The 144,179-nt window shown below is 39.1% G+C and overlaps 4 protein-coding genes across 16 annotated transcripts in view; 2 read left to right on the top strand and 2 right to left on the bottom strand.

Moving 5' to 3' along the window:
• LOC136853036 (uncharacterized) overlaps positions 1-7,188 on the bottom strand; it is a 27,473-nt gene extending 20,285 nt beyond the window's left edge. The window contains exon 1 of one of the 3 annotated variants that reach the window (XM_067128232.1): positions 7,087-7,188. The gene's annotated coding sequence lies outside the window, so the exon portion shown is untranslated. Of the gene's footprint in view, positions 1-2,047; positions 2,072-2,535; positions 2,895-7,086 lie in introns of those variants that run through there. The other 2 variants (XM_067128231.1, XM_067128233.1) reach the window with 2 other exon arrangements.
• A 4,334-nt stretch (positions 7,189-11,522) lies between these two features.
• Positions 11,523-78,221, bottom strand: TSG101 (tumor susceptibility gene 101). Of its 8 annotated transcripts, none has more exons than XM_067128235.1 (10): positions 78,094-78,221; positions 45,800-45,884; positions 41,064-41,129; positions 40,348-40,413; positions 31,006-31,169; positions 29,216-29,354; positions 25,497-25,747; positions 17,854-18,078; positions 16,991-17,127; positions 11,523-16,659 (listed from the first exon to the last, which is right to left on the bottom strand). In XM_067128235.1, exons 1-10 carry the CDS (start codon positions 78,112-78,114, stop codon positions 16,473-16,475), a joined length of 1,341 nt encoding a protein of 446 aa, XP_066984336.1. In that variant the 5' UTR covers positions 78,115-78,221; the 3' UTR covers positions 11,523-16,472. The 8 variants fall into 8 exon arrangements, with proteins under 8 accessions (XP_066984336.1, XP_066984335.1, XP_066984337.1 ...); XM_067128234.1 differs by lacking the exon at positions 78,094-78,221 and adding an exon at positions 49,323-49,486; XM_067128236.1 differs by lacking the exon at positions 78,094-78,221 and adding an exon at positions 49,323-49,483 and having other exon boundaries at positions 25,497-25,693.
• Positions 78,222-97,875: 19,654 nt separating this feature from the next.
• Positions 97,876-103,497, top strand: LOC136853039 (carbohydrate sulfotransferase 3-like). Its single transcript, XM_067128243.1, has 4 exons — positions 97,876-98,530; positions 99,661-100,324; positions 101,235-101,339; positions 102,005-103,497. Exons 1-4 carry the CDS (start codon positions 98,422-98,424, stop codon positions 102,270-102,272), a joined length of 1,146 nt encoding a protein of 381 aa, XP_066984344.1. The 5' UTR covers positions 97,876-98,421; the 3' UTR covers positions 102,273-103,497.
• Positions 103,498-114,949: 11,452 nt separating this feature from the next.
• The window catches only part of LOC136853040 (glycosaminoglycan xylosylkinase), a 32,986-nt gene continuing 3,756 nt past the window's right edge, over positions 114,950-144,179 (top strand). The window contains exons 1-8 of one of the 4 annotated variants that reach the window (XM_067128245.1): positions 114,950-115,076; positions 116,798-117,037; positions 118,341-118,530; positions 118,708-118,877; positions 125,822-126,018; positions 135,633-135,804; positions 142,151-142,345; positions 142,716-142,775. In XM_067128245.1, coding sequence (XP_066984346.1) covers positions 116,826-117,037; positions 118,341-118,530; positions 118,708-118,877; positions 125,822-126,018; positions 135,633-135,804; positions 142,151-142,345; positions 142,716-142,775 — 1,196 coding nt within the window. In that variant the 5' untranslated portion in view covers positions 114,950-115,076; positions 116,798-116,825. Of the gene's footprint in view, positions 115,310-115,451; positions 115,558-116,797; positions 117,038-118,340; positions 118,531-118,707; positions 118,878-125,821; positions 126,019-135,632; positions 135,805-142,150; positions 142,346-142,715; positions 142,776-144,179 lie in introns of those variants that run through there. The other 3 variants (XM_067128246.1, XM_067128244.1, XM_067128247.1) reach the window with 3 other exon arrangements.

Here is a 144,179-nt window from a genome sequence, read left to right on the forward strand (position 1 = left end):
ATACTATACTAGGCCAAACTAACTTTTAAATCATTAAATTGTAATTATAAGGCGAAGCTCTACATGGAGATATTAATTAATTAACTTTTTTTGGGTAGTTTACAGTTTCGTATGCTGGGCCACCTAACTCAGCCTGCCCGTGCCGAGAATCCCTCCGCCAAGGTAAGTAGTTCCACCCAAAACAGCTGACGACCAACGACCTGATATGCCCCTAATCCTACCGACCCAACCCGACATGCCCCGAGACCTACCGACCCGATTTGCCCCGAGTCCTACCTCAGTCTGGTACAAGTTGCCAACATGGCTACGTCCAAGTCCTATCCCTCCCACGCTCAATTTGCTGCCAAAAATCCTGTGAACCTCATGGATTTAGGTGTTCTTTGCAATGACGAGCGGTCATTGCTCATCTATCTGATGAAAAGTGGCCTACTTGGCAACTTCAGCGGTACTTGTGCAAAGTGTAATGAAGGCACCACCATCCAGATCCTGCCAAACCCAGGTGTTTCAGCCCAAAACGAAGAAGAATCGAGTTACCAAAAGCAGTCATTCCGGATTTCTCCGATGGCCCTTCTGGGGGGGTAAGCCTTTACCTGGCCGGGGGGGGCTTGGCCCCCCCGGCCAGGTAAAGGCACGCCACCCTAGGTCTGGTTAGGTAGGTCAGACCCCCGGCCAGGTAAGGGCACGCCGCCCTGTGTTCAGTTAGGTCGGTTTCGTCAGGTTAGGTCGCTCAGTTTTTTCAATTAAGGTCAATATTAGGCTCTGTCCAGACGCCATCTTGTTTGTATTCATCCGCCGATTTTCTAGTCGGTACCCACTGCCACCTGGTGGTGGGTCCCGGCTAGAAAATTTGCAGACGAAAACCCTTAGCATACTAAACTGTAACCGCCCAAATTTTTTTTTTAACAAGGTGTATGTGATGCAGTTCAGGTGAGACAAACTAAAACATTTTAGCAAAACAATGCTAAAATCAATGAGATATTTAAATTTTTATGTTTTACGACAGAAAAGCTCCACGGGACACCATGTTGCAGTGCCAGCCCTTCAGGGATTAATGTAAAAACAAACAAAAGATGTCAATTTCTCACATTACTTCAGTAATTTCTTGAGTTATCTCACCTGTACAGCATCACATACACCGTTTTCTATACGGTTCGGTCAAAAATATTTCATTGCTAAATATCTCAGGCTGATTACCAGGAAACCTAATAAGATGACTTATCTTTACGGGCAGAAAATATACAATAGGACTCGGTGGCCGAGTGTAGAACGATGGGAAAAAGTTCCGCAGACAAAAAAACTGACCTTCCCTAGAATGCACTGTCCTTCGCTAATCAGACCTTACCTTCCTAACCTTACCTAGGCTGACATGCCCTTACCTAGCCGAGAAGCGGCTTCGCCTACCCTGGACAACCCCCCCCAACAATTAACACTAAACATCAGAATAACGGACTACGCTTCCGTTTGGAAGTAGTGCAAAAGCCTGATCCCATCATTCTGCAAACCACCCGGACTCAGCATACTAATATCGATTACTTCAAACAGTATCCACATTTTAAACTCACTTTTGTCAGCTCCTTCCCACACCCCTCAACCATGCCACGAAGTACCCATTAAAATACCCCACTGTCACTAAAAATAGGGGTTTATTTATTGGATTAGCCTAACCAAGCAATCTTGGTAAAACTCAAAGACTACTGCCACATCCCTCTGTTTTTGGCAACTACCAAATTTGCTCGTAAAGAGCAAATTTGGTTCCTTATTAAGTACCAGACCCTTGGGGACGAACATAAAAACATAAGCATGGGACCCTCAATACCATAATGACAAACAAACGGCAAACTTAAAAATATACACAGGCAGTATACATTCTGGTTGGTGACTGGCAAACTTGAGATATAAAATTCGTCAGAATTACAAAGCCAGATCTAACTACGTTGGATTTTTCCACATAGGTTACACTGTAATTACATAAGAAACAGGACCAGTCACAACTCCAGCATATAGTAAACCTAAGGCCTAGGCTAGCCTATGCCACAACGTCTCCTACCTTCACTGGGTCACGTCTAACCCAAGACTAGCATATGCATTTACCACGAGGCCCGACTAAGCTACGAAAACCCATAGTCTCCCAACATAACAAAGGGATTGCATCACCCAAATAAACAAAAAATAAACTAAAACCGGATTTCGTCTCGTACACACGGGTGTCCTTCAGAAAACACCTGCGCTGGGACAAAGTACCGTAAGCCTCGTCGACCTACGCAAATTCCCCTTGGTTAAGGTACATAGACAAACCTCAGGTTAAGATTACGTCATATTCTATGTGCACGTGCAAGGTCGTGTGCTATAGAGTGCCCTTGCAGGGTATAAAATTCGATAAATTGTCCCGTCGTGGCCCTACGGTACGCCATAGTCTCGTCTACAAGGGAGAGTTTGCCCGCAGTTGAGCCTCCTTATTTCCCTAAATCGACATTAAGAGCCCCAAACACCATTACACAATCGTCAACTGATAACAGACCTTCACGAAATACTCACTTTAATTTTAGGAATCGATCCCGAAGAAGAGAAAAAGGTGTTCTGAACTCAGGACACCTTTTGTTGCTATGACCAAAACATCGAATGGGTCTCAAAGGAACATTTTCTATGACGGCCGTTTTCTATTAACGCGTCCGATTGTCATTTCATTGACCTTGGCATCAACTTCGAACACCTGCAGCCTCTCCCATACTTTCCCCTGTCTCACATTCCGAATTCGTTAAATGCTTAAACTAATTTAGAATAAATATATCTTAGTATTCTACTTTATATGCATCACAAAGAATGAAGAGGAATCATGTAAATTGTCAAGGCCAATATAACAAGGTCCATTCGCAACAGTTTCCTTTTCTTATACTGCATCTTCAATGTCGCAGTCAGCATGTATTACTCGACATAAACCAAAAAAAAACTTTTGCAAGGCAACCATTCTCGAGCAATGTGGCGTTGCTCTTTCGTCATGCAATAAGACAAAGGAAAAACCAGCAACTGCCCATCAGCTCCACTGTGCTGCTGGGCACGAGGAAAATAAATAGTAAAAGGATCGCTGAGAACACGCTGCTAGTTAACATGGGGATCCCCGTATAAACATCATTCAAACCCATAGGTTCCCCCCAATGTATATTACAATAATACTAAAATACTGATGACTTTTCTACAATAATGATGATGGAGCAGCTTGGGTTGTGGAAATTTTGCTGTACTAAAGGTTCACCAGCGACTCGGCAATTAAAGTATGAACGCGGCAATAATCGTTGCGTTGTTTTCTCTGCGGCCACCCCATCCCCTATAAGGAAAAGTTAACCTTGTGGTATTAATGGTGGTTAATATCTATAATAAATAATACCACTAGTTCTATGTCGACGAGAATACAATCATAATTAATGGAATTAGTTCTTCGTATGTAATATAGGATAAAAACCTACCTGTCAAAAGATGTTTGCAATATCTAACCATCCATAATAACATCATTCCGTAGTAAACCGTTTGTAAAGCTTAAGCCTTAAAGGGATGACAGAGGGCATGTGGTACGCAACAAACAAGCAAAAATAGAAGAGAGAGAGAGAAAAAAGCATGGTGTAGACACATGGATACTGAGACCTTTTAAACCACCACCTAGGTGATGCCAACTAGCAGGGCACGGTTACAAAGAAATAGACTCGTAGTCAAGCTCACAGTTTGTCTGTTAGCTTCCCTTTCATACCATTCATTTGTCTGCGTAATATAACCAAATGATGAGTAAAAAGCTTTCATTCATAACCGCTCAATTTTAGTAAAATACACCGCATTAACGAGGTAACTGTGAAATAAATCTGAGAGGTTACCAAATTTCTACAGCTAATGGACAGTTATCGAAGAATTTTTTCCACAGTTACACATTTTCTTTCGAGTGTGATGAAACACATTTTAATCTTAAATAATGCGGTTTTTTTCCCAAGCGCTCTACACATTTTTAACAATGGTAACTGTCGAGCATACATGATACACCCTTTATAAATGGCGGCGCCAGATGTTCGCCTTCTGGTTCTCGGCAAGTCTTCTGGGATGGGGTTGTTACACTCGTTCCCCTTCTCGACTACAATAGCGCCTGCGAAAGTCGTCTTACTATCAGGTCCGCAATTCACTGATTAGGTCAATATAATAACAGCAAGAAACGCCACCCAGCAAATTTACTCGAGAAAAAAAATAACCCTATATACCCCTTTCTTAGAAGTTTTGATTGATAGAGTACAACAAATTTAAGTTTTCTGTCCCAGAAAACCTACCAACAACTTATCTGATATTCATCATTTCTTTTCTGGCTATTCTTACAATTTAAAATGACATATACTTTCCTCTATGTATCTGTATATGTAGCCGAGTACAGAGAAGATGAGTTTACCAAAGCAAAAGATTGCTACTAATCTGTATTATCCTAAATATATTTTTCTCTTGGAAAACTGCATAAATAAAGCCAAGAAAATCTTTAATAACGGCCAGTCAGAGAAAAAGCAGTCAATCAACAACACAGTTTGCCTATCTTTTCATGAACTTATTTGGATGCTATCCCACTGGTGAGAAAACTGGATTTGAGGATAATCTTTTAATACAACTGCAACATTACTTACAAACCAATAATATAATATGCATTATCTCGTGTTCTGAATGTAATTTATCTTGTTTGGGCATCTGACAAGGAACAAAACAACATAAAAATGCTGTCTCAAAAGGGTACACAAATAATGCTCTAGCCATCCACTGGCTTAAATATGGTCACCGTATTAACTGGGCAAAGGTCGACACAATAACCCTAGTTAATGACTACCCAAAGAAATCTGGAAACAACGTTAATCCTCTGTACAACGGGGCAGGATTCAATTATCAGCCTTAGTCTGTTTGTCATCGAGCCTCTATCGTCCTCTTAAATCAGACTTGTCTGAGGTCATCAAGAAACTGACCTTATAGGAAGCCATGCCTTGTATAAATACGGTGTATCTGTCCTTGTTATTTCCTGTTAAGGCTCGTCTAAGAGCAAGAGCCCGTGCTGGCATAATCATAAGACAACTTTTTATTTCACTGAGAGTCTGACGTCACCAAAAAGCACTTTTAGCTCGTTTCTTTTTTCTTTTCGTTGTTATACACATAACCCACGGTCACCACGTGTTACCTCTCGCGATTCAGAGAGAGAGAGAGAGATTCTGTTTATGAAAAATGCTTTTCTAAAGAACCCTAACAATTGTCTGAGGTCTTAACACTGACAAAAAATGTCCTTTTTAAAACTGTAATGTCCTATATGAAAGGAAGAGCATATTCAAACTCGTAGGTTATAAGCTGTCTGCATGGTCACAGACCCTCGCCTCAGATTTACGCATTATAAGACAGTATCAGACCCATTGATGCGTAAAGAAGAAAAATTATATATATTTTTTTCACTTTTTATTAATATTATTAACCCTGTCACACGAGCCCGACTCTGTTACTTTCTAGCATTTTTTTTATTGGCCATCATATAAACAATATCAGTGGCAAGTTGAAGTCGGGCATGTTCGAACCGTGTGACCCCATCTTTAACATCACGCTTGACCACAATCTTACAACCAATGGTGGTTCCTCGTTCAAAATTATACTGAAAGATGGTTAAAGTATGGCAGAAATCAGATTCTTGTGATTCAGCTTCCTAAAAGATTTTGTTTTCCTCTTCTTTACCACAAGTTGTGGAACCATCTCCCCCGGACAATGTACAGTTCTGTTGATGGTTGTTTCAGATTGTGCCATGAACCACTGCCTTGCGGGCTTGTCCTAAAACTCCTCGGCGCAAATGTTTACGTAGTTGATTAGTTCATCCTTTCATCTAACTGAAATTACTCTCTCTTTTATCAGACGTGGACATTATTTTATTTATTTTTCATTATTTTATGCAAGTCTACTCGACGAGTTGAGATTTTTTCCGACGTGCGATCATTGTTGGATAACGGACACTCGCACCTGATTTACTAATTTATTTTCCTGTTTTCCACGCGCCACGTTACTTGTAACATATTGACTTATAATAAATATTAACAATCTTTCCAGCAGACTTCAATTTACCTGTACTTTCTCCCTCCTATGGCTACAGACTTTTCCTAGTCCGAACGCCAATTAAAATTGACGCTGAGACTAAAGGACTAAGAAAAGGCTATACAGACTCAAAAAACAGTCTTTTCTTCTTTATAATCATGAGATACAATTGTATATTTGAAAACGAATTATTATTTCACATTAGGAACAGACCAAAGGACACGAATTATAACCACACTTTCTTTAATACAAAAACGTTAAAAAATATAAAGCTGTTTGGTTTGGCTTCACGCCAAGTCGAGTGACGTTTCTTCAACACCATGGGCCTAGGGATGGTCCCTTACGAGTGGGTCCAGGTAATGGGATTAAGGATTAACCTACAAAACTGGAATTTGGCGGTGGAAACCAGTAGAGGAAGAGAAAAATTAATGGCAAGCAAGCAATTTCACAAACTTAAATGCATATAGGGCACATTTTTTTTTATCTCACGTAACATGCATATATTACATCTGTGAGACCCGTAGACATTTACATCAAGGACAGGAGAATGACCCTGAAAACAGCAAATTTTTTATCCCAACCATCAATTGTTATACGTTACCGTGAACACTGATTATGCAATAAAGATACAATTTCCTAAAACAAAATTACAGCGATTTCAAATTCCGATTAACCAACTAGCGTCGCAAGACATTAAAAAAAGTCTTCACATTACGGAGAATAACTTTCTTCAAAGTTGTTCTCACTTGGCTTATCATCCGTTTTAATTCGTTTGGCTCCGACTTCGACAGATATGGGGATTATGGTCTATTTGAATGTAGCCTATTTCAATACGGTAGTAGAAAAACTGTTGCTAAAGCCTTTACCATAACGCCTTACATTCCAAGGTCCCATATACATAAAATATATATATTTTTAATGTATGTTGTTTTATCTGTACAAAATACAATCTAAGCCTACAAATCAGCTAGTTTCACTTCTGTAAACGCTACTCAGAAATTCGTATCGTCTTACCTTCTGCTCGTAAGAGAAACAGCTGGGTTGTATGTGACAAATAGCAGAGCCTTCTGAGAACTTGCGACGACACACCCCTGGTAACAGACTTCTGATTGGCTGTTTCTGAGTGCACACCTTCTGCTACCATCCTCAATGCTACATGATGCATAACAGATGTTATAACCATATTCAGAGGAAGAACCTTGCCGATTTTAGTGCATTTCCGCATCTTTAATTATATGAGTAATTGCTATTTTCGTAAACTACTTCCGAGGACATACAAATGTAGAGCATTCTGGTGTTAAAAATACATTTTAATTCACTGTATGATCACTTCTCCAATATGCTTAAATATATAAATTTCACACAACTCGTGGAAATTATAAGAAGAAGAAAGTTGTTTGCGATACTTATTTTACACCCTTGATTTTGTGAAACAAACCGTTGATAAAAATTACTTTGGAAAAAATGGAATAACAAGAAAATTGTAAAAATCAAGACAAAATACCAACAGCAGAATTCAAGGAAATACCGAACAGGATTTTGTGTGACGTCATCGAGTGACGTCTACTTAAAGGATAAAGTACATCAGCAGCTTATCTGTATTAATTATAAGAAGAATCCTCTTGTTCTCACGCATAAAAGTGACGAAAATGGGAAAGTTTTACGCCTATCCAAGTTCAAATAGTATTAAAACTATTAATTCATAGACTTAACTCATAAACATCTAGTTAGCAGGATCTCATGTCACCTCAAATTGAATGGTACCCAAACCGGCCCCTAATGGTTTTCTCAGCACACAACCGCCATGATGTCATGGTGACGCAAGTGGCTTACGTCATTACGGTGGAAACATGCCCTTGTTTTGAGTAATTAGGGCAGTTCCAACAGCTTTAAAGACTTCTAGGGTACATGACACAGTAAAACTGGGAAATAATAAACTGACAAAGAAATATTAGGTTAGTAAACAGCTTGAAACCCTTAATGAGCTGTGTCAAAACCAAAGAATGTAGAAGAGTAAAAATTGAAGTGATATGAATGACAAAAATTGATTCCTTGGGCCCTCGTTTTCTGCGTGTAAATGAACCAACCTTCATTTTTAAGGTCGAAAATTAAACAGCATTGGCTTCCCCCGTCCTTAGAACAGGAACCATGGCAATGCCAAAGAAAAAAATAAATAAAAATTACAGTAATTGATTTCATCCATGAAACAGAAAAAAGACAAGAATTCCGGGCAAAATTAAACGGCTGGACAATACTTATGAAACACCCACGACGCAGGACATTCGGCGAATCTTAGCTTCATGGTAATCAAGGATGGTCCAGGAACAACAACCGGGTTTGGCATAAGGCCACTTAACACCCACCACCTTGTGATGATATCAATGTACGATACATAATCATGAAAGATGGATCTATTGAAACTTGGGATATGCAATTGCTGTTTTGTCAGTTTAATGGAATTCCATTCAAAATAATTAGTGTTATAGCTAAAATCTGTAAATGAGTTTCCCTTTTGTCTTATTTACAATGTTTGAGGGTATGCCAGTTTTACAAGTTTTCCAATGTGTCACTTAAATCCAATGGTGTATTTTCTCATCAAGTCAGAATAGACTTTCTCTTGAAAAATGTCTGTCTGAGGCTCTTGCCACACGTACACCTTCCAATTATAGCACTTGTTACAACGTCCGGCAACCTTTATAAAAACTTGGAATTGAAACTAGGATATAAAATTTAGGTCGAAAGCCAAGCCCTTGGATCAATGGGGTCATTCAGCGCTGAAAAGGAAATTGAGAGTAAAGGAGGTTTTCAAGGTTTAACAGGAGGAAAACCTCGCAGCTGCACTATGAAACAATTATTAGGAGGTGGTGGAAAGTAAGTTGGAAGAAAGAGAATATGGATTATAGAATTTAGGCCAACGGCCAAGCGCTGGGACTTAAAGAGGTCAGAAGGTTGGAAAGGTGTAACAGGAGGAAAACCTCAAAGCAGTTGCCACTTCATCTTGGAATGATATACCAGCGCCATCCTATCTTCTGTCATTTCCACTTAGTAATAAATATAAAAGGGAAAACAATATATAATCTACCTCATGACAAATGCACTTAAATCCCAATACAGTCCATACCTTTATACAATTGATATCTATACATGTCTTTTTGAAACCCCAATATTCTTCAAAGTACTTTACTGAAAAAACTTTATATTTAAAAACATAATTTCCCCCAGATGTTCACATATCTTATCTCCTTGAGAAATGTCATTGTACATCAGTCTTGAACACCTTATCTACTAGAAGACAATACTGTGAAAAGGTCGGCTTATTCTTTGTACTGTAGTCCGTTGTCTCTACACCACGATAAATTTTGTTTACTCCAAAACTGATATCAAAGTTCAGCAAGTCAGTGTTTCATGACTGGCACATTATTTTTTCAGAGTTGTTACTGATAAGACAATAAAACACTGCAATCATTTTGCTGCGGTTAAAAATTAAAGATACTTTTTCATGAAGTTTTATGGCATCCTCATTCTATTTCTTATAATTTAAGCGGATGACCAATAAAATTTATTTTTATTGGAATTTATAACTACTGTAAAAAAAAAAACACGGAATGCTAAATCCTTATGAGCACAGATTCTTCTAAAAAAAATTAGTTAACTACAATCTTTAAAATGTCAAATTTACCAATTTCTATATGTCATATAATGGCATATTGATCCTTAAACATTTTTGCTAGTCTTAGTGGGAATACACTAAAAGAAACAATCTGCCGAGACCTGTAAAAAGGCATTTGTAAAGCACTGTTTTTACTTACTACGGATACAGAAACTTGTGGAAAATTCTAACAGATTCCTCCATATTTATACTGTACGTCCACGATGTGCTACACTGTAGGCTGCAGTCCCAGCAATGACTATCACTCATCCACGCTGTAAAGCACTTATGAAGTGGATTAAGTAATACAGACTTGAAACTGGAATATAAAATTTAGGCCAGTGGCCAAGCACTGGGACCTATGATGTCATTCAACGCTGTAAATAATGTTGAAGCAGCCAAGCACTGGGACCTATGATGTTATTCAAAGCTGTAAATAATGTTGAAGCAACTGTTAGGAGAGGGCACAAAGTAAGATGAAAGAGAATATGAATGGAGGCATAGTAAAAGGATTGAAAGGGGTTAGAGGTAGGGACCAAAAGGACTCTGCAAAGAACCGTAAGTAATGTAAAAAATGCACAGAGTGAGGCACACTGATGGCACTAACTCCCTATGGGGGTTAGTGTGGATGGCATTGTTTATAATAACGCTGTTGCAATGGAAGTGTTCTCGGATACTTCTACTGACAAAATAAAGATTTTAAGGGTAAGGATACTGACTGGCACATATCATCATCTGAGTTTACAAAAAAATAAAAACAAAAGACTCCTGTCAGTAAGGCCCTCATTAAAACAGACTGAAAAATATAGAAGCTTTCAGTTTTGTGTGTTGAAAGTTACCACTTTAAATAAGCAAGTAGGAGACATCATCTTTTGTCATGGATCATGAAATGGGGAACTAATCAGAGGCCTCAAGGTGGTTTATGAAAAAAGATAATAAACAAGCCAACAAGGCTTTCACTATTCATACATGTGCTGTAATAGAGTACACAGTTCTGCAGTAAACTCAGATGATGATATGGGCCAGTCAGTATCCTTACCCTTAAAATCTTTATTTTCCTAAAAGTCAATGAAATAGACAATGATAATTGCAACTGTGACATTTCTAAATCTACCCTCTTTAAGTCTTTTAATCAAATCTGTGAGCATTAAAACTTAGCACTTCTGTTGCAGTGTTCAAGGTAACAACGATAAAGGGTGGCAAGACATCTGAAGTCTTGTTAGCCCAGTTTATGAGTAATAAAAGTAAGAATACCTATCAGCTGCCTAATATTGATCATAAACAATTTATGCTACAACATGATACTAAATTCCTCTCTCGCTTAACTCCTCCTCATCAAGATTTTTTAATGCACTTCATTACTACTCTTTGTAAAAGTGAAGGAAACCTTTCTGCTCAACAAAACTCAAAACTCTATACACATCACTTGATACTCAAGTAATGAGTATTGTTTACAAGAAGAATTTTTCCCTACTGTCATCTTGACCTGCTCACTCACATTATGACTGCAAAAATCTCATATCAGGTGGGATTCACCACATGTTACACTCTGCAGACTAATGGGCCAGGATTCAAACCAACTAAGGACAATAGACTTGAGAGAGAATCATATGGTTATTATGAGGAGGTTTGTGGTGTGGAGAAACATAACACTTAAACAAAATTCCAACATTAATGATAAAATATTTCTTTTACAAAACACAGAACATGTTACACTTTGACTATGCAGTGTAACTTCTTATTGGTTTTGTGGCAATTCACTCAAAAAAGAAAACAGCAGACAAAGGATAATAAAAAGACATTCTACAAGCTTTTCCTTATAATAAGAGTGATAGATGTGTCTACATGAATAACAGGTTTCTCAAGTTGTCGTAACTGCGGCACCTAGAACGAAAGGTAGGCTTGTCCACTTGGGCAAACAGGTCTAATTCTGATTCGAAATAAACACAAACCATTTCAGACTGAGAACCTCTTTCCAACAAGATCTCACAAGCATGCCAGATGATCTAACTATAATGTGCACAGTGAAAGGGTTCTTATGACACATAATCGACTGTCAATCAAGGTATTTAGGTTGCTATGTAGAGATCTCTATTCTGGAAACACTCAGCAGAATGTAAAAGAATTCCTTCAAGAGGACACACTGATAACCACTGGGTCACACAAACGTGTTTCAGAGACAACACTATATTCCTCTGCATTTTCAACGATAACAAGTTTTATTAAACAAACTGAAATCAATGTGATTTGGCTAAAAATATAGATATATTCACAGGATAATAGTTTTGGTTAATATAGTTACCAACCCACAGTCTCGTGGAGTTGCACTACACAGTTATATACAAAAAAATTCCTTAAAAGTATGTTTTTGAGGCATTCTCCTCTGCTATATTGAACTCTGCTTTTTTCCACCAGGGAGGCCCAAGGAACCTTATTGATGACTGGTTTGCGCAAGGTGTTAAAGAACATTCATCTTCCCATAACATAAATAGACATCAACATGTAAGTATGGACTGGATATTTCATGAAAACCAAACAACAAAAGAAGAGACCTTCTTTGGGGCTCCAGCAAATGAAAGCAAACAGTGTTCAACCAACGCATCATATGAAAGTTTTTGAAGATAGTCCTGAGATATGTCTTCACTCAGGCTACAATTAATGTAAGTTCATGGCTTAAAAACATAATATTTTTACATTAATATTCCTTAATTCTGCTCAAAAGCCATAAGATTAAATTAGTTTAACTTTACAGAACGAATCCTATGTCAGTATCTAGCAAAACCCTTTACACAGGAAATCATTCCTCACATCCTATTATATGTTCTTTCACCTCCTTACAATAGAGCGAAAAGAACAGGAAACATAATTCCTTGTCAGGAATGATATCCCCCAAAAGCTACATAAACCAACTGCTCTTTGTAAATCATCAAAAGTGAAATCCTAAAAAACTAATCTACAAGGCAATTCTGTAAATACTAAAGTGATGATCCTTAATTCAACAAGAGACAAACTGCTCTACTGAACAGTTCAATAGGTTACTGCCTTTACACAGTCATTGTGACATTATTTACAAAGATAAATATGAGCATTACAGTATTCAAAATCCACCAGAGATGACAAGAATACGCCATTGAGAAGAGTTACTTGATAACATCACAGAGCTGCATATAATCTGACACATAAATGTTTTGTTGCGTAGTTGAAAAAAATCATTCCAACCTCATAGACCGCCACATCAACACATCAGCCCTTTGGAAAAAACATAGTCTATAACTACGAAAGCTTTCTGCTCAGAGCTGCTCTTGGGATCGAAATAAGTTTTCAACTAGTACAGTACTTTGCTACCTTGTCACCTTCTAAAGGGCCATCAACTAATGGCTGTAACTACATCACTCAAATAACTTCTCAAATTAAAAACTGAATAACATGGAAGAGGACGCATATCCAAATGTGTGAAATGACAGTGAAACATTTTTGAAGAAAAGTTTGGATCAGACATTTAATGGAAGGATATAAATCACAATGTAGTGTTAAACAATGAATTAATTACAATCATATAAACAAGACAAAGACAACACAGGTTCCACACAGTCAACACAAATCCCAAACACAACACAGAAATACAGTATAGACAATCAAAATTAATCCTTCCCAGTAATCCTTGCTTAAGGTGAAAAGGCTGCAGCAACTGCCAGCTAAGGTTAAGAAATAACATGGGAATAAATTAAACATAATGCTGAATAGAAGTGAACTCGCACCCAAAAATGCAATCTGTTGTTTATGCAATTTTTCTTTTAAACCCGTACCTTTATACTTATGACAACCACTAGCATAAAATAACATTTCTAAGAATCAATTTATAATGAAATCTGAGAGAGCTGTGCTCCCTTTCTTGTGAGTAATATACAGTAGTGTTTAACCGGTTGATTTCTTTGTCATGTAGTGATAGAAAAAAAAATTATTGCACATGGTGGTTTACAGCTTATTACACTGTTCACAACTTGTGTCACCTATGAAATCATTCGAAAGACAACAAAACTGAACCACCAAATAAAAAGCTACACAAATATATGACAATTCCAAAGTTTAGTCATAGCAAAATGGAGAGTAGACAGTCACACACAGAAATAGGGTTTAAATGTTATGATAATTACATTACGTGGGAATAAAGTGCAATAAAAGTTGTCCCAATTGCAACTATACTGAGGAAAAAATTCTTGATAATCAAATAAAAAATGGTACTTCAAAGGTAATAATATTGAGACAGGTGAAGCTTGGAGACAACACTAGAGTGCAAGATGGATGAAATGACTGACAAACTACTTTTTAACCTTTAGCCCCCAAGGAGTTACAAGCTGATAAAAAATTTGAGACTTTTTTTTTTTTTGTGGTCATGACTATCCAAAATTACTTATAATCCCATAAACATTACCCAAGCCACTCCCTTTGCCTCATTTAAGGAGTAGTGATTTATATGCTATATATAACTTCTTTGGTGATGTTCTTATTGTACAAGCTAACTGGCAACTCTTACAAATATTTCAGCACAATAAACAGTGGCAATGAAAACATTTTGGAAGGAAAAAATACCAACAGAATTCAACATTTATTCCTTCTAGTACCAGTGTTCATATTCATAATCAAAGATTGGCACACAACTACTATAATCTTAATAATGCTTCCTTGCATCTCAAAGGCATGCAATGAGGGGATTTAAAGCGGCTATTTTTCCAGAAGCATCACAAGACGTACCTTTCTCTAGTGCAACAAAACCAATTATTCTAATGATGAAACTAGTAATAGATTCCTAACATAAAATGGTATTTGTGTAAATTTCTTAGCTGATGGTCAAAAGACAATTGTATTATATCTTCTCTATATAAATTTATTTTGAATTTTCAAGCTTGAGCCCTGTGCTTCCAAGCACAGCAAAAACCTAAAAACCAGGGCCTCTTTCGGATACCCCACAGTTACAGGCTAGTTTCTGTGCAAACTTTGTAAGGGAAAACATATGACTAGGCCCTTAAATTTCTGAAGCTGAAAACTTATGCTCAAGCATGGATGACTATCCAAGAGGCTCCATTCAAGACAATATAACTTATTGATACGAGGGCAAAAAATACAGTGGCGTACTAGCCACTGCACTGCATACCTATACGTTCCTCCATGTTTATATTTTACAATAAATTTCATTCCTACTAAATCTTCTTGTCTGGTTTATTGTACACATATAAAAAGATCTGAATTATTACTCAGTTTCTGTGCAAACACCTTCCATTAGAATGTATTTCATAAATGAACACCGAAAGATTCTAAATGAATAGGTAAAAAACTTTCTTACTCACAATGTCTTGTGCTCATGAGGCACATTTAACAATAAAAGTTTTACTTCTGGGTACAACTGCCAATTAGGACCTTTAAATAACTATCAATAACAAATCCAAAACTTATAAGGTAGCTGCTTCAAATCTGTCAATTACATTTTACTTGCCAGCAATAAGAACTAAAAATACCTAAGAGGTTTGGGCAATATGTACCTATGCTATGATATCTTACTTTCGTGCTGAAGACTCGGTGTCCGAAATGAAGGTCTAAATCACATCTTGATTAAATATAACTTAGAATTTAGAAATGAGAATGTGTGATTACGGATTCAACAAAATAGCAGAAGTGGGTGGAAAATGGTAGTTTCTTGCTTTCCAGTGCAATCTATTATTGTGTCTACCCACTATTATTGTAAATGATATCTTATCAAAGCACTGGCATCAAAAAGATCTAATTTCTGAATAGAAAAAAAATTCTAGTGCACCAAAGATCCCCTAAAGCAGTGCCGGCGCTATAACTGAAAAAATGTAAGCCCCACTACATTCAAGATTAATTGTGTACAATTGAAAAGATGACCACTTAATTATAATTATTTAATGCTAACTGATTCCCCTCTCCATATCAGCATTCAATAGAGTACAGTATCAAGAAAAATAAACAACAAAGAATTACTGCCAAAAATTTCACCTAACATGTGATTAAAATTAAATATGTCTCATTTTCAGTTGCTACAATCTTCAACATCAGTTAGCTCTTGTATTCTTTCACACTATTACATGACAAAAAATCAGAAAGAACTGCGAAGATGATTCATCAAATCATCTATTCACTTAAAACTCGGCTGAAATGAAGATGTTAGAAAAAAAGTTTCAATGAAAATCTGGTTAACTACTCCTTTCTCTTTACAACTTCTACACTAGAGAAATACAAGAATCTATACCTACCTACAGGAAAATATAAATATTTAAAATCAATCATCACCTTTAAACACACAAACTGACAAAACTAAATGCATTACAGTACTCAGAATTTCCAAAAAACAAAATTAGATGAAGAAAATACGAGAACTGAAAACAATATTGAATGAGAAATATCAGGGATATGATAACTCCTTTCCCGGATGATATATCAAGGGAAAGTTAATAAAATGTATAAGGCTTTACCATGAAAAACTTCTTCTGTGTTCTACAACAGGGCAAAAGTTTTCCCAGTGCCTCTGTTTTCCTAAATACAACAGAAAAAACATAATGCTCACCAACTCTAAATATATTTTACAATACAATGTTCATCGTCCATATACATCTATGTCTATACAATACAACATACGCACAATAGAGTATACAAATGATAAACAATTTGTCGTACCTTACAGATCAAAACTGAATCATCCACACAGACTTGCCCATAGGAATCATTTCTCTTCTACCTAACCAGCCATGTTCCCCTTAGCTCGACACTTAATCATTGTGGCCCTAAGCTGGAACTGTTTCCTTGATAGGGATCTGACGTGCTTCAAAAACGTGTCCAAGTCGATGACATCACGGCGTAAAGCTTCACCCAAGTAGTATATGGCATCCTGAGTTGCTTGGTCTTCAGCGTATGCATTCAAGAGCCTGCATCGAAGGATAATATCAATGAATAAAATGTGTGGCTGTTTTCACTGATACCAAATGACCATGACAGTCTTCACTTCCCTGAGATAAAATAACCAAATGCCTCTGAGATTAGTACAAAACCAGAACAAGGTTTCGAAGGACAAGACAGATTCACAGGTTGATATAGGCAGATGAAAGCGAACGTGAATCATCATCTGGAAATACTTAAATTACATGAAGGCTTTTCCACAACATAATACATATATGAAAGGAACAAAGAAGGAACAAATACCGTGTAAAAGAATTGCTACAGTTGAAGAATATTGATGGTAAAAATGAAATAACATACTGTTTATATAATGGTGCAGTAGTGGTTACAGCTTCATCAACATCAAGAGGTTCTGTTGCAGAGGAAAGTCTCGATAAAACAGCCTTGATCTCTGCTTCTCTTTCACGCAAAATCCTCACACTCTTGTCTAGCTCTGCCTGCAAAGGACAACAGAACAACTGATCAATCGATGGTATGCAACAGGTAAAAGCTCCACAGATCCCTGTATCATCAACTTAGAACTCAAGAGAATACTGTATATTTCCCAAGTAAATAGCATAAAAGGTGTACAATTTCTCAGTTAGACCTGGTTGATGGGACCCTTAGTGTTAAAAGCAACATTAGTAAGCTTAATACTAAATCTCCTAAGAAAAGTTATTGTTGAGCAACCTTTGCCAATCCAAATTTTCAGTTACTTAACATCCTTATATCTCCCAGCATTCAGTACCATAAAGTTTACATTAGAGCTTTCACATCATTTCTGGCAATATGCCACACTAAACATAAGCTAAGACACTCAGTAACTTGGATGGCAAGCTAAGCAGATAATAAAGCCACTACACAGACCACTAGTAGCATGTTTTCTGACTGAAGAATTAAATTAATGTATTTCCTATAACTAATTAACAAATGAAAAATGTATCTTATGTCAAACTTCATGGTTCCTCTGGTGTGGAAAATTAATGGCAACCTTAATGTAAGCTTTATACCAACACTTTGCAGTAGAAAAATTGTATTTTGCACAATTCCTTGAGAACCTACCACACCTATATACAAGTTCGCATACGTAACAGTAAATACTTATGTATGAAATTACAGTACTACTAAACAGGATACTACTGCATGACTTATCAATAAAAAACTATCCATATACGAAAACAAACCTGTTCTTGTTCCAGCTTGCTGATCAATCCTTCCACTTTAATCTTCCCTTGATTGAGATCAGCTTGTTGCTGTCGAAGAACGGATACTTCTGCCTGGGCACCTCCATAGCTATCACGAAGTTTTGCCCGTACGCGATCACTAACAGCAGAGACAAGTGACGCTCGTATGTGCTCTTCGGTAATCGTGCCAGTTGCTGCTGTTGTGATGCCGCTGGTTTCCGTTGTCTAAGAGGACAGAAGAGGAAACATTTACTACACTTGTTATACTAAATGGTAACAAGTAAATGATAAGAATAACTGAAACAGCTCAACACTGTTAAGTAATGAGAGAGAGAGAGAGAGAGAGAGAGAGAGAGAGAGAGAGAGAGAGAGAGAGAGAGAGAGAGAGAGAGAGAGAGAGAGAGAGAGAGAGCAAATGTACAGTTAAGTGTTCCGTGCATAGTGTTAGTGTTTAGTGTACAGTTTGCCTCAATGTAATACTTATGTGTATATATGCATAAGCACACAAGCTGAAAAATATATGTAATACTACGTACATAACTGTATTAAAAACAAAACTGCACTGCATTAAATGTCAATAAAAATACTGTACCAGAGAGAGAGAGAGAGAGAGAGAGAGAGAGAGAGAGAGAATGGGGGTAATGGTGCACAGTAAGTGAGTAGTATACCTTAATTAAACTTACTAACACTTACTCAATATGATATTTTCATAATAAAATAAATTTTTGAACATACTTACCTGGTAGTTATATATATAGCTTAAGTCCCTGACGGCCACGGCAGAATTTCAAACTCGCGCAATCGCCGACTGGTAGTCAGGGTGAACCACCTGTGCGCCCTCTACCCAGGTACCTGGAACCATTCCAACTATTCCTCGGATCTTCCATGCCCCTAGTCTCTAGAGGGGAGGAGGGTGGGAATTTACTTATATATAACTACCAGGTAAGTATGTTCAAAAATTTATTTTATTATGAAAATATCATTTTTAAACATCTAACTTACCTGGTAGTTATATATATAGCTGATTGACACCTTGGTGGAGGGTCAGAGACAGCCAACATCATGGAATTTGCTTAAGGGTTAATAAACCAACTTGCTGTCTCATCTGATTCATGAAGCTGACTTCAATGAACTCCTCATTTTGTTCTGCTTTCCTTTAAGAGGTCCAGCGATCCACTCAGGGGCTGAAGACCTCTAGAGCTGCCAACCGGTGTACCAACCTCATGTGACAGACAACCTATAATACCCTTGTTCCGGCGCCACCAAGGGAACAAATGATCATTTGACTAAAATTGATGATTGTGGAAGACTGCATTCAATTCACAAACAACCATAAATTTCAACCATTCCAAGGTAAGAACGCAGTATTGTTTTATGGAATTGATTATGAAGCTGAGTTCAATGAACTCCGCCATTATGTCTGTATTCCTTAAGAGGTCCATAGCGATCCACTCAGGCTGAAGACTTAGAGCTGCCAACCGTGTACTACAACCTCTATGCGTGGACAGACAACCTATAATACCCTTTGTTCCGGCGCCACCAAGGAACAAAATGATCATCTGACTAAAATCAATGATTGTGGAAGACGGGCGTCAATCTTCACAAACAACCATCAAATTTCAACCATTCCAAGGCAAGAACAAAGGGTATTATTTATAGGATTGGATTAAGGAAGTTGACTTCAATGAACTCCACCATTATGTCTGCATTCCTTAAGAGATCCAGCGATCTGACCCAGGGGCTGAAAATCTCTAGGGCTGTCAACCAGTGTATAACCTCTATGTGACTAGGGATCTTCCTCTCAATACTCCTTTGTCTGGCTCTACCAAGGAACTTATCCTAATGATTGCAGAAGACTGCTACCCAGTCTTCACAAACAACCAAAAATTCTCAATTCCAAGGTAAGAAAAAGGGTATTGGTTTATGGGATTGTAGGGGTATTCCCCTCTCCCATTACTGGAATAGATGTTATAAACGGGCACAGCGTATAGCAATTCCGTGATAATGTCTTGACTTGTTTTAGATAGTGAGAGGCAAATACTAACTTGCTTCTCCAGAAGGTCGTGTCCAAGATACTCTGCAGGGACCTGTTCTGTTTAAGAGCTACAGAGGCTGCTACTGCCCTGACCTCGCAAGGCCTACTCAGAATCTTGTAGTCTATCTCTACATTCCATATTTGCTTCTTTATCAACTGTCTGATAAAATAAAACAGAGCATTCTTCGATCTACAGAGAGCTTTTTGACTGAGCACCAAAAGCCCTTCTGAATTCCCTTCTAAGTCCTTTGTCCTATCCAGGTAGAGCCTTAGAGCCCCCACTGAATAGACTCTCTCTCCTCCCCTGTTATGTCCGTTAGGTTCGAATCTCGAACGCTCTGCCAGGGGTTGTGGACGAGTATTCATTTTTTGCATGAAGCCTAGTTGCAGTGAGCAGATTGCTGTCTTGTATAAAATCTATTCTGCTGAGAGCATGTATCTCACTAACCTTTTCGCAGAAAGCCAAACTGACCAAGAAAAGAGTTTTCATGGTGAGTGTCCTTAAAGATGTCCTCTGCAAGGGGATTTTAACTCATTTCCCATGAGGAACCTCAGGACCACGCCTAGGTTCCATGCTGGAGAGTTCTCTATATACAATCTTCAGTTACAGAGAATGATTAAGAGGACACATGGTTGTCCAGCCATCCTCTAAATACCTCCACTGGATTGGTATACCTAATGGTGGATAACTTCCTGATCGCGATAGCGCTAGCTGCCTCCTTCAAAAAACTTCTGGCTCTGTGAGTTTTCCATAGTCCGGAAGCAGTTACTAGTAGCGTTTGTAGGCTTTGGCAATATCTTTCCAGTGGGGTTGTTTGAGAGATCTACTCTCTGAGGTAGGCTACTCGGGATGTCCACCATCAAATCCACTTCTGGGAACCAATCTCTTGTCGTTAGTAAGGCCACAAGGGTCATTCCAGTCCTCTCATGTGACAAATTTTTTTTTTTTTTTTTTTTTTTTTTTTTTCAGTACCCTGTGTATTATCTTGAAATAGGGAATGCATACACGCCCAAGTTGGACCAGTCCACTCAGAACGCGTTTGCGTGATATAGCCCCGGATCTGGTACTGAGAGCAGTAAGTGTCTAACCTCTTCTGCTTGCGCTTGTGGCTAAGAGATCTATGGGACGCCCCCAAAGTCCTGATGTAAAGCTCATTCTTTTGAGAGGACTCATTTCTGCCTGTGGAATGTCCGCCTACATTTTTCTCCTTGGATAAAGTGGGTTACTAGTTTTACATTCTCCTCCTTTGCCCAAAGAAGAGATTCTATTGTCTCGTGGAGAGACCTGGGAGTGAGTGCCCCCTTGTTTGCTGGGATGAGGCCAACGCTGCTTCTGTTGTCGGTGTTGACCTGCACCTCTTTGTTCCCCACTGTGTTCGAACTCCCTGAGAGCTAGAGAAGGATTGCAGTTAGTTCCTTCTAATTGATGTTTAACTTCTCCTGCTCTCTGGTCCAGGAGCCCGAGACTTTTTATTTCCCCGTGTTGCTCCCTCATACTGAACTGACGCCACGATAACAACACTAGGTCTGGGTTCCTCTAATATAGAGAAGGACCTCCTGAGCTTGACGGACGCCCACCACTACAAATACGGTCTATTGGTTCCGGAATGGGATGCACTTGGTCTCCAGTTCTATTTCCTTGTCCCAGTTCCGATAGATGAAACTGTAACGGGCATAGAATTAACCTCTCAAAGGAGACAAACCGTCTAGCGAGGAAAGGGTTCCCAGCAGACCTTATCCATTCCTTGCCAAGCATGACTGTCTCTTTATAAAGCTCTGAAATTTTCTTGAGGTTTGTCCTGTCTTTATGAGCAAACGGAAAGCCCGAAAATCCTGACTCTGAATCTTCATCCTAAGGCATAAACCTCTGGGATGGGATCGCTGAGATTTCTATCTGTTTATCAGTAGACCTAATCTTGTTAGGCGCTTGATGCCAGTGCATCTTGCGCCCTGAGCTAACTCCACGCCTTGGCTTCCAATATCTTGAAGCTCGACGTCCTGACGCCCAATGCCTTACTTGACGCCTTGGGTTCATTGACGCCCGTCATCATGGTGTTTCACTCCTAGGATGCTTGACGCCACTGCATCCAGCTGCCTAGAGTTTCATTCATCACGCTCAGCTGCCTAAACTTCTGGACGTCTGCTTTAGTTGATCGCCCATTATCCTTCTTCTCTTTGCCTGGTTGTCACGCTTGCAGCCGGGAAGACAAAGTCTGCTGCATATTTTATAGTAAAGTTATACGCGGGCTTCCTATTGGGTTGGGGACAGGCTGGGGAAGCCTCAATCACAGCAATTATTTCCTTCTCATCAGCCAATGGACCGTGGAGGGGTTCCGTAGACGAAAATTAATCCAAGGAGAAGAGGAGGATACGGAAGGTAGCACAGTGCGTCCGGGCTTGCTCTTGCAGCCCGGCATCCTGACTGAATAGAACTGTCTACGCTTTGCTCTTAGTAGGAGCTACCCTTGGGCTGAAGGGAAGAGCTCCGGCTGCTGCTGTGGCTACAATCTGTAGTCTAGTCTTATCATGACGTCCCTCAATATTGGGTAACTTGTTTGAGAGGTCTCAGTTCAGAGCCAGACGTCAACCTTGTCTGTTTAAATGTAAAGAGAGAGACCGAAACTATAAACCCTTTCCCCGTGGACGACTTCAGAAAATTCTTGGAGATCGGGTGCATGGGGACGTGGAAAATACGCATCCTGAGGTCCAGTGAGGCCATCCAGTCATGCTGTCTGACCGCCGCAGAACTGATTTGTCGTTTATACACTTTGTTTATTGCACAAAAAGTTGAGTGCAATCCTGCCTAGCACCGGCCCTAACTCCTGGGCATTTGGGATCAGGAATAACCGAATGTGAACCCTGGGGAATTCGATCCTGAACTTCTGTCTGGTCTCCTTTGCAACATCATAGACACACTTGTTGGCTGTAGAACCTTAAGTCCCTGGTTCTGTCGTTGCATTTGGCAGAAAGGTCGGGAATTGTCTTGTTACCAGAGGGGCCTACTCAGGCTGACAGTCCGGCTCCTACCGCAGTCTGCAGGAGAAAGGCAGGTCCTTCTTCCTGTGTAGAGCCTCTTCTCGTTGTCATTCATCTACCCGCCCCTAGAGGAACCTCTATCGAGGTCGACTGACGAAGAGCCGAGATACCTGAAACACAGGAACCTCAGCCTTACTTTTAGTGATGAAAGTCGAGGTGCAGGACTTTTTCTTGCTGTTTTAGATCTTGACCCACGTGGTTTTCTGGGCCAAGATGAAAAGGTCTCTCTATACCAAATCTTGAGAGAAGGGGTGAGAGGAAAAGAGGTATAAATCAATTCTGATTTTGATTGGACGTGGACCCCATTAAATTACAGAAAGAGCAAAGATGGCCCTTTTCTTCAGGAGTCCCGCTTGAGAAAGGTGCAGTTGATTCGTTGGAATCCATTCTCCTAGTCCTTTATCCATACACGACATCAGATATAAGGAGTTCTTCGTGTCAGTCGTGTTGAATAATCTCCATCTTCTTCCTAAATCTCCAAATTTTTTTGAGGGGTGTAGTCCAATTCTGATATCGACTAACAACTTTGTTTTCCCCATGGCCACCGACGCAGAAAGGGGCAAGAGCCAATAAGATTCGAGAAGGTTCCTGGGAAGGGGCAGGTATTTCGAGGCCGAACGATTCTCCAGTTTGATACTAAACGCTAGACCTTGAGCTAGTTTGGTTGGAGGAAAAACAAAGGCTGTCTTTCATTGTTTCTCCTTCGAAAGTATCCATTCTTCGTAAATGCTGCCTTTCTTAGATCGCTTTCACAAGAGTAAATTTGAAGGCGGAACGAGAGCAGTCAGGATAAATTTCCTAAAATAGCTTCATAAGCCTTTTCAAGTCTGATAAAAGCTGATGGCCTTTTATATTGTCTTCGGCCAGAAATCTCTACAATAGGATTCGAAGCAGGAGAATGCGAGATATTATCATTCTCTCTTTCTGATTTTCCGAAGACGGAAGTAGCGATGCCTTTCAAAATATCATCTTGACGCCTGGCATCCTGGCGCCCAGTCTTCGACGCCTGGCGGTTGGCGCCCATTTTCTTGAAGCTATCGTCTGGCGTCCAGCTTCATGACGCCGACGCCCTGGCTCAGCCGACGCCGACGCCCTGGTTCAGCTTCGACGCCGACGCCCTGGCGCCCATACTTCTAACTTCGCTGTTCCACAAACCTAGAGGTTACTTGAGAACTGGCGCCTGTGCGACATCGGTCAAAGTTTCCTCCGGCTGACGACAGCAACCAATGGACGAAAAACACTTAACTCTCGCTTTCTATGGCAAGGGTGAGCGTCCTGGGAACTCAACAGGTACGCTGAGGACGCACTGCTCGGTAGCTAAAGCCTCTTTGCCTCCTTCGCCTGTCGACTTTCCTTCTCACAGGGTTGGTGAGCTTGGAAGAGGTCTAGGACTAGAGCACAACAGGACCGAGCTGTCGTGACCTCCACTGCACTTGCACTAACAACATATTAACACTTGTATTTTTTAGATTCTTATTATCAATCACATATTAACCCTGTCTTCTGAGAGGGATTTGACCCGTTAGCCAGGGTCTGAATGGCAGCCAACAAATCATTAAGTATTGGGTCCTTACCTGTTCTTAGTAGGGGTTCAGAGACTGCCACTACGGAGAAGGATCAATAGGATAGTTATCAGGGAAAGAATTAACTATTCCTAGTTATATCAAGAGTGAGAAACAGTACCTTTGGCTCTTCTGAGCCGGCCCTTCATTCCCGCTCTTCAGACATACCAAGTGGGATCCAAGGAGACCTTAGCAAGCCGCTTGCATCCCCACACACACATTTTCACACTCGATGAAGTCAGATATGTTATAAGAAAATCCAAAAAGCTAACAAGCTTAAAGCTGTCAAAGGTACTTCACCAAAATAAGTTGCGAAACACAGGCTACGAGCGAAATTTTATCGATGTTACCGACACAGCCGGCAGGGAAGATCTGAGGAATAGTTGAATGGTTCCAGGTACCTGGGTAGAGGGCGACAGTGGTTCACCTGATCAACATCGCGATTGTCACAGTTTTTTGAAATTTCATTGACGTCAGGGACTTAAGCTATATATATAACTACCAGGTAAGTTAGATGTTTAAAACATAATTTTAAATCATTTCTTATATTTAACATTCAAATTTGTTTTTAGTAATTCATTTTGTCTATAAATTTGAGCACTAAGAAATTCAATGTTACCGCTGGAGTGAGAGGGAAGGGAAGCCAATTAATTAGTGAAGTAATTTAATCTGTACACACACACACACACACACTCTTAAAGGAGGTTATCATAATTCGCTGATTGGCAATTAGTGCCTACAGTAGGTTTCTTTGCAACCTTATAAAAAATAAAAATAATATAAAGCTGTGCATGGAAAGGCAAAAAGCAAATGTATTTGGCATTTCTTTAAAACGTAAACTCTCCCCTCTCTCTCAGCGATTCTTGATTTAGTGGCGGCTGGAGGAAAATAACCTTTTCTTGAGTTATTATTGCTTGAATACCAGACCAAATGGAATTTACTGTACTCTTCTAAATACACATAGGAAGGGACAGTGTCCCATACATTAAACACATTAAATCTAAGCTAACCTGAGTTGTCAGATTTGAAGTTGTGGACGGGTACGGTGGGTAAGATACCCCAGCAGTGTAAGGCGGAGGATACGAAGGCGGACCAGGCTGACCAGGAGGATAACCTGCTGAGCTGGTAGGAGGATACACTGGATACGGAGTGTTTGAAGGGGGATACCCCGGTTGAGTGGGATACGGCGGATATCCTGTGGCACTGCCTGGATTGGGAGGGTATGGCATATTAGGACCTCCCCCGGGCATAGGCATGTATCCTGAAATGCACAATCTTCAAGATTACCAAATCCCCATTTCAACTACCAAACTTCTTACCTAACTATCCTTTAACATCATCTTAACAGGTTTTATAACTGTGCAGTGATCATTCCTCTCTTTACAGAGACAACTTGTATGTGCAAGCAACACAAAGATGCATAAATAAATCAAAAGTAATTGGTAACTAAGAATAAAAGAATCTTAAAATCATCAAGGCAAGAAGTAAATTCTCAACTATATTGCTGGTGCTATCTTGAACATTACAAAATACAGTAAAAGGGACTTTCTTGTGAATTTGTGGCAAGCTTAAATACATGAAACATGCTATTTTTTATATAGCAAAGTTGCACAATGTAAATGCTGGTACATTCACTTGAATTCTATATCAAAACAATTCATAAAAATCAAAATGAACAAGAAAAAATTATATACCATATCTTTAGGTCTACCATAGGATTTACTCCGTTCCAAAGATTACCATTCATCAAAAGTAAACATAAAACCTTCAAAAATATAATTTTCAGCGATTCATGCAAAAATCATAGATACAAATGTGATAATATCCAATAACCCAGTGTGTTGTCTGAATCATAAATAAAAGTGCTACTATAGCATGCATAAATAACTGTTGTAGAATAATAGTCACGAGCTACTGCAACTTAAAAATCCTAAAATTAAAACCCATAACCATGGACTAACAGCATCCATCTCAAAGAGACTGAAACAAGAGAGGACACCTTTTCATCTAATACCTATAAGCAGTAGTTTATATCTGGTCTTGCAGGATGTGCAGATTAGGTACTGATGCAATCAGAAAAATAAAAAATTAAATTCTCAATTGTTCACATGTCACATATACAACCTTATTAACTCAACTATAGCCATTAATCTCGTCAGAATGTGGTGGTAGCCTGATAGTCACATTAGACAGAGCATGGAATACTTCACAGATTGATGAGACCCCATCAGTAGGAAAGCTACTTGTCTTACCAACTGAAACACTTTTCTTTTATGCAGCCCAGAGGTATGTTAATTAGGGGGGTAAAAAGAACACTTCTCACTAAAAGTATTACATCTTATCTTTGAAAAATAACTTCTACTTTACTCCCTCATTTATAACATATCCTTTGGCTTTCTAATGAAAGGAGGTTTTGGGAATTTGTCTTGCAACTGACTTTTTGTGTTTCCATGAAATCTTAACTTCACCAATCACAGGGGAGTCTGTTTGATCACTGATGACTTTACTCCATAAGGGCTCCAACATGCACCAACCATTTAAGGTTTAAACTGATCTATTGCAGATTTAAGGATAGTCATGGCATATACAACAGTGAACGACTTCCAGAATTCCATTAACTCCAAATGAACTGCTCTCAGGGTACGGTCAAACAACAGGCAGCATATGTGGCCTTGTTGAACCAAATTACATCCTGCTTTGAAGAAGCCATGTTGTGAGGTAAACATATCTCAAGAACTTCATCTTCATATTTATTAGACTCTAGATAGCCAAGTGCAATGTCTATTGTAACCAAGATTGTATTCCACTCCCTTCTCCTTTCTTTAAAGCACTTGGGTTGTTAGTCTGGCAGATAATGCCTAGCTTAATCATATACTGTAACTGGCAACAGAGTAATGCTAAATTTTACTTACTTAAATCTACACCTCCATGCTTTAAACCTTTTCGCCAAGTCTGTGCTTTCCAAGAAATTTCCTGATTCACCCACAATAAGAATAAATCTTCCAGAACAACCCAGTTTCGTGTTTTTTATGTTGTAAATGGTTCTGCATTATTTGGTTAAACATATGATTTTGCAGTCTTTATATAGGAAGAGTTCTTTCTCACAGAACACACTGCTGTCTACCAGACAATGTTTTCTGTTTGTGTTTTCTAACCATAAATCTAAAGACTTTTCTAATTTCAATAACCATTTATCCCTTACTACAGATGTAACTCTAGCAATGGAGAAGTAGAGGTACGTATTGCAACATTCCAGCTATTCCTCAATATTCTTTTTCTTTTTGTGCATTACATCAAGTATTAGAAATTTCTGAATCAGAAAAGGCACTTGATGTGCTCTCCACGGTTTGACAGATTTAACCACAGAATTACTCTTGAGGTCTGGAGCCATGTTAATGAGGCTTTTTACATATAAGCACCAGACAAATGCAGTAACGCAAGTGAGCATGGACACAATGATTTACACTGCTGATGCCAGAAAACAAAGGATGCATCACATGAAGGTTGTGGATGAGCATGGAGGGTCAGCAGGATAAAGAAGAAGAATCGCACTGGTTGCTAACCAAGATGGCAACTTCATAAGCAAAATTTAATAACAAAGTTGCAATTTTTTGCTTTCTCATTCTATTATTAATTATTTCCTGACCTTAGGTAAATGAAACCTTGAATGCTAAATCCACAGATAACAGGGGAATACTGTAAAATACATACTCCTCCACTGTAGCTATTGCAAATGTGGTATAAAATAAATAACAAAAGAACCACTGTAATAAGATTTTAGAATATGGGCAATGCTAACCAACATCACTTTCATTAGCCAAAATATACGCAAAACAAAAATATGCTGATTTAAGACAAAATTCTTCAAGGAAAACCAGGTGAAAAGGAAGAGTATTTCTGCACATCCCTGAACCAAATAAAACGAAAGGAAAATGTTTCAGTATAAGAGATGTGATTTCTCCTAATGGAATATCTTACCCATTACTTCATATGGTAACCTTACTCTCTGCCTACAGGCTCTGGCCAGGCAAAATGGCAGTAGTATAAGTAATATGAACACACACACACCAAAGCCTTCAATCCCTTCATGGAAATGAATAATTCAACTCCAGACTCTTTATTACATGGAGAATCCATGATGGGATTAAATTGGAAAAGACAGTCAATGCTAGAAATCTAATAGATCTAAACTTTCCATTCATGCATCATATAAAATGCACTACCATACCATAAATACAGCATCTCCTGTGTTGAATTTCATGCAGACACCAGTAATATTCTAGTACTCTTAATAGTTAATAATGCACAGAATGTGACTCCCCTCCTTAGTCTTAACCTAACATCTATAATCCTAGGGTTCTCTCAGAAGTATCTTACCATAACCTCTAATCGATTACAAAGCAGTGAGACATATTTTACCATAGGATGGACTAACTACTTCTGCGCAAATAACTGAACAGAAACTATGAATAACATCACATCCACGAGGTTCGGGAACCGAAGTTCCTTGTGGGTACGAAAATTTGCAGGATTCTGATCAATCTCTTATTAAATAAGAAAAACTGGCAAAATAGCACAACATGTGAGGATGTGCAGTATTAATCCAATTCTAAAGCTACAAAACATAATATTTTACTTTGAATATCGAGTCAAGATTGCTGATACAAACTCTTCGGGTCCTTGAGGTTACCAAAAGCTTACACTAAGAAAAATATAACCTACAACTTACCTGGCGTGCCTGAGGGATAAGGTGAAGGGTAGGGGGCTCCAGTTGTTGGCTGTGCAGTCTTGGGTTTGGAGTATACTGGGGGCATCTCACTAAAGGTCATAATCATTATCTGGATAAGTCCTGGTAAATCTGATGAGCTCTGAAATTGAATAACAACAGAACATCCAAATACATTAAACCCTGCAGAAGAATGCCTTGCTGGGAAAACTTATTCAGGAGCATGTTCATTTCTCCACAAATCCTCAAACACTTGCCATTACCTGTAGATAATACCTTTAAAGATCCTTATTATAAGTCAGGACATAATCATTGTTCTATTACCACTTCATAAATGTTGCTTAATGGAACAACCCATAAATGTTCATTTAATAAGCTACTAAATTTAAAAGGTGATTCATCCAGGTACACAAATCCATTTATCAACTGTCAAACAATCTAGCATTCAAACTAGTTCATGGAAGTTAATACATTGTTTTAAAAATATTATACTTTTTCATCTAGAAATCATATTTTACTACTAGAATAATGGGGTAACAAACTATTAATTCATTCATATATCAAAACAATACAAAAGAATATAAGAGCATAATGTTTTCTTGAGCACAGCATGGTGTCTTTCAAACTTATATATAACTACTCTTATATGATGAATATCCAAATGATTAATGTTGTATGTACTGCAAATAAATGAATTTCAAACTTTCAAGCCAATCACAACTTCCAAGCTATTCCACAGATAACAGTACATGCCTAACTCATCATTATACCATTTCAAAATGAAACACAAATGGCCAGTACATAAACTTACACAAAAGGAGCGCAAATACATTCCTGACAATGCACTTTTTAAATAATCTTCTAAGGAATGCTTTCTCTGCATACAATGAAAGTCAATTTTACTGAAATTCATAAGGAAAAATGTGTCACTTGATTGATACTTTTGCTGGATATATTGGAAGTAAAGTGAAACAAAATAAATCGTTAAAAAGTCCTCATCTGCACAAGTCATTACGAACATGCAGTCAAGGTAAAAGTTACACTGTAGTAATGTAAAGATTATACCAATGCTGGAAGGACAGCATTTTAATATAGCATTTTGCCAGGGAAACAAAAAGTATATCAGCCTTTTCATAAAAGATCAAAAAATACACATATGCCTCATTCAAGAAGGGCCACAAATTAGTAACTGTGGGTTGACTGGCACCATGATCAAGACCACAAAAATCATAACCAAATCCTAGTCCAGGATACTGCTACATTTTCACAGACAGCAAATATACTCATCCAAGTTATGACAGAAGCTGCAATAAGAGAAGAAAGATGAAGAGTTACCACCAAAACTGCCAATGAAACACAGCTGAAATTCTGTCTATCAGCCCAGCATACAATATAAGCAGCTCATAAAATCATACATTGTAACCTCATACCATGAATATCACCAAGCAGAATCAGTGCAACAGGAATATCAACAGTACACATTTTCCTGTTCAAGTAATGACAACTGAGGTTGGCGGATCATAAAGGAAAAAAATATCCTGCAATAAAGAGGACACTTAGACATACGGTTAAAATATGTGCAGATTCACCTTCATAATCTCTATTTTAAGTCATACTGATCCAACAATATATATAAATATATTCAAAGGGAAGGACTAGTTCTATCTCAGTCTTTATGTATCCTTACTGCTCATACTACAATTTACAAAACAACAAAGGAAAAAATTGACTGAAGACCTTTATATGTTTACTTACCCAAGCTCCAATGAAAAACTACCAAAAGTGTCACTTACTGGATTCCACTCGTGTAGGTATGGGAGATAAACTTTTCCATTTTGATCAACATGACGAGAAGCCTTAATCAGCATGTCTGGGGTGGGCTTTACATACACCATGGGAGACGACAAGGGATGGTTATCGAGTAACCATATGCAGACAGGTATGTTGTACACAGCACCTGCCCATTCATAAGTATATCAATAAATACTCTTCAAAAGGATAACAATAATTATTGTCACTTTTATTTCAAAATTATCTTTATTTAGGATATACTTCATCACACATTTCTTCATTTTTGTTTCATTCGAATGAGAAAGAAAAAATGTCTAGTCCTCCAAAAGAATAGTAAAATCCTCCATTTCAGAGTGAACAATATTAGTTTTAGTACATTAGCTTTGCAAATTTACTTCTTAGTACATAAAAAGGAATGTAAAAATAAAAAAAAATATCAGCTTTAAGTCCAAACTTATATATAGTAAAAACAAAATCAAGGTGAATTGTTTCACAAATATTGATTATACATCAGGAGTGAAAAATGGCTACAGATTAGGACAAAATATTCAAAGACTTCATGTGAAAACATTAAGTGTAATAGTAAACTATTAAAATGTGAAATCTTATAAAAGCTCAAAGCTGCTAAAACAAAGTTACGTAGTACAAAATAAATTTTTCTATATATTACTAAACAACTATTGAAATGTGAGATCCTATGTAAGCTCAAAGCTGATAAAAAGAAGTTATGAACTACAAAATAACTTTTTCTATACGGACAAAACTTATTCAGCATACCTATCTTCCTCATTAATATAAACCTCATACAGTATATACTCCATGAATAGGTTTTACTGCAGTGTCTGACCTCTCAAAAAGTGAAATTTTTCGTTAAGCAAAACTCTTTCATACAAACCCACCATACACATATACCCACATCATCAGTCTTCGAATGTCCCATTATGCTGCACTCTTGTCTAACACAAATGATCAGTACAACACGGTGAATGCATCACCAGCAGTTTCAGGTGACCTTCAATCAACTGCCTCACTTTTTTGACAGTCTTGAAAGGGGGTCTACAAATCATTGGGGCTGAGAGGAACTCATTATGAGTGATTGGTTTAATTGACAAAACTAATTTTGTTTTATATAAAAAATTTATGATTGGGTCTTGGCAACTTGGAAATTTTCAATTCTAGGCTTTGTTGGGCTGGACTGCAACGGATGTGGCAGAGCAGTGATCCCAATCAACTAATTACTTCAAATAATTATCATTATTAGTCAGATGAATCTTATTCATATGGAACAAACCCACAGGGGCCACTGACTTGAAATTCAAGCTTCCAAAGAATATGGTGTTCATTAGGAAGAGAAAGTAAAGGAAAATACAGAAAGAGATCTCACTTATTAAAAACAAACAATAAATTAATAAATTAACAAATGGATGAAAATGTATTAAAATGCAAGGATAATAGCATTAGAGTAGCAATGCACTGCATCTTCGCTTGAACTTTTGAAATTCCAATTGCACAACATCCTCAGGGAGACTGTAAGGAATAAAGGACCTCTAGAACTGAGAAGCTCTACAGTGAGGCATATTTACTGCACTCTGCTGCTGCTATTCAGCAAATCTGGTTACTCTCATCAGGAAGAGGGGATTACGGATCAATTGTAAATGTGAAAGATCTCTGTTAAAACAAAACTTTCAAAAATTGACAAACGAGACCATCTGTTAATGGTCAAAGTCAAAACTGCTAATATTAGGAAACAGAAACCTACCACCACAAACAACTCTGTCTAAAAGAGATAAATGCTGTATAAAATCCTACACTGACGAAAAGCAGTGACTTTAGGCAGTAAAAGGAACATCCATGGGACAGACAATCGGGCAAATGCCAAGCTAACAGCACAGATGGGGACTAGGTGTTAAAATCACGCTGCTGTCTCTTATGAGAAATGAAAGAGAAATAATAAGGTTGTAACAATGAAATTACTGAAGCACAGTAATGAATTATGAATAACAATGAATACTCGTAAACCCACTTTGAGGAAGAAGACTGAGTAATTCTGCTTGTCCGTAAACAGCTCTGCAGACACATGAAAAATGGGGCAATATTAGATGTGTACCTGAAGCTCCAAGCAGTGCATGTTCCATGCTACTGCTGATCATCATCTGTCTGTCAGACCAAAGAATGCAGCGTCATGGGACATTCATCAAAAACCGTAAATGTAGGCATAAATGAGTAATGGGGTTGTGATGAAACAAGTTAAATTTGCTTAACTTACAACTTCAAAACAAGGAGGAGTAGAATTAGTATATGTCAAAGCCAGAATAATTTAAAGCAAAGCAATAAACAATATGCAAAACTTTTACCAATAAATCAACCTATTAATCCTCAACTATAAAGCAATAAATTCACTAGTTATAACGCAATTCTCCTCTCATAACTATAAATTTGTTCAAATCATCACCTATGAGCACTCCTAAGTAGTAATGCAAAACCAAATCTTTATTATCTTGAAAGAAAAACTATAATTGTTTATTATTTCACAATAAAAATAATAAAATATTCATCAATTATGTTGCAAGAAAATCTTGTTTCACTAACTTGAACGGTATTTCTCTCAACAAAAATAATGCAGTAATAACCAAAAATTAAGATCATTTATTTAACATATAACAACATTTAAATCTGATCTGGCTTCATCAACTCGAACAATCTTACCACAAAATTCTACCCCTTCTTTGTTCTGGCCCAAATTAAGTCCTTAAAAATCATACAAGGATACTTCTGTACAAATCTTATGCGTAAATCGTCATGCTAATAACATTAGTTAGTTGAGCAAAGCAAATACTACAATACAGTAACGACATCTACACTCCATATTAATGTGAATTCTGGGCCTCAAGCAGTCAAATTTCAAGCTCAAATCAAACCTAAAACCATCACCAAACTACAAAAACTACCAAGCAACAAGCACTACATACTCACCATGCAGCAACTTCAAATCCCTACTACGTCTACTGCAGGAACTACAGTCTACGACACGAACTAATATGCTAATCAAAAGAAGCTCTTCTCCCAAAGCCACAAAAAAAAAAAAAATTCCAAAAACATTGTTTGTCCCCCATCACCACTTGTGTGTTCTGAAGTACAAGATCTGGGGGTTGGTAGGGTATCATATAGGATATAGGACTAACAAGGAACAAGTTATACAAGTAAGCCACACTGATACCAGGCTGATATTAAGTACTCTTCAATATCAACTCATGAGTTCTATTAGGCAGTGTTACCAAGTGAATTGTTACATAATAATTTCTTACTGCACAAATAATCAAGTACTGTACTACTGCAATTCAATGACTGGCAACACTGTACATGGAAGGGCAGGACTCAATAACTACAAACTCCTTGATTATGGAAGTATCAAGACAATCAAATAAGTTAACTTCTACATTATTATATTTTACATTTGTCTAGCTACCACGAAAATTTAAAGTTATATGGAAAATTTTTTAAGCCAAATAACATCCGGTAAACTACAACAACGAACCTTCATCTCCTATATATACTTTATTATAATGATTTAAATACCACATACCATCAAAATCACACTTCAATTAGGATTACATCTTTCACGACAAAACAGCACATGGTAAATTACATACAATAAAATCTTTTGTTCTGCTAAATCTTATAAAGCAAATAAAAAAAATAAAAATTTCAGTACAAAATAATATTCTACAGACCCCACACACATGGTTATTCACTCTCAAATTTCTACGAAATACAGTGTAAAAAATCTCCTATGGAGACCACATTTACAAATGATTAGTTACAATCATGATTTTGCTTCTTAACAAGGTATATTCTTTGTCACCAATCTATCTACCAAATCTTCAACAAATAGCCTCCTAAGTGCATTTCAGAGAAACTATCCTATGACTGGTTGCCAATCTTTCCCTTGCACTAAACCTGCCAATCCTCCCCTTGCACTAAACCTATCTCAATATCCAATATTTCATTTGTATGTGTACTAAAGTTTCCTTAAAGCATTACTTTCTGCCTTTTACTTTTTGTACAATTCTTCCGGTCTCACCTAATTGTCCAACTCCTGTAAGTTTTGTTTCCCTTGTCATCTCTCATTCAATTACAAATTACTCAGGAGAGCCCAAGAGTGTTATGTGATTCAGTGGTCTTGTAAAACTACATTAATAATAATAATAATAATAATAATAATAATAATAATAATAATAATAATAATAATAATAATAATAATAATAATAATAATAATAATAATAATAATAATAATAATAATAATAACTTTCAAAAATAAATTTACATCAAGTTTCAATGAAAACCTTGTCATGTTACAGAACTTTAAAGCTCAATTTTATTGTGCACTTCAAGTTCTTAGGAGAATCCCAAAACCTTAAAACTCTCCAGAAGACGCTTGTAAAGGGAATGACAACAAAGCACAAACAGTACTTAATTTGAAATTATTCAGGCACAAACATTATGATCAGCTCTTCAAATTATTAGCTTTGGAGTAAAGCCATAACTTTGACAGGATGGGGCATATCATTCTAACTCTTTGAAGTTTTGTTTGAAATATATCCCGAGATATTACTTAAAATTCCAGCAACTTTCCCTTGACTGCTCTGGTCATTATATATGTAACCAGAACTATCAAGACTGGTAATCACGTAGAGTCTCAAAGTGATTTGAATAGAATGACTGCTCTTGTTACCCCACAAAACTCTCAAGCTGTCTTTAATGACTGTGGACAGGATGACACTTCTTGTAAGGTTATTTTATTCATTTCCCCTGCCCACTTGCATGGGGGAGCTAGAGACTCTACAAATAAAACGGTTGATTCAATGATACGTATCCTAAATCTTGAGGGTAGACCATACCTAGATTTTGTTCCCAATAATAGGATTCTGAATAATTACTTATTCAAATGCATTGGGCACAACAATTTTTGTTTATCAGGCAAAAGCAAACCAGTTGTAGGCCTGTGCATGTGCCTTATGAATCCCTGGGTCTCGTTGTTAACCAACTCACTTTTTGTTTCTGTAGCACTGCTCACTTCCTCCGAGCCAGCTGTGGTTTAGGAGTTCTACAAGATTGCCCAACAATATTTAAATAACTTCCTTTTATCTAAATTATCATTTAAATCATCCATTTTCTTAATTTTACATGTGATCAGCATAGAATTTTAATAATTCTCTGGAGGTGGTGTCCATCCTTTGATGGGTATGTCATTTTATCTGCCACTCCAGATGGTTGCTTAGCAAGGATCCCTTCCTAATACTGTACCACTTCTTGACTATTTTTCTTTTTCTGAGAAAAACACTACTTTTGGGTAAAAAATCATTCGTTTTCAGTGTTCTTCGGATGTTTTGGCATTTTTATGGTGTTACATATTAAACAGTAATGACCAGTGACCTAGTTCATTCATTTTGTTTTGGTATTCTTTTATGACATATATTACAATGGTAATGTTAAATTTTTCAAGTTAATGCAATTGAATGATCATGGTGTTTTGTGTATATTCACTTGGGTTTGGGTTTAGGTACTACAGTAATGTGGATTAAGTAATTGTTTTCCTTACTCTTTGTCTTATTAATTAGTTTGCTTTACCATGGTGTCGAAAAGCAGGTATTGTTAGCCACAGATAGACTTCTTAAGTATTAAGTGTATTTTTCAACTGGATTTTCTTAGCTGGTTTCATAACATACCTATACCATATTATTTCTGTATTTCTTGTTACATCTAAACAGTAAGTACTCACAAAGAGTTTAGACTATTTGTGCTTTCTATATTTTAGGTCCTCCAGTTTTAGTTTTAACAATGCATTTGTTTTAATTTTTGCATTTTTTGCTAATCTAATAGGCCAAATCATATACAGTATATATAAATGTTTAGCATTGACATGGAACCCTGTACAAGGCGATTTTCAAGGCTGTTTGTTCCCAGTCATACTTGTTTCACTTCCCAAGACTGGTTGCTTTCCAAGTGAATTATCTATCTCAGCAGGAAGTTTACAAGAGACATGCATAAGTGCTACAACAGACACTTCTTTTTCTTCCACTTAGGAGTTGTCAACTTTTAACCCAACAGCAGTTTCTTCTCAGCCATGAGCAGTTAGGGACCCTCAGTCTTCAGAGGTTGTTTCAGCTGAGCTCTGGGGACCAGGACAGAACTGCCTCAGGTAAGGCTTAGGACTCAATTGTTCCTTCTTCTCTTCTTCTACTCATTTCTAATTCATCATTCATAGCCTTATTTGACACTAAGTCTCTCATGCATGGAAAGTGGCTGATAATCTAAAAAAAAAAAAAAAAAAAAAAAAATCTGCTTATTGGATATGAGGTACGGTTCAACTGTTAATCTTACTCCAAAGAGCTCTGTATGGATTCTAGGTTCCCATTAGCCAGTTCTGGAACCTCCGGATGCTTGAGGGTAGACCATACCTAGATTTTGTTCCCTCAAAATCTGGACTTGGGGCTAATAAAAGTATGCATAATGGGTTTGTGGGGAACACATTCAATAGTTTAAACCTAAATTTTAAATAATTATCACATCCACTTTATTGTATATCTGCTTTCTCACAATTTACAGTCCTGGCTACACAAAAAGCAAGGCAGTTATCAATTGTGACCCAGAGATCCACAAAAAAAAAAAATGAGACCTATATTGAATGCCTCCACTGATACTTTTCATTCTGTTAAATATAATAATATTGTAGTTTCTAGCCTTAGGAAGACCACAGAATTGATCTATTGTATGGTCATATGAAAACCCAAATGTAGTTTTTAGACATTAAATATTTAGGAAAAAATAATTTTCTGCAGCCCCATCATTATCACTTTCATTAGTTGTTCAATGAGACCAGAATCACATTTCTAGACTCTCATATAGATCTCAAATGAAGGATGTGTTCTCAACTGTGACTTAAAAATAGAAACTAGCTTTTTGAAAAGTCACCAAGGCAGAGGTCTTCACACAATCTTCTACAGAAATGGAGATGTAGACAAAGGACTGAAGTCTGCAACAAGTACTGTATAACTGGATAAAAACTAAAAACTCCAATAACTGATTATTTGGCATTAATGAAATCCATTATTGTGAATAAAGGCAGGGTCTGTGGAATTACTGAAGTCATCACTACAAAAAGAAAGCAATATCACTGAGGTAGTGTAAACCAATCTGATGACTTAACACACAATCATTTAAAAGGCCATCTCCCATGACACAGTTCCTGTCTGTAGACAAAGAAATACAATATTAATATGAAAAAATTTCGTGTGAATACCCAAATTTCCGTCAATAGCGAACGACAAGAACTAGATACGACTTCATTAAAAATTTTAACAAGATCTTCAACACTCTTAGCTTAACCAACTGTAAAGTTTTAAGATTTAATTCGTTAGTTATTATCTAATCAACCTTATTCCTTCTTGAAGAACAAATCCCTTAGGCCAGCCCTGTACGAACGAAGATTTTTAACCTGGTGGTCTGGATAAACTCTTGTTTCTTATATCTAGCGTATAATCTGCTTTGGAAAAAAGTGTGAAAGCCTGGCCTAGTTTTTATTTTTATTTGATCGTTCCGGTCCCTTTTTCCATATAGGTCGGTCAGCACTTCTGAATTAATATTCAATCTTCTCTAAAAAAAAATAAAACTAATTATATTTTCAAGAGAAAACCCTAGCTATAGCATAGTTCTGTAATAGGCATATGGTCACTATTTTCATTGTACATATTTTTCAAAAATTATGTTAAATATATACTGTATAGGAAAATGGCGGGAAGAAATGTATGTGTATATAAAAATAAAAAAATATAGGGGAAAAGTAAATGAAAGAAAATTTACAAAAATAATTTCAGTGCTTTACAAACACAGTTTCACAAGAGCCTTCAAATGCTTCAAATTATTGTCACAGCCCATGGAGAACAAATATATACATGTTACTCAGCAGTGGCAGACATTTGTTCCTTTCGGGAGGGCATCTGCGTCAATTAAAATTACGTAATTTGCAAATCAACCAGAAAACACAAAAGAAAAAGTTTCAACAGCTCAATGAACAAGTTATCAATCTGACGACACATCTAAGCAACATAAGCTTTTAATAAATATTTTGCATTCATTAACAGACTGGTTCACTAAAAGAAAATACTACACACAATAAATCAATAACTTTTTTAAAATGTAGGTATTAAGGGCACCACATCATCAATCCCAACTCACCAAAAGTAGAGAGAACAGCATTAAAGTTCAGATGTGGAATAAAGAGATGAAGGTGCTCTGCACAGCTCTTAGTAAAAACACAGCGAGGTACCCCTTACGAATGAAGAATTATTCTCCCCAGTTTGTCACAACCACTAACACTTGAAGGCTCTTGTAAAACAAGTAATCGTATTCGTGTACTAACACAGCAGCAGAGGATAAAAGGAGGGGTCAGTCTGATTGCTTTCCAGTAAGACTGCTTACTTTCCTACTGTAAATGGTGCCATGGGGAATGGAAAGGGGGGATCGTTATCCAGACTACCTTGCGTTAACAACTCACGGGGTTATGCACTGGGGACAGGGGGAGGAGGGAAAGGGAAAAATTCTTTACCTATACCAAACTGCAAGTGACTCAACTTTCAAACTGCCAAGTCAGATGTATTGAAACAAAAGGAAAACTAGTGAAAACCTCCCTTCAGGAGATGACTTAATCTCTTAGTGTAACTTGATATTCTGAAGGGTAAACATGAAATCAAAGAAAACACTATGAAAAAATCCCATACCGCATTGCTTAAATGATAAAAGCAGTTTTGACAATTCGCAATTATATATCTAAAATCTGTGGTCTCTTGGGATGTGATGACAAAGCACTAATTCTATGTAAACGGAACCCTCATTACTACTAGCATGCACATGCAAAGACAAAACCAAAATCAGATGTCAAACAGTGCAAAAATGAAGCAATACGAGTGAGCAAAGTTTCTCTGAGGGGACTGGGCATTGCAGGAGTGCAGTGGCAAAACTGTAAGAGCATGGTATGGGAGGGGGAGGGGAAGGGTGTCATGCAGTTCTTGATTACTATAGCTTAATTTGTCTCTTATTTTTTTAAGTGTGAAATTCTGAAAAAACCAGTTTAATTACAGGTGGCGTAACTTGTGCGAGTAACAAAAATAAAAAACTAGCATGATTTTTGACTGCTCTCAGCTGAAAGTTAAAACTGCTTGTATGCTGAACACAACTAGCTGAGATATGATGTGAGAAAGGGACTGCCTAAGTGAACTCTATGTTTTCCATTACTGTAAAGGTATATTGCTTGCCTCAGGTTAGGTAAGTAGCCACACCCACCATACCTTTATATGTAACGGGAATTGTGCCTTCAAGGCACAGTAAGTAGCGTGAGGTGCCACTGCGGAATACTTGCAAAGAAAAAAGAAAAAATACAGTGAGGGTTGAATTGGCTCTGCCAGGACACACAATGCTTTGTTCGTCGGAAGAGGAAGTTACACTTGGACGCCATTTCAACTTAGGTCATTTCTTACCTAAACAAAGAACCAAAGAACATATTAACAGCATAAATTTCTGAAAAACACAAATGACCACTGTCAAATAGCCTCCAAGCACTTCCACTCCATCACTGAACACTGCCAAATAAAACAAGCACTGGATGTTTGGAATGTAAGAATGCAATTGAAACAATGAAGACTGGTTAATGTTGAGAACCATAAGTATTCAGCTTGAAGGGGGAAAATGAAACATCCATTACTTTCACTAACAAACTAAAATGTTCATTTGAAGGAAACACTTAAGTGCTCCATACAGAGCCTGACCACTTGCTACCATTCCCAAACGGACGCAGAACGTGTTTCCCTTAAATGACAAACAGGGCTTAACCACCTGAGTTGAAACCCAACTCATCTGTGCAGTGAGGTCTGGTTGGATCTGTATTCGGAAGTCATTAAAACAAGTTGAATCTACCTCATTGACAAACAAAAACAGATTCCTTCTACATCACAACCAGGGCTCAGGACAAGTGGGCAACACACTTGTGGTTAAAATACATTCTCACCTTTGTAACGGACAGGGATCGTCCCATCTAGGTTCAACAACTCACGATCGCTGCCATCATTAAAAACTAAAAATAGAGGTAAAAGCGGATGACACTTACAGCTACACATTAAAGTATACAGTGATGTATTGAAAAAAAAATTTGTTCACTGAAAACTTCAATTAAAGAAAGAAAATGCAAGACTTCATGTTAGGCTAATCAAACCAAGGCTATAGACATCTAAAGCATAATCTAAACAGGTATATAAAATCAATAAAGCATATCCTCAGACCATTTCTGAAACAATTCAACTATAACAATTAAGATACCAATTCACTGTGCTATGTTCTATGGAAGAAGCATGAAGTAAAAAGGAACAGGTGAGGTGAGGCTATATGGTTTAAGGAGCATATCAGTTTCCAAGTTACAACCTCCAGCATACTGAAATGAAGCATTACTTACATAAAGATTAAACCCATTGAAAAGTGTGGGACTGTAGAAAATAATATGATCTGAGAAAATCTTACAATGTTACTTTTATTAAAATGAAAGGAAAAAGAAAAGCCCTAAACCTTGAGAGAACCATTTCTAGCTCTTCCCAAAATTGGTCCCGCAAGACAAGAATGAAATGCAGATACAAACTACAGTACTGATTTATGCAAAAGACATTAACAATGGGTAAATCATACAAATACCAAGCAAGAAATGTGGTTCTTTTGTTGACAATAATCTTCCACCATACACTGGGATACTGCTTGTTTCCCTGTACTACACATTACCTTCATACCTAAGGATTGTAAAATGAGAAGCTTTGGAAAATAAATTCAACAATTAGAATAAGTGGTGCTTGCTTAACATGATGAGTTTTAGACAACATGTACTCATATGCCGAAGCAGTCAAAAAAGAACATGAGAGCATACAATGTGCAGCTGGCTTAAGAAACAACATAGAATCCTTTCCAAGACCTCAATCAATCTTCATGTTGTCAGAAATGGTGAAAAGGTGTAATTGTATGTCAAAAAGATTCCTCAGGTGTTACAAGACATCTGCATCCATACCTCTGGTCACAAAATCTTCCACACTTCAACTGAATTTGTATTGCTTAAAGCATCTGTAGTAGCAGTTTGTGTAACTGAGAGGTACTTGCATTTAGAAACAAAATAATCCCACCAAGGGCACTCGAATGCACAGGAAGAGAACACAACATAAATGTATAATGATGGCGACATACAAGTGGACAAAGGGAAAGAAAACAAAAAAAAAAGGGTGGCGTATCATTCATCTGTCTGGGGCCTGCATACACCATTCTCCTCTGAGCCAGAGGCATAGTTTGCCACATTTAATCCAACAGATCACTAAAAATTGCACATGACAGTGCAGCAGAAGTAAGAAACCACTGTCCCAAGCACTTTCAATAAGCTCTGCAAATGGTTTGAAAAACAAGAGTGACATCTATATCATGGTCTGACTAAAGTCATCAAATTCCCCAGAAGTAAGGGAAAGAATGCTGCTCATTGAGTTGCAAAGCATCCTCACAGCTGGTGTCATGCAAGTTCCTTCGACTGAGTACAGTATGATGTAGTACATAGTAGTATGGATTAGTGAAGGTTATGCTTTATAGTGCTTAAGGTCTTTTATTTATGAAACCCTGAGGATAAGTTACTTATAAAAATAAATAATGTGTGGGCTTGATTTTAGTTGAGGGATGAATTTGGTACTAACACTGCCCTTTGTCCGCCCATGTAAGATTGTGACACCTACAAATGTAGCACTATAAGGCAATCAGAAAAGTTATGACAAAACATTATTCCAAGAAATTATGTAATGTGGAAAAACCCTGGAAAGAATTATGCCTCAGGAAACATGCAGCTATGCGATGTGTTTACAAAACACAAAGCTAATAAGTAAACATGATTTTCAAATAATTAATCGCACAGTAATCTAAAAGAATGGCACTTAATTTTGACAAGAATAAAAGCAAAGGTCAAACTGTGTACGACAAGAGGAGATATTAACACCTAGAAGAAAAAGCCAGGATGTGACTGACTGAGTGCATGGTGCTAGCTGTGCCCTTTAGAAGCCAATTAAAACTATCTGCTCCAGCTGACTAAATTCAGATCAAGGATTATGTCTGATTTACCCATGCCAGGTGTTCTGAATGTGTAATGCAACAATTTGTAAATTTGAAAACAGTCTTCATACACTACGTAAGGCTTCTTTACAAAAAATTATTCAGGTATTACTCTCTCTACAGTCACATCAAATGCAAGTAATGCTTCAATTAGCAGCCTTTTAGTATACAAGGAACTTCAAAACTAAATGAAACAAATACCCATACCTGGAATATGTCAATAACAATGAGAATGTTAATGGTTGCTGGAAAGAATGTTAATCTTCAAGTGGCGATGATACTAATTTCATCATATGTTTGACAATGACCTCCTTAGCAAACACAAGGTCACTATTTAAATGGTGTTAAAAGCTTAAAGTTCTACACACAATACTGTATTCGGATGTTTACAAAATAACTCTTTTGGTACATATATGGCATTTAATAAAAATCGTGTGGGTAACAATTGTATCTGCTGAGGCATCATACAAGATTATTGAAAACTATGGGTAAACTGAAGGTCAGGCATCAATTGGTGTAAATCTGGGAGTATAAACAGCCAGCTACTTATTTATAATAAACAATTTTTCTTGTTAAAACTAGATGTAGAACAAATACTCAGAAAAACATACCGACAAAGTAACCTATTTATCAGTATTTCAATGATCTTCCTCAAGGGTCCCTACTATAATTGCAAAGAGGTAATCACAATAAGAATTTATAGAATTGCAAAGTCAATTTAGTGTAAATCACCTAATGAAAAATGAAAAAAAATTACATTACAGAAGTGTGGAAATAATACTGGATGATGTATATCCACTTGTTAGTGTCAACATAACTTTTTTTTTCAGTTAAATGATTCTGGAAATGCAAGTGAAGACAAGAGTTCTACAGTTCACGTGTGAACAGTAAAAAGGACTAACCAAAAGCAACACGAAAGATCTCAGGACCAATGGCCTAAGTGTTATCTACAAAAGGAAATAACAGGCGAGTCACTGATTACATAACAAGACTTTGGTTGATGTGAGAATAATACCCCCATCTCTTTAGGAGGACAATACTGTATATAAAATAGTAAGCCCATATCAGTCACTTACTCATTGTTTTCTCTGGAATCAACATGACCCACTGGATCTCAAATATGAAAGATATGCCTAAAATACAAATATGTGCAGCAACTAAAGATCACCCAGCTTACTACAAGCAGGCCTAGCTTAGCACACAGTGATCCTTCTAATGGGCCAATATTCATTTACAAAACTTTTCATAAAACAAATCAGGGTACTAATATACCTATGAGACCCAAATTATGAATTGCTAAACATTACTGGGGAGCTACGATTATCTGATAAAAAACAGGAAGAAATTTGTTTTGGTAGCCTTGAAACAAAATTCCATGTGACTTTCAAATTAAAGAGTCCCAAGTCAACATACTAGAAAATGTAAATGAATAACAAATCAATAAGAACGTAAATTTCTTCACAACTATTTAGCAAGTGATCAATAGGTACAGAATAATTCTTCTAAGTGTAAGTACAGCTCATTTCCCCTCTGAATTACTCTTAGGGCATAACTTAATGCTTATGTAGGTGGCTGCTATACCAGAATAGTCAACTCTTCACTACCCCATTTTTTCTTTGCAATTCATGTACCACAAATGTAAGTGTACATCCTGCAAAACTCAAGTCTAATAAAGCACTATTACTTAATTATAACGATTCCAACATCAATACAGTAACCATACAAAAGGCTCTAAAATTAACAGTATCCTTTTGAAATACTATAATGAATTCATAAAGACACTGAAATAATATAATGAATTCATAAAGACAAACAAACTCCAAATTAATTATTACAGTACTTCATACGCCTCTATCTAAATGCACTACAGCACTTTAATCAACTAAATATCTCCTGCATTCACAATTCCTTCTACAGTATGAAGCCCTCCAACTTATTAAGTCATAATATTTACCTTTCAAAACCAATCCAGGTTGGCCAAACAAACTACTCAAGTAACCAACTGACCAATAAAAGAAATTCATAAGCTTTTACTTTATCTTTTTACTACATAAGGTATTTGTCATCCGCTTCACAAACCTACCAAATTTCCAATTTCACTGTATGCAAATTTCACATGAAAAGAAACCTGTAAGATACAAATTTACAAAGAAATCCACAAATTTTGGTGAAGAATCCATTCATTCACAGAAAAAAATACATACAATTATGTGATACCAAATGGCAAAGAGCCAATGTAAATTAAGTATCAATAATAAGGAGAGTTTTTCATTACTTCATTATAATTTTTTTTTATTACTTCATTATGATCTATCTTTTCATCATAACCACACTGTATACAAGTAATAAAATAAATTTTTCAATATTCTTTACTTACAATTCATCAAATGTAAAAAAAACTATTGCTTTATACTATGCAGCTCTGTATTACTGTACTTTTCTAAAATTCTGAGCCTTTTTTTTTTTGGAAACAAGTACACAGTAATGGCTAAATTTTCAGTGGAACCTCTCCTCTTTCATCAATCACCAATAACATACTCTCTGATAAATTGCTATTGAAATTTTCATACAACAGTATATTATTTCTATTAATCATATTCTACCACAAAATACTGGTTTCCTTACCAAATTTGTCTAGCTTTGGTGAAAGGCCTCGGTAGTTGTGCAGCGCTGTCATGACATCCCTCTTTGTTTTGTCCACATTCTGGTACTGTGGAGAAAAATTACAGATACCAATAAACTCATCAGAAATCATGTACTAACCAATTTTACTTACAGAGTACAATTAAAAAGCCATAAAACAAATCACAAACTCTACTGGTCACCATGAAATAAGACAACTTCACAAACTGGACATACACTTGCTTCTATGACAGTGACTCCTCCACTGATTTGAGGGCAATAAAAACCTTCAAAAATATACAATGGACAACAAGTACTAATCTGAAACAAGTCAGCATACTTCTGGTCAATGAACAGCATCATCGTCATTATAATTTCCAATAACATGCAATGCAAAGGGCTTCTGTAAAATTCTGCCCCTGTCTTTCCTGTGCTTTGCCTTCCACAAATCTTCTGTCTCACAGGTACTGAAGTGGGTCTGAGTCTTCACACCTTTCCAGTACCCACATGAACCCAGCTGATACTATCAAATAGCCATTTAAATCTCCACTCTATCATTATCTCACCTGCATACAAAACAATAACTTGCCACAAGTTATTTCTCACTTTATCCTCTCATTTCACAACTAATATTCTTCTCCAAGCTTTGTTCTCAAATCGACAACATCGCCTAAGTACAGATATAGTTTCAATGTTAAACCATGATTCCTTTACAATACAGATCATTAATCTTTTTTCCATTTAGTGCTATTTCATCCCTTTGCACATACGGTCCTCAATTATTGTTTTCCTTCAATTTACTTCATCTCATCTCTCTAGATATACAGTGAAGTCTATTAATCTGTAATCTTGCGTCCTGATCAAAACTTCATTGTCTGAGTAATCTAGTCTGTCAAATTTTTATTCTGAGTGCAATCAAAACCTCTCTTCCATCACCATACACTATTTTTATTATAACATACACGAGAAGAGCAAACAGCAAATTGAAAAGCAGATGCTATCTACAAGGAGGAACAATTTATTTACTTTTTTAACTCTGAGGAACTGGAAAAGGCAAGTTGTGAATACTGTACAGCTCACATTTCTTAAAAATAATCAAAGCCACTATTTCCAGGTCAAACATATTTGGAAATAAATTCAACAGATTCTGAAAAAAAAGTTACTTTAATGGTATGGTATGAATAAAACTGCAAAAGGTATAAAATGCACTGACATCATAAACTCACACTACCATTGTTACTCCACAAACCTCTACCCTAACAGGGAAAATGCCTGTACCTTCACAACAGTAAAATTTATAACTTGATTTAGAGTTAATAAAAGACTCCCATACTTAATTTTATTTTGTTTGATGATTATGGTCTTAAGTATGTCTACTGCTTCTTCCATCCATTTCTCAACTTCAAAATGCAAGACAGCAGAGATATTTAAGATGGGTGGTATATGAAGCAGAACTTCACAGTGACAGCAGTACTGTTAGATACAGCAGTCATAACAGCTGAGCCATGAGGATACCAGTCACTGCTTTAACAAGAGACCCAAAGGAGACTGCAATGATGTAGGCAGAGAAAGCTAAAAAATTTCAAACTGTAATGGTCCTAATCTAAGGCGCCTGAAAAAAATAGTAGCTTTACATCAATAAAAAAAGATCTCCCAAAGTGCCACTGCTTATTTAACTTGCGTCACTGATTCTGACGGGAAAGAAGGGGTCAGTGCTCCTTGGATACCCCCATTTAATTTGATTTTACCCGTATTTCACTTCATTCGTCCCTTACAGTTCATAGACTACTTCCTGTCCATTACTTGTACATTAGCATTAGAACTGGTAAGAAGCAAAAAAGCAAACCATTCACAGCAGCATATGTATGCTGACAATGATAGTATGATTTTTACATGTAAACAGGTAAACTATTTGTATTCAGTAATCAAACATATCCCGAGAATGCACCTCTACATCTGGCATATGCAGTATCTTTCTTACAATTATGTTTAATTCTTCACTGATGGTAAAACTTTGTTAGATGTTAAAAACTAGTGAGAAAACAAAATGCTTTCCAAGAGAACAGGATACTCATAATTCTAATTGATAAAATTCATGAAATTCTCTTCTTTACGGCTCCAAATATGATTCTGATAGTCAGTGGTTCTCAACCTGGGGGGCGTGCCCCCCTGAGGGGGACGTCAGCAATTTCTAGGGGAGGCACAAAGCCTAGGGAAAATTTTAAAATTCTAGAATTATATTCGTTATTTTCTTAATAAGAGTGAGGAACTAATATCCTGAGGTTTATAAAAATAATGAAAAAGTACCACCTTTAAACATTAGTTTCCTAGAGTCTACCACTCTAGTTTGAGTCGCTAGGCTTACCATTATTTTGTAATTATTTACCTCCCTCCCTGTCCCTCGAAACTCCTTCTCTTTCTCTTTTTTTTTTATTTTCCTCCTAATCTGGGGGGAATTTTACTCATAGATGGAAGGGGGCGTGGAGGGAAGGACCAGCTCTTAGAGGGGGTGTGGTAATAAAAAGGTTGAGAACCACTGCAGTAAGTTAAATTTTCTTATATACATGCAAAGTAACCATACTTCTTATTAAGCAAAAACCATACAGATAACGTTTGGGTCTTTATTAAATGTAAAACTTTTGTCATTAACATACAGTGAAAATTCAATTCCTTTATTAAATGTAAAACTTTTGTCATTAACATACAGTGAAAATTCAATTCCTCATGTGTATAAACTTCGTTAAATACCTCAAGTATATTTTAATTACTACGTGATTTTCCATAGGCTAATAATAAAAAATAAAAAAGTGAAATAAATATACAAGTTAAATCTGTGTATGAGCTGAAGTTGAATTTTCCTACACGTTGTTAAAGGCAGTATACACACACTCTTTGGGTTCAATATCATTTTAACGTCCTACAGCCTTTTAGGCCTACAAAAACATAGGACAAACTTAAACCTAATCTTAAAAGTATTTAAGAGGTAGGCGAGTGTAGTCTAAACTGTACCCTCGTAAGTTATTTGTGGGGTAAACTGACAATTTAATGGAAATAAATGGAAATAATGGATTGCAATGTAGAATAAGAGGCCTAGACAATGACAACTCCTTCAAAGATTTCAAACAACAACAGTATAGCTTTCCATAGGAAGCAGCCTCAGCCCTCGATAACCCTGCAGGATAAAATGGGTGGACAAAATAGGATAACAAGCGAGTCCTAGATCTAAGGGACATGAAGTTGCAAACCGAAAGCAACGTAGGTCCCACAAGCTAAAGTAGCCTAACTCAACCGAAGACAATGAAACGATCATAACCAAAGAAAATAAACGGACGAAGTCTAGTCTAAATCTGAATAACCAAACCAGCCTCGAAAACCGTCGACAAAACGGGAGATATTACGAAGGCTGGCCCACCACGAGCCTATCTTACAATCTACGCTAGCTTAGGCTATTACGGGAAACAAGAGATAATGAATAGTTCCCGTCCCTTCGGCCGCACTCACAAATTCGCCTTGCGTTTCATCTTACCCTGTTAGCAACTGCCTGGGATACAACTTGTTCATGCTGGGGTGACATTTCTGACGGAACGGCGACGAGCTTAAACTTCCCTTGCAGTAATATCCTTCATTACACTACTGTCAAGTAGTAGGACAGGAGTCAGGGACTGAGCCACTGAACAGATGATTCATTCAGCGTTATATACGATTCGCGTAATGGTGTTTCTCCGCAGAGAATCTATATATCTCTCTCACGCAAAGTATTTATTCAATTATATATTGCGTTTATTTAATTTACATTATATTATATTATAATTCAATGATATTTTTCTTTTATATCACTTTATACGAAAAACATATTTCCAATGCACAACCTAACATTAAGGTAAAACGAAACGCTGCTTTTGACGAATTGTTTACATTTTCTACACTACTTTTGTAAAAAATGTTCACATTTGCGTTAAAAATCGCTTTAATATATATGTCCATTGCTATATAATAACCAAATCTATACGTAATTTCATGAAAGCTTTTCCATCGCAAAAAAATCATTCCCATGAGTAAACCTCTTGTGACACAATGGTGAGACACGTTCTTTAAGCTTGAAAATTTCTCCTGATCGTCTGGTACGCGTTCCTTTGTTCCCTAATTCGTCTTCTTTTAAGATCAATAGATGTTAAACTGACTTATAATAGAACGGAGACGATTGTCCGAGTGAAGGTGTATACTATTAACATGGACATGAGCTAGTAAAAATACAACAACACTGTAGAATCCAATCCCAAATGGCAATCATTTGTTCGGGATTGTCTTTTAACTCCGGAAATGCTGAAAATCATGTTTGAGTGAGTCATGAAGACAACACCAAGACACTTAAAATGCAAAAGAAGATATCAGTTAAAAGATTGTATGCAAAGGGAAAAAAAAAAACCTACATGACCGATGTCATAGTGGGTGACACCTGGTTACGGATATGAGGATTCTGTCTGTAAAACCCAAATACCGAGAAGGCTTGCATAACGTTAACTCCAAATTACAACTCCATAGACCAGTGCATGGTTGGTTTATGAGTCTGCAGGATGTAACTGTTACGCTGTTGCCCAATACTGCATTTTCAGATTCTTAAGAAAATTTAACCAACGGGGCATATCGTGGGAAACGAGCAATTACATTTTAGAAGAGATCTCTGCATAACAGACCTTTTTGCACTGTGAGGGATTGTGCAGACTTAGCCATGGGCGTCCACACCATATTTTCCAAGGATGGAGGGAATCTTAATACATACATACATAGATAGTTTCCGGTATCAAGCAGACAAACGCTTTTGACCCTTAGCAGGTTATTCAGTATCAGCGCCTACATTACTTTTATGAATAAAGCAATTTTATATATATATATATATATATATATATATATATATATATATATATATATATATATATATATATATATATATATATGCAGTGGAATTACGATGCCAATAATTTAAGTAAAGCAAGATGCGATAAAGAAAAAGAAAATACCGAAAGTTACACTGACTTTTTTTCAGTAGCTCCATATAGCCTACTGTTCAACTGAAATCAAACATTTCTTGAAAGAATAACGCAGTTATATACTGCACACAAATATTATACAATATAATAAGGATACCTTTAATTTACTTAAACTGAAAGGATTTCAGGGGGGCAAGTACCCTCCTTGCTCCAACGTGCGGGCGCCTATGGACTTAGAAGAGGTTTGTCGTTTCCGAAGGCTCCTATCGCGCATCCATGTATTTTTGTGCTTGATCCTGTTTAACAACTCAACCAGAGTATGCCCATCTCTTATGGTGCCGCAGTGGTGCGCGGCAGTATTTCTCTCTGATCGATCTGTATAAAGTGACTGCATGACAGGAGTCTCATCTTGATGTCATCTTCAAGCTAAATAGTTTAACATATCACATTATTAAAAAAATATAATAGAAATAAAATGCGAAAGTGAAGAGTAAGTACTAGCTGGAAACCAAGATTTCAACATTTTGCCCTAAAAATGCTTGTCCAAAATATAGAAATAGAGATATACTATAGGATTTTGATCCATGCGTTACTGAAATAAATTGTCTTTCCACTTACATACGTATGTTTAGTGCTATGTATGCAAGTTATTCCATAGTAAATCATATTACCATTTTTACTCCAGGGTTTACTACTGTATGTGCGTACATTATAAATTTTATTGTATCTGTTATTGCGGAATTTGTCTTCAAATATAGCTTTGGCCAAGACAAAGTATATTTTAATAGAAAATTATTTCAATTTAATTTTCAAATTACTTTCTATATTTAAGAAATGTTAATGATGATTATATTGCAGATGGCTGTAAACGAACCCAAATAATTCATCAAAGGACAAAATAATTATATACTCGATAACAAGAAGATCGAAAGTGCATGATTAAGCCCAGTTAAATTCTCTCTCTCTTTCTGCTACGGTATTTTGACTCTCTCTCTCTCTGCTTCCGTATGTTTGGCTCTCTCTCTCTCTGCTTTTGTATGTTTGAGTATCACAGCTGAAATTCTAGTCCTAAAATCTGCTCTGAATAACACGAACGCCTTCTCAAAGCACAGTAACCAATAGCCACAGATATATTCACCAGCATCAGCCTTCCTCCGAAACTATTCGGCGACGAAACACCGGATTCGGTCACATCGCAAGATCTCAAAAGGCGTTTCCCCTCTATCTCAAAAAATGTCCGCCACACGAACTTCGTTCTCCTCGAGGACTGGCGACTGGGATCCCCAGGACCCACAACTGTGACCCGTTAACTTTGCTGTTTATCGTCGTGGGCCCATTATGAGAGTTATGGCCGATAAAACAAGGTGTGACTGCTCGGCCATATTGCTGACGAGCGTTTCTTGAGGGCGGGTAAAATGCCAGGTTGACGTTACCTGTCCACATTTATTGCAAACGGAAGTTGACAAAACAACTGTGCAGATTTCTTTTTCATTTCAACAAAGGATAGTTGACTGAACAGTCCTGAATGGAAATTATTATTATTACTATTATTATTATTAATAGTGGGCCCATACCGCCAAAAATAACTTTTATGTGAGAATGATTCAGGATAGCAAATCCTTAACTTAGTACCTTCATTCTGTTTACTTATATAGTGACCATTTCTTATTGCAATATTTATTATTATTATTATTATTATTATTAACTTACTGAGAAATTTTCACATGGATTTGATTAATTGATAAATTCTTGTAAACTGGCGTATATATCATCAACTATACAGATTTTGACATTGATCCCCCCCCACCCCGCCCCCACAAAAATAAAAACGCACAGAAGAGAAATATAGCAGAACCCGCATGAAAATTAAATGAAAAATATAAACAAACATAAAGAATAAAAAAAAAACACGAGTTTAGGAAATGGTCCGAAAATTATAATTAAACAAGTAAAAAATGCGCCGAACTTTCGTCGGCGCAATCGAGTTTTCTGTACAGCCGTTACAGCTTATAAGCAAGACAGCCGAAAATAGAGCTATCTTTCGGTGGTCTCGTTTGAATGCTGTATGAACCGCGGCCAATGAAACTTTAACCACGGGCCGGTGGTGGCCTATCCTTATGTTTGCCAGAAGCATGATTATGGCTAACTTTAAATGAAATAAAAACTACTGAGGCTAGAGGGCTGCAATTTGGATGTTTGGTGACTTGAGGGTGGATGATCAACACATCAATTTGCAGCCCTCTAGCCTCAGTAGTTTTTAAGATCGGAGTGTGGACAGAAAAAGTGTGGACAGAAAAAGTGTGGACAGAAAAAAGTGTGGACAGAAAAAAGTGCGGACAGAAAAAAGTGTGGACAGAAAAAAGTGTGGACAGAAAAAAGTGCGGACAGAAAATGTGTGGACAGAATAAAGTTCAAACGGACAGACAAAGCCGGCACAATAGTTTTCTTTTAAGAAAAACTAAAAATACAATATCTCAACGCATACCGTTTTTCAAGTCTAACCTCGGATATACATACTTGTCAATATTGTGCGGGACGAGGTCACGGCTACTGAATTATACATGTCAGAATGGCTCCCTCTCTCTCTCCCTGCGGTTAAAGGCGTTACCTCTCTCTAATTATTTCGCTTGGCCTTCGTTTTAGAGAGAATGACCACATGTGACTGTTTTCTTTTTGTTTGCATATGGGGATATTCTTCTATAAAATCCTCCTTTGCTATGGCTTTAAATGTGAATTTTTGTTCTAATAGTAGCGTTGAAAATACTTGCTGCTTCTACTGCAATTAATTTCTATTGAGTCTTCTATGTAACGATCTACATGTCGTTAGGAAACTTGATATACCAGCTACACGCTATTAATAATAATAATAATAATAATAATAATAATAATAATAATAATAATAATAATAGGAGGAGGAGGAGGAAGTGTTGGATCATCGCTGTAAACGCCTGATAAGGTTTCATTAAAAGATAGTTTATGGTGAAAAAAAGTGGGAGTCAAAAGTTGACAAGGTCGCTGCGCGGTTGTCTAAAGACATGGACGGCTTTCTCTTTTATGTGCTCACTTCTGTTGGTCTTTGAAAATGTTGTAAACGAAGAGGAACATTGGTGTTATGAACTGTTACCTGGTGAGGATTAATAATAATATATATATATATATATATATATATATATATATATATATATATATATATATATATATATATATATATATATATATATATATATATATATATATATATATATACAGTATATATATTAAGATCATTGACGTTACTTACTGTTATCTGGGAAGAATATACAGATAAGAATTACACACACACACACACACACATATATATATATATATATATAGAGAGAGAGAGAGAGAGAGAGAGAGAGAGAGAGAGAGAGAGAGAGAGAGAGAGAGAGAGAGAGAGAGAGCATAGGCTTTAAGTATCTGGTTGTACTGAGTTCACTGTTCTATCACTTATGGATTATTAAAGCGCGAGTAATGGTTTTCAGATAATGAAGGAAATTGTGCTCTCGACAGCAGTATAATCAATTGTAGACTCAAACCAATTGCTTTAACTAAAAATTCTCTTACAACTTTCGACCATAAGGCTGCTCAGTCGTCGAACATCATAGGGAATTTCAACCATAAGAGCTTTGTCTCTTCCCCCTGCTTTGAACCCACGCTGTTCTCCACGTAATCGCGGCAATAACCTATCATGCGCAACTGTGACGTCGTGTGATATGCTAGGAGCTACACAGTGAACTGTGATAGCGAAAACTTTTGTTGCACAAGGTCGACATTGATCTCGCTCAAGTGAGCGTATGTTTGCCTTGCATATTTTCGTGTCTTTCTCAATTACTGTTTGTGTTTTAATTGATTCTTTATATAGATTAGGGTTTTATCCAGAAATTTACTTACAATTTGATTATGCCCATAGCAATTTTCGATCTATTCTCCAAACAAATTTCAGGAAAGAAGAATATTTGCACAGCCGACTGTGGCGTACGATAACCTGCTTTCGCGAAGGCATGAAAAGATTCTGACGGGATGTGGTGCCACTTGCAAGGCGGAAAATGACTCGGTAATGCGAGTGGGCGAAGATGATTACAAATTTGGGGCTTACTGAGAGAGAGAGAGAGAGAGAGAGAGAGAGAGAGAGAGAGAGAGAGAGAGAGAGAGAGAGATTCTTATATTCTTATATTCTTCTTGCTGAAAGCTCATAGAAACCAATAATGTAATTCTGGTACTGTATGACGAAAAAGATTATCTGAAGTTTTGCCCCTTGTCATTGTTTGCAACTACAATGATATAGAGAGCCATAGATGTGTGGCAGATAAAGAACAGGGAAGAAGGGAGTGGCGCAATTTCACAGAGGCTCTTTGCATCACGTATCCTTAGAGGCAATGATGATGATGATGATGATAATGGTAATAGATGATAATGATCCGTAGAATAACACTGAACAAAATGTTTAAAACTGACTTTTCGGAAGACTGTTATGATGATAATAATAAGCTATCTTCTGTACATTCATAATCCAGACATTAGACCAACACATCATGATAGACCTATGATTCGAAAATCATTAATATTCTTAGGCTGTGCTTTGGGGCTTCAGTCTGCTTTGATTAATCCGGCCACATACCAGCTCCTGAGAGCGCTACAGGATGCTCTAGGAGCAAGAGCCTGTGCTGGCATAAGGGTAGCTCTATCGACAATAACAGCAACAGCTCCTGAGTCCTGAACCACGTGGGCTGCTGCCTCTTTAGTAATCATGTCACTTTTTTGGGTGGGTGGGGGTGGCTAAATAACAGCATTCCTCTTAATAAAAAAAAAATAATTTGACCAGGCTATTAGAACACAGCAGTTCATCGGCAAACACACCAGGTAGAGGGTTAGAGACGTCACTGAGCCTTATGCGGTGCACAGTAGGCATTATCTCAGGGTGCTAGCAACGTCTGTCCGGCCTCTAGCTACAACCACTGCTTAACCTTTTAATTTACCGCCCTTCCAGCTTCCTTTTTTCAACCTTGCTGTCGAACTTCTCTGACTATTACTACCTAGTGCAACTGTGGAGTTTTGTCCCATTTTCACTTTAGATCCTCGTACTTCATCTCCTCTGTTTTCTGGATCTCTTGATCAAGCTGCCCAACCACTCCATCTTCCTTTTTCCACTTTCTTAACCTCTGGATGGCCGACAGTTTCCCAGTGCTTGGCTTGACAATGTCATCAGATCAACCAGCCGTCGCACCGGTAGCCATTGACCACCTTCTTAAAAAAAGTGAGTAAATGAAAAAGACTCGATTACGGATTCCGAGGGCAACTTGAAGTTCTGAATAGAACAAACTTATCGACGCACGCTCAGCCATTACCCCCACTGGCTTATTCATGCGTGTGTATTTGCATCGGTCTAGTGGTTAAAGTTGTCTAATGTTAACAATCGATGTTTAATTTTTTTTTACAGATGGACAGTCTGTTCTTTGGATTAATGGGCTTTTAGTTTTATGATCATTATGATAATATTTACATGCTTATGAAAATAAGCTAAGTAGAAAAAGAATAAATTAAAGATCATTTAGTTTCATGTCTTTAGCAAACTTAGTCGAAGAAAGAAATGCAATACGATTATTGCAATAACCTCGTAGAGAAAGAGAAATACAACATATATATATATATATATATATATATATATATATATATATATATATATGTGTGTGTGTGTAATATATGTATATATATATAAATTTAATGTATATATACAAATATATGTCCATGCATATAGTATATATATATATATAAATATAATATATATATATAAATATATATATATATATATATATATATATATATATATATATATATATATATATATATATATATATATATATATATATATATATATATATATATATTGTTGTAATTTTAAAGCTGTGGTTTGCTAGGTCAATGGGGTATACTATGATAATGCTCAACTTACATTAATTACCAAAAAATTCTGGAATCTGGCCTTGGGGCAGCTTAAATTACAAACAACAAAAATGCCTGAAGGGCTACTTCAAGGGAAAAAGTGTTTAGATAAACTCTGGGGTTTTACTTAATTCATTATATTTACAAATAAACACAACGGGAGTATGGTAGCGTAATTCTGGAGAAAAATGAGGTGAAGCAAACAAAGGAAATTTCAGGAGGGAATACAAAAGGGTTGTCTGATTCAGAGCTGTTGAAACGATGTAAGGGGGGCCGCACACATGATACGCAAGTCCACAGTGAAAACTCCTAATCTGTAATTGAAACACGGTTAGTTAACTGACTCTAGCACTGTAATGAAGGAATCGAGGAATCGCATAGACGATGCCTAAACTGAACTCGATTCCCGTGACTCGGACATCAAATGATTACGTTACTCTTCTTGTAGTGCTTTGCGAATTAAACAGAACAAAATATAAGCAATACATATCTCACTGTGATTATATCGCACTATGAAAATAGAGGAAATTCAGTTGGAGAATAACAGGGAAACGTGACTGACGAAAACCTTAAATCCTGGTACATTACCTTTCTTATGGAGTTGGAATTCTCTTCTCATGAGGGGCCAGCGATAGGAGGGAATTAATTCACAATAAAAGTTACTTTCCAACCCTGCCACGTGGTTGGCAATGGCAGGGGATGGAGCAAGGGCCGGAGGGCTTGCATTTTTGATGCCGGTAACAAAATTCTAAGGCCGAGCATCGCATCCTGGGCCCTTTTATAGCGGCGGAAGTTACAGCTTTCCCTTCCAGATGGCGTTGTGACCACTCTGCCCCACGCGGGAATGGCGGGGCATGCATGGTTTGAATTCAAAATAGTGGAACCCACGAGGTCCGCCCATTAGCTGACCTGCTTCAGGCGACAATTAGATCTCTGCAGTAATCCGCACCTGGAATTAAGAGATTTCGACAGCACGGAGGACAAGAAGAGATTTAAAAGGGTTTCCCCCCAAAAAGGGCAGTGGGGAGTGGTTTAGGGGCGAATTTCTCAGTGAATCATACTAAATTTGCCTGGTTTAATGACTTACTTCTTTTACTTTAAATTTAGTGCATAAAGGGGGAGGCGTAGGAGGTAATATTCATAATAATAATATATGTGTATATATATATATGTATATATTACAGACTTCACTGATTCAGCAAGAAAATATGCACAAACATCTTGGTTCCATCGAACTGCAAACAGGAAGTATTGCGCTAATGCGACTCAAGCGATGTACCCGTACCAAAGCCATTTTTCCCTCATAAGGAGAATTTGACGTTTTGCTCAGAATGGCAGCAGAGATCATTTGTCTTTGCCCAAGTTGCATCATTATTGCCGTGTTTTTTGCTTTTGTTCTGAGTGAATTTAGGACTGATGTTAATTATAAATTTCCTCATACCATGTCATTGGAATTATAATTCACTCCAGAGGATTATATCCAAGTTGGAAAATATTTTAAAGGTGAAGAAAACGGCATGCGAGTGATGTAATTTTTCTCTCTCTCTCTCTCTCTCCCTCCCCATTTTCTGTGCATCCACTGTTACGGAGAAGGTTGCAATTCTGACAATATATATTAGTCGATATGCTGCAAAACAGAAAGATATAAGTCCGCATGATTTTACTTAAATCTTGACAAAATCTGTCTCCTAGCTAAATATTATACTGTACAGCAAATATAATGACAATTAAAAATATCAGATAATCATTTCGAAAAAAAATGTTAATATATCTAAGTCGTATTTTAGTCATTAAAAGCAGTGCTCTGAAATTTTTTTCTTGAAAATAAACCATATTTAAATGTAACAAAAAAAAAAAAAGAGATCAGCTACATAATTTCTTTCTTGTCATTAAGAGATAAACAAACAGAGCAGGAATTATGCATTACTTTGCAGAAATTGAACAGCAATCGAGGAATAATTTGTCAACAAAGTGATACTCAAAATAAACTCCACAATGTCCATTACTTGAGCTCCATATGCTGTAAAAAAGATAACCCCAAATATAGGCCTATACCTGGAATCCCCTTCCCTCTTGACCAGCAGGTTCTTGTTTATACAATAACATCATTCGGGCGATGTCCTTCTGGTCCCTCCTAATTAGCTTCATTACTTCAGCATCTCCCTACCCAAAGGCATGGGATGTACCATAGCTTCTGCACCATGACCCTTCAGAGTCCTCGGTTCAAGATTTCTTGCTTTGGTATGCACTTGTAAGAGCCAACGCTGCCTCTTCCAAACACGTGTGTGCTCGTGTGTTCGTCAATCATCATCATCATCGGAGTCGACAGGACAAAACAGGAGCGTCTCGTTTTCTTTCTCTACAGGAACGCGATTTCAACCATACAATATTTCCGTCTGTTCTCCCTAAGCATTGTTGTCTTAATGTATGTACAATCACCACTACTTGCATTGCCATGCAAGCATTCTAATCATGTACTCATAATGTTCCAACGAATCTTCTGTATCAAACTGTACGTGTGTTTCTGTTTGTGAAGACGCCAAATGTCTCTCCATTTCACAATTATTATGCTATTGCATTGTATCCATTAATCTGTCTTGAATCTCATGCAATTGGCCATATGTAGAATTTCCTGGCCTTTCCACTGATGTATGTTTCATCACCGTATGTTAATCATGTCTCTTGATATCGCCATCTGTTTGTCTGCCGACAAACACAGATGTCTGAACCTTTCATCTCTGTTTTACCTGTCTGTGTGTAGACGCTACATTACCGCTCGCACGCGTCAATAACATCTTCGAAGATTCTGTACATTTATCTCAGTAAGGAACTACCAATAAACCAGTAAACACCCAGCCAGTATGTTGCTCATACCCCAGTCTTTACACTGGTGACCCCGGAGTGACCCGAAGGACCCAGCTGACCCAAGATGACGACCCACGCGCCGACAGACCATTCGCCGCCTTGCTGTTTCCCGCCGTTCCTGAGTTCTCAGTAGAAGTCCGACCCTCCGAGATGACCCACTCCACCACCAGAGCCCTGGATGCCTCCTCCAGGAAACCTGAAGCCGACCCCGCACTCGTACTGGAAGAGATGACCAACGAAGGACCAGCCACGTCATCCTTCAGCCTGCTGCCGCCCCTCTCGAGCTGGCTACCAAGGATCAGCCGCCGTCATCCTTCAGCCCTCGAGCCAGCCACCGAAGGATCATCCGACGTCACCCTTCAACCCGCTCCCGTCCTCCTCGAGCTCCTGCTGGCCGGTGCCGCCCTTCAGCCTCCTACCCGCCCCTAGCCCAAGCCCTTCGAGCCAACTACAATTGTCGGCAAGACAATTTCCGCATCGATGCCTCGCTTGTGGGGGGAACATTGTAAGAGCCCGTCACCCCGACACCATCTCTTCCAAACAATCAGACGTTACACACGTCTTGGGGGAGAGTACTTGTAAGAGCCAACGCTGCCTCTTCCAAACACGTGTGTGTTGGTGTGTTTGTCAATCATCATCATCATCGGACTCAACAGGACAAAACAGGAGCGTCTCGTTTTCTTTCTCTACAGGAACGCGATTTCAACCATACAATATTTCCGTCTGTTCTCCCTAAGCATTGTTGTCTTAATGTATGTACAATCACCACTACTTGCATTGCCATGCAAGCATTCTAATCATGTACTCATAATGTTCCAACGAATCTTCTATATCAAACTGTACGTGTGTTTCTGTTTGTGAAGATGCCAAATGTCTCTCCATTTCACATTTATTATGCTATTGCATTGTATCCATTAATCTGTCTTGAATCTCGTGCAATTGGCCATATGTAGAATTTCCTGGCCTTTCCACTGATGTATGTTTCATCACCGTATGTTAATCATGTCTCTTGATATCGCATCTGTTTGTCTGCCGACAGACACAGATGTCTGAACCTTTCATCTCTGTTTTACCTGTCTGAGTGTAGAAGCTACATTACCGCTCGCACGCATCAATAACATCTTCGAAGATTCTGTACATTTATCTCAGTAAGGAACTACCAATAAACCAGTAAACACCCAGCCAGTATGTCGCTCATACCCCAGTCCTTACACACTTAACTCGAAGCACTGGCAAGAGAACGATAGGCCTATTACCAGATATTTGATTTTACATTTCAAAAAAAGCCAACATTACTTGCTTACTATAACCATATTTCATTTGATCTAAGATTTGTTCCAATGCCATACATTAAAAAAAAAAAGTCTAAGCTAGCAGCCTTTTATGCCGTATATCGTACATATGTCATCAATACACAGGATGATGGGCCTGTAAGAGACCGCGATGCAGTCTCTTTCGAGCGCACGTGTGTGTCATCCATCGGAGGGAACAAGACAAAAACAAAAGCATCCTGTTTTCTCTCTCTCAAGGAATGCAACTTCTACCATACAATATTTCCGTCTGTTTCTCCCTAACCATTGTTGTCTCGATTTATGTACAATCACCACTACTTGCATTGCCATGCAAGCATTCTAATCATGTACTCATAATGTTCCACCGAATCTTCAGACGCCAAATGTCTCGCCATTTCACATATATCATGCTACTGCATTGTATTCATTAATCTGTCTCTAATCTCATGCAATTGGCCATATGTGGAATTTCCTGGCCTTTCCAATGATATATGTTTTATCATTGTGCATTTATTATGTCTCTCACAATCGCCATCTGTTTGTCTGCCGAGAAACACAGATGCCCGAAACATTACCTCTGTTTTGCCCTGTCTGTGTGTAGAAACTACTTTGCAGCTCGCACCAGCCAATTACAACTTCGAAGATTCTGTAATTCCTTCAGTAAGGAACCACCAAGAAACCAGACAACACCCAGCCAGTATGTTACTCTATACCATCTTTGCACTGGTGACCCCGGAATGACCAACGAAGGAGCCGATGGCAGACGTCCGACCCAAGATGACGACCCACGTGCCAACAAACCCTTCGTCGCCTCCCTGCTTCCAACCGTTCCCTAGTGCTCAGTAGATTTCCGACCTTCCGAGATGACCCACCCCACCACAGGAACCCTGGACGCCTCCTCCAGGCAGACTGCCGCCGCCCCCAAACTCCTACCGGACGACCTGACCAATGAAGGAGTGATGTACCCTTCAACCCACTACCGTCCTCCTCAAGTTCCTGCTTGCTGGCGCCGCCCCTCAGCCTCCTACCCGCCCAAAGACCAAGCCCTTCGCGCCCCATTCCAATTGTCAGCAAGACGATTTCCGCATCAACCCCTTGCTTGGGGCGGGGGTGGGGGGAGTATTGTAAGAGACCACGATGCGGTCTCTTTCAAGTGCACGTGTGTGTGCGTCATCCATCGGAGGGAACAAGACAAAAACAAGAGCATCCCGTTTTCTCTCTCTCAAGGAACGCAACTTCTACCATACAATATTTCCGTCTGTTTCTCCCTAACCATTGTTGTCTCGATTTATGTACAATCACCACTACTTGCATTGCCATGCAAGCATTCTAATCATGTACTCATAATGTTCCACCGAATCTTCTGTATCAAACTGTATGTATGTTTCTGTTTGTGAAGACGCCAAATGTCTTGCCATTTCACATATATCATGCTACTGCATTGTATTCATTAATCTGTCTCTAATCTCATGCAATTGGCCATATGTGGAATTTCCTGGCCTTTCCAATGATATATGTTTTATCATTGTGCATTTATTATGTCTCTCACAATCGCCATCTGTTTGTCTGCCGAGAAACACAGATGCCCAAACATTACTTCTGTTTTGCCCTGTCTGTGTGTAGAAACTACTTTGCAGCTCGCACCAGCCAATTACAACTTCGAAGATTCTGTAATTCCTTCAGTAAGGAACCACCAAGAAACCAGACAACACCCAGCCAGTATATTACCTATACCATCTTTGCACAGGGGTGACCCGAATGACCAACTAAGGACCATGGCAGACGTCCGACCCAAGACCCACGGCCAACAAAGCCTCCCCGCTTCCAATGGCAGTAGATATCCGTCCGACACAAGATCCAGGCAGACGCCGCCCCCCAAACCCGACCGTGCCAACAAACCCTTCCGTTGCCTCCCAGCCTCCTACCCGCCCAAAGACCAAGCCCTTCGCGCCCATTCCTCAGCAAGACGTGCTCAAGGGGGAGATTTCCAGCCTTCCAAGATGACCCATCCCAAGACCAAGAACCCTGGAACGCAACTTCTACCATACAATATTTCCTGTTTCTCCCAGGCATTGCCACCGCCCCCAAACTCCTACCAGACGAAGACCTGACCAATGTATTCATTAATCTGTCTCTAATCTCATGAAGGAGTGATTTCTGGCCTTTCCAATGATATATGTTTTATCCCTTCAACCCACTAGAAACACAGTCCTGTTTTGCCCTGTCTGTGTGTAGAAAACTTTTCCTACAACTTCTGAAGATTCTGCTGGAACTACCAAGAAACCAGACAACACCCAGCCAGCCTCTTTACCGGTGCCCGGAATGACCAAGCCCGATGGCAGACGTCCGACACAAGATGCGCCCCAAATTCCAATTAGTCAGCAAGACGATTTGCCACCGCCCCAAACTCCTACCAGACGACCTGACCAATGAAGGAGTGATTCAACGCCTTTGCTTGGGGCGGGGAAGTGCCCCATTCCAAGAGACCACGATCAACGGTCTCTTTCAGACAAAGAGACCACGATGCGGTCTCTTTCAAGTGCAATGTGTGCGTCATCCATCGGAGGGAACAAGACAAAAACAAGAGCATCCTTTTTTCTCTCTCAAGGAACGCAACTTCTACCATACAATATTTCCGTCTGTTTCTCCCTAACCATTGTTGTCTCGAATTATGTACAATCACCACTACTTGCATTGCCATGCAAGCATTCTAATCATGTACTCATAATGTTCCACCGAATCTTCTGTATCAAACTGTATGTATGTTTCTGTTTGTGAAGACGCCAAACGTCTCGCCATTTCACATATATTATGCTACTGCATTGCATTCATTAATCTGTCTTGAATCTCATGCAATTGGCCATATGTGGAATTTCCTGGCCTTTCCATTGATATATGTTTTATCATTGTACGTTTATTGTCTCACAATCGCCACCCGTCTGCCAACAAACACAGCTGTCCGAAACATTACCTCTGTTTTGCCCTGTCTGTGTGTAGAAACTACTTCGTAGCTCGCACCAGCCAAATAAAACTTCGAAGATTCGGTACATTCCTTCAGTAAGGAACCACCAATAAACCAGGCAACACCCAGCCAGTATGTTACTCTATACCATCTTTACACTGGTGACCCCGGAATGACCAACGATCTAGCCATGGCAGACGTCTGACCCAAGATGACGACCCACGTGCCAACAAACCCTTCGTCGCCTCCCTGCTTCCAGCCGTCCCCTAGTGCTCGGTAGATTTCCGACCCCCCGAGATGACCCACCCCACCACAGGAACCCTGGAGCCTCCTCCAGGCAGCCTGCCGCCGCCCACAAACTCGTACCGGACGACCTAACCAATGGAGTGATGTACCCTTCAACCCACTACCGTCCTCCTCAAGTTCCTGCTTGCCGGCGCCGCCCCTCAGCCTCCTACCCGCCCAAAGACCAAGCCCTTCACGCCCATTCCAATTGTCAGCAAGACGATTTCCGCATCAACGCCTTGGCTTTGGGGGAGAGTATTGTAAGAGACCACGATGCGGTCTCTTTCAAGCGCACGTGTGTGTGCGTCATCCATCGAAGGGAACAAGACAAAAACAAGAGCATCCCATTTTCTCTCTCTCAAGGAACGCAACTTCTACCATACAATATTTCCATCTGTTTCTCCCTAACCGTTGTTGTCTCGATTTATGTACAATCACCACTACTTGCATTGCCATGCAAGCATTCTAATCATGTACTCATAATGTTTCACCGAATCTTCTGTATCAAACTGTATGTATGTTTGTTTGTGAAGACGCCAAACGTCTCGCCATTTTACATATATTATGCTACTGCATTGCATTCATTAATCTGTCTCGAATCTCATGCAATTGGCCATATGTGGAATTTCCTGGCCTTTCCATTGATATATGTGTCATCACTGTATGTTTATTATGTCTCTCACAATCGCCATCTGTTTGTCTGCCGAGAAACACAGATGTCCGAAACATTACCTCTGTTTTGCCCTGTCTGTGTGTAGAAACTACTTTGCAGCTCGCACCAGCCAATTACAACTTCGAAGATTCTGTAAATTCCTTCAGTAAGGAACCACCAATAAACCAGACAACACCCAGCCAGTGTGTTGCTCTATACCATCCTTACAGGCCCTCAATGAAATTTGAAACTTCTGCTCAATAGGTTATTTGGAAAATTACTCCCGAAATTTCCCAGACTCTAAGTTAGCATAAAGAGTTGTATGCTCAAGAAGAAAAAATATGTAAATATACAAAGTATTCTGCAGAGAAAACTGCAGTACTGTTTTGTTCTACTTGTTATTTCAGCTCCATACGTTTTTAATAACATACATAAACTAGTTAAAATAAAAACAATGAATAATCACCATAAGATAATTAAGAAAAGTTAGTTTTAACTTGAGAAAAATATTGTTGGTCAATGCAAACCCTACATGCACCAGACAGAGTTAATGAAGAAGATAAAATCCAAACTTCCTCTAGTATCAGTGTTGCCAACTCAATTGACTACTTATACGCCAGATCCGAGGGTGGTATCCGCTAGATTCATGCTAGATATCTACCAAGACCTTCAGAAATTATGCTAGTTTATCTGCCTGCTCTCACTCCTCTTGATTAGAAATTCACTTTATTTTTGGCTGACTAAGAGGGAGGAATGTAAATACTTGACAGGTCGCCCCTTTGAAAAGGCATTTTGTGAAGGTCTTGGCTAAGTAAGATACTTGTCCCGACTAGTCAGCTAGCGTCCCTACATGAGTTGTGCTTTGGCACTGCAATAGCTAAATGGACCTGCCTAACTGCCAAGAGGGGTCTGGGTTGGCTAACTTACATACTACAACAGGCCTAACCTATCTAAGGGTATAGACACCTCTACTAACTGTCTCTAACGACAGGAGAACTCTACTCCTAGGTAAATGCACATAGTAAATATTTAACCTAACCTACTATCCTAAAACTGGCACTGAACGAGTTGGCACTGACTAATGGCACACAATGAATTATGAGTTACGCAACACTTTAAGATTAATACACACAACAAATTAAACATGGGTAACCTGAAGGGTAAATCACAGTACGCAATTAAGGAAGGTATCAGTTTGAGGATGGGATAGTTTTGAAGGAGGTTAGTTGAAATAAGGTTAGTATGTTACAAATGCCTAAGGTGTTAGGAGTTAATATTACTGGGGCAGAGATCACGCAGTCTACCTTCTCTGGGCAGGTGCCAGGATCACTCTGAGATGGAAGCGGCACTGTGCCAACTGGGCATGAGTGCCAAGGAGAGCTCATGGCTCTGGTTTGTTAATTGGATCTCTTCCGCCCCTTCTTCTTCTTCTAAGGGGGCCTCCAAGGTTTGGCTAGGCCATTCCTAGGAGGTGATGAGGGTACCGACTCTGAAGAAAGGCCAGGAGCACCGTCAGGAGCAGGATCAGGGGCAGCCTCAGTAGCTACGGGCTGGTCTCCTACTTCAGCTGCTGCAACAACCGTTGTGGGAGTAGAGCCAGCGTCTGCATCCTGGCCGGACAGTTCCTGGTCGACCAGAAAAGAGGTAATGTCCAGGCCTGCCAGAGGGTCGTCCTCGTCAGGTGGAAGAGAGTGGGAAGAAGAAACGTCCTGAGGCTCACAATGGGTGATGACTACCTTGGTGAGGTTAGGTGGATCTCCCGTAAGAGGATCCGTGTCAGGTTCTGGATCCGGCACTGGCACTAACTAGGGGCCAGGCACGGGAATTAAGGTTGATATAGAGATTCCAGCCGAGATAGGCCAAGCTTGGCACTGACCAGTTCTCGCAAGTGGCACTGGCAGCGTATTGGGTTCAGACGAACCCAAAGTGGGACCCAGGGGTGCAAAACCCCTCGGTGTACCTGGAGTGATAGGCGACAGAGATTCCTGTCTTTGGGTGAGGGCTAAGCCTCTTAGCTTGGCTTTGGAAAGGGTGGCTGCTGCGGCTAGCTTCCTGGGGTACTTTGACCACCTTTAGGAGTGCCCTCTTATGTTGCAGGTCCTGCAGCGGTATTTGGTAATATCCCTTCGTGGTAAGGGAGGAGGTTTTTGGTGGCCGTCCGGTTGTGAGGTTTGCAGACTAGGCCTGGAATGGTTTAGATGCTGGTGGTCCAGTTCGCTCTTGGGTGAATGGAAGGTTGGGCTGATGATGGCACAGCTGTCACAGAGGCTGTGTTCCGCTCAGGAAGTTTTGGTATGGCCTTACTGGTGGAGGCAGTCAGGCAACAGAGCGGCGTGGGTGTGGGGCATCCCCAGAGGATGTCTCGTCCTAGCAGGAATTCCACTCCGTGCCTGATACGTTTCACTGCGCCAAGGCGGTGAATTTCGGTGCTCCAAGGGGTGATCACCCTGAGTTTGATTATGGGAACAGTCAAGGATTGCTCATCTACCCAGGTTACCGTCCACCTGGTTTGCTCATCTACGGTGGCACTGGCTGGCACTTTGGCCCGATCAATCAGGCTAATATCCGAGCCAGTGCCGGCAGTTGTTGGAAGGTGCACTGGTGGGCTAAAGCCATCCAGAGGGGCCACAGATGGTCTGCTGGGAAGGTGGTGCGAAGTGAGGAGAGGAGTGGCAGTTATTAGTAGTTATTGGTTGTTGTCTGCCTTGTAGCGGCACTCGGCTTCAGCATGACCGTACTTCTTGCAGTTGGGGCAAGGGGGTTTGCTAGGTGGTCCGTTCCTTGGGCGAGTCGAGCCTGAGAGGTACCCGGGTGGCACTATGCGGCATTAAGACATGCTGTGGGACTGGTTAAAAGTTTTCGGTCAGGCGTAGAGAGAAATGCTTTTTTGGTGCAAAACAAGTGGAAACCCTCCTTGTCCGCCATGTTGGCTGGCCTAACATTCAAATGAGAAGCTCTTTTAGTTAGACATTCACTTTATTTTTGGCTGACTATGAGGGAGGAATGTAAATCTTGACAATATATATGTGTCTGAGAGAGAGAGAGAGATTCTTATATATAGGCCACACGTCTAGGCTATGCATGATGAAACCATAGACCAAACTCAGCCTAGATCTATTACCTATATTATTAGTGAACTTTAAATAATATTCTTATGGTCACTCAGTTTTAGCAGTGGATTCCTACTGATGTTAGGATTTAAGCGGGAATTCCTTTAGCATTGCATTTCTTTATAATAACAGAGATCACTAATAACCCTTAGGAATCAAGGTCACTGGCACTAACGAACACTACTGAAAGACTGCCGGTTGATCATATATAAATCTGTATGAATACCTGTAACTTACAATTATTCCTGCATGATTCTTCGTTGCTGATGCAATATTCATGTATGGTCTCTGGTCAAGCTGAAATCCATGGAGACTGTGGAGAATGAGACATGTGGTAATACATGTATCAACGCAGACATGAATCTTGTTCAAACGAAGCAAAAAAAAGAAAAAAAAGAAATGTCTCGTTCAATTCCTGTCTTAGCTTGTCATTCGGACTTCATTTCATTTTCAGAATTGGAAGGAGGGAGGTATGGGGGTTCATTCCAGGGACTTCTTCATAGTAGGAAGGGACAGACTGAGCCTGTGTGAAGTAAAACAGGATTGGGGAGGCGGAGGGATTGAGCCTCAGTGTGAAACAATATTATGCATCACTGATATGGTAATAAGTAAGCGAGAGAGAGGTGCCAATACTTCTATATGCTATAAATTCACTAATGGCAACTTTTATACTGACGTGAGAGTTGGGCCAGTTGTGCAGCCACAGATGTCTTTTCATAGCCATCCAGCGTTTCCAAATTCCCAGAAAAGTCTGGATTTCTCCAGAATTTTTAGCAGATTCCAGAATGACAGAATTTTTTACAGTATAGCTTAAAATCTCCAGAATTTTGCTTGTGACCAGAATTTATTGGAGAAATATCCAGAATTATCCGTAATGTCACTGAAAAGTAGTGCGGTCTCTGCATAAATGCACATAGGATGAGTGTTTAAATTTTTGTACACCCATTTTCATACATGCGGCTCGATCTGAGTTCTCAGATTTGGCGTTTTCCACAGTTTGGCAAATTGGCGGTCTTCTTATAGAAGTTTTCGGGTTAGCTGTGGTATCACCTGGGAACCCTTGCCGCGACTGCATAGGATCATTCATGGTTGTCAATTTTATGCCAGATTTGTATTTCTAATTCACATTTTTTTTTTTACCTGAAGTTGTTTGATAATGATAAACCTCGTGGCACTGTATGTATTTTCTGTTAATGTCATACACATTTATTTTATTTTATATATAATATATATATATATATATATATATATATATATATATATATATATATATATATATATATATATATAAAATGTATGATATGCAGCTTAGCATTTGGGGATAAACTGCTTGACTTATCTATCATAATATGCAATATTTCTCTCTTTATATATATATATATATATATATATATATATATATATATATATATATATATACTGTATATATATGATATATAGAATATATATATATAGATATATATACTGTATGTATGTATATATATATATATATATATATATATATATATATATATATATATATATATATAGATAGATAGATAGATAGATAGATATATATACTGTATATATATGATATATAGAATATATATATATATATATATATATATATATATATATATGTGTGTGTGTTTATACATCACCTGATATGCTTAATACAATCGCTTAAAATGTTGAAATATACGCTAATTCTGTACTCTGAAAAAAAAAAATAGTATATCATCAAACTTGCATTATTATTAAAATATTTGATTGTGCAAAGATCCTCAAATATTCATTCGGGTATGACAAAGATTTACGGGATTGGGCATCGTTTGAAATATGGTATGAGGAGAGTATTCAAGTATGTATTGAACATGTCACTGCCATGATCATTGCTTGTGTAAGATCTTTACTGTTACTAGCATTCATATTATTCCTCTGAGAATTACCGGGTCTGTGTAGGTAGGTATTGAACATGTTACAGCCGTGATCGTTGGTTGTGTAAGTTCGTTACTGTTACTAGCATTCATATTAATATCCTATGAGATTTACCGAGTCTGCGCAACGTATTGAACATATGTCACAGCCATGATCGTTGACTGTGTACGTTCGCAACTTTTACCCGCGTTCAACTTCATAATACTTGACCATTGAGTCCAGTGACCAGTCTTAGCAGTCTGTGTTGCGTATTCACCATAGTGAGACGGTACTGTTACAATAATTCTTTGTACTGGAAACAAATTGAAATGGATAGATCATCTGATGATGGCAGTGGTTATGAAACACCGACTAGTGTTCCGGCAAAAAAAGCCAAGCGGAAATATAATCAAAAGTATTCAAAATTGTGGAAAGTGAAGAAGAATTTAAAAAGTGGCTTCAGGAAAGTAGCAGAGGTTCATCTTTTGCATTTTGTACAAGTTGCAATGTTCATCTAACATTAAAAGCTGGCAGATCTGACTTAAGAAAGCATGCAGTTTCTAAGAAACACACCGAGAATTCTATTTCCTTACGAAAGCAGCCATCACTGCTTGACATGGCATCAACAAGCAAAAAGCAGAAACAGAATGAGTCAGTGAAAGCAAGAGAAATTCGCTTAGCAACTTTTATTGCTGAACATGATTTGCCCCTATCTGTTGTGGACCATATGCCTAAATTAATGCAGGCTGTATGTCCAGATTCGGAGATTGCAAAGCATATTAAATGTGGCAGAACAAAAGTAACAGCAATTATGAACAAAGTCACTGGCGAGGAAAGCTTTTCACAATTAATTGAAACTTTAAAATTGAACAAATTTTCTTTAATAGTTGATGAATCAACTGACAAAGGATGTGTCAAACACGTGTGTTGTGGCAAGAACGTTACTCGATAGCGAGATTAAAAGATTGCTTTTTGGCCCTTATTCCAGTGAAGGATGGCTCTGCTACTGCACTGCACACAAGTTTGATAAATTTTCTGAATAAATATGAAATTCCCTATAAAGATAACTTAATTGGATTTGGCGCAGATGGTGCCAATACAGTGCTTGGCGCTCATCATTCTCTGTCATCACTACTAAAAGAGGAAGTTCCTCATTTGTTTATAGTGAAAATGTATATGCCACTCATTCGCGCTCTGTGCATCATACGCATGTTTGAAATTACCAAGAGGCATTGAGGATTTAGCTCGTGACGTGCGTTCTTATTTTTCATGTAGTCCAAAGAGACTAGGTGTTCTTGAAGAATTTCAAGAATTTGTAAATGTAAAACCCCACAAGTTACTCCATCCTTGTCAAACTAGATGGCTTTCGCTTCATTCAGTCGTATCCAGACTTCTTGAACAATATAATGCATTAACACTGTACTTTACAGATGCAGTATTAAGTGAGAGACTATTAGCCTGTGAGAACATACTTATGAAATTAAAGGATCCCACAACAAAACTTTGTCTAGAGTTTCTCGATTTTGTTCTGCCCATATTTAATACTCTTAACAAACAAATGCAATCTGAGACTTCTCAAATACACACCCTCCATAAGTCTGTCTCAAGGTCATACAGAGCAATTTTAGAATGTTATTTGAAAGATGATTATATTGAAAAACTCCACTGCAAGACATTCTGACCTCATGATCCAGGTAATTTCAAAGAATTGGATGATATGTATTTTGGAATTTCAGTTGAAATGACCCTTTCTCAAACTGAATCAACTCAAAGGAAGCTATTAATCATTTTAAACTGAGATGTTTGGACTTTTTTATTGAAGCAGCATTGCAAATCTCAAAACGGTTCCCATTTAATAAGGCTGTATTTAAACATTTAGAAGCATTGGACCTCCTTGTTGTCAGAGACAAACGCATTTCTTCATTAGGTCCTCTAATAACCAATTTCCCTCATCTTGTTAACAAGGAAAATATCCAAAGTATTGATACTGAATGGCGTATGCTTCGGAACACTCACTCAGATATTGTGTTGATGACCCAAGTATAACACCAGTCAAATTTTGGGTGAAAGTGAAACATTCTACGACTGGTGATGGAGCACCATTCTTTCCAAACCTTGCTTATTTCATGATCTCTACTCAGTCTTCCGCATTCGAGTGCTACAGCTGAGAGGGTGTTCTCCTCCGTTAACAGAATGAAAACAAAGACTAGGAATCGACTATCGACTGAAACTATTTCTGGATTACTTCATACAAGGCGTCTTATGATGAACAGTTCTTGTTATGATACTGAGGTGACAAACAAGATGATTAAAAAATGAATGCCGACATATGCAAATCAACTGATGGGCTTGCAGGAAATAATTAAGGTTAGTATTTCTAAGGAATCCACTGATGTTACTTTTGCTGTTCAATTTTCCTTTTATTTCATCACATTTTTTTTCTTTTAACATTATATGTATATATGTACTTTGAATATGCACACGTACATACATACATGTATAGATATATACACATAGACACACACCTACATACATATACACAAAAAAATATATATATATATATATATATATATATATATATATATATATATATATATATATATATATTTGAAGTTTCCCAGAAATCTCCAGAATTTTTACCCCAATTTTCCCAGAAATATGGATGATGCCATCTGGCAACACTGCAGCCATCAGTAATGCTTCTGACTTGAATGTGGAAAGTACTGCATCTCTCTCTCACATGGGTCTTTTTGTAAATTTGCTTGCAAATATACGAAGGTGTCGCTATTGTTTTTGTCTTTTACGATAGTATATTGGTTGTAAATGTAATTTTACAAAGAAATATTAGGAAGGGCATGTAAAAGTAAAAAAAGTTACTGAATCTTCCTTCTCGTAAATTTATGTGAATATTTCTCAACAAGTTTGCAAAAAATTTGTTACTGCTTTCATTTCTTATCTGTTTTGATATTGTGTGAGCAGTAATAATAATTTTACAAAATACAATAAATTTATTTATTAGAAGAAACATATATAAGTTGTTAAAATTTACTATTGTCTTGTAAATGAGGCCCCACAAGGGGTTGTAAATAGTCATTTTCAACTTCTCGTGGAAGGTAGGGAAAAATTTTGTTATTTATACAGTGTAAATGTACGTGTCATTCTCTTTCCATTGATGTGGGTTTTTTTTTTTATTTTGCCGACCTCAAAGTTTCCCCGGTCTGGGTGTTGATAAATCATGCCTCCCTTAAGGGTTAAGTACTGTATAGGACCTGAGCTATGATGGTGCAATCGACAGATTAAAAAGAAAAAATATATATCTAGGATATTAGAATTAGAAAGTAATTTCATATTGAATACGCTAGAAATTATGCTACTCTAGACCTAGCGTAAAATGCGCCAAATTGACAACACTTAAATATAATAGTGTGTACTACTAACAGAACTTTCGTAGTGTTCCATGTTTGCAGACTTCTATTCCTAACAAATAATTTATCTTTGTCTTATATACCCGGTCATATCTTTAACACCGAGTATTTCAAAAATAGAGAGTCAGCTTCTCACTACAGCGTCAATACGGATGCTCCCTTCGAAACCTCGACTATCCCTACACGTTTATTTCATCGAGTTTCCCGTATAGCGAATTTCTATGTCAAATTTAGCTAAAATTTTTAAATAATCATTAATGTTAAATATTTTTTAAAGAATTTTAATTATATCTTTAAGTTTGATAATGGCAAGAAATTGCATAAGATATGAAATTTATAGAGCGAGAAAAAGTCAGTGACAAAGGTAAAGCTTCATCAGGGGTGAATATCTACATGCCTTGTTCCGCATATATTTCAGATAGAAAACGACTTGTACACAAGCCGAGGAGAGAACGGCTGGCAAAGTCGTTCCTTTCTATTCTGTGAGACTTTGGACAATATTTAGAGAGAATTAATGTTAAAGGAAGGAGGAATACCAGGACAAAATAAAATTGTCTGCCAAATCAATAGGCATAAGCCTAGCGCTTGTATGACCAAGAGTATTTTCCCTGTCGTTACCATCCTTACAAACTTTTACCATAAATTATTTTCATTATTCGAAAATAAGTTGTCATTCAAATAAGGTTAAAGTGATATAACCCGTAACAGATGAGTAGTTCGAGGTCATAAGCCTAGCCTAAGCTACCAAACTACCGTTTCTTGATATGACCAACTTATATGATCTGATGAATCAAGATTTGTTACACAAAAAAATAACATTTTTCATCTCGAATAAAATAATATAAAAGCACTTAAACCAGTTTGGTCAATTCGTCCTGACTGCGCAAACAGGTAACTGAAGGCATTTCGATAGCCATAGAATAGTTTATTAAACTCGGAGATCAGACAGAATACAGAATGAAGTAAAGATTTCTCAAGAATAAAAAAAAAAATAGTAAAAATTACATCTATATGGTGGTAAAAGTACCACTCAGACAAAGAAGAACAGATGGAATATTGAAGAAAGAGAAGACTTACAGAGTTTGAGGATGGAAAAAAAAAATATGGAAAAGACAAACCCTGAAGTTCCCAATCTTCAAATAGCACTCAATTGAGTGTCATGTAACTGACGGCATTCCTTGGGAGTAACGTCGAAAGTGGTACTTGTAAAAATGGATTACAACGCAGCTAAGTGGTACCTTGGAATTAAGTTGGAATAAATTAATTAAATAGTAAGAACAGGATATAAAGTGGTACCTTGGAATTAAGTTGGAATAAATTAATTAAATAGTAAGAACAGGATATAGTCTATAAAGACTATAATCAAGACCACCGAGAGACACGACCTGTTGGATATGACGTGATGACGTCGACCCTGGTAGTCCGAAGCTAGCGATTCCTTCCCTCTCGAGCTTCCTTCCCATACATCATTTGAGTATGAGGTTGTGAGAGAGGTGTGAAATGATGAGCAGGAAGACAAGTACTGCTGGTTTATTGATGAAGCGATCCGCTTCTAAAGCGGCGTGCGGACGTCTGTGTATACACAGAGACCAAGGGTACAAAAATTTACAAGTGACCTGAGGTCAAACTATTTCTCTACACAACACAGAACAGGTACATACAGAAAACATGATGATTAACAATAGCTGGTTGGACATAAAAATACTCTGACACATATACGTGGTACAAGGGCAAATGTACAGGTAATAAATATACAATTCACAATAATGATAATAAGATTGTGTTCATCCGACCTTAGGTTGCATGTGAAGGCACCATAGAAAACGGGATGTTCATCACAGAGAACCCGTTGAGCGGGAACTTTACAATAGTCCCCCCCCCAAAGACATACATAAGTAACGTCTGATCAAAGCAGGTATCTGCTGGGGTGGCAGAGGGGGCACTGCTTTCTTGATGCCAGCTGGTGGGCGGGGTGTTCATCTTCTTCAGTGCCCTGTGGATGGGTGTGTTGGGTTGCCCTCCTGCCCGGTCCCGGGGCCTCCCTGGGGCACCCAAGAGGTTTTCTTGCAGACGGGGCGGGCTGTAGGGGCGCCACCTATTGCGGGGCCTTTGGGGAGTGCCCCTGACATCTTCCTCCAGAAATGCGGGCTTGAGGCAGTCTATCGATATCCAGTCTTCCTTCCCGTGGACGGCCACCCGGAATGCCTTCTTGTTCCTCTCAAGTATGAAGAAAGGCTCCCTGTAGGGCCCAGGAGGTATGAAGGGGGATGTCCTGTTGATATATGTCCGCGGGCAGGGGGCGAACTCTCCAACTCTGTTGCAGAGCCCCTGCATTGTTAAGTCATCCCGGTCCTTTGTAATGAGTTCCCCCAGGACTACGAGGGTCTCCCCGAAGACCTTTTCCGCTGCGGACTGGTTGCCGTTGGCTCTGGGGGCAGTCCTCAGCCCGAGGAGGACCCAGGCCAGCTGGTACTTCCAATTCTCGGAGGTGCAACGAGCCTTGAGGGACGCCTTCAGGGACCTGTGGAATCTTTCCACTATTCCATCGGCTGCGGGGTTGTAGGTGGTGGTGCTGTGGTGAGTGGCCCCCAGCAGGCGTGCCAAGGCCGGCCACAGCTCGGAAAGGAAGGCGGGGCCCCTGTCCGTAGTTTACACCTGTTTTCTTTGTGTATGTGTTAGAATATTGTTGTGTCAATTCCTGTTAACTTGCCTTTCATGTTGTGGGTGTGTTTCCCCAGCCGGGGAGGCAGTTTGGACACATCCATGTAGACATAGTAGGCCCCCTTCCCCCATCAGGCAGGGCCAGATATCTCCTGATGATCGTCGACCACTCCACCAGGTGGCCTGAAGCGACACCCATGCAGGAAGCCACTGCCAGTGCGAGCGCCGAGGCCCTCCTCTCCGGCTGGATCAGCCGGTTCGGTGTCCCGGACCACATAACCACCGACATGGGCCCTGCCTTCCTGTCCGAGCTGTGGTCCGCCCTGGCACGCCTGCTGGGGACATCTAACCACACCACTACCACCTACAACCCTGCAGCCAACAGATTGGTGGAGAGGTTCCACAGGTCCCTGAAGGCGTCCCTCATGGCCAACTGCACCTCCGAAGATTGGAAGTTCCAGCTGCCTTGGGTCCTCCTCGGGCTGAGGACCGCTCCCAGAGCCAGCGGCGGCCCATCCGCAGCAGAGAAAGTCTACGGGGAGCCCCTCATAGTCCCGGGTGAACTCATCACGGGAGATCGCCACAACCTGACAGTCCAGAGACTCCAGCCTACCGCACCGCCATCATGTCACTCAAGTGGAAGGACGTGCCCCTCACCCCTGGGGAGCCAACACTGCTGAGCGACGTAAGCACCAGCAATCCCCGCCCCCTGGTACCCGCCTCCCACCGCCGTCTGGTGTTCGATGTCATCCACGGCCGGGCTCTCCCAACCCTCCGGCAGGACGACAGCCAAGCTGTTGGCAGAGAAGTTCGTCTGGCACAGTATGCGGAAGGACAAGATGGCCTGGGCGAGATGTTTGGCATCTTTGCAAACAGAAACATACATACACTTTGATACAGATGATTCGATGGAACATTATGAGTACACGATTAGAATGCTTGCATGGAAATGCAAGTAGTGGTGATTGTACATATATCAAGACAACAATGGTTGGGGAGAAACAGATGGAAATATTGTATGGTAGAAGTTGCGTTCCGCAAGTGAGAGAAAATGGGATGCTCTTCTTTCTGTCTTGTCCCCTCGGATGGATGACAAACACACGAACACACACGTGTGCTTGAAAGAGACGGCGGCCGGTGCGACGGGTCTCTTACACATATATGTGGTACAAGGGCAAATGAACAGGTAATAAATATACAATTCACAATAATGACAAGATTGTGTTTGTCCGACCTTAGGTCGCATGTGAAGGCAACGTAGAAAACGGGATGTTCATCACAGAGAACCCGCTGAGTGGGGACTTTACAAGGTTTACTCGTGGTTCTGTTGTTTTGTTTTTTAATTGGACCGTAAAACTTACATGCCATAATGAAGTAGCGTGCCACGGATATATCTTTTGTGTTTTATTGGATGAACTTACCATGGTAAGTAGGTAAGAAAACTCACACTAAGTTCACTTCAACAAGTATTTGACTTTTGCCCCTGGATAACATTACAATAACTAGCGCTGAATAATCCCTCGGATTCCAGTGCTTGGCTTCAAGTCTAAATTTCATATTGCATTCCATTCCACAGGATAACTTTTAACTGCAATATAAAGTGTATTCATCACACTGAAACCAGCTCTACGCCACGTTGGGAGTGCAAACAAACATACAGTTAGGTTTGTCCGATAAGGTAACATACATTAGGCCTCTGTAAGTATAGCCTACACCCAGGTATAGCATAAGATGGCGGGGAGCGCCTACAGTTTAGTTGGCTAAGGCTATCATCTGCCAATTTTCTAGATGATACCCATCACCAGACACCAGATGGCAGTAGGTTCCAACTAGAAAATTGGCGGACGAATACAAACAAGATGGCGCCGGGATGGAAGCTAATATTTACCATTATTTCTATAACTTAAACAGGCCTAACCTTCCCTATAGTGCCAAGTCCTGACCTAACCAGATCTTACCTACCTAACATAACATAGGGCGGCTTGCCCTAACCTGGCTGGGGGCGAACCCCCAGTAAGCCAGTTAACATAAATAAACCTAACCTTTCCTATAATGCCAGGTCCTGACCTAACCAGATCTGACCTACCTAACCTCACATAGGACTGCATGCTCTGACGTGGCCAGGGGGGCTTTGCTTCCCCTGGACCCCCCCAGAAAGCCAGAAAAAGTTTTACTGTAAATTGAACAAAACCACACTTACCTTGTTCGAAATCAGAAGCATCGCAGAATTCGGACGACTTGATTCTTCTTCTCTTTTGGCCTGGGGCGCCTGGATTTGGCAGGATCTTGACAACTGGAAATGGCGGAACAGGGACGGATGGAGATGACGATTCTGTTTGTACGGCAGTGTCACCGGATTGTCGGATTTCTGCGAAATTAGACCGCATTTTAGTGGGTGTTGACTCTACTCCACTTGATGGATATGTCCGTTTAATTAGTTCAAGAAAGGACAGATGGGAATGAGAGAAGAATGAACCACTCCAAATAGATATGTGTTTCTTACAATGTCTTGTGTTCCACCGCCATTGGAAACTGTCGCCATGTTTCAATAGACCAACGGTGCCTTCTTTGCACTGGCCACAAACATCACTAAAATCACCCAGAAGGCCACTTGTCATTAAAAACACAACCAATGACCTCTCGTCATTGCATAAAACCGCTAAATCCAGTGTCGCCACAGGATTGGCAGCGGCAAATTGTAAATGTGCGAGATGCAATAGAGATGGCGTCTTGGCAGTCTGGAATCTGGGAAAGACTGAGTCAGGTATTGGGGCACGTGAGGTTGCGAGGTCGTGAGCAGGGGCGGGTTACAGAACTACTTACCTTGGCGGAGTAATTATGGCTCGGGCAGAATGTGTTGCACGGCCTGGCCAACTAATCAATAAACAACCCGATGGCTATAGCCAGAAAAAGGGATTTAGGTAGGTGTTGTGAGCAGCAAGTTAAGTGCAATGTAAAGAAAGACTGGTTTAGCCTAGATTGAATTTTAGTAGGAATTCATATAAATTACACTTAACAGAAAATAATGTAGGCTAGCCTATGTCAAACAACTCCCAGTGTAGCCTATGTCACAGAACTCCCAGTGTAACCTGTGTCACAGAACTCCCAGTGTAGTCTATGTCAAACAACTCCCTGTGTAGTCTATGTCAAACAACTCCCAGTGTAGCCTATGTAAAAAAAATCCCAATGTAGCCTACATCAAACAACTCCCAGTGTAGCCTATGTCACAGAACTCCCAGTGTAACCTATGTCAAACAACTTCCATTGTAGCCTATGTCAAACAACCTCAATTGTAGCCTATGTCACAGGACTCCCAGTGTAGCCTATGTCACATAACTCCCAGTGTAGCCTATATAAAAAAAACTCCCAATGTAGCTTACGTCAAACAACTCCCAATGTAGCCTATGTCACAGAACTCCCAGTGTAGCTTATGTCAAACAACTCGCAGTGAATTCTACGTTAAACAACTCCCAGTGTAGCCTATGTCCAAACAACTCCCAGTGTAGCTAGCCTGCATCAAACAACTCCCAGTGTAGCCTATGTCAAACAACTCATATTGCAGGACTTAGCAAGAGTTGTGGAAATGGCACGGACATAGAAGTTATAGGTTCATCACAAGAGGATGTACAGTATAGTGATCAGGAAATAGGCAAGTTACCATTGCCAGTAGTCAAAGGTAAGGGACAAACCTTATTGGACCTAGATTAGTTAAGGTGAATAAAATTAAACTGGCCTAGTATTCTAGGGTTACAGGTACAAAACCTCATGGCATTACTACGTTTTAATGCTCATATATACATATACAAATATTCCACAGAAAAGATTAATAAACCTCTTCCACAGATAACAGTTGAGTACAGATTAATGAAAACTTAGAGATTTAAAGCATAGGTTGTACGAAACACTGAGCAGAATAACTTTCAAAGAGCTGCCTAAAACCCAATAGCATTGCTGTTAAATAATTAGTGATTTTGAAGCAGTCTAATCCATGCAAACAGTATCATGAGCAGATAATGAATAACTTTCAAAGAGTTTCTTCATGTTTCTGTTAAATAATTAGTGATTTTGTAAGAGACCATATTGGCACTTATGAGTGTGTCATCCATTAAAGATTCCTACAGAGGTTCATGATAGATAATGAATATCACTGAGCAGATAATGAATAACTTTCAAAGAGCTGACATTGCTGAGTGTATTTCAAAAGCAAGACGACAATAAACCTGCAATAGCATTGCTGTTAAATAATTAGTGATTTTGTAGGCTGTTGAGGTATTTCTAAACCTGCAATAGCATTGTTGTTAAATAATTAGTGATTTTGGCAGTCTTACGGGCGCATGTGTGTGTGTCATCCATCAGACAAAGCAAGACGACAATGTTCATGATACGAATATCACTGAGCAGATAATGAATAACTTTCAAAGAGCTGACATTGCTGAGTGTATTTCTAAAACCTGCAATAGCATTGCTGTTAAATAATTAGTGATTTTGTAAACCATATTGGCAGTCTTACGGGCGCAGTCATCCATCAGACAAAGCAAGACGACAATGTTCATGATACGAATATCACTGAGCAGATAATGAATAACTTTCAAAGAGCTGACATTGCTGAGTGTATTTCTAAAACCTGCAATAGCATTGCTGTTAAATAATTAGTGATTTTGTAAGGGACCATATTGGCAGTCTTACGGGCGCATGTGTGTGTGTCATCCATCAGACAAAGCAAGACGACAATGTTCATGATACGAATATCACTGAGCAGATAATGAATAACTTTCAAAGAGCTGACATTGCTGAGTGTATTTCTAAAACCTGCAACAACATTGCTGTTAAAAATTAGTGAATTGGCAGTGATTTTCATCCATCAGACCAATATTGAATATCACTGAGCAGATAATGAATCATTGCGGGCATAATTAGTGATTTTGTAAGGGACCATATTGGCAGTCTGTGTCATCCATCAGACAAAGCAAGACGACAAATCACTGAGCCTGGAGTGTGCATAGCATTGCTGTTAAATAATTAGTGATTTTCATATTGGCTCATGTGTGTGTGTCATCCATCAGACAAAGCTCCAATGAGCGAATATCAGCAGCCATCGACATTTCGAAGGAAAGGGCAACAGTCTTACCATACAATATTCGACAATGTTCATGATTTGAATATCTCTAACCATTGAGTGTATTTGTCTAGTGATTTTCATGTACAATCACCACTACTTGCATTGCCATGCAGGCAGATTTCTTTCAAAGATCATGTACTGTTAAATAATTAGTCATAATCTTCCATGTGTGTGTGTTATCCATCAGACAAAGTGAATCTTCTGTCAAACTGTATGTATTGTTTCTATACAATTGTGAAGATCATGCCAAACTGAATCTTCTGTGTCAAACTGTATGTATGTTTATTTGTCTTGCCATTTCACATATATTATGCTACTACATTGTATTCATTAATCTGTCTCGAATCTCATGCAAATATCCATATGTGGAATTTCCTAGCCTTTCCATTGATATATGTTTTATCATTGTACGTTTATTACGTCTCTCATAATCGCCATCTGTTTGTCTGTTGACAAGCACAGATGTTCAAAACATAATCTCTGTTTTGCCCTGTCTGTGTAAAAACTACTTTGCAGCTCGCACCAGCCAATAACAACTTCGAAGATTCTGTACATTCATTCAGTAAGGAACCACCAATAAACTAGACAACATCCAGCCATTATGTCACTCAATACCTTCCTTACACTGGTGACCCCGGAGTGACCCGAAGGAGCCGAGGGTAGACGTCCGACTCACGATGATGACCCACGCACCAACAAACCCTTCGATGTCTCCCTGACTCAGCTTCCCGAGCCTTCAGTAGATGTCCGACCCTCCGAGATGACCCAACCCACCACAAGAACCCTGGACGCCTCCTCCAGGTAGCCTGCTGCCGCCCCCAAACTCATACCGGACAGCCTGACCAATGAAGGACCAGCCGACGTCATCCTTCAGCCTGCCACCATCCTCCTCGAGTTCCTGCTGGCCGGCGCCACCCTTCACCCTCCTGCCCACCCAAAGCCCAAGCCCTTCGCGCCCATTCCAATTGTCAGCAATACGATTTCCACATCAGGGCCTTGCTTGGGGGGGAGTATTGTAAGGGACCGCATTGGCAGTCTTACAGGCGCACGTGTGTGTCATCGGACAAAACAAGACGACAAAACATCCCACTCTCTCTCTCTCTCTCCTGCGCATCAGCAGCCATTGCTCGAAGGAACGCAACTTCTACCATACAATATTCCTGTCTATTTCTCCCTAACCATTGTTGTCTCGATTCATGTACAATCACCACTACTTGCATTGCCATGCAAGCATTTTAATCATGTACTCAATGTTCCACCGAATCTTCTGTGTCAAACTGTATGTATGTTTCTGTTTATGAAGATGCCAAACGTCTCGCCATTTCACATATATTATGCTATTGCATTGTATTCATTAATGTCTCGAATCCCATGCAAATGTCCATATGTGGAATTTCCTGGCCTTTCCATTGATATATGTTTTATCATTGTACGTTTATTACGTCTCTCACAATCGCCATCTGTTTGTCTGTCGACAAGCACAGATGACCGAAACATAATCTCTGTTTTGCCCTGTCTGTGTGTAGAAACTACTTTGCAGCTCGCACCAGCCAATAACAACTTTGAAGATTCTGTACATTCATTCAGTAAGGAACCACCAATAAACTAGACAACATCCAGCCAGTATGTCACTTGATACCTTCCTTACACTGGTGACCCCGGAGTGACCCCAAGGAGCCGATGGTAGACGTCCGACCCACGATGATGACCCACGCGCCAACAAACCCTTCGCCACCTCCCCGACTCAGCTTCCCGAGCCTTCAGTAGATGTCCGACCCTCCGAGATGACCCAACCCACCACAGGAACCCTGGACGCCTCCTGCAGGTAGCCTGCTGCTGCCCCCGAACTCGTACCGGACGACCTGACCAATGAAGGACCAGCTGACGTCATCCTCCAACCTGACGCCATCCTCAAGTTCCTGCTGGTCAGCGCCGCCCTTCACCCTCCTGCCCGCCCGAAAGCCCAAGCCCTTCGTGCCCATTCCAATTGTCAGCAAGACGATTTCCACATCAGGGCCTTGCTTGGAGGGGAGTATTGTAAGGGACAGCATTGGCGGTCTTATGGGCAAACGTGTGTGTCATCCATCGTACAAAACAAGATGACAAAGCATCCTGCTCTCTCCTCCCCCCCCCTCTTCAGCGGCCATTGCTCGAAGGAACACAACTACCATACAATATTCCTGTCTATTTCTCTCTAACCATTGTTGTCTTGATTCATGTACAACCACCACTACTTGCATTGCCATGCAAGCATTTCGATCATGTACTCAATGTTCCAATGAATCTTCTGTGTCAAACTGTATGTATGTTTCTGTTTGTGAAGACGCCAAACGTCTCGCCATTTCACATATATTATGCTACTGCATTGTATTCATTAATCTCTCTCGAATCTCATGCAAATGTCCATATGTGGAATTTCCTGGCCTTTCCATTGATATATGTTTTATCATTGTACGTTTATTATGTCTCTCATAATCGCCATCTGTTTGTCTGTCAACAAGCACATGTGTCCAAAACATAATCTCTGTTTTGCCCTGTCTGTGTGTAGAAACTACTATGCAGCTCGCACCAGCCAATAACAACTTCGAAGATTCTGTACATTCATTCAGTAAGGAACCACCTATAAACTAGACAACACCCAGCCAGTATGTCACTCGATACCTTCCTTACAATTTCATTTTTGGCAATAATTTTAGATGATCAGTCAACACTTGCCTGTTCTGAAATTCATATTTGAATAACTACAGTTAATGACTGTGTGAGGTTCAAGAAAGGTCAGAAGTGAGACTGATTCTTTGTTGTTCACAGCGCATACTTATAATGCAGAAAGCGGACAGGAAGGTACCGGGCAACCTGTGGCCCCTCGCTGCATCCGTACAGAATTGTTTTTGTTGAAAGACATAAAATGACATATACAGAGCATTACAGAACATGTACAAGGCATAGATATCGACGAATAGGCCGTAGAATGATACATATAATGAGATACATAAAGAATCTGAAACAATAACAAGTGACAAATACAACATGATTAATGTACAAATGTAGAGCGAAACACAAGGAACGGACAGGGGGTTTGACGCCCTTACAATACTAGCCCCCTAAGACAATAATTATGCGAGAAATTATTAGATGACACCTCAATCGAGGAGGTGCTGCGGCAACTGGAGTGGGCCCCTACTTCTTGAGAACTGCGGGCAGGGTGTGGGGGTGACCTCTGGTTCTGGCACGGGCTGTTTCCTGGGCCGTCCTGGACCTCTTTTCGGCGGCGTGGGGGCAGCTGTTCCTGTGGAGTGTTGCTGAGGGGGAAGTCTATGTCGCCTGCCTGTCTCCTCACTGATTTTGTTGTCCAACAAGAATGCTGGTTTTAGCCTGTCGAATGTTACCCAGTCCTCATGCCCGTGGATGTCCAGCAGGAATGCTTTAGGCGCCCGCCTGATAACTATGTGGGGCCCCCTGTAGGGCCTCGTTAAGGGCAGCCGACAAGCGTCCACCCTGACAATGACGTAAGCACAGGAGTCTAAGGTGGGTGGGTTGTATCTGCTGGTCCTGTCAGTGAAGGTCCCATGGCAGGGAGCGAACTTCGTGAGAGTTCCCTCAACCTCGGGAGGGGTGTATCTGCGCAGCCAGCTGACGGCGGAAGAATTCTCCGGGCACGACCAATATTTCCCCGTAAACTTTTTCAGCTGGGGAGGTGTCGCCATCTGTTTTACGTGCGGTGCAAAGACCCAAGAGGACCCAGGGGAGCTGTGCATTCCAGTTCTTGTCGGTGCAGCGTGCCATGAGAGCTGCCTTAAGAGAGCGGTGGGCTCTCTCGATCATGCCGCTCGCTGCGGGGTTATATGCCGTTGTGCCGTGCAGCTTCGTGCCCATCAGACGTGCCAGGGAGACCCAGAGTTCTGAGAGGAAGGCAGGGCCCCTGTCCGTATTGATGCTGTCGGGCACTCCGAAGCAGCTGATCCAGCTGGAGAGAAAGACCTCTGCGCACGAGGTTGTGGATGCCTCCACCATGGGGATTGCTTTCGGGCCAACAGGTGGAGGGGTCTATAACCGTCAGGAGGTATCTTGCTCCTCCGGACTGCGGAAGGGGGCCGACGTGGTTGGGGAAATTTGCAGATCCCTGATTCCGTGTGGCAAGATGTTTTGCTTGTCTGGCACACCATGCAGTTCCTCGCCCAACGACATACATCCTTGTTGATACTGTGCCAGACGAACTTGTTGGTCATAAGGCATGCCGTTGTGAGCCCTGAAGGATGGGAGAGACCGTGTATCACGTCGAACGCCTGCTTTCTCCCCGAAGCTGGCACAAGGGGGTGAGGGCAGCCTGTGCTGGTGTCGCAGAGAAGCTTTGTTCTGGAGTTTCCCATTTCAGTGCCGTCAGTGACGTTCTCTAGGCTGCGGTCTCAGGGTCCGCTGCTTGCTCCTTCGCCAGGTCTTCGTAGTCGATGCCGTGCTGGAGGGAGTTTATTTCTACTCTCGACAGGGCGTTGGCTACTGGGTTTTTTCTCCCAGGGACGTATTTGATGGTGCAGCCAAATTCTGAGATGGTGGTTAGGTGCCGCTGCTGTCTTGCCAACCATGCATCTCCCTGCTTTGCGAAGGCGTGTACCAGGGGTTTGTGGTCCGTCAGGATGGTGAATTCAGTGCCCTCCAGCAGGTACTTAAATTGCCTTACAGCCTGGTAGATAGCCAGCAGTTCCCTGTCGAAGGCGCTGTAGCGGGTTTTGGCTGGTGAGAACTTGCAGCTGAAGAAGGCCAAGGGCTGAGGGGTGCTGTTCACCACCTGCTCCAGTACTGCACCGCAGGCGATGTTGCTGGCATCCGTTGTCAACCTGAGGGCAGCTGCGGGGTTGTGGTGTGTCAAAGTTGTGGCACTGGCGAGGGCTGCCTTCGTTTCCCTGGATGCCTTCTGCTGCGGAGCTTCCCATGTCAGCGCCTTTGACTTTTCCTTCAGGATTGATGTTAGTGGGTAGATGATTCGGGCGATGTTGGGGATGAACCGTCTGTAGTAATTTATCATCCCCAGAAACTCCTGCAGGGCCTTGATGTTTTGGGGTTCTGGGAACTTTTCTATGGCCTTCACCTTAGATGCCATCGGACGTACTCCTGCAGGTGAAATCTCATGCCAGAGGAAATCTATTTTTTCCCTCCCAAAGATGCACTTGTCAAACCTCACCACCAGGGCGCTCCTGTAGACATTTTAGGACTGCCCGGACGTGTCGAAGGTGTTCCTCGGGCGACCTGGAGAAGATCAGGATGTCATTGACGTAGCAGACGCAGAAGGGCAGGTCTCCCAAAATGGTGTCCATCAGTCGCTGGAATGTGGCACCTGCGTATCTAAGACCGAAGGTTAAACAGAAGAATGTATAGGTCCCGAAGGGCGTTATTATGGCAGTCTTTGGGATGTCGTCGGGGTGTACAGGGACTTGGAAATATGATTTGAGCAGGTCCATTTTGGAGAAGATCTTTGCCCCGTGGAATGAGCTCGTCAGGTCCTGCATGATTGGGAGGGGGTAGTGGTCTGGTGTCGTCACTACATTTAGGCAGCGGTAATCTCCGCACGGCCTCCACGAGCCATCCGCCTTCTTTACCATGTGGAGGGGTGATGCCCACGGGCTTGGTGCTTTTTTGCAGATGCCCATCCGTTCCATCTCTGCGAAGGCCCATTTGGCGTCTTGCAGCTTTTGTGGGGACAGGTGCCGGAACTTCGCATGAGTTGGTGCGTCTATCGTGGTGATGAGATGGAATATGCTGTGCTTTGTTGAAGCCCCCCGGTGACTGTCTTAGCTCCAGTTTAAACATGTCCGAAACCCTGTAGGAGGGAAGCGTAGCTGCTGGAGGCTGTGGAGCAGATGGTGGGCATCCCTGGTCCTTTGGTGAGCTAGCAGGAGTGGCAGGTTCCTGTGTTCATTAGTCATTCCCTATCGACGTTGACGAGAAGTCCGTGGTGTCCTAGGAAATCTGAGCCCAGCAGCGGGAACTTAACATCCGTGATGACAAAGGGCCAGTGGTATCTGCGGCCCAAGATGGAGATGATCTGTGTCGTTGTGCCGTATGTGAGGATGGGTGTCCCGTTTGCTGTGATGAAGGTATTTGTTGAGTCAGGTTTCTTCTTAAGATCTTTCTTCGTCGGCAGGAAGACAGATTGCATTGCCCGTATCCACCAGCAGGTGGTGCTTGGAGATTTCATCTTTGATGAAAAAACCTGCTGGTCAGGGGGTCGGTTTCGTGGCCACTGCTGTTACTTGTGGACCGCTGATGCCATTTTTTTGGAAAGGAACAGGGGTGTTTGCAGTACTTTGCTTTGGCACTGAATTTCTTGTGGTAGAAGCACCACATCGCAAATGATTTCCCTCTGTTCTCTTTCGGTTTCTTTTTGAAGATGACGTTGATCTCTCTGTCATCGTCATTGTTGCTCTCCGTCAGGCTGCAGGCTTCCAGGGCGGCAGCCGCAAGGGTGGTGGCGTGTTCCAAGGCCTTGGTGGCCTCATGTACCTTCTGGGCCACATTCATTAATGTCCCGATGTCGAGGGCACTGGCATCCTTACTTCCTGCGGGAGGCATTGAAGGAAGATCGCCCTTGCCAGGCTGATTTTCTTTATCCTACTGTTCTCATCTCGGCCTGGTAATACTATGAGCCCCTGCAGTTTGTCCCAGGCCTCTCTGGGTGATGCTTCTCCAAGGGGCTGGGATGCCAGGTCAAGTGCACACTGTGCCCTTTTCGTCACAGGCATTGAATAGGTCTTGATTAGTTTATCTTTTAATGCCGCATACGTGACTTCATCTGTGTGCGTGTCGAGCCAGGGGGAGATCCTGTTGAACAGCTCTACTGGGAGCGCCGCCATGGTGAAGTCAGATTTGCTTGCACCGTCTGTTATGCGCACCATGCGGAAGTGTACTTTTGCACAAAGGAACCATGATGCCGTGTTCTCGTGCAAAAACTGAGGGAGTTTGACTGCGTCTGCTTTTGTCGGCAAGAGAGGTGTACACACGATGCTTGGGCGTTCACACTGAATTTCATCTTCTGCCATCTTTACCGCTCACGCACCAAAATGCGGGAAAATGCGCCATGTCGAGTCTATTAATGGTGCTGATTTTAGTGCCAAAACATTCCCTTTGTTGGGTATGCTGTATTTAGTCCGTTAATGGCACGGTTTCCGCCAGGGAAGGAGCTATCAGAGGCCTAAACTTGATGCCATGTTTAGTCCAATAAAGGCTCTCTGACGGTAGGCTGCGGCCACAGTTAGCCTGTTAATGGCTGGGCCAAAACTGCCCTACCTGTCACTCCACTCCAGAGTCACCAGTGTGAGGTTTAAGAAAGGTCAGAAGTGAGACTGATTCTTTATTGTTCACGACAGGTACTTATAATGCGGAAAGCGGACGGAAAGGTAGCGGGCGACCTGTGGGCCCCCGCTGCGTCAATACAGAATTGTGTTTGTTGAAAGACATAAAATGACATATACAGAGCATTACAGAACATGTACAAGGCAGATATATATATCGGCGAATAGGCCGTAGAATGATGCAAATAATGAGATACATAAAGAATCTGAAACAATAACAAGTGACAAATATGACATGATTAATGTACAAATGTAGAGCGAAACACAAGGAACATAGAGGCGGTTTGACACCTTTACAACTGAATAAATTTGATTATTCATCAGAGATGGTAATATTGTTTTCTTTTTGTAATTGTTCCCCTAAAGTTATAGACGCTTGAGAGATAAGAAATTCCTAATACTGCCGAGGTACTCTACCATCAGGAGTGTCTCCAAACAGTTTACCCCAGCGTCAGAACAAAATGACCCAAATTTTCTGATGTACATTAAGAATAAATGTAAATCATTACTACCCAATGACAAAACAATGGTAATGCCGATGGATGAAACTCACTTGAAACCACATTTTGATTATAAAGGCAGAAATTCAGCACACTTGTTTAGATGTACCAGGAATAATTGGCTTGGCCAGAAAGATACAAATAAAACAATGAAGTTCCCACGGTTCTCCTTTTATGGAAATCATACTTTAGAAAATTAAATTCGGTATGCACCATTCAGCTCTGAAAAAACTTCACGAGATAGAAGATGGCTTACTTTTGAAACATTATAAACTGTCATGAAAAGTGTTCTCCTCATCCACCTTTAAGAAACAAAGTGTTCATTTAGCTTTACAAATATTCAGTGAGTATCTCATTCAAGCTTTACTAACTCTTGGAAAAAATCACTGTTTCCCTTTTTATTCAGAAGTTGCAGATTATGCAAATTTTTTTTTTACATCACATTAAAATGATGGACAATAATGAATGTAAAATCCCCATATAAAGGTCAAGGGTTAAATAATAAATATGTTGCTCCAATAAGCAATGAAGGTCATTGTACAGAAAAAATAGCAAAGTTAATAATATTGGCTTCTAACATTTTATTGAATAATTATTGTTCCCAAGAAAATAACTATATTGTAGCTAACAAAAAGATGAAGAAAAAGAGAAAGTTAAAAACTTCAACTAGTGTTGCGTTTACGTCCACCATTTTGGCAAACATAAGTAGAAATGCGAGGATCAACCTAAACTCATGTCTTCCCCGTGAGCGCCTTTATTCTCAACTCTATTTACAAGACTCGCCACAAGATGGCAGCGCATGAAACAATAACAATAGGGACCTTCAATATAAAAGGTATCAACAATATAAAACACCATTCCCAGCAAAGTAAATGAGTATAATATCTTTAAACATACTCAAGTAAAATAATTGAGTTTACATCTCAACATCACCCCTTAAACTTAAATTAATTCGTCTCTAATGCCACCTCAACTAACTATTTCCATAATATGAATTTTGATGACCTTAAAAAATATACGGCCTGGAAATCACCAACAGTATTTAAACGTCACTATCTTAAGTCCCTAGAGGCTCTTAAATATCCCACAGTAGCTGCAAGAAGTATTGTTCCTCCTGGTCCAGCTCAAGATTAGTTTATGACTGTTCCTGGTCCTTTTGGTTTGTTACCCTCGTTTACCTATTGGTGTAGTCTCTAGCCTACCTGCCTCGCCTGCTTGCCCTGCATCTAGCCTTAGGTCAGATCTGCTTCACAGCCTGACCAATACACATACCGCAGTTTCCTTGTTTTTGTTCATATTTTGTTAGCCTTAAGTGTCTTGGTTTGGTTAATTTTATGCTTTTAGACTGTGCCTCATAGTTTTGAATTTGTGATTGATCTTATAACTTGAGAATATTAAAACACAGTAAAGTTTTCTCTTAGTTTTATTTAGCTCCATTAAAGTAATCTTTGATGCGTACACCAGCTCTTGTATGGCTGATTCTCTGTTACTATTTCACTTGGTAACACAGGTCGAGCCCAGAAAAGGGATTTTGACAAAGGAAAAATCTATTTCTGGGGGAAGACCTGTGTCACCCAGTGACCCATCCCTGCACTTTCCTTCCCACCCGGGTGATATACCAAGCTTGGTGGGTGCTAATATTGGGATGACGACGCGGTCACGTGATGACGCCTAGTGGGTAAGCGGATGGGCAACCTTTGTTGCGGCTCACCCAATTTGGGAATTTGAGAATAGAGAAATCTATCAGAAGAAGGCCTGTGATGGTGGAATCCGCTCACCCCTAGTGCATACCGACACCATTTAATGGTGTTTGATCCGGGGGTAGTAACCCCGGCATTGTGGATAGCTTTTTTCTCTGGTATATTTAGCAATATTTATGCCTAGAAATGAGTGCTAATGGAACCATTTCACTGGGTGACACAGGTCTTCCCCCAGAAATAGATTTTTCCTTTGTCAAAATCCCTTTTCTTTAACTTTTGCTTAGACATAGGCTTTGTAAACATATCAGCAATATTTTCATCTGAAGGCACATAAACAAGATCTACAATTTTACTTTCAATTTGAGATCTTATAAAATGACACTTAATATCAATATGCTTAGATCTTTGGTGGTGGACGGGATTTTAGCTAATGCAATAGCTCCCTTATTGTCAACATTCAGAATAATAGTTTCACGATTACAACCATCATATCAGCATACAATTGTCTAAAAATTTCCTTCCTGCATAGCATGGGCTATAGCTACATATTCAGCTTCACAAGTGGACAAAGATACTACCTTTTGTTTCTTTGTCTTCCATGAAATTAGTGGTCTGCCTTCACATAGTTTAAATCAATATCCTGTAACACTACTACTATCCTCAGACACACCTCAATCTGAATCACAGTAACCAACTAAACATAATGGGTCATCTGACTTCTTAAAAGTTAAAGAATAATGCAAAGTAAAAGTTAAAGAATAATGCAAAGTAACCTTCAAATACTTCAAAGCATGCCTTGCTAAACTTAAATGTGCAATAGTAGGGTTAGACATATATTGGGACAACTTCGTAACAACATAACTCAAATCAGGTCTAGTACCAGTCATAACATAGATTAAGCTACCAACAATCTCCCTTTACAATTTAGGGTTAACTAATTCTTTGGAATCACTAGAAATTAACTTGTTTACGCTTAAATCACAAGGGATTGCTTTGGGGTTACATTCATTCATTCTGAATTTCTCAAGAATTTTCTCACAAAATTTCCTTTGGTTCATAACAATAGTCGCCCCTGAATCAATAATAAATTCATTTCCTAAAAAATATGAGATTCTCCCAATATCTTTCATCTTAAATTTATTTTTGAGGGATTCCTTTAAGACATGGAGTACATTACCATTATTAGCAGCAATTATCAAATCATCAACCCATATCAATATCATAGTTATATCATTGCCTTCATACTTTGTATAAAAACATGCATCAGCAGCAGATTGCTTAAACTCATGACTAACAAGAAATTTGTGTAACAGATTATTCCAATTTCTTCCACTTTGTTTTAGCCAAACAAAGATTTGTTCAATTTGTAAACTAAATGTTCACCTTTTTCATTGGTTTTCTTGAACCCTTCTGGTTGTTCAAGATATATTTCACAGTCTACATCAGCATTTAAACAGGCAGTTTTCACATCCATTTGGTGAACTTTCGTATCTTCTTGCACTGCTACTTGCATCATCATCCTTATTGTAGTATGGCGTGCGGTCGGTGAGAAAGTCTCTTCATAATCGACGCCTTTCACTTGGGAATATCCTTTTGCCACGTATCTTCTTTTAAACCTCTCTGTGTTGTTTGGTTCATGCTTCACTACATACACCCATCTTCCTCCAACAACTGTCCGTCCTTCAGGAAGTTTTGTCAACTTAAAAGTGTCATTTTCTTCCAAGGCTCTCATTTCTTCTTCCATATCCTCCTTCCAATAATGCGATTCTGGAGATTCGAGAGCTTCCGTGTATGTAGTTGGAACGTCAGCAACACGGTGGTAATAATCAATGGAACGTTGTAGTAATCTTTCTTGTAATCCATCCAACTCATAATCTTCTAAATCCTTGGGCCTATTTCATTGCCTCTGTGGATATCTCTCTTCTTGTTCCTTTTTATCTTCTTTCTTCTTTTTATCTTGTTCATTCTCATCTTCATCTTGAAAGTTTCCTCTTTCTTCATCTTTATTCTTATCCTTGGACGTCTCATTGTCTTCATACGCTGGATAAGGATTTACATATTCCTCTACATATTCTTGCTGTACATCTTCTTTTGGAAATTCTTCACTAAACTTCACATATCTCGCCCTCTTCACATCATCTTGCTCGGGGAAGTACGCTAAATAGGCTGGACTCTCTGTATCATGGCCAACAAAAATTCCTCTTCTAGAATGTGCATCTAATTTCTTCTTGTCCTGCTCATAAGCATAACAGACACTTCCAAAGATATGCAAGTCCTTTACATTTGGCTTTTGTCCAGTCATCACTTCAAATGGCGTCTTCTTTGTCCTTGGATTGTAGCACCTGTTCCGGATGTATGGCGTTATCTTCACAGCATAGGTCCATAATTTCTTAGGTTGTAAGGACGGGAGATTGAGTGACATACTGGCTGGGTGTTGACTGGTTTATCGGTAGTTCCTTACTGAATAATGTACAGAATCTTGGAAGATGTTATTGGCGTGTGCGAGCGGTAAAGTAGCATCTACACACAGACAGGGGAAAACAGAGGTAACGATTCGGGCATCTGTGTTTGTCGGCAGACAAAAAGATGGCGATACTGAGAGAGACAATAAACGTACAGTGACGAAACATATATCAATGGAAAGGCCAGGAAATTCTACATATGGCCAATTGCATGAGATTCGAGACAGATTAATGAATACAATGCAGTAGCATAATAAATGTGATATGGCGAGACGTTTGGTGTCTTCACAAACAGAAACATACATACAGTTTGGTACAGAAGATTTGGTGGAACATTATAAGTACATAATTAGAATGCTTGCATGGCAACGCAAGTAGTGGTGATTGTACATAAATCGAGACAACAATGGTAAGGGAGAAACAGACGGAAATATTGTATGGTTGAAGTCGTGTTCCGTCAGAGAAAGAAAACGAGATGCTCATGTTTTGTCTTGTCCCCTCCGATGGATGACGAACACAAACACACAAACACACTCGTGTGGTTGGAAGAGACGCATCGGGGGCGATGGGCTCTTCCAATACTCCCCCCCCCCCCAGCAAGGCATCGATGCAGAAATCGCCTTGCTGACAATTGTAATTGGCTCGAAGGGCTTGGGCTAGGGGCGGGTAGGCGGCTGAAGGGCGGCGCTGGCTGGCAGGAACTCGAGGAGGACAGTAGCGGGTTGAAGGGTGACGTCGGATGATCCTTCGGTAGCCAGCAGGAGGGGGCGGCTGAAGGAGGCTGATTCTTCGGTAGCCGGCTCGAGGGCTGAAGGATGACGGCGGCTGATCCTTGGTAGCCAGCTCGAGGGGGCGGAAGCAGGCTGAAGGATGACGTTGGCCGGTCCTTCGTTGGTCAGCTCATCCGGTACGAGTGCGGGGACGGCTTCAGGTTTCCTGGAGGAGGCGTCCACGGCTCCGGTGGTGGGGTGGGTCATCTAGGAGGGTCTGACATCTACTGAGAACTCGCTAACGGCAGGAAGCAGCGAGGCGGCAAAGGGTCTGTTGGCGCGTGGGTCGTCATCTTGGGTCAGCCGCTCTTTCGTGTCACTCCGGGGTCACCAATGTGAGGACGGGAGATTGAGTGACATACTGGCTGGGTGTTGACTGGTTTATTGGTAGTTCCTTACTGAATAATGTACAGAATCTTGGAGGATGTTATTGGCGTGTGTGAGTGGTAAAGTAGCATCTACACACAGAGGGGACAACATAGGTAACGATTCGGGCATCTGTGTTTGTCGGCAGACAAACAGATGGCGATATTGAGAGAGATGATAAACGTACAGTGATGAAACATATATCAATGGAAAGGCCAGGAAATTCTACATATGGCCAATTGCATGAGATTCGAGACAGATTAATGAATACAAAGCAGTAGCATAATAAATGTGAAATGGCGAGGCATTTGGTGTCTTCACAAACAGAAACATACATACAGTTTGGTACAGAAGATTCGGTGGAACATTATAAGTACATAATTAGAATGCTTGCATGGCAATGCAAGTAGTGGTGATTGTACATAAATCAAGACAACAATGGTAACGGAGAAACAGACGGAAATATTGTATGGTTGAAGTCGTGTTCCATCAGAGAAAGAAAACGAGATGCTCTTGTTTTGTCTTGTCCCCTCCAATGGATGACGAACATGACCACACGAACACACGTGTGTTTGGAAGAGACGGCGTTGGGGCGACGGGCTCTTACAAGGTAACTTGCTTTCCAACAATAAACATCTCAACATATCGATGACTGTTCTCCAGGAGCATTCCACAGTACCTTTCTAATGTGGAGAATAAGGCGCTGAAAATTCTTGCCTGATACGGTTCTCCCTCATGAGGGCTCGAAACTCTTCAGAAGTAAATTCTGTTCCAATATCTGTCCTCATCCGGTTCATTAAACCATATGGGGCACAATCAGCCAAAAATCTCTCTGTGGCTCTTGCAGAATCACTCTTATTTTTAAGCAGATATACCTTAATAATACCAGAAAAATCATCAACAAATGAATTTGCATATTTAAGACCGTCTTTAGCTAATGGGTCAATTTTACCCGTTACATCACAAAGAACTAATTCAGGCTTTTTAGTGGCTCTCCTGTCAGGTTTCCTATTTCTGTACTGAGTCATCTTACCCATTGTACAAACTTCACAACTTAAATTATCTTTACTGGAAATATTCATACCTTCAACAACATTTTCCAGTTTCAATACATCTTGCACATTACAATGGCCCTAAAAAAATCTTATACAAAACCATTTTTTCTATTGAATTTACAACTATCTGGGGGCATGTAGCTTGCATAGTCTAGGGCAGTGGTTCCCAATGTCCATGGAAGAATTTCAAGGGGTCTTAAATGACAGGAAGATTTTTGTGTACATTATACATTAAAACATTTTTCCTATGTAATTTAAAAAGTTATTTGTCTCAATATTGCTTAATCAGCATAATAATGCAATGCATTTTGCATGAATATATTACAGAAAAACTATCTGGCTTAACCTATTTGTAGGTGCACTGTGATGGAAAAGGGGGAAGTCAAAAGAGGTTAAGCAAAATTTCCCCATCTCTTCTAGTAGCTGCCTTAACAGAAAATATATTCTGTCTGTATGATGGAATGTACAAGGCAATGCTTAAAGTAACTTTTTGTACATTACCCTTGGAATCACATAAATTTACAACAGCATTACCTTTACCTAAAACAATACCTGTGGTCCTACTACCATCTGCAAGCTCAATAGTATGACCGTTAGGATTAAAATCTACATCAAATTTTACAAACTTAGATTTCTCAATAATAATATGTGCAGTTGCACCACAATCAACCAACAAACCTTCATTCATTAAACTAGATTCACTAGCTCTAAAAAGATAATTATGACCATTTCCATTATTTTCATCGCTTGAATCATTATCTTTTCTCAGTTTTCACATGATTTTTCTTCTTACAATAATTTGTATCATGTGTATTAGATTTACAATTTTCACACCAATGGTTAGGCTTCTTGTTTCTTTCACTTCGACACTGAAATGATTTGTGGCCTTCTTTGCCACAATTATAACCCTTAAAGTTATTTCTTTGCATCCTTGTCTTCATCACTGCATGATCATTATCTTCATTTGTCTTATTGGCTTCTTTTGTCTTCCTCTTATAACCCTTCAGCGTTTCTTCATAGTCTGTCCAATGCCTCTTGAACCCAGGAAAATTCCATCCTTCTTCTCTCTGATCTACCACATTAGAGAATGTATGGTAACTGTAGGGTAATCCATTCAATACTATAGATACAAGTAATTCATCATCAATATCCTTCTTGGCTTCTTTCAAGAAAGTCGACAATCTCTGCCCTGATCAAATAATCAGTGGCACTTTCATCTTCTTTCATCCACATATTAATTCTTTATACAATTTTATTATTCTAGGCTTACTTGTACCAATATAATGACTATGAAGTATTTCTAAGGCTTTCTTACCATTATGCTTCGCATCACGAAGGAGAAACTTATTTCATCCAAATATTGTATATACCAGCTCCGCATAAACTTGCTTATTCTTCGCTGTACCTGGGCTGTCTGCCTCGATCACATCGTCGAGTTTTAATCTCACTAGATGGCTTTTAAACCTCTCTTCCCACATCTCATACTTATCTGCATCGCCATTGTACATCAGGTGGCTCCTGGGCCCATAACCTGTTGCGTTTACGTACACCATTTTGGCAAATGTTGGTAGAAATGGGAGGATCAACCTAAGCTTTGACTTTTCGATGAGCGTCTTTATTCTCAACTCTAATTACTAGACTTGCCACAAGATGGCAGCGCATGAAACAATAACAATAGGGACCTTCAATATAAAAGGCATCAACACTATAAAGCACCATTCCCAACAAAGTAAATGAGCATAATATCTTTAAACATACTCTTCAAGTAAAATAATTAATTTAAGTTTACATCTCAACAACTAGCAAATAATAGCTGTATGTAAAAGATAATAGAATATGAAGAGAAAGTTAGAAACTTCAGCTACCAAATAGTAGCTGTATGTAAAAGACAATAATTAAGTTATTTCATTCACCTATAGTAGAGTAAACCAATGTACTGCCGTCTTGTAATCTGACGTAAACACTGTATAAGCATTTTTTAATACAATATTAAACATGTTTGTACTTCGGTATATGCTATATTGTAACGGTAAATAAGTTGTTTTGGTTCAGTATTTTATATTAATCTCTTAATCTGTTTCGAGTTAATAAATTTACTTATTACCATGACTGGTAAACACAAATGGTCTTATTTTAGTGACGTTTTGTTTACAAAACATCGAACAGGCTTGTCTCTCGGTGGTCTTGCTATAATCCCCCTTTCGGCAAAGGAGTGATGCATATTTATAGGTACTGTGTGTCATTTTAGTTAGGGGATTGACATATGTTGAACATCTGGCGCGTCACTCATTAATGAATGTATATAATATTAATATACGACAAAAGTGCAAGCACAAAATCTCTCTCTCTCTCTCGTTCCTCTTCAAAGAGAAGGCGAGCATCCAATGCTTCGTACAGATTCCGAAATCAAATTTTAAAAAAGAAAGAAAATCTTATTTTTAGTAATCCTATCTCTCTCTCTCTCTCTCTCTCTCTCTCTCTCTCTCGTCCCACTGAAGACAAGCATCCAACATCTCGTAATGATTCAGAAACCAGATTTTTAAAAAATATTTACATTTTCTTTAATAAACTTCACCTGTGTCTAATTTCGTCACAGGTGTAACCCTTGAGCACTAACTTAATTGGATCCATGCCACGATAAATGAGGTTGGTTTTGGCGTTAAATTCGCAAGTGGATGGTGCTCACCACTCACAGCCACATCATGGCACCACAGCAGTTCGTTCTATCCAGGCGCCAACGTTAAGATGACCTGTGAGCAGAATAGAATTTCAGAGTAGAATTTCCCATTGAAGTGAATCATTGCTGTTCTCGTGAAGGAATTTTTTCTAGGCCAAGGAAGGACTTGAAATTCCAAGCAACGAACCACTGCTGAATATACATAAAATTACGGAATACACGTAGAATTCTGAAATAGACTAGTTAAATGAATCGGGTATACGTGCACAGCGTGTTACAGGGAGGGTAAAAGTAATTCAAATTCATTCATCAATCTCGCCCAGAGGCAAGCAGTGCACAATTCTGACTAGAAATTTTCAAGAGAAAACAGCAACTAGTGATCTGAACCACCATTTATGTCAATGAGAAGTAATGGAGAGTGACGACACAAATGCCAATGAATCTGCGTAATGCAAAAATTTCCATTAGCAGTGTAGTGTTTGTTGTGTCGATGGTAACCAACCTGAGGTGCGATCGCTTTCAGCAAATTGCTCTCAATGTTCTTGTACGCTAAGACCAGGAGAATTTTGGTGCGCCAGAGGATTTTGGCAATAGGATTCTTGTTGGCCCTGGGACTTCTTACGTTGGAACTTCGAAATAATTTAAGTAAGTTATTGTTTGACTGGCTAGAGGAAGTAGGGTTATGTTTGTCGGAAAGAATTGTGCATTAATTGGGTTGTTGGGCGGACTCTCTCTCTCTCTCTCTCTCTTTATACTTATTGCTTGAAGTAATTTACCGTTTATCTTGGGAGCAAAGTTAATCAGAGTGCTATTTCATTTCCCTCTGATTTTTTGTGAATTTCCACACACGATTGTGATGATGATTACATCCCTCTCTCTCTCTCTCTCTCTCTCTCAGTGTGTGTGCGTAGCAAATCTGCCTGACTGGCAGAGGGACAGCGCTGACGTGGGTTCATGGAAATTTCTAACGGTTCTTACTTGTCTTTATTCATGTGCCGATGAAATAAAGTTAACCGGTTTTCGTAAATTCATTTAAACTTTAAAGAAGCACAGCAATGGAGATCTTAGGTCTCTTGTGTTATGGTGAAGATATGTGCCACGGATGTAGTCAGTTATTCATTCTCAGCGTTATGATAAAATGCCACAGTATCATTACATCGGAATAATTAAAACGAATTATGGTTGTTAAACAACCCAATCACTCGTTACCAGCCATGAGGTCCACTTCCAGTAAAATTTTCATAAGAACCACCATAACTTTTTGTGTAAACATTCCAATAAACAAACAAACGAACGAAAGGAACCAATAATTACGTTATATAATAGCCTATCGGGAAACGTCGATGGAAGATAGAGGTAATTCTTACTCTGACTGTCAAGGTTATATAACTGAATGATCGTGACTGAAAAGCTCTGAGGAAGAGATGATTCGAATCTTAAAGTTGAATATGATTTAAAGTGTTAATTTTGACGAAAGGTTACTTGCATTTTCATATTCTTTTTTTCGGGCGTGTAAGATATCACATAGGTAGGCATTCTTGATAGCATATAGGCCTAGCCTATGAGTAGTGGAAAAAGCAGTAGATCGTAACATAGTAATGAGCTTTATTGCCTTGGCAGTTAACTTCGTCAGACAACCTGTGAATGTTTTTGAAAGATGTGGCGAAGAGCCTTTAAAATCCAATGGGTGACCCATTACTAATTTTACTAACCAAGTTCCCGACTATAGAGACATATATAGTCGGGAAACTATATACATGTTTTTGGTCTCGCAGGTATTTACAGGCCAAGCAGTCGAGCTGCAAACCCCGGAAAGATGCGAAGGGAGGTGAGGACCCATTCCCAAGAGTCACTTAATGAGACCCAGACATCGCATTTGGTGAACCCAAAACATTCCAGAAGGAACCAAAATATACTCCTACTCAGTTCGATGGGCAGAAGCGGGTCAAGTTTCCTAGGAGGGCTGCTCAGTTCCCTCCCAGGGGTGTTTTACTACTTCGAACCCTTCTATAACTTCCAGCAATGGGGGATACACACTCAGACCCTCGCCGTGGAGAGCTTGAAGGAGCTGTACCTGTGTAACTACACGGGGCCGGTGTTTAAGGCCGTCAAAGCCCGTGGCAGGAAGTCCTTCAGGCACCCGTATTTCAATCGCTGTCAGGCAAGAGGTCCCTGTTTTGATCCTGCCCGTCTCGAAAGGGTTTGTTCGAGGGAGCCCACCCGCTTGGTGAAAACCATCCGGACCAGGGTGTCGTGGCTTCCGCCTTTACTCCAGGACCCGGATTTGAACCTGCGTGTAGTCCACGTCGTCAGGGACCCGAGGGCCTCCGTCATCTCGAACTGGAAGGCTGGCTGGAACGTTAGTCCCAAGAATCTTTGCAATGGCCTGCTGAATGACTTGGAGTACGGGCCGCTTCTTAGGAAAACGCTACCAAACAGGTTACGAGTATTTGTTTTTATTTATTTAGTTAATTCTGAATTAACAACAATGTCATGAGAGTTATATTACGAACCGCAACCTTATGCATGTCTAATGAGAAAGAATGAGGTCATCATTTATGTACAGGATATATATATATATATATATATATATATATATATATATATATATATATATATATATATATATATATATATAGAAACGATGCTCTCATGATAATTGTCAAGTGCTCGCTGATGATAAGATTAATATTATTTACTCAACAGAAAAGAAACTGTAAATCTATGGAGTAACGCTTTCATCATATGCCCAAATCACCCATTATAAAGATCTTTAACCTTGACCACAACTTATACATTATAATGTCGAGTCTTATGCTAATCTTATCAAAGCATTTACAGAGTAATAATATAAGTAAAATGAATACTATCCACACACTAAAGACCAAAGGAAAGATACTTACTGCCTGATTAGAGGACGAAAGGTTACAGGCTTCCTTACGAACAGAAATAAAAATCTTACACAAAATGAGATCCCAAGAACTATAAAGTTAGAGGAACAGTGACAACAAAAGCAGGACAAGAAGGTTAGGCAATGAGAAGGGTTTAAGTCTACAGCTGTGGTTTCGAGATGTTCTAAAAGGGTTTCTGCTATAAACATTCTTTACTGATTTGTTTTTAGTCAAACTGCGGTAAAATATGACTCTAAAATACCTAGTAATTCTTGTGTTTTCATTGGGAAAGTTTCAGATTTCCTCTAATTCATATCTTCAGCTGCTTAAATTTGTTTTTTTTTTTTTTTTGACAGACGCTATTTTTCTCTTTCTTATCTGGCGAGTAATTTGCAGTAATTGTGGTACCCAGTTGCTAGTTTTCTAGTCATTATTATCATTATTATTATCACTTGCAGATATATAGCCGTGAGGTACGAAGATCTTTGCGCTGACCCGGAAAAGATAGCAAAGATTATACTTCAATTTTTGGGATATAGGAAACTCCCACCTTCGACTGTTGGGTACGTTCCATAACAATTGTTCTTATTTTTGTGAATTTCTTTTTTCCATGGGTTGAATGATTTATCTAGAAATAAGAAAAGGTCCAATAATTTTTTTTTTACTTTCAAATATAAGAATTTGCTGATGTAAAGTTTGAAAAATATGAAAAAAAAAATTTGTGATAGTCAGTAGTTCTAACTGTGGATTATCAACATATTGACTGTACATGATTCAGCTTCCTTGGTTAAAGCTGAGTTTTATGGGTTGCTTCAGTAGCAAGAGCCTCTAATAGCATAAGGCCAGATTAATCAATAACAACAATAAATCTGTGTCACGCAGACGGGCATAATTTCTGACATTTTTCAAGACCTAACTGTAAACCTTGCACCAAATAGCTGGAAAAACTGGGGTCGTGTCCCACGAGCTTGGTATATGTAGCACTTCAACTGACATCTTTGTGCAAAGTTTGCCAGCAAAGTGGCAAATGGGGATAAAATGTTTTGGTGTTAAAATGATTTTTTTTAGTTTTAAAAGTCTTGTAAGAATTTATGAGGTGTAATCTATGTATGAAAATCAATTTTGCGGTCAACACTGGCTGCTTGGTGCGAAGCTTGACGGCAAGTATCTTAGTGTGACCGATAAAATCCCTAATAATTTTAACACATCGCATCTTTACCTCGTATAGGTTCCTGAACAGGACTACGTCCAAAAATGATTCTCTAAATGATACATACAGCCTCCGGAGGAATTCCACCGAGCAGCAGCAGAAGTGGAGACATTACATCCACAACAAAGAACTGACTGAGATCGAAAGCTCCTGTTCAGATGCCATCCGCCATCTTGGATTCAACCTATTTGGAGACATTCACGTGACGAGAAACTTAAGCTTCCCTCTTTTTAACGATTCCAGCGTTAATGCTTTGTTTTCTTATGAAGACTATGCTAATGTTTAAGAATCAAGTTAAACTAGTGCACTCCTGAAAAAATGAACACTTGTCTTTAATTGTTCAAATCAAGTGACACTTAATTTTTGTCAGTCATCTCCACGGAGTGTTTAAGTGTATAGTAACAAGTAACCGGTTTAATGAAGGTTAAGGGGGTGAGTCCAGGAGTAGCAGAACACCATCAGCTTGCGTAGAACACGACGTCCTAAGGTGATATTAGGTAAGCTGGCAGATTCCATGGTAGTGAAGCCCCGTTAGTGCAGAGCTGCAGCCTCTTGAGTTCTGAAGGATGTAAAGTTTGGTTTTATCATTCTTAACTATATTATAAATCAAAGTCAGCTCCATACTATCAAGATGCCTTTAGGCTGCAGGATAATGTTGTGGGGTGGCTAGTTGCTCCCTGACCTATTCCTGACTCCCAGGAAATGCTGGTACCCACTCACAGTCTGACTCCATCAGCCGACCCAGCTGTATAAATGAGTCTTAGGTACCTGAGTCAGATGGGGACCAAATACAGAAAAAAAAGAGAGAGAGCCAGCCACCTTACTGCATTACCCCTTGTCCAAGTTATACTAGCCACTCTACCTAGGTGGAGGACCTCTTGGCTCAATAAAACCCGGGAAAAGGTTTTCACTACCCATGGAAACTGCTTTGAAGGACCTCTTGGGTGACCTGTGACCCTTGAACTCCCCAGGAAGACAGGGGAAGAGGGCCTCTCGACGAAATATTTGGCGTGTGGGCGCTCCTACGAAACCCCAAAGGAGGGCCTCTACACCCAAAAATCTAGGAGGACCCGTGAGGCTGTCTTTTTTTCTTTTTTGGCTCTTTATCGAAGTTGTTTGGAATAAGGTCGCTTCACAGGAATTTTAGAAGTTGCTTTGGTTTTATTCATTCATTGATTATTCAAAAGTTTCGTCTGTACTTACATAACTTCATAAGAAAACTAATGTAGCTTTTTATGGCAAAAAGTCTTTAAGAATCAGTCCTAATGAAAATACAGTAGATATATAGCCTAGGAGCCAAATGCCTCTATTTGTTAAAATAAGGGATTTACCCTACACGGTAAGCCCCTTACGTTTTGATGCATTTATAAGATAGATTAATATATAACACAACATAATCGGGACGGCTCTTAAAAATCTGGCCTTTCGTACATTTAAATATTGCCATAAATAGCTCTCTAGATTAATCTATCTTATTCGCGTTGGCCACTTTCATTAAATGTTATGCCATATGATTGTTTGTTTACCCAAATTTGCTAAATTTACTGGAAATTATATTAAAAAACACATATTTATTCTAAAATATCTTAAAGTTTGATATTTGCATAAAACTTGGCCCAACCTCAAAAATATTCAGGTCGCACCAACTTGTAAGGACGGGATTAAGTGACACTGGCGCTGGGTTATTAGTGATTCCTTACTGAATGAATGCACATGGATGGATGGATTTAGATTGAGCCAGCAGCACTGGCACGGGCTCTTGCTCCCAGAGCAGCGCATAACTGTGGATTGTTTCTGTAACGAGATGAGGAGCGTGGTTATAAAGAGAAAGGAAGAAGAGGACAGGCAGGGTTACAAACCCTATTAAACCTTACGGTGCCCATCAGTAGGAGGAAAAGTTCTACAGCAGGAAGTCCTGGGTGAGTTGTAGAGGACCAGGGAGGAAATTCGAAAAATTGCAGATCGAGAAAAAGTTGAAAATCTAAGGAGTATGAATGTACAGAATCTTTGAAGTTGTTATTGGCTTGTGCGAGCGGTAAAGTAGCATCTACACACAGACGGGAAAACAGAGGTAATGATTCGGGTGTCTGTGTTTATAGGCAGACAAACAGATGGCGATTGTGAAAGAGGCAATAAACGTACAGTGATAAAACATATATCAGTGGGAGGGCCAGGAAATTCTACATATGGCCAATTGCATGTGATTCGAGACAGATTAATGAATACAGTGCAGTAGCATAATATATGTGAAATGGCGAGACGTTTGGCGTCTTCACAAACAGAAACATACATACAGTTTGATACAGAAGATTCGGTGGAACATTATGAGTACATGATTAGGATGCTTGCATGGCAATGCAAGTAGTAGTGATTGTACATAAATCAAGACAACAATGGTTAGGGAGAAACAGGCGGAAATATTGTATGGTAGAAGTTGCGTTCTGCGAGTGAGAGAAAATGGGATGCTCTTGTTCTGTCTTGTCCCCTCCGATGGATGACAAACTCATGAACACACATGTGTGTTTGGAAGAGACGGCGTCGGTGCGACAGTCTCTTACAAACTTACACAAAGCATTATAAATAGTATAGCATGCCTTTAAATAATACTGTTTTCTCTCACAATCAGATACCCCAAGTATTAATCTCTGCTGGAAGTTACTCCAACTTTGTCCTAGTAAACTGCTTGCGGTAGAAGTTGATTACCCCGGGGTGAAAAGTGTTTCATGCTATGCTGAATCATAAACACATTCCAGTTACAGCAATTGGGTACTGCCCCTTCATACCCAATTCACCAGCTCACCCAGCAGTTGTAGCAGAAGCAGTGAAAATATGTGTGAAAACCAGCAAAAAGTTGGGGATGACACATACTGTTCTTACCCAAGATGAATCTATTTATGAGATTATTTACACACTCCGCAAAAATCCACCAGATGAATATGAAAACCTGATTCTTAGGCTAGGGGCTTCCATTTTTTAACAAACTATCTAGGAGCAATTGGAAAGCTTATCAATGGTTCAGGTTTGAAAGAGCTGTTTGTCTTCAGTAATGTACTGAAAGATGGCACAGCAGAAAAAGTCCTCTCAGGTAAAGGTTACTATCAAGCAATTAACGCCCACATGCTTGTGTATGAGGCGCTGGAAGCCCTTAGGTTTGATGCATTTGAACATTGGGTGATTGAAGAAGGAATCAGTATGGATGTAATGGCAGAAATGTCTGAATTAATGTCCTCACTTGGCAGGGAACTAAAAGAGGGTACTCCCCTAATGCAAACAGTGCACAAACCTCAAAAACTTCTCCCACATTTTCAAATTTTTATAGACCAGTTTGAATCTTGTAAAAAGTACAGCAAGACCTACCAGTTTTGGTGTAATAACTTACATATGATAGAAATCCGACTGTCATACATTCATGCAGAGAGGAGTGGTGAATGGCAGGAGCACTTATCAGCAACTGGAGAAATGGCTGAGTATATAGCAGCTGCTGATCATACCAAATACATTAAAGCAGTAATGTGTTATCTACATGAAATGGGCAATCTTCAAACTAAGGCTCCTGAAATGTATGAGGCATTTGAACGTGGATACTTTACTGTGAAGCGATCTTCTGGAGAATTTAATGCAATCTGGACAGATGTGGCACTGGAATGTTCACAGAACTGTGATGCAAAAGGTAAGTCTGGTCAAGCAGGATTAAAGGGAATAACAATGAACAAGTGTTGTGGTGTAGAATAGATAGAGAAATTAAATAGAAAAGAGAGAGAGAGAGATAGAAAGAGAAAAAGTTAGGAGAGAGAAATAAGAATAAAGAGAGAGGCAAAGAACACAGTGATAACGCCCAAATGCTGTTGTGTCATATTATCAATACGCGGGATGTTTACATGAACCATTGCAGTATATCGTGTTGGAGCCATAAAAACAGTCGTAAAAGTGAGAAATAATGGCCTCGCGATTGAAGCTAACCAAAACATGAGTCAGCACAGTCTAAATGCTTACAACAGCTGATTCTCAGGAAGGTGTTTTCGTGGAAGTTCCAGGAATTTGGGGGTTGGCCCAAGTGATGTACTTCTTCAACCTCCAATCAATTATGTGTGGGAGGGGTCTTTCACACACCCTCCTAAGATCACCTCCTATCAAGTCCTCTAAGGAGAGATTTGAATCACACCAACTACAGTCCTTCCAATCAGCTACTTGAAGGGGAGGCCTTTATTTCTCACTTTTACGACTGTTTTTATGGCTCCAACACGATATACTGCAATGGTTCATGTAAACATCCTGCGTATTGATAACATGACACAACAGCATTTGGGCGTTATCGCTGTGTTCTTTGCCTCTCTCTTTATTCTTATTTCTCTCTCTCTCTCTCTCTCTCTCTCTCTCTCTCTCTCTTTTCTATTTAATTTCCCTATCTATTCTACGCCACAACACAAGAATGCACAAACCAGGTGGTTTAAGACTCTACCATTTTCAGCTGCAATATCAACTTCAGTTAGGGTGATGGCACACATGCGTTATGAAGGCAGCAGTGCAACAAAGAAAAGACAATGTAACTCACGTGATCACAGTATATCAGCCATTGAGAGTGGCCAGATTATTAACCCATTTGTATATGGCAAAAAGCATCTTGTCTCCATAGCTGATGCCAGTGTGGCAACAGAACAAATCAGTGATGATTTACTTGAGTTAAAAAAGCATGGAAAAAGCATTAGCTGAGTTTATGAGTACTGGTAAAGTTAAGAAACTTAATCTTCACACATTCAAAGCTATAACACCGTGCAAAAAGCCAATAACACAAATGGGGAAGGCAGATGAACTTGTAAATGAGACAGCTTACTTTAGACGAATGGTGATGGAACTAGAAAGAGATGGTCACTCTGTGGAACTGAAGGAAGCTTTGAACCATGAATTGTACAACTACCCTCCATCTATTGCCTCTATGAACTCATCATGTGATAGGATTCTACTAAGAACAGGGAATAAATCATCACTTTTAGGAATGTTTAAAAAAGTGCAGCCTGACTGAGTGGCCTCCAGATATAGCAGAATGGAAGAGCAAGTCAGGCACTGTGGTGGATGCTATGGCACTGGTACGCTCATGTAAGCCATTCAGCAACGAGCAAGGAGATATATATGCCTGCCATATCCTTAGTGCTGTTGTGAGGGGAACAAGTTATAGTGAAATACACATGGTAGCAGATAGGTATGATGGGAACATGGAAAGTGGAATCAGTTTGAAAGATGCCAGTGGATGTTGGGATAGACGAGGACATTCACAAATGGAGTATAGTATCAGTAGTAGCCATGTCATAAGAAATAGGGATAGCATTCTCGCAAGTAACATAAGTAAAACTCATTTGTTACAATTTTTGTGTGACCAGTGGTCAAATCTGGCCCATATCATTCCAAATGGTGTAACTGTAGTCTTGAATGGTGGGTTTGAAAATAGGCAAGAGGTTAGAATAGCGAGAAACAGAAATACAAGTCTTAAAGAAAAGGACAAGGATGATGATATCGTGAAGTTGGTATCATCCACACAAGAAAAAGCTGACAACCGTTTATTCATGTCTGTAGCAGCCTGTATCCATATGGGATGTTCAAAAGTTGTAATTAAGACATCTGACACAGACATTGTGGTGATAAATGTATATGTATATGATTACTTAGCAGCAAGAGGCTTGAAGGAGCTATACATGCAAACAAAAGACTACTTCATCCCTATTCATCAGATCATTGAGGTCATAGATGCTGGTGAGGCAAAGATGCTTCCCTTAGTACATGCCCTAAGTGAGTGTGATACTGTAATGATGGAAATCCTTCTTTTGAATTAATGACAATACCTGTGATGAAAAATTATGTATTTCACCACCTTTTTGGGCCCCTGGGAGCGAAAAACCACGTTGTCTTTCCTGATTGCACATGGGGCCGGACGAACGTACCTCGATCTCGTCTGGACGGCGCGAATGTACGAGCGGGCGTGTCCTGTTGGTGGGAAAGTAGTGTAAGGGTCCGCATGGCGGTCCTATGAGCACACGTGTGTGTGAGTCAGCCATCGGACAAATTAAGACAACAAAGCATCCTGCTCTCTCTCTCTCCCTCCCGTGCGTCAGCAGCGATTGCTCGAAGGAACACAACTTCTACCATACAATATTCCTGTCTATTTCTCCCTAACCATTGTTGTCTCAATTCATGTACAGTCACCACTACTTGCATTGCCATGCAAGCATTCCAATAATGTACTCATAATGTTCCACCGAATCTTCTGTATCAAACTGTATGCATGTTTCTGTTTGTGAAGACGCCAAATGTCTTGCCATTTCACATGTATTATGCTACTGAATTGTATTCATTAATCTGTCTCGAATCTCATGTCCGTATGTGGAATTTCCTGGCCTTTCCATTGACATATGTTTTATCATTGTACGTTTATATTGTCTCTCACAATTGCTATCTGTTTGTCTGTCAAAACGCACAGGTGTCTGAAACATAATCTCTGTTTTGTCTTGTCTGTGTGTAGAAACTACATTGTGGCTCGCACCAGCCACTAACAACCATGAAGATTCTGTACATGTATCCAGTAGGGAACCAGTAATAAACTAGACAACACCCAGCCAGTATGTCATTCAATACCTTCCTTACAGTAGCAATTATGCATCATTGAATGCTAATTAAATACCTTCCTTACAGTAGCAGTTATGCATCATTGAATGCTAATTAACAAAGCACCTGTAAGGATGAATCTTATTTTTTCTAACGTCATCAGTAATAAGTAAGTATGTGAAATTTGAGCCTTGTTGGATAAGGCATTCTAATACACAAATAGGCACTGCTGGAGAACCTTCCTGCCCTCCTCGAATGACTATAAAGAGTGAGAGCAGGCTCAAATGACCAGCTCTCTGATCCAGGATGTGATAGAGATCACTTGCAAAAACAGTCACTACGAGGTTCTTTGTTATATCACCCATCTTATGGCACAGCAAGTAAGGTAGGATAATTAATTGAATTCTGTAAATGTGTCCACTGAGGTTTAATTGTAAGTTATTTCAAAACCGGTAGTAAATATTTAAAGTGAAGTTCTTTGCTATTTGTGATATTTACATTCAGAGAGCCTTGAGCAGACTCAAAATTGCGACACAGTCTAGGCCTCTGAAAGCTCCTTCCTCAGAGGAAACCCATGCCATTAATGGACTAATAACGGCATCCCCACAAGGGCACATTTTAGCATTTCGAATGGTTTTGGCCCTCACCATTCACGACTCACGTCGACCACTCAAATTCTAACACCATTAGCAATACTCGCGTTTTGGTGTGTGACAGTAAAGATGGCAGAGTCTGAATTACAATGCGAATCCGGAAACATGGAAATCGTCTGCGTGAACCTTTTGCCCACAAAGCCAGATGCAGTGAAGCTCCCCCGTTTTTGTGCCAGAACACAGTATCTTGGTTTCTGCTCGCTGATGTTCACTTCCGTGTGGCGTGGATCACAGATGAGAAGACTAAGGCAGACGTTACCATAACAACGCTACCTGAAGAGGTCTTCAACAAAATCTCTCCATGGCTTGACTCACAGCCAGACAAGGTCACGTACTCAGCCTTGCGAGGCAAGCTGATACAAACATATTCCATGCCCGTCCCCGGAAGAGCACAGCGCGCACTAGACCTGTTGACCCAGCCCGTAGGGGAAGCATCACCTAGGGATGCCTGGGATGAACTGCAAGGTCTGGTAGCACTGCCGGGTGTCGACGCAGATGGGCACGGGAAGGAAATCAGCCCCAAAAACTACAAGACGCCAAATGGGCTTTTGCCGAGATGGAACAAACGGGCGTCTGTACCAAAGCATCGAGCCCATGGGCGTCTCCCCTACATATGGTAAAGAAGTCAGATGGTTCCTGGAGGCACTGAATTTAGTTACCACACCAGACCACTATCCCCTGCCAAACATGCAAGACCTGACGAGCGCCCTTCACGGGGCCAAGGTCTTCACTAAGATGGACTTGCTTAAATCATACTTTCAGGTTCCTATGCATCCTGATGACATTCCAAAGACAACCATCATCACGCTGTTCGGGATGTACACCTTCTCCTACTCCACCTTCGGCCTCAGGAAGGCAGGGGCCACATTCCAACACCTGATGGACACCATCCTGGGGGACCTGCCCTTCTGCATCTGTTACATAGATGACATCCTATCTTCTCCAGGTCCCCAGAGGAACACCTTCACCACGTCCGCGCCGTCCTGAAATGCCTGCTTGTGAACAGATTTGTTGTCAGGTTCGACAAATGCACATTTGGGGCTGAAAAAATAGATTTCCTCGGACACGAGATCTCCCCAGCAGGAGTATGACCCATGGCCTCAAAAGTGGAAGCAATAGAAAAGTTCCCAACACCGCAGACAATCAAGGTCCTTCAAGAGTTCCTCGGCATGGTGAACTACTATCGCCGTTTCATCCCAGGCATCACCCGCATCATATATCCCCTGACAGTAGTCCTGAAGGGCAAGCCAAAAACATTGACATGGGATGCTCCGCAGCAGCAGGCGTTTGAAGAGACAAAAACAGCCCTCACAAGTGCCACCACCTTGACACATCATAGCCTCACTGTTGCCCTGAGACTCACCACTGACGCCAGCAACATTGCCTGCGGGGCAGTGCTCGAACAAATAGTCGACGGCGCCCCCCAACCTCTAGCCTTCTTCAGTCACAAGTTGTCGCCTTCGACAGAGAGCTGCACGCAATCTACCAGGCTGTGCGGCACTTCAAATACCTGCTTGACAGTACTCAATTCACCATCCTCAAGGACCACAAGCCCCTGGTGCATGCATTCTCGAAGACGGGCAACGCGTGGTCAGCAAGGCAGCAACGACACTTGGCCGCCATCTCCGAGGTTGGTTGCACCATCAACTACGTCCCCGGCAGGAAGAATCCAGTAGCCAATGCCCTGTCACAGGTGGAAATCAATTCCCTCCACCTCAGCATAGACTACGAGGACCTGGTGAGGGAGCAAGCAGCAGACCCAGAAATGGCAGCCCACAGGACGGCACTGACGGCACTCAAGTGGGAGGAAATGCCCTTGGGAGATTCGGGTGCAACGCTTCTCTGCGACACAAGCACCAGCCACCCCCACCCCCTGGTCCCTGCCTCGAGGAGGAAGAAGACGTTCGACATCATTCACGGCCTCTCCCATTCATCAGGGTGAACAATGCGTGCCTGACGACAGAAAAGCTCGTATGGCACGGCATCAGGAAGGATGCCCACCAGTGGGCGAGGAGCTGTATCCCATGCCAAACCAGCAAGATCACAAGGCACATGGAATCAGGCATTGGTGATTTGCCCCAACCTCGTTGGTGCTTCGGCCACATCCACATAGATGTCGTTGGGCCTATACCACAGTCTGGGGCCGCCAGGTACCTCCTGAAGGTCACAGATTGCTCCATTCACTGGCCAGAGGTGACACCTATGGAGGAGGTGGCAACAGTATCCCATGCAGAAGCCCTCCTCTTCAGTTGGATCAGCCACTTTGGGGTACCAGACAGCATTACTACAGACAGGGGCTCAGCATTCCTGTCAGAACTCTGGGTCTCCCTGGCACGCCTGATGGGTATGACACTTCACAGCACGACGGCCAACAACCCAGCAGCAAACAGCATGGTAGAGAGGGCACACCGCTCACTGAAGGCAGCTCTAATGGCACGTTGCACCAACGAAAACTGGAAGGCCCAACTCCCCTGGGTCCTGCTGGGTCTCCGCACTGCACCGAGGGCAGATGGCGACGTGTCCCCTGCAAAAAAAACTCTAGGAGAAACACTAGCTTTTCCAGGGGAATTCTTCCCGCCATCAGCCAGCGGCACAGACACCCAACTCCCAAGGTTGAGGGAACTAGCACAGAAGTTCGAATGCATTGCCATAAGCCCTTCATGGACAGAACCAACACCTACAGCCCGGCCAGCCTGGATTCCTGCACTTACATCTTCGTCGGGATAGACACCCGTCGCCCGCCCTTGACCAGGTCCTACAGGGGCCCTTACCGAGTCATTGACAAGACCCCCAAGGCGTGTATCTCAGCGACATCCACGGCCTGGGAGGATTGGGTTTCCATCGACAGGCTGAAACCAGCATTCCTGTTAGACAGCGAAATCCGAGAGGAGGCAGGCAGACGTTCCAGGGTCCCCCCTCAAAAGGCGCCCGCAAACATACCCGCCGCCCGCAAGGAGGGGCCTTGGGCGCCCCAGAGGACACGTTGTGGAAGATCCAGCAGTCGACGTTGCCCCCTGCCCACAGTTCTCGAAGAGAAGGGGTGGTCTCCTGCTCCCCAGGGCCTCCATGATTAATTTTCATGTTATCCAATAATTATCTCTGTAATCATTGTCTTGAGGTGGGGGGGAGTACTTGTAAAGGTGTCAAGCGCCTCTTCATTTCTGCATTAATCACGTCATGTCTATTACCTGTTATCATTTCATATTTTTATGTATCTCTCCATACGTATTATTGTCGGGCCTTTACGCCGATGTATGTAACCACTTTTGTACGCTTATTGTAACGCAAATTATTCTCATTTATATGTCATCTAACAAACACAAATTCTTGCCCAAATGCGTGACATGGGATCCGCAGGTCGTTGACCACCTTTCCGTCCGCATTCCTCGATGTATACCATTTGAAATAAAGTTTCTTTACGGGCTCCTATATGAAGCAAGAGCCCGTATACAAAGCACATTGCCCAGCTAAATCTAAAACAAGAAATAAATCAGTTACACCCAGACCTGTCGTCTTGAATCTAATCAGAGTACCCAGTGATACTGAGATAGATTTATATATGGCTCTATTTATGGCAATATCGAGATGTTCGAAAGGTCAGATTTTCAAGAGCCGTCCCGTTTATGGCGTAGGACACACTAATCTACCATAAAAATGCATAAACTCATGAGGGCTTCACCGTTTAGGGTAAATCTCAATTTTGGTGGCTGGCTCCTCGACTAATGATCTTGATCTCAACAATGTAAACAATAAAAATGTTCCGGTTTGTTTCCTTGCTCGGTTCAAGAGCGTGGACTTCCAGAATACATTTTTGTCTTGTGATTTTTTTATTTGTCTGTTCTCGAGAAATATGCAGTTTCATTCAAAGGAAACCTTTAATCTTTGTCTTGCTCTGCCGTCAACATGAATAAACAAATTATCTAGTAAATAAGTGAGATAAAAAGAAAGATAAGAAAACTGTCTTTATCGAGTAAAATTGATGTCCAGATGCTCTCTCTCTCTCTCTCTCTCTCTCTCTCTCTCTCTCTCTCTCTCTTTCTCTCTCACTACCCTATCATCAAATTTTGTTATCCAATTTTGAACGTTCATTTTATTCTCTCTCTCTCTCTCTCTCTCTCTCTCTCTCTCTCTCTCTCTCTCTCTCTCTCTCTCTCTCTCTCTCTCTCTCTAAATTTAGAATGTTCGATGTGAAACTCTAACGCATCTTCGCATAATGTCTTTGTAAGGAACAAAGAAGGGAAATCTATTATAAAATATACAAAACAGTATTGTTATTCATCTCCCCAACATACCGTTATATGCAAAGAATTGCATCGACAAGTTTAAATATTTTATCCAATGTTAAGAGGCAAACTAGTATTTCTTCTAAATACTACTCATGCAGTCTTTGCGATCTTTTGGCAAGACCATCAAAGACAGCCTTAGCTCTTGATTACATTCCTCCGTGAAACCATGACAGTAGATAGTGGAACATCAGAGGCAAATAAAAAAAAAAAACATTTAAAGCTTGTGTGAAATGGAACAGCTTGAAGAAAAGAATACAAACTTTTAAACGTTTTACTGAATAAAGGAGAAAGATTCCAAAGCAGGTGGACAGCAATATAGACAGAAGAATATGGCGGTTATTGATAATATTCATCCATCAAACTTGTGTTGAAAGATTGCTATTGTAAATAGATTGACTAGAAAATAGACGTCACTTTAATTAAACTCATTAATAGATACTTATTAAGGTAAAAAGAAAATTCACTTTTATTCACATGTAGGCTACAGTACACACATTGCTATCCTAGTAAACAAAACAGACGGGGTGGAAAACTGGCAAGCATAAAGGTGTGTTGATGAGTTACAAGATTTATTGCAACTTATCAGCAAATGTAATTACTAGCTTATCGTGAATAGCATAATTTCCGTAATTATTACGTATAAATGAATCAGTGTACTTTAGTACCGAAGTCGCATTTAAAGTCAAGTCAAAGAGCTTACCATGGTCTTAGACTATACATTAAAATCAATGCGCCTGTAACAAAAAGTAGTTTTATTTTATCAGCTAATAAGAGCGGAATGTTATTCTTAAATGTTATCACTTAGAACATAAGCGCAATATTAAGTGAACCTATTACATGGTATTTGCATACGACCAACGATCACATAAGAACATGTGATCGTTGCATACGACATAGAATCTACGTATGAAATGATAGATATTCCATTACCAAAGTATAGTACTGGAGGACTGAGTTGGACCTCATCAGAACACATGCAAAATTTAATAAATTTCACGTAACCATATCACCATCTGGAATGACTGCATACGTAAACACGGCTCCTACATGTGACAGCTCAGCCTAAATTTACTGGACATTTCACTGGGCACTCTGAAATACTCAGATATGAGGTACTGCATAACTAAACCCACTGACGAATTTCAAAATTTCAAAAAGACTCGGTAGCAAGTATATCTAAGGCAATGCCTTGATTAAGAAATATTCAGTTATTCAAATTCGATCGACTACAGTTTTGACCCTAAAATTACTGCACTACACATACCTACAGTTCAATCCTTTAAGGCGTAACAATGAATCTTATTTTACACATCTGATCTATAAAAAACTATACATTCTATGATTAAGTGAGCATAACTAATTTATCAAATTTGTTCACGCTCCTATCGTACGTCACGATTATCTGCTAATCCATCAGTTCTTAATTATGTAAGTGCAAAAAGTCAATTGATTGGACCCAGTGGTTCGCCGTCTATGAAACGCAAAAGAAGAAGACAAGTAAACAATCCAAGGGGCGGGGCTTACGCAGAAGAACATGAGAAAGCAGATGTCATTTAGGTAACTATAATCTTTAACGATATTACTTAAGCTCAGTTTTTCACGTAGCCGTAGAGAAGAAGGTGAACTGCGCGTAAAGCCGAAGAAGGCGTAGTAAAGAGGTCCCAGTTTTAGCGTAGATGACGAAACCTTTAGTGCCCAGGGATGGCATACGTCCAAGTCAATTGACGTCACTTTGGTCAAAATTCAAGCCAACAATGATACTGAAAATACTACTGCTTCAGCAACCCCAGGTGCACTTACCTCTCTCTCTCTCTCTATACCGGAATGCCATTGTGTCTGGTGCCAAATAGTCACAAGTTGGCAATGTTTGCCCAAGAAAAATGGTTCTTGTTTTCAACCTATGCGAAACTGTCCTTTTTATCCTAGCCTACCTGGGTAGACTAGACCAGCCAAGTTCTTACCTTCTTAGTTGGAGAATAGCAGTCCGTTGTGTACGACTCGCCGAACTTCTGTTAATTGATTTTGTGTGGTGTAACAGGTGTGAAGAGATTTACGCCTTCATATTAGCCTCGATTAAATAAATCGGGTGTAGCCTAGCGCAACCTAACCAGATATCATAATAGAGTAATGTATGGTAATGTTACTTAATGATCCCAATGAACCCAGTCTGAATCAGTCAAATCTTATAGACCTAGTAAAATCCACGTGTATTCCAATATCTCTATTGAAAATAACCAATTTCATCCAAAGTGAAAAAAGAATAGTCTACCCAAGCACCTTGGAATTGCAGTTTTATTTTTAATTCTGTCAAAATGATTCCCATACATTATGGCGTAGTCTAGGTGTATGTAAATAATGTTAATCAAGCGTATGTAGGTTTATGCTATTTTAGCCTAACATTTAAATGTCATATAATTAAAAGTTGGCATTTTTTTCAGTCTTTTATGATGCAGTGGCAAAGTTTTTGTATGTACGCATGCAATTCAGCTATTTATGTGAATCTTCAGTTCATGTTTAGCCATGTGTACCTTGGAAATTGTGAATTTGAAAAGCTGAAATTCACTTGCCTGGCTCAGTAAGTGTTTACGTGGAGAAAATTTATTGAATATATTGCATCGCGTTTTAAGTGTAATTTTGTATTTTGCATTAGCAGTTTTTCAGACTCCAGGCATTAACTACTTTTTTTAATTTGACAAATAACTAAAATTATTTAAGTGTTTGAATAGTTTATCAACTTTTTTTTTTTTTATTAAGGTGTTTATGTGGAAGGAAAATCATTGGAAAAAACTAACACTGTCTTATTCCGTGAAGTAAAGTTCAGTCAAAACTGTCATGAGGGCTTTGTTCTTGTAAGAAAGCATAATCACGGGATAAGACAAACAATGCTAAAAGAATCACAGATATGAACATTATTTGATGAAGAGAGAATGTCAGGGCTGGTAAATGGTCCAGTTCCTTATCTAAAGCTGAAAATCAGTTCCTCTGGGATGCCTATTGCCCTGACTAGGTTTGGTTGCTGGGTTGTTGGGGTTGCCTTTGTATTGTAGATCTGTGGTGCATTTCTGTATGCTTCTAAGTATTCAGATACAAATTTGGCTAAGTTAAACGATTTTTACATAGCACTTTAAAGTCACTCAATTTTTCATCTGTTACAGAATGTGGGATTAAATCCATTAAGAGTAATATTAACGACTCCCACTTTTGTGTGCTTGTAGGAAATGCCATAATGTTATGACAGCATAAGCTTTTAAGTATAAGTGTATAATTTCTGGTTACAGATACTGTACGTGACAGAAAAAACCATGAATGATGGGTTGGGTGCGGCGTGTGGTGGTGTGGCTAGCTTGGTGCGCTGCACTTTGTACATCAATAAACTTTCTTTTGGTTGCAAGGGCTCCTTCACCATCACCTCTCCATCACCACCACCACCGCACCCCAGCTCCCTCCACCACACTTTCACAGAATAAAATTGTTGAGAAAGTATACATTCAGGGAGAGGTATACGCCATAAGGGAAAGGTATGTACTGTATATAATTTATACTTTACACACTTGTTATATGGTATTTGATAATTTCATTATTTTATATGGTGTATTCACATCTCTGACAGTCTGAGGTATGTATCATTAAGAAAACTGCATTCACATTGGCCATAAAACTATTACAGGCAGTCCCCAGTTAACGGCAGGCTGTTATCGGCGATCCGGTTTTTTGGCACTTGTCTAGCGATTAAAATCTGCAATTTTCGGTGCCAGTATGCACCGATTTTTGCTTATCGGCAGTGATAATTGGGTATTGGCACTAATACATACCTAACAGAGGCGCTGATCTCCGTTTATCAGTGCCGATAAGCGTATAAAATTGCCATTTTTGGTTATCGGCGATTTTCGCGTATTGTCAAACCGTCGGAACGGAACCTCCACCGATAACCAGGGACTGCCTGTACTTTGCAGATCCTATTTTATCAGTCTTGGTGGCCTTCCCCTGAAATGGAACTATAATGTGTGTTGTTTATATCTTTTTCTACTTGATTCCTTGTGAAGGATGTCAAGACAGTAAATATTTTTGTTTCTGTATAACTTTACTAAATGTTTTTCGTTGTTTTAAGAACTTGTCAAAATGGTTGCAATAGCTTATTTTCCCTGTCTGCATTGGGTTATGCTCATGTTATTGAGCAGATTCCAGATTTGCAGCTTTCACCAAAGAGGCAGGACTAGGGTAGTCACTATTGAGAACTAATTTCATGTAGAGAGAGCTGCAAATACTGATCAAGCTCCTCCTTACTGCAAAGGGAGCATGTGTCAGCACATTATGGGTAGATTAAATATATAGTCATCAGGATATCTAATGACAGGACTGGGTACAACAGTAGTTTGTCAACTTTCATCTTCTTATCATTTGACTATGACTATTTTAACAAGTTTTTGTGCAGCCATTATCATAAGTTTGTCCATAAATCAATAGGTTGTTGGTGTCCTAAGTTACCTAGTGCTGTAGAACTGTACAGGCAAAACAGGTGCCAAAATCTTTAATGGAAGAATGAGCTTAGAATTATGGGTTGGCATCACTTGATTAGTTAATAGTTTTGATGGAAAAGGAGGAAGGGGTTCATATTGTAGATCTTTTTTTAAATGCCCAGCTGCCAGTGGGCCATTAGTTCCTGTCCTTTTCGCACTCTCTCTGGGCTAAAATAAGGTCCTGTAAATGTCATTTTTGGATTCATGATGTTATTGACAATACTTCTAGATGTAAAAGCTGAATGTAAATACATTTTCTTATCAAGAAATCTAACAGAACTGTTGTCTTTCATATTTTATACAGTGATTATCACAAGCGTAACTTGCGCAACCGAACTGGTCTTCGAATGCTGTCAGGATTATATAAGCATTTGGCTGCAGTAAAAGCTCAGTATTCATCTCTCTCACCAGAGCTGAATGATCTGTTTGAAGGGCTTAAAAAGGAAGTAAGCAATAGATGGGTGACAGATGATCCTTGGGACTTGGCACGTAAGGTAGGTAATCATACTCTGCTTTTGTATCTTCTACAAAGAGAATAAATCTTTTTACCATTCTATGGTTATCCATTCAGGTTTTCTGTAGTAGAGCATAAGGAATTATGTTTCTTTGGGCATGTTGATCTTAATAATGTGAATTATTTTTTTTTATTTATTAATTTTTTTTTTTTGCAGTGGGCCAACCCAAAAACTCTTCTCCCAGACAAAGCTAAGGGTTTAGGTGATGTTTTGGGGGCGCTTTCGACTGCCCCAATTGTTGCTGCAGATATTGGGTACAAGGGAACACAGCTCAAAGTGTCCATCCTTCTGAAAGGTGGTCAGAGAGCTGTCTTTAAACCAAAATGGTAGGTGTTCGGTCTAATTGTGTAATCTACAGTACAGTATATATATTGAAGTAAATCTTAAAAAAAAAAAAGGAATTTTACAGTTTTGATAGTAAAGTGGCTCAGCCAAACCCAAGTTTGCTTCAGCATATTTGTCTTTTCCAAACTTTTGAAATACAGCCTTTAAATGCTGTATTAATAATTATGTGAAGAGAATATTTAATACTGATATTCTCTGAATAAAGTAATTTATTAAAGCTGTGACTTGTACAGACTCAGATTTAATAGCTCCTTACCTACCTTCAGCAGATAATTAAAACAATCAAAAGGTTGAAGCCATGTTCCTTTGTTGTTCTGGGAATGGATTTGTTGTCTTTCATTCTATGTTCATGAAGACTTAAGCCGTTTAGAATCTCTGCTCTCTTTTCTGTATCACGTCCTATGCTGAATACTGATACTCCTCCTTCATTGATGAATTATGTGTAGTGTTCCTAAGAAGGGTAATTGATTTAAGTTTTGAAGCTATGATTCAATTGTTCATGTCTTTTATTTTTACTTATAGGACTTACCTGGTAGTTACATATAGCTGTCGTCTCTGGCGCTACGGGCAGAATTTTAAATTTCGCGCTAGCGCTAAAAACACCTAGGTGATCCCTCTACCAGCGCCCTCTATAGGTAACAAGGAACTATCCCAACAATGTTCTAGAACCCATTAAGTTTTCTGCCGAGAGACCGGTAACACGGTCTCGTTTTGTGGTTGAATTTTTTGTCTGCAATTTATACTTAAGTATTTCTTTGTGGTTTTTTGCTAGCTAGCGCTTTGCTTTTGTGGTCGGAATTAATTCTTTGTACAATATGTCTGATTCTGGTTCCCAGTATAGATATTGTGCTTTAGGCTGTAGGACTCGTTTGCCTAAAGCACTATCGACCCCCCATTCAGTTTGCTCTTCATGTAGGGTAAATTTTGTAATTCAGAGAATACATGTGAGGAATGTATGCATCTAACAACGGATGAATGGTCAGCCTTAGAGAAATATCTACGGAAGTTAGAAAAGGACAGAGTTAGAAAGCTATCGCAGAGGTCATCATCTGCTAAGTCTGTAGGGCAGGTAATTCAATCTGTTAACCCTCTCCTATTAACTCTCCTTTGTCCGACCCTGTTGATCCCAATCCTATCACCGTGTCAGAGTTAAAAGTCCAAATGGACACTAAATTTTCAGCTGTGCTTTCAGCCATCCAGGCGATGGGCCAAGCCATTGAAAAATTGGCTCCTGAAGTGAAGTGTTAGTGGAGGAGGTGTCTGTTCGGCCCACTCGTTCTCCCAGGTCTAGACCTCTGTCGGACTCCCTGGTTCATGGAGAGGGCATGTCGAAAACCGAAAGGAGGCGCAGTGGGGCTTGCTCCCGAGCAGTCACCCTCAAGTATTCCTGTTGTGCATTCCCAGGATGCTTCCCGCACGCCATAGAAAAGGCGCTGCTGGGGATGTGTCTTCTAGTGGTGATGATTCGTTGACTCTTCCTCAGAAGTGGGCGCTTCAAGTCCATTCTTTTTCGCCTCTCAAGAGGTCGCGCCGTCTCTCCTGCAGCGATTCCAGAAAAGATCGTTGACGGATCCGATGCGGGCTGTAGCTTCTGGGAGGATCCTGAACCTTTTTCCTCCTCCTCTTCAGTAGATCAGCCCCTCGTCGGAAGGAACCTACGCGTACTATTGCCCGTAATAAGCGTGTTTCCGTTCCAGGAGCGTCTACATCTCGTCCAGCCTCATCGCCAGATAGTGCCTCCTCCTACTACCCGGTCAACAAGATCCCGATTTTGTCGCTCAAGTCACGGACAAATTGATGGATCTTATTCAGTTCTTTTGTGGCGCTCGTGCTGCTTCGGGAGCACCTGTTGCGGAGACACTTCCCGAATGCGCCACAAGTCTTGACTCAAGAGCCTCCCCGCCGCATGCACCAATGAAGAGGCTCAACCAGACGCTTCAGCATTCTTCTCTGGCTCCGGATTCGCCACGTTCGGTTGTAACGCCACTTCAGCATGGCGGCGCCACTTCAGCTTAGCGCGCGCGCCATTAACTAGGATTGGCGCCACATCGGCATGGTCGTAAGACTTTAGATTCAGACGACCTACTTTTCTATCAGAAACTGTTCCTGTGCACCAATTGTCTCCTGTGTCTTCTGTTGACGAAGAAATCGAAGATGTAGAAATAGAAGAGGACTTTCCAGGAATCAAGGAGTTACTCAAGTTTTTCGTGGAAAACTTTGGGGACTCTTTTAAGCCTTCGACTCGGCTTCTCCCAGATCGCAGTTTAAGAGGGATAACGCCTCGGATCCAGCTCCTTTTACACGCCTAGTTTTGGCGATTTCACAAGAAGGCTATCAAGAAAATTAATTCCTGGCTCTCAGACAAGAGAGAGCAAGGCAAAGAGTATGTTTTGTCTTCCACCCTCCAGATTGGCTCATCGCGGCCGCATGTGGTCGAGACTGGAGAAGCGTTTTTCTTTTTGGGTGTGTCTGCCTCCGCTCAAAAAGACTTCTCCAGTCTAGTGGATTCAAGTCGTCACACAGCTCTTCAATCAGCGAAGATTTTTTTCACGCAGTCAGAGTTGGATCATCTTCTCAAGAGTATTTTTCGCTGTTGTGGAGGTCATCAGTTTCCTTGATTGGTCAGTTTGTTTGCTCTGGCTAGGAAAGTCAAAAATTCGGACTTTCGGATGCGAGTCGACGGATTTCACTTTTAGTCGACTGCATAGACAAGGGGGTATGCGATTGTGCCTTGGAGCTAACTTCCGGTTTTGCAACCGGAGTTCTGAAGAAAACGACAACTCTGGTGCTCTTTTTTGGCGAAGGGTGTTTCCACAGCCAGAGGTCTACTCTCCTCTTTGCTCCTTTGTCGAAGGACCACTTGTTCCCAAGGAATTAGTTCGAGAGACTGCTGAAGCTCTCACACAAAAAGCAACACAGGACCTGTTGGCTCAGTCAGCAAAGAAGCCAAAAAGACTACTCCGGTAGCTACTTCCACCAAAACTTTGGGTGTTTTGGACACTTCCAAGGCGTTCAGGGCAAGTCTGCTTTCGGCCCTTTTCCAAGTCCAGCTGATGTGGGAAAGGAAAATCTTCTACTCGACCTTCCAATTTTCAACAAAGAAATGAGTGTGCTGTCCTCCACATAGCAGTAGGTGCCAGACTCCAGTCGTTCTCGGAAGCCTGGCAAAAGGTCACCCAAGATCCTTGGACCTTACAGGTGATCCGAGAGGGGTACTCCATCCCATTCCAACAAAGCCCCTCTATCGGACGCTCCAGTTTTTTTCCAACATACTCAGCGACTCTCAGAAGTTTTGCACCCTTCGAGAAGAAGTAGAAGCACTACTAAGGAAACAAGCCATCGAGTTAGTGCCGACCCCATGCTCTCGGGGTTTTACAACCGTCTCTTTTTAGTTTCAAAGGCGTCCGGGAGGTTGGAGGCGGTTCTAGGCGTGAGCGCATTGAGCGTTTTCATAAAGGAAGACGAAACCGATGGAAACGACAGAGTCGGTGTTAGCATCTCTTCAACCTTGACTGGATGGTCTCGATGAGACCTCCAGGACGTACTTCCACGTTCCTATCCATCAGGAATCAAGGAAGTTCCTGAGGTTTGTTTTCCAAAGCAAATTTTTCCAGTTCAGAGCTCTTTGTTTGGACTGTCAACTGCACCTCAAGTGTTTACAAGAGTTCTGTCAACAATGGCGAAAGAATCTTCACTTACAAGGAATAAGGATGTCAATGTATCTGGACGACTGGCTTCTGAAAGCACACCCAAAGCCAAATGTGTGGAGGACCTAATGAAGACATTATCTCTGGTAAAGGAACTAGGCCTACTAGTCAATGTTCGAAATCGTCCCTGTCACCATCACAGCAGATAGTTTATTTGGGAGTGAGAATGGACTCTCTGACTTTTGAGGGCTTCTCCATCAATACGGAGAGTAGAGTCTTGTCTAAGCATGATGCAAAAAGACGACTTTCTACATCGCGAGGTTTGCTCAGCCAACCAGTGGATGAGCTTACTGGGGACCTTAGCCTCGATGGAGAAGTTCGTAAAACTGGGGAGACTCAAGATGAGGCCTCTGCAGTTTTATCTACAAAGCCAATGGCCACACAAAACCCATCCAGTTCCTTTCTTTTCAAGATCTCAGATCAGATCAAGAAGGAGCTGTTCTGGTGGAATTCAAGGAAAGGCTACAGGAGGGAATTTCTCTTTTATCAGAACCCAGACCTCACACTCTTGTCAGGCGCTCGGATCAGGGTGGGGAGCGACTTTAGACAACAAGGAATGTTCGGGCCTGTGGCAGGAAGAGCAGAAGAACTGCACATAAATGTGAAAGAACTGAAAGCGGTACATCTAGCCCTGATGCAATTTCAGCAAGAAGTAAAAGGCAAGGTTATTCTAGTTCAGTCGGACAACACGACAGCTCTTGCTTATATCAAGAGGAAGGGGGCACTCATTCCTTCTCCCTGTATCAGACGACCAAGGAACTTTTTAGAATGGTCGGAAGAGAGACGAGGTCACGTTATTGACCAGGTTCATAAAAGGCGAGAGGAATGTAACAGCGGATCTTTTAAGCAGGAAGAATCAAGTCTTGCCCACGGAATGGACCTTACATTTTCAGGTTTGCAAGCGATTGTGGAATCTGTGGGGTTGTCCGCTAGTAGACCTGTTTGCAACAGACAGAACAAAACGCCTCCCAGTATATTGCTCCCCAGATCCGGACGACAAGGCACTTTGGGTGGATGCAATGACAATGAGTTGGGATTGCCTAGATCTTTACGCTTTTCCACCGTTCAAAATTATCAGGAAGGTCTTGGAAAAGTTCAGGAACCACAAGAACACCAAGATGACTCTAATCGTTCCTTTCTGGCCATCGAGGAATGGTTCCCAGATCTTCTCCTCCTCCTCGCAGATTTTCCGAGGATCCTCCCGTAGAGGGAAAGATCTACTCAGACAACCCCACTTCCTGAGGTTCCATCAGAACTTGTCTGCTCTATCTGGCTTGTCGCCTGCAGACTGTCGGCGACTCCTCAGGAAGAGAGGTTTTTCAAAGGAGGTTGCAAGCGCTATTCTTGCGACCCAGAAGAAAGTCTTGGACGCTGTATACCAGGCTAGATGGAATCAGTTTAGAGCCTGGTGCAATAGACATGGAGTTTCGTCTTCTAAAACCTCTCTAAATCAAATAGCGAAGTTCTTGCTATCCCTTTTTAAGGAGAAAGGATTGTCTTTGAGCACGATTAAGGGTATCGATCAATGCTTGCTTCGGTATTTAAGCACAGAGGTCTAGACATCTCGAACAATCAGGATCTAACAGATTTACTTAAGTCTTTTAATACCTCGAAGACGAAAGTTCCTAAACAAATAGCATGGAATTTGGACATCGTTCTTAAATGGATTTGTTCAGATCAATTCGAGCCTTTGGCAAATGCATCGCTGAGAAACTTGACTGAAAACTATTTTTCTAGTAACACTCGCACAGCCAGGAGGGTGAGTGAGGTTCATGCCTTGGACAAAACTATTGGTTTCTCTCAAGGAAAAGCTGTTTGTTCTTCCTCTCTTAGGTTCTTAGCTTGAGAAGAACGAAGATGCGTCAGACCATGGCCGAGGTCTTTCAGCATTAAGAGCCTTTTCAGATCTTGTGGGAGAAGGAGAACAAGAGAGATTGTTGTAGCCCGGTGAGAGCCTTAAAGTTCTATATTCACCCGAACAAAGGTATCAGGGCTCTTCGGAGAACTTGTGGTGTTCTGTGAGAAACCCGTCAAGACCACTTTCTAAGAATGCTCTTGCTTTCTTCTTAAGAGAAGTTATTTCAGAAGCCCATGTGAATTGTCAGGACTCAGACACGGGAACTCTGAAAGTGAGAGCACATGAGATAAGAGCTGTAGCTACTTCTTTGGCTTTCAGGCACAACCTCTCAGTGCAAAAGATTGTGAATTCTACATTTTGGCGATGTAAGTCGATCTTCGCATCGCATTACTTGTCAGAATTGAAGACTGATTTTGACAATGGCAGTACCTTAGGGCCTTTAGTAGTTACTGACACGGTGGTGGGTGAGGGAGAGAAGAGGGGCAAGCCTATCCGACTAACATTTTCTCCTTGAAGTTGGAAATTGAGTTTGGTTGCGTCGTTTGTAGGTACTATGTTGTTGGTTTAGGAGTACCTACAATCTTTTAATTTTATGGTTGAAAGTTTTTAATTTTATATTTTGGTGATAGAGTGATCCCTTATTGTTAATTTGGTTCTGCGCCCAGAGCAAGGGCATACTAAGTCTTGTCCGTCACGGCGTTGTCCTCTCTGGCAAGTACTAACAGATTGTATCTGACACCCGGATCCTTTATATCCTGTCTATACAATCGTGGGATAAGCAGACTACAGAGGCAGTAACCGCTGAGTCAGCAATCCTTCAAGGTAAGGAACTAAAATTCATGTTTTTGATTTCTAACAATATATGTGGCTGACATGATCCCACCCCCTCTAAAGGTGCCAATCAGCTATATGTAACTACCAGGTAAGTCCTATAAGTAAAAATGATATTTTTATGATAAAATAAGGTTTACTTATACTTACCTGGTAGTTATAAATAAACCTCCCCCACCTCCCCTCTCATGTCAAGTGGGCTTAAAACTTAATGGGTTCTAGAACATTGTTGGGATAGTTCCTTGTTACCTATAGAGGGCGCTGGTAGAGGGATCACCTAGGTGTTTTTAGCGCTAGCCTGTGAGAATTTAAAATTCTGCAGCGCGTCAGAGACGACAGCTATATGTAACTACCAGGTAAGTATAAGTAAAACCTTATTTTATCATAAAAATATCATGTTTAGGAGAATGATTTGTGAACTCTTGTCAGTTGACTCACCTAGCTGAACTGCCTTTTCTAGCATTAAGCTCAAATTAGATTAGAAGTTTATATTTACAAAACATAAATGTTTAAATTTTGTATGCCTCAGGTACTCTCGAGATGAAGTCATTGAAGGAGAAGTTTATGCAGGTGCTGATCGTCATAATGGAGAAATTGCTGCATTTCATCTTAGTCGGCTTTTGGGCCTCACCATGGTGCCATTGGCAGTTGGTCGTACTGTATCTTTGAAACGACACATATTACCTGTGGCATCAAGGAGGCTGTCTGCAACATTCTTCAGGAAAGGTTAGCCATTAGACTGTGTAGATGACCTTTGAGGTATTTTAAAGCATTGCATATTTTCATCTATATTGTGAATTATGTTTTTCAGGATTATCTTTACATTTTACAGGTGGAAGAAATCCATCAAAAAAGGGTGAAAATTTTTAGTAAGTTCACTCCTATTTCTTCTATGTTTAAACTAAATGCAGAATGCTGTAACATTCAGTGTTCAGTTATGATTCCGGGCACTTCTTGCTTGGTTTCATGCTTGTATTAAGATGATGTACATTACTGAGTTGTTGATCACACTAACTGATTCTGTACCAAGGCTAACACGTTCATGATTCATTAACATAAGGTTTTGAATGATGTGTTGTCTGTTGAGAATTTACTGTCAAGTAAATGTTTATGGTCCTTAACCATTTTAAAGTCTTATTTCAGTAAGTCTTGATTGCTTATTGGTTTACTTTAGGTTGTTTTTGTCATGTGAGATCTACACTTACGCTAGATCCAGTTTTATCCTAAATGAAATTTTTTTTACCGACTTCTTTTTTAGTGGAAAGACCGTCATTATTTTTTTTTTATATCTTTTTGCCATCTTTTTTATGTATGTTAATCTGGGTACTTTTCTAAAGGTCATCTAGAACAACCACAGTTTTTTTCTGAAATTGTGGACCTGCGTAATATGTGCTTTGCATGTTGGTAAGAGACATCTATGAAGTTTATTAGGGCTCGCTAAGATTTCTTGAAACTTGCAGGAGATCACTACACACAAATACACTTGCATGTAAATGAACTGTATGAACTTTGTGTGAGTGTTTGTGTGTGTATATATGTGTGTGTGTGTGTGTGTATTCACAATTTGCTGTTTCCTTGTTTCGTTAGCACAAACATAAAATATTACTTAAATATCTGGATTTCTTCAACTGTGATACAAATACAGAAATAAAAATATTCTGTTCATACCAACACCAGTGGTATTTCTATTTGTGATATTGTTAAATTGTGAAAGTTTTCATTTTAAATTAAAAATCCCATGAAATCGAAATCCACAAACTAAATTCAGTTTTTGCTGCATAACGCTCAAAATATAGAAATAAATTTCTACCTATTGTATAGATCAAACTGAGGACCTTTTGGGTGGGAGATGAGGAATTACGGCTTCTGTAAAGTTATTGACAGCACCCTTGTTTCTCATCCAAAATGTCCTGGATTTGATCTTCATGTGGAGTAGAAATTTATTATTACAAAAATTAGTTTGTAATAATAAATAATAAGACCACTTAGGCATACTGTATTTGTGTGTGTGATATATATATATATATATATATATATATATATATATATATATATATATATATATATATATATATATATATATATATATATATATATATATATATATATATATATATATATGAGGGTAAGTCAAAAAAGTTCCAGGAAAAATTCAATATACTCTTTATTTAAGGAAATCCAAACATCATTTTTCTACATATCTACCATCTAACTCTATACACTTTTCAAGGCACTGTTTCCCACCTCTGCAACCCTTCTTTGTAGAAATTTGGGGCCTTTCTATTAAACCATGTTGAAACTGCATGATTAGCAGCATCCAAAGATTCAAACCGGACTCCTCTTAAGTGTTCCTTGAGTTTTGGGAACAGGAAAAAATCTGAAGGAGCAAGATCAGGACTATAAGGAGGATGTGGAAGAGTTTCCCACCTAAATTTCCGTAGGACTTCTCTTGCAACCCTTGATGAATGTGCTGGGCGTTATCATGATGGAACAAAATTCTGCGGTGCAACTTTCCTCGGCGTTTTTAGCCAATGCAGTCTTCAGTTTTGCAAAACACCTTTGTAGTAGTTCCCGGTGATTGTTTTTTTGTCGTTCAAGGAAATCAATCAAAATCACTCCTTTGGAGTCCCAAAACACTGTTGCTATAACCTTCTGGGCAGATCTCGCCACTTTGAACTTCACTGGTGCAGCTGAACCTCTTGGTAACCATTGCTTTGATTGAATTTTACTTTCTGGGTCATATTGATGGATCCAAGTTTCATCTCCAGTAACAATCCGGTCAAAAACTCTGATTCATTTGATTCAATCTTCGTTAAAACTGCAAGAGAAAGTTCAGCTCTTTGATGCAGTTGGTCTTCGCATAGCAACGCTTTTGGGACCCAACGTGCTGAAAGTTTACTCAAACCAAGATTTTCATTTAAAATTGAAAATGCGGAACCATGGGAGATCCCAGTTTCATTAGCTATCATATCAATAGTAATCCGACGATCTTCATCCACTAGATTCTGCACCAAAGCCACAATTCTTTCATTTTTTGCAGTCGATGGTCTTCCCTCTCTTGGGTTGTCTTTGAGGTCCTCCCGACCATCCTTAAATTGCTTTATCCAATCATAAACAACTGATTTAGATGGAGAATCATCTCCATAAACTTGTTGCAAAGCTTCAATAATTTTTCCTGGTTTCCAATCAAGCTTGGTCAGGAACTTGATGTTAGCTCTCATCTCAAAATTTTTATTTTCCATGGGTTCAAGAAGTTACTTTTCTGAAGCAGATGTTAACACCACGGTAGCAAGAGGATGACTGAGGTAACAAGTCTATATGGATCACTACATCACAGATAATTGTTTACCAAGTATTTGGGTTGTTTCATTCCTGTGTAAATACATCATTCAACAATTTTTCCTGGAACTTTTTGACTTACCCTATATATATATATATATATATATATATATATATATATATATATATATATATATATATATATATATATATATATATATATATATATATATATATATATATATATATATATATATATATATATATATATATATATATATATATATATATATATATATATATATATATATATATATATATATATATATAATATATATATATATATATATATATATATATATATATATATATAATATATATATATATATATATATATATATATATATATATATATATATATATATATATATATATATATATATATATATATATATATATATATATATATATATATATATATATATATATATATATATATATATATATATATATATATATATATATATATGTATATGCATATGTGTATGTGTATATATATGTGTATGTATATGTATATGTATATATATATATATATATATATATATATATATATATATATATATATATATGTATATATATATATATATATATATATATATGTATATATATATATACATATATATATATATATATATATATATATATATATATATATATATATATATATATATATATATATATATATATATATATATATATATATATATATATATATATATATATATATATATGTATATATGTAACAGTAAACTATACTGAGTACGCCGTTCGTTATATATTTATCATGGATTCACGACTTCATGGATTTTTCCATTACGTATGTATATTATAAGAGAAAATATATAGCGGATTTTCCGGAAATTTCAAATATAGTTATATATAATATATGAAGACCCAAATATTTCATTAATTCCATTAATAGTTATTAATATCTGCTAGTACTGTTGGTTCATTGCATTATGACATATAATTAAGTACAAAATGAGATTAAACAAAATATGCTTCACTGCATCGCGGATTTTTCAAAAAATATTCATCGAAAAATTAAAATTAAAAAGTACCATTGCCATATCGGCAGCCATATTGCGGAAAACAGCGATGTTTCATCATGTTACGTGAGAAGAACGGCTTGCGAAGACCGTGACGCAAGGACTGGAAGCCGTATATACCCACAGGCACTCGGACGAGGCACGTGAGTGGTACATAAGAGAATATCTTATCACTGTTGATGTTTCATCTTAAATCACTGTAAAAATAATTAAAATCCGAATTTCATATGTAAGCAACTCAAGGATACTGTATACAGTCTCGTCCCAAGCTACTGTGCTGTACAGTACACACCATTTCTCTCTCTCTCTCTCTCTCTCTCTCTCTCTCTCTCTCTCTCTCTCTCTCTCTCTCTCTCTCTCAATGAAATATGAATTACTGTATCATAAACTTTTATGTACAGAATTAAAAATAATTTCATTGATAAATTTATTTCTTTTAGCAACTAAAAAATATTTTCCTAATTCTTTCGTTAGTAGTGAGCAGCTGCAGTCAGCTGATTCCCAGAACGTAAACATTACAAATATGGGACGATCTTTTTTATGCATATTACTGTGATAGGAGATCAAAATAGTAATACAGGCACTCAGACAAGGCACGTGAGTGGTACATAAGAGAATATCTTATCACTGTTGATGTTTCATCTTAAATCACTGTAAAAATAATTAAAATCCGAATTTCATACGTAAGCAACTCAAGGATACTGTATACTCTCTCATCACCAGCTTGTCAAGACTTAGTCAAGACTTAGTCTCGCGTCCCAAGCTACTGTGCTGTACAGTACACACCATTTCTCTCTCTCTCTCTCTCTCTCTCTCTCTCTCTCTCTCTCTCTCTCTCTCTCTCTCTCTCTCTCTCTCTCTCTCAATGAAATATGAATTACTGTATCATAAACTTTTATGTTCAGAATTAAAATAATTTCATTGATAAATTTATTTCTTTTAGCAACTAAAAAATGATTTTCCTAATTCTTTCGTTAGTAGTGAGCAGCCTCAGTCAGCTGATTCTCAGAACGTAAACATTACAAATATGGGACGATCTTTTTTTTTATGCATATTACTGTGATAGGAGATCAAAATAGTAATACAGTGTTTAAGTGCATAGGAAGTGTTTATAACAGTGTGGGAAAGGCTATAAAGCCTTTAAATATATACCATGTATATACAGTACAGTATATGCCTCCTAGGGAGGGGCCAATGCTACTTGCGGAATTTCACTTTATCAGCGGGGGTTCTGCCCCCATCATCATGATAGACGAGGGATCACTGTATATATATTTATATATATATGTATATATGTATATGTATATATGTATATATATATATATATATATATATATATATATATATATATATATATATATATATATATATATATATATATATATATATATATATATATATATATATATATATATATATATATATGTATATATGTATATATATATATATATATATATATATATATATATATATATATATATATATATATATATATATATATATATATATATATATATATATATATATATATATATATATATATATATATATATATATATATATATATATATATATATATATATATATATATATATATATATATATATATATATATATATATATATATATATATATATATATATATATATATATATATATATATATATATATATATATATATATATATATATATATATATATATATATATATATATATATATATATATATATATATATATATATATATATATATATATATATACATACAGTAGAGCCCTGGTCCTTGGCTAATCCGTTCCAGAAGAAGCGTTGAGATTCGATTTAGTCAAATTCTGAATCAATTTCTCTCATAAGAAATAACTGAAAATGGATTAATCCATTCCTAACCACTAGTCATTACTCCAACCTTGCCTTTTTATGCAAAACATTACACAAATTACAATTAAATAAGTTCAGAGTTCAATAACTTACCATATCAGAAGCACTTTATACATTTTTAAATGCATACTCTATAAAAAAATTGGCCTACGACCAATGTGGACGTATTACCGATGGTAGACCAAGCGTCATAGGTTAGGCTAGGTAGCCTATAGGAACTACCAGAATGTACTGTAACGGGTACACACAAAAACTGTTGTTAATAATAATAACATTGAAGAACAAACCTGATTATTACAGTAAATTAATAATACAATATTTATAAGCTGAATTACTGTCTATCTGTTATCATAAGATTAAGAAAAATTTCCTAACTTACGACGGCACTCGGCAGCTTGTGGCATGAGCAGATGTAAACAAACCAAAGCGCCACCATGGTGGCGTATCACGGTACTAATTACATAAACATTGCTTATGGTCAGTATTTATGGTAAATTTCATACAGAGTCTACTGGAATAGCGTACAAAATCACTGTAAAACATCTTTCAATAAATATTATGATACCCTAACATATTGGGACCCATGATTGAATGAAAATTCAGTGCAGAAAGCCAAAAAAATTATGATATACCTGTACAAGCGTGTACTTCTCCAAACAACAGCAGCAGTGTATGTGGGCTTTAAACGCTTTTAAATATGCTTGGGAAGAATGCCAACTAGTGGCAGCCAACCGAAACTTTTTTTCTTTTACAAACATCATATGATTCATCGGGTCGGATTCCAGTTTGTTGTTCGAGCTCCGACGCAAAATTTACTTGACATTTCGCGTCGAAATCCGATTATGTTGAGTTCTGGTATGGTCGAAGACCGGGGTTCTACTGTGTATATATATATATATATATATATATATATATATATATATATATATATATATATATATATATATATATATATATATATAAGCTTACCCAAAGGGTTTATTTGAAATATAAGGTGGACATTGAAGCAAGGTAAAGTTAAAGTAGTTGGACAGCTCAGCAGGGAGAGGCATAGGTGAACACAGGGGCCAAAGGGATACTCAAAGAACCAGTAGCACCATCTATAGTAGTCACGCTGGAAGTAGCAATCATGAAATGTGTAAGAAACTTAGCAAGAATAGAAATATGAAAAGTAATTGTTTAGAACATAGAACATATGTAAATGGCATTCTTCTTGTATAAAAACGAGAAGGGACGAGCTTAAGGATACTTGCATGCTCATATACTGCATTTAGAAGCTTGGATTTGGTGGCTTGCAAGATTATTCAGTGTCACTGAAACTGTAAAGTCCCACAACATCTGTAAAAATATTGAAAAGGCCTGGAGCCTGGAAGTACAGTAATTAGAAACATTATTGTATTTTATAAATGAAATTTTGTTTCGAAAATGCGTATAAAATTCCTTTAATATGGGCACTATTTCTGTATAAGGATTAGAACATTTGAGTTGTTAAAAAATTTTTCACACTACTAGCCAGGATTTACAAATACATGAGTAGTTAGTTAATACTATATTTTCATGTTGAAAATATCGGTAAATATTTTGAATTTGCTGGAAAACGTATTAAAATTAAAAGAAAGTAGCTGATGGTATTCCATAAAGATAAGTTTAATGTATTTCAGATTTTGATTTTATTTATTATAAATTTTATATTTGTAGATGATAGTAACAAGATAACAGTGGAACAGTATCACATTTCTTTGGTAAAAGTGGAAAATGCATTCGTGCTCAAGTTACACTCACAGCAATCTTTTTTTTTTTTTGTCTTTTTGTCTTATTGTGTTTGAAATTTTAGACAGAGCATTAAACCTGATTGATTTCAACCCTCCATGATTACATCAACAGTTTATTCTATTCTCAGAGCCCTAAATATTTTTGTAAGGTGCCCCCTTGCCGCATCATAATACTGTACCTTTCCCTTCATTTAATCTCTTTTTCTGTTCTTAGATGTCATGGAATTCTTGTTTAGTTTTTGTTTACCCTGTATATTGTGTACTAGTTAGGGTTTGAATGTTTTATCACAACCTTGAACTAATAAATCTGTAGCACCATGTTAAAGTAATTGTAATTAGGCCTAAGATAGTCATAAAATCTGTGCCCTAATAAACTTTTAGAAGTTAAGATGTATTTCTGGACATATAGCTATCAATGTTTGTAATGTAAACAAACCAAACTTTATCAGTAGTATAACTTTCAACCAAAGATTGATATGGACATCTGATGGTTTGAAATTGGTTTTCAGTTGTAAAGCCATTTTTTGGTGGTTGATATTGGGTCTGAATGCAAGTGAACTCTTAATTTCATTATCTTCCAAGCTACCTTTGAATTATCACCCTGGGCTTTTGGATTTTTAAATGATTCTATTTTTGTATGATTGCTGCTCTATTAGTCTTATCTAATCTTTTAATTTGGATTTCGATGAAAGATGTGTGAACGTCAGTGTTTTTAGTTTTTGTAATAACCTGCTCATTTTATTCTTCGAACATAGTAGAGAGAATTGAACGGCTGTGCACTTGTAAGACCAGCACAGTATTGGCCATCCACAGGAAAATGTTGATTTTCTGTTGTTCCTTTCTGGACAGAAAGAAAGTGTATGATTGATTGGTTTGTGCAAAAAACATGTTTTGTTAGGAAAAATTTTGTTTATATGTTTAATGCTCATTGTGATGAAATGGTTGTATGTCAGCAAGGAAAAAAGAGGACTCGTGCTCATGAAAATTGGTTACAGGCAGTCTTCGGTTATCAGCAGGGGTTCCATTCTGGGGGTGTGATGGTAACCAAAAATCACCACTAACCGAAAATCGGTGATTTCTGTCGCTTTTTCGGTGATTTTTCGGGCTTATCGGCTGCCTCTGTTAGGTATGTATCGGCACCAATACCCAATTATCGGCACCGATAAGCGGAAATTGGCGATTTTTGGCGCCGAAAATTGCCGATTTTCGTTGTTAGACAAGCGCCATAAAACCAGATCGCCATTAACCGAGCCCGCCGTTAACTGGGGACTGCCTGTACAGTAAACCCCCTGTATTCGCGTTCTCATGATTCGCGGACTCACGCATTCGCGGGTTTCTCTGTGGAACATATCTAGCCATTATTCGCGGAAAATTCGCCCATTCACGGTATTTTCCACTGAGAAATATTCACTAATTACTGTATTTTCATATAATTTTCATGAATAAATGCACTTTTTGTGATAAAACTATTAAAATATTCAGGTATATGCATTTTTACAGGGTTTTGCTGTGTTTAAACTATCAAAATGGGCAGTTCTAAGTGTTTTTAGAGGGGTTTTAAGTATTCGCGGATTTTAGCTATTGGCGGAGGGATGTGGGACCCATCCCCCGCGAATACGGGTGGTTCACTGTATAACCATTGCTTATCAGCTGTCTTGAACACCAGTTTATGATTAGGGTAACAGTGTTCTATGTTTTGGATTCTACGAGGCAAAGTAGTTATTTCTAAAATATGTCCAAGTCCCTTATGTCAAACTTTGGTTGAAGTGAACTCTGATAAAGTACCGGTTTCTGTCTGATAGACAATACAGTAATAGAATTTTGTTGACATTTTAATTATTTTTTCTACTTTTGCCAAAACTCTGTCTCTGAGTTAACCAGCTTTGCATAACCAGCATTAAAGGTCAATGGTAAGTTTTAATGACACAGAATACATGAGCATTATGATAAAAATTGTGTTGGAGAAGTACTCTGCAGTCATAGAAATTTCAGAATGGTGTACTATGAGTAAAAAAATTTTTGTAAATACCTATAAAAGTAGATGGAAGGTGCATTCTTTATAGCTGAAGAGTTACAGTAACTGTAGTGTTGCAACTAGAAACAGCATCTGCTTAATACTTGTAGTTTAGTCATGTCATGTAGTACTGTATTATCACATTTTTGTACAGTTTTCTGTAAATATTAATGACCTTTGTTCCTGTTTCAGACTATCGTCAAGTGTCAAAGGCTTGATGATGTATTAGTTGCTTTGTTCATTGCATTTAAAAGGTGTGTTGGAATGTTTCCTGCAAATTTGTTCCAGGGAGACAACTCTGCTTTTATGGTGTGTGTTACTACTGTCGTAAGGATGCCTCTGTGTGTGATAATGGTAGTACTTTTGAGGGTACTGTTATTCTTTGGTTACCTCGACGTCTTCCTCTCACGCACATTCCACACCCTTGGGCACGCACATACAAACGCACTAAGTTAGCCCAGTAAGTAGAGCACGTTCTCATACTTTATACTTTTTGATGGACTCTGGACCTTCATTTTGATAAGACATAATTACCTGTTGTCATTTGGGTATGCTTCATACTGTCATTTTACTCCTTTGGATGTCTCAGTACTTAACTTGCAAAGCCTTGTACATTTTGAGAATTTGAACTGCCACGTTCACTTTCTCAAAAGATACATCATGTATCCTGTTTTAGTAAGTAACTTACTTCATTTTTTGGTCTGTGCTTACATTCAAAGATTTTACTTCATAAGAGGCAAGTATAGTTAAGTAAGTAAAACTGTTGATATGCACATAGAACTGTTATGAAATAGGCTATAGTATGTAGTTAGTGCATGTGTTTTGAGGTTGCAGTGTTGACACTAGTGTTTCATAGTGTTCCCTTTGCCCCTATCTGGCCTCTGTATGTAGTTAGTTTTCTGTAGTGCTGTCAGGTGCGTATTTTTTCCAACGCTTAAACATTACTGTATTTTCTTTTCAGAGTGTAATTTTATCCAGCTTGTTTTAAAACGTAAACTGTAAGGCATGACTTACGTAAAATCATCAGGTCAGGAATTCTTAATGCATTCTTGGAAAAGGTTGCAAATGTACAAAGTATTCCCATATTCCAAAAATAAAATTTGAGAGGTACAGGTATCCAGAAGTAACATTGCTGGAACAGAACCCATGAGCCTTATAAACTGGAAAATCAGGTGTTCGCATCCCATGCTAAACAGTTATCTCACTGCAACTGTATACAGTATAGCATTGTTGATATTCCTCATGTAAATATACTCTGAGGGGAAGTACTATCTTTATTACGATGTGAAATAAATTATTCCATAGTTCTTGGACACACATAGATTGAACATAATTGCAGTGTAATTTATATAACAGTGGAATTCCTGTCAGTTTACATATTGATAAGAGTGAAGGTTAAGCTGTATAATTATCATTCATTTTTATTTTGTTTCATGTTCAGATTTGGTATGCGCTGTGTTTTAACAGGTTCTTGCCATCCAGAGAAAGCATTTCCATAAATGTCAGCAGTCTGAAATTTGACAGTACTAAGAGCACTAACATAAGAAAAAATTAAATTACTTGTAGCCATCCAAATAAAAATGTTAGAAGTCAAGGTGTAGATATTACAGATGAAATGACGTGAAGGAAAAAGAGAGATAATTGATATATTGAAAATGCAGAACATTGCAACTTGGCTTCTTTGAAAGAAATCTGAATATGCTTGCATTGATAGGTTCATGGTTCTGCACTAATGACAGCCACCATCAGTACAGCTCTGTCCTAAGCTCTTCTATGTTGTAGTGTGAGCAGTCATGGGAATTGTTTGATAGCACAACTCCTGTTGCTAGCATTGCCTCTGTTGATAGTGCTTGTACTAAGAATGGCAGAGTTCCATGAAGTTGGGGTGGTGGTAGTTATGGGAAGCATCAAATTGTAGGGCTCCTGTTGGTAGCGAAGTCTCTGTTGGTACTTAATTGTACTGAGCACTAATTCTCTTGTTGCTGTGGTGTTGCAGTATATGGGAATTGTCTGATAGGGCAGTCCAATTCTTTGTGTAACACAGCCCCAGAAGAGAAAAGCAAGCCAAGTTTGTGCTGTCAGAGAAGGAAATGTTTGTGTTTTGTGCAGCACAATTAATCCTGATAGCACAGTTCTAGTCGATTATCTCTGTCAGCCACTGCTCCCATCATTAGTGCAGTCAGTCCAAAACTCAGCCTGAAGAAGAAAAAACAATAACAGTTCAGGAACTCAGAACAAACCCCTGCCCTTAGAGCTTGAAAATCTTCCTGGATGAAGTATAGGGAGTGAAGAAATCGTACTCTGATAGAACCCGGTTGCAAAGTAGCTTAGCTATGAGTATTACCATGTTGAACAGGTTGCAGGTACACTACAAGGTATTCCATTCAACATGTAAGGTAGGTGAGAATGGATGAAACTGACTGTTCCAAAAACTACTCCATTACTGAAGTGGTCCTATGACTAAAACTACAAAGGCTGTCCTCATTGATGTGATTCAAGTGAAAGATCAAAAAATGGAAAGCATATGTGAGATATAATCAAATAAATTTATGACTAAAACACAGACATCAAATGGATTTTGGTCCAGAACTCAGCCTGAAGAAAGAAACAAAGCTTGAAACAAAGTCCGTGCATGTTGAAGTGCATAAAGCATTCTTGATGGTGCAGAGGATTGCGTAAAGAAAATGCACGTCAAGGGAACCCTTTAGCAAGTTAAAAGTGGGACAAACTAGAATAAAGCTGTTCCAAACGTGAAATGGGAACACTTGCAACAGTAACAGGAGTATTATCAAACTGGATTTTGCTTGTGGTAGTGTATACCATTGCTACTTATTTTTTTTATTACTTTAAAGGTGTATTTTCTTTCCCCCAAGGGCTTAAAGATTAAATGCTTAAGAACAAAGCTCGAAGAAGCTATGAAGTTGAAAGAGTAAAATCTTTAAACTCCAAGAAACCATATAACTATTTGAACTATATACCAGTCAACTTGTAAGAGAGGGAACCATCCGTATTTGTCTTGGTTTCCTTGTATGTCAGGTTCCCCAAAATTGTCATTCATTCTACTGTACTCTTAACAGATTTAGTACCCCTTTGTTAGGCGGTCTTAGAGACCTTCACATGGCTTTGTAATCCCCATGCTTCATGAATGAAAAGAAATGAAAATCAAACCAGGTCAGATGACTTGGGACAAAAAGTCACTGTAAGGAACATTTCTGTAGGTACATCTTTGAGTCCTGAATGTCCTTAATTGATTGAGATACTAGACTTTCTTCTGTGGTATCATCTGTCAGGATAATAACAGTTTTGATATAGATGTGGAAATGATTGTTTCCTCCTTGAAGCTGACTGATATTTTATTTGAAAAATACTTTTACAGCAATTCAATTCCATTGCAAGGTTTTTACTTCAGATAGAAAAATAATTTTATGTGGACCTTAGTGATTTTAGATTGCTCTAAATTTTTAAATACAGCAGCTTAGTGTAGGTACTATATTGTTATTTTGACAAATTTTAAAATTTAAATTTTTTTCTTTAGAGCCTTAGACTTGGATTTTTTTTATAGATTGAATACTTTATTTTGTAATCTAAAAAAAAAAAAACATTACTTTAGATGATTTGGTGTGCTAAGACATTGTAGCTATACAGTACTTATGTTTCTTTTATCAGTATCATTGGATTTTATTTTATCATACAGGATCCTCAAAGACTGTTGATCTAGTGCAATTTGGAAGGTTCCCCATAATAGTAGAAAATATATTAAAGACATAAATACCGTCTTTAGTGATGACTGTTATTAATTGTGAAATTATTAAGATGTCTGGAAGTTGTTTATTTCATGTTTTGAGTATAAGTTCTCACTCCAAAATGGAATTATTTACTTTTGATAAAGCATACTTCATGCACCCTTGCAAATACCAGACACCAAAATCCAAAGCTTAGGAAATGAGGTTTGGCTGGGCCGGATTTGTTAGTGCAGTCCCTCTAGGTCTGTTTGGTTATCCATCACAATAGTTCACAAAGCTTTGTAGACATCCAGAGTTTTCATTTACTTATACTTCAATCATTTATGATTCATGAACCATCTAATTGTTGCTTTTCCTCTTCCTAGATTTTTCTTTTTCACTGTTTGATTCTTTTTGAGGTTTCAGGGGAAACCTAACTAGGAGTTTTTATTGCAGGCGTGAGGTATTTTCATCAGCTGTGGCAATAGGTCATATCTTCTCTTTTGAAAAGCTAGTCCCTCAAGGTTTGTTTCAGGTCTGCTCCTATCCTTTCCTGCTCAACAAGTTACAGACATGGCACCGAAAATCTTATTAAAGGATTGATGATAAAATTACTCCAAACAAAGATCCAACGGTTAAATACCCCACCTTTAGACTGGAGTGTCAGCTGGAGAGCTCGCTAGTAGCTATTTTAGAGGAAGCGGAGAGGGATATTTACAGGTGGCACGATAAAAGACACATTATACAAGGTGTTATGCTGGTTCCCCTCACTGGAAATAATTCTGTACACTGACACTTCAGTCTAAAAGTGGGGTATTTAACTGTTGGATCGTAGTTTGGAGTAATTTTATCATCAAACCTTTAACAAGATTTTCAGTGCCATGTCTGATAATTTGTCAGCAGTGGCATAAAGTCAGGGAGCACACTGTTTTAGTTGTAAACATCCTTGTTTGGGAAGAGCAGAATGACATCGACATTGCCAAGGTTTGTCCTGGGTAATACATTATTCTGATGTGCTCCTCTAGCAATTGAACCAGGTCTTGCCAGCAGAATGGGTACTTTTATTAGGGTGTGTGCAAGACACTATGTTAGTTTTAGGGGACTTTCGAGGTCTTTTTTTTTAATGACCATTCTCACTTTCAATATCCTTAACTGTTGTACCCTTGAATTCCAGAATTCCTTTGGCTACAGCTGCATTACTTTCTGCCTTTTAAGATTTTTCACACATACTCTTTGGTCTCTTTGTAACTAGCTTCTTAAACTTTGGCCCTCCTCCAATCTTTACCTCTCATTTAAAAACAAATCCCCTGGAAAAGCCCTGTGAGTGAGTACTTAGAAATGTGACTTGGTAGTGTTCAACTGTTTGACCTCAGTACATTAACCTTTGGCTCAGTCCTTCAGATCCCTTTTCTTAATTGGTGTTAGCATCTCAGCTCCCTTCCTCGCAAGTTACAAATGATGGATTTTGGTGAAACACTGTTTTTTGCTCTAAAAGAGTTTTATGGCATAAAATAGCTTCAACTATGTGCAATGCATCCAGGTGCACAAAACATAAAAGTAACAAAAAGAATTTTTTTTCTTTTTAAACGAAACCCATTACTTTTAATGCACTAACCCCACCATTCCTCACAACTGCTCTAGACTCAGACACAAAAGAAATGAGATGGTTGACAACTGCAGCCTGGAGATACTGTAGCACATGATAACTTGCCAGAAGTGGCCAACTTAATTCTTTTTCCTTTGAACTTTGGTGTATGAGATTCTTGTGGACCCATGAAATGTGCTATGTTAAAAGTAATAGTTTTGTATGAAAAAATCATTGATTTTGAAAAAGTAAATGATTCAAACTTAATTAAGGAAACTCCTACCCTGTTATGGAATAATTTTTGGTGAATTTACATGCACAGTATATTGTTACAGGACAGAATAATTTTTTTGGAATATTTTTCATGAGAATGCTTTATAAGAAGCCTCTTTAATTTAAAAATTGTATTCTGAGCAACATTTGGTATACCCAAATGCAAATATAAGTGAAAAGATTGAAAGTATTTTATTTTTTAACCATATACAAGAGTACAATACTGATAATTTCTAGAAATATGTTAATATCATGTAAAAGCATTTGCATTTGAACATACTTGGTACGGAATTCCTTCATAACATGAAATGTAATAGATTAGACCCCTACACTTTGTTTCTGTTTAGGAATTCTATCATATAGATGTTGTGGAGATATTGGCAGAGGTTGACAGAATAAGAAATGGTACTTGGATTGTCTTCGAAAAATTATTTCAGGCACTTGTTTGTCAAACTGTCTACATATACAGTACTGTATTTTCAGCATATTTATTCTTAATCCAGACAGTTTTGCAAATGTGAGAACAAAATGGAATTTTTGTCAAGTTAAGTATGCCTATTTTTATGCCAGTGTAGCTAAGGAACAAGTTTAAAAAAAGAAACACATTAATATGTACATCCTGAGAGGCGGTATGGTGCTAGGTACTACTTCAGTTGTGGAACTGTGAAATTGAAATTTGGATCGCCACTAGGGTAGCAGTAGAATCACAATTATGTCATTCAAGCACAGTAAATGTGGACATTTGAAAGTTTTTGGGTAACTAATCTAGAACAAGGTCTTTTACTATTTGATGATTTCCACTCTCCACAAACGTGACAATGTTACTAGTTAATGTCACCTTAGTGCTTTTTGTGCATATATCTGTTTTACCGAATAGATATTAATAATGTTGTAAAATCCCACTTGTCTTAGGAACTGATCTCATCAAGGATTTTGAATAACTGGTCAGGTTAATCCACTTAATAATCTTAGGAACCTTGTTACCACTCATCAAATGAATACTATTTTTGGCACTACCAGGAGGTACATGTATACTGGCTGTGTATTAAATAACACTTGTTTACTGCATCACAATATAACAGTCATCTATATGGGGAACCTCTTCCAAGTTTTTACGTAGGCTAATCATTTTGCAATTGGTCTTGTATGTTTTTTAACTGCTGCTCTGCAGGTGGTACTGTACTTTGTATTTTTTGTTTAGCTTACAATTTTATATTTACTAACAGATGGGAAGAAAACCCGCAGTACTGTGATCTAGTGTTACGCCACCCATCCTTCAGTGATGATCAGTCATCTCGCCTGTTGGACCTTTTGGATGCTGCTGTTTTTGATTTCCTTATCCAAAATGGTGACCGGCACCACTATACAGTGGTAGCTGGAAACCCTGACTCTTCTATAGTGCTCCTTGACAATGGAAAAAGGTAGCGGTTTGCGCAATACAATTGAATGTAGCATGAATTTTATGTGTAAAACTATAGTATGAATCTTATTAATTCAGGCAAAATTACTGTAGCCTAGTAGTCTTATGAATCTCTTCATGACAGTCAATGAAACTAAGAATTGTTTGCATAAAAATTGGTTTAATTTGGGTGATTACTTACATGACACATTGGTGTAATTACCATGGTAATTCAGAGGATAGAATTATGGTGAAGTGTACTGTGCTGGGGTAATTGCTTTGTAATCAATATTCTATATGCCAAATACTTTGGTCCAAGTCATTTATTATTTTTTAAACTGAACATGGCAAATTAATTGGTTAAAATTTCTCATATCAAGTTTCTCTTTCAGTTTTGGAGATGCTTATGTAGACCACATGGATGTGTTGGCACCATTATTACAGTGTTGCAGGTAAGAATTTTGTTGGGCAGTGATTAAGAATGAGAGTTGGACAGGTTACCTTGGTAATTTTTCTTTTGAGGAAATTGTGCAATATTTATCAGAGCCCCAAAAATTGGGGTGGAATCATTCTTCAAGAACATGAGGTACTTCGTACCTTGTCTTTCTCCTCTTGGATAGGCAGAAAGGTGTTTGTTCTTATTGTCCAGATATGTAAATAAGTAAATTAAAACCTGTTTTTATTGATATTGACACCCATCGTCTTTAAAAATGCATCGGAATTTGGTAAAACTAAATAATAATACTGTACAGTAATAATGACAATAACATCCCCACTAGGCAAATTATATACAGTAACTTTAAACATGCCATGTTCAATTTGCTCTTCATGAACCCAAATGGTTATTTAATTAGTCTTAGGTATTTGCTCTATTTAGTTATAATTGCTGCACTTAATTTTTTCCTTATTTGTGCTGTTGTGCGACCAGTTGAAGTAAACACCATGTACAGTATCTGGTATTTTTGTCTTTAGTTTTGGTTGCATGTTATTTACCATTAATATTGATTATACCTCTCAGACATTAAGTTTGGAGGCATACATTGAAATGACATTGTTTGTTCATCGGTGACTTTTTCTAAGTCATAGCATTGTAAGGAACAAACATTTGAGGCTCCTACTTGACACAGGTTTGTCGTGACTTTGAAGAAACCATTTGAGCAAAGGGAGAAGTAGGAAAAAATTCTTGTCAGGACCGTAACTAGAAATTTCACATTTACAAAAAAAGTTGCTTGCAATTTAAGGTTTCCATATGACCCTAAATTAAGGTCTTGGTCAGGGTCACAACAGTAGAAAGAAAGGAAGTCTTGTCTGGGACGTAATTGAAATGTAGGGGTTATAGCAGCTCACACCTGACCTGGGTTGGCCAGGACCAGGATGAGCCATGTATGACCTTGACCCAAAACCATGGAAATTAGTTCAAGAGGAAATTATATTTTTTTTTGTTTGAGCTACAGCTGTATTATGCAGGAATTTTACTATCTCATATTTTACACAAATTTTTTTACAATCAAAACGTATGTTTACTATATTTCTAAAATATCTCTCAAATGTCCCATTCCATAAACACTGCCATGGTAAATGTTAGCTCTTTTAAAACAACTCTTGAATTGTTAATGTTACTGTATTTTTGCATGGCATGGTGCTAAGTATGTTGGATTAGGTTAGACAGTGAGAGAAGTTATTGTTATAATGAGTGAGATCTCAACCTAAAATGATTGGAGAAACTTGTAAGGCCATCTGGTTGATAACTGTGGACAAATGCTTTCCTCCAGGAAGTTCATAGATTTTTTTTCTAAAAAAATCCCCTTGCATAGTCTAGTTTCATTTTATATGGTGTAAAATTTTTGGTATTTTAT

The sequence above is a fragment of the Macrobrachium rosenbergii genome, chromosome 26 (assembly GCF_040412425.1).
Source record: "Macrobrachium rosenbergii isolate ZJJX-2024 chromosome 26, ASM4041242v1, whole genome shotgun sequence".
Classification (NCBI taxonomy): domain Eukaryota; kingdom Metazoa; phylum Arthropoda; class Malacostraca; order Decapoda; family Palaemonidae; genus Macrobrachium; species Macrobrachium rosenbergii.

Coding starts and splice junctions, on each gene's coding strand:
- TSG101 (XM_067128234.1), bottom strand. CDS start 49,370: ATGTCACCCCAGCATGAACAAGTTGTATCCCAGGCAGTTGCTAACAGG. Junction 41,130..45,799: donor ACCAAAGCTAGACAAATTTG/GTAAGGAAACCA, acceptor CTCTATTTTTAG/TTTTTAATGATGGCAGCGAT. Junction 25,748..29,215: donor TTATCCCTCAGGCACGCCAG/GTAAGTTGTAGG, acceptor TGTGCATTTCAG/GATACATGCCTATGCCCGGG.
- LOC136853039 (XM_067128243.1), top strand. CDS start 98,422: ATGTTCTTGTACGCTAAGACCAGGAGAATTTTGGTGCGCCAGAGGATT. Junction 98,531..99,660: donor GGAACTTCGAAATAATTTAA/GTAAGTTATTGT, acceptor TTGGTCTCGCAG/GTATTTACAGGCCAAGCAGT. Junction 100,325..101,234: donor AGGAAAACGCTACCAAACAG/GTTACGAGTATT, acceptor TATCACTTGCAG/ATATATAGCCGTGAGGTACG.